The following is a 144179-nucleotide window of genomic DNA, read 5'->3' as shown; positions in this document are numbered from 1 at the left end:
TCTATAATTCTATAAATCTATACAATAAGATATACTGCATAATTCTGCGTACTCATACCCTCATGAACAGTGCGTCCTCTTACCCTACATGCAATTCGCGCACAAAACAACCCCGAAACATTGTGCAAAACTTCACACACAGAATATTGCCCTGCACAGTATTTCCCCAGAAAACCCCACAAGTTCCCCACAACAATCACGAAAATGTACCTTATCTCAACTACCAAGTATCAAAATTATTGTACCATACCTACCATAATAATATCATAACGCTCCAAAATAATATTCATCGCCCTAAACTCAACAGCGTCGCCGCACAACGTCCACGTTCCGTTGGTGACAAACACGCACTGGCGGCTTCATGTCACTTCATGAACTCGACAAACCCGCGTTGCTAGGCAACCGAAACAGCTGATGCGTGAGGGGGGGGGGGGGCACTGCCGACTTTTGGTCCCATTCTTTCCATGCAACGCCCATAGGGCTAATGTTAAAATGCCAAAATCAAAGGGGGGCACGGTACCCCGGTGCCCTCCCCGCTCCGCCGCCTATGATTGCCCGTGTCCTCTTACCCGCCCTTACCCTATGTACCTTTGGAGTTTCGCCAATGGACAACAATGCAAAAGCATTGCCTTGTTCAATCTATCAAATAACCATTACAAAAACAAAGTTACTATTTGTTGCCTGTGTACCACAGTGTGGAAATAATAAGTGTCACATCTTGATTGTTTTGTCAACAGGTTGAAGAAGGAGACGTCATTTCTGTCGGCTCCATCAAGTATAGTGAGAAGAAACTACTGGGAAAAGGAAGCTATGGGACGGCTGTTTATCAGTAAGTTATGCCTATCCGCTGTTCAGGAAGTACTGGGAACAATATGTACATATATAATTTAACCCTCGCAATGACAGGGGGGGGGTGTCGATGCGACCGCCCCCCCCCCCCAAGTTTTTTCAAAGATAGCGTAAAACCGCCAAATTTGGTACAGCCTATGGGGCAACCTTTTTACAAATGACTTAAAAATTTGAGATCCGGAAAAAACGGTACAAGGTCATGGTCAAATTTCAATTTTCTTCATACACCTGTCCAACTCACAGATTTGGATCGATTTCCTTCAAACTTTTAGGATGTGCTAAGTTCACCAAGTTGTATAACATATGTTCCTTTTTTATGTCACTGACCTGAGGTCAGAGGTAATTACGTCGTGAGGGTAAGCCTGTGGGAAAATATTCAAATAACTCTGATTCGGAAAATATTAGAGATATCCACTTCGTTCTATCACTTTTATGTATGCTTTGATACAACAGTACTTAACATTATGTCACTTGTTTTTTTCTTTGTTTGGTGTACTTATCCAAGGGTCATGTCAAATGAGGTCAACTGAGGTCAAATGACATTTGTGCTAATAACTTGTCACATAATAAAGAAAGATACAGCTTTCAAAATGGTATCATTCCGTTCCTCTTGAACAGCTGAGTGCAATATGCAACATTAGGCAGTTCGACCTTTCTTAAGACTTAAGTTGTACTTAATTCCCAGCCAGCAATTTTGCTCCGGCCGGGCCCAAGCAGGCTCAAGTGCGGATTGCCCGAGATTTTTAGTCGGGCTAAAGTCGGCTAGGGCTTGGGCTAAAGTCGGCGTATGACACAAAAACGCCGACTAAAGCCCATGCTCTGCCGGAGGTATGCCCGCTCTGCGAGCTCCGGACAGCCCTAGTTTAGCCCTAGTTGTGCGACGATTGGCGTTAGCCCGATTTAAGCCCGAGCAGTGAATCCATTTATATAATGGAGATTACTCTGGGCCCGAGCGGGCTGAACTCCGGCAAGCCCACTCTGTGGGCTCGAGTGACGGCTCCTGTTTTCTCAAGTCTCGACTTGACTTCATCTTGCTCTTGCTTCACACTGGATCAAGTACCAAGGAGCAGCCAATGCACTTTCAGCAGGTTGTACGGTTTCAATGCATATTTAAAATTGTTACGGTCACTCATATGCTCTGTTAACCGGTCATCGAGCATTGCGAAAGGAAAGTAGTGGTTGACTTTGATTGAATGTATATTTCAAACGACTACGGACACGTCAAATCAAACACAAATACATGAAACAGTGGACTGCAAACTGCAGCAATAATATGGCATGAGTCATGAAAAAGCGCCATCAAAACTATGAAACAATCACAAGGCCCGCTAGCCTCCTTCCCCGTTCATAATACTTGGTTGAACACTTAACCAAAAGCATTAACCCTCGCCCCGTTGGGGGGGGCCATTTTGCCCCCCCCCTGTGGTTTTTCCTGAATAGCAAGAAAACGGCGGCGCGCAGCGCCGCCAAATTTTCAGTACCTTCCCGGGCATCAATTTGACACCTTCACACCAAATTTCAAGTCTTAGGTCACTTTAGGTCAGGAGTTATTGAGGTCAAACTGAGGTCATGTTCGAGCAAAAATGAGCAAAAAACATGCAATCTTGAAACGCTCACCAAATCTATAGTTATCAAGCAATTTCAAAGTTCTTTATATGGTCTAGTAGACAAAAAGCGGCGCTACAAAACTGCTATCTCGGATTTTCAAAACTTTTGGTTTTTGACCAAAAAAAATCAAAAAATTGATTTTTTTAGAAAAACTTTGAAAATAATCCAAATTTTTTTCCGAATTTCGAAAAAAACGGAATATATGTGATAGTCCCAGCGCTCTTCTATATACATACCAAATTTCAGATCGATATCTCGTTTTTTGGCCAAGTTATAGCGAAAAAACTGTTCAAAAATGATGACGTCAAATTTTTGAACTCAATTTTTAGCAATTCTAGACCACGTACGGCAAAACAAAGACCACCATTGCAGACCACCATTGCAAAACAAGACCACGATGCAGCTCCCCGTGACGACCTGCATCGATTCGATACCCATTTTATGCAAAAATATTAACTTTAAAATTTGACCTAATTTGACCTGACCTTGACCTGACCTTGACCTAACCTTGACCAAAACGTGATCTAAGCTGGCCCCAAAGGCTGCCTGACCCATATAATCGCATTTGTCATGTAAAATGGACCATAAAACATGTATCACACGACACTTTCATATTGTGACCCCCCCCCCGTGACCTGACCTCTGTGACCTGGCCTGGTATCAGTGACCTCAAATAGCAACATATGTGTTTGAAGAACATTTCCCCATCGATGATTTTCAATGAAATGCATTTTACTCGATTTTACAACGCATTTCTTGAAGTGCCTGTAAACGGTGAAAATTGGACCTTTGACCTGACCTGTGACGTCATCGGTTTGACCTAGGTCAATAAAATTGGGTCACAAGGTAGTTCCCCGTTGGGGCTATCCAACGCCGTTTACCGCTTGTCGCTATGTTGCGTGGTTCTCGAGATCTTAGGGGGGGGGGCCAAAATGCCCCCCCCCAACCGGGCGTGTTGCTCGGCAGAGCCCAACGGGGCGCGGGTCAAGTAAGGACAGCAAGTAATCGCTCATAAGACATAAAGCAATTAGCAAACAATCTTTTATAAGGAACTTCACTATGGTGAATGGCAGCTTTGGAGGCGTCTGGCGCCTCCACGCACACACATCTGCAGTAGGTGGTCGGCCAGCTTTCGGCGCAGTTTCCGTATATGTAGGTATACCTACTTAAGCAGGCAGTTTCCGCTAAACCACTTGGCGAAGGCGACTGCGGCGTCCACCCGGTCCTGGTTTGTATAACTATTCCATTTTTGGAACCATTTGCTCTAATGGTACGTACCTGAAAAAGAGATTGATTGGTTTAATTTACAATTTACATTGCATGTTTGCTTCAAAAATAACTTATTGTTGCATTCATACTGTAAAAGCACTTCTCATTGATCCGTATAAAATGTTCATTCGATTTTCAACGCGGACAGAGAATGGGCGTGCTCGGTGATAAGTAGATAAATATTTGTGTTTTATATTTCATTTTCCTGGTTCAGAAGTGCTGGTATTTCACAAAGATATAAAGGCACGGAATGCGGCTTTTCTGAGCGAGGGTATGAGTCGCCAGGCTGAACAGTAGGGTGTGTCACTAATCGCAATGCAAGGTGCTCCATCGATTTTATTGTGCTCCACTCATGTGGAAAGGGCGTGGCATTGTTAATTTCCCGCAAATTTTAACCCCCAGGCGGCGCCGAGCGAGAGAAGTTTGCCCTATCTCACAACATAGGCGACCCTAGCGCCCCTGGCGGCTGTTTGCGAAACTAACAGGCCGTTGACTGTATGGGCTTATCCCTGCTTTCTGTAAGCGCGTCTAGGGACAAATAATAGTATGGGCAGATTGCAGAGAGTGCAAGCTAATGACGAATACCTATAATGAATACAATATACATATTGTCACAGGGGCCCAGGAACATTCTTCAAGTTGGGGTGCAAGCCCAAAATACCTGACATGACGCATATGAAATAGTAGCGTAGTCAGGGGGTCCCAGGAGGCACGTGCCATCTAGTCCCCCCCCCCTATCGCATTCAGAGGACCCCTCGGGTTGGAGGGGCTCTGTGGCACCAGTTTACCGCTCAGGGTCTATGCTGGCCATATTTCGATTCAGAAAGAATAGGGCTCGTAACAGCACCTCGTGAGTCCAAAGAAGCCTCACTAAATTGTCCATGAGGGTTACACGCCGGCTTCTGAAGGCTACTGGCGGCCTCTGAGGGCCCTTTACCGGCCTCTTATGGCCGCTAGCGTGCCTCTGAGAGTCCTTGCCGGCCCAAGAGGGGCCATATCTAGGGCCTTACGCCAACCTGTAATCAGTAATGGCCTCACACCAATGTCTCAGACGGCCCCATTACGACGACTGTGAGACTGAGGGCCCTCACTGGTGCTTCTGAGAGCCCACCCGGCCATAAAGACCCCTGCGGTACCAACTGACCTCTGAGGGTCCACGCTGACTATATTTCAGCTGAGAAAGACCTCACAGGTCTCGTAAGAGCACCTCATGAGCCCCTAAGTAGCCACACTAAGATCTCCGTCAGGGTCTACGCCGGCTTCTGAGGATCCCATAACGGAGACCGTGAGGGCCCTCAGCAGGGCCTCTGAGGGTTCACAACCAGCACCACTGAGAGACCCACACCAGTGGTTCTAAGGGCCCATAAGGACACCACTGAGGGTCCCCCAAGCCAGTGCCACACCATTTATGCAACCCTATATTGGTGGCTCTGAGGTACCCACACCTGCGCCTGTGAGGGTTCGGCAAAAGCATATCTGACGGCCACCTACCTGCAACTCTGAGGGCCCTACATCAGAGACTGAGGGCCGCACTGGCGTCTCAGAGTACCTTGTCGGTATCTAAGGACCCCACAGGGCTTCTGAAGATGCCGCCGGCCTCTGTGGGCCCCTTGCCGGTCTGAGGTCCCCCTCCCCGGTCGTTGATGGCCCCCTGCCGACTTTTAAAGGGTTCGCACCAGCAGCTCTAAGGGCCACACACCCACATGTAACGGACCCACACCAGTGTCTCTGAGGGTCCACAACGACGTCTGTATTCTGTGAGGACCCTCACCGGTGCTTATGAGGGATTCACACTAGCACCTCTGAGGGGCCACACGGGCGTATGTGAGGACCCCACACCAGTGCCTCTAAAGGCCCCTAATTGGAGGCTCTGAAGGCCCTGCATCGGTGATACTGAGGGTCCTACCAAAGGCACAACACAAGCCATTAGTCTCCTTCTGAGTCCCACACGCCGCCCTCCCACCATAGGCGGCGGAACGGGGAGGGCACCGGGGCACCGTGCCCCCTCTGATTTGGGCATTTTAACATTAGCCCTATGGGCGTTGCATGGAAAGAATGGGACCAAAAGTCGGCAGTGTCCCCCCCCCCTCCACTTAATTGAAGGTGTTCCGCCGCTACTGCCTCCCACCGGAGCGAGTAAACCTGTATCAATCAACGACTTTACCACCGTTGTATGTACGTCATAATGTTCTCATCACGCCAAATCAAATACCATCCGGAACCAAAATGGTCCAGTATAAAATCTGACCTACCAAAGTTATGATCAAGTTCAGATAAAATCAAAGTGGGATGATAATAGCAGGTGTTCTTAAATCGATGCCGAGTCAGCAGAAACCATTCACTTCACATGCAAGAGAAATACCTTGTGCTGATGTTTATATAAAAACAGACATGTAGGTCCATAAAAGGGAGCAGAGATCCTTCATCGTTGCATCAATGTTGAGGGGGCGGCGCCCACTCGGCTCTCAAGTTGGAGGGGGGGGGGCAAGCGCCCCCACTGCCCCCCCCCCTGTTCCCCGGGGTCTATGCAGTGAGCGACGCTACAAAAAAAAAACGTGACACCTAATAGCAGGCACTATAAACATGCGCTCGTACGTATCCCGTCAGACCAGGACGGGGATCGGGGGTAGTACTATGCAATATACATTAACACAGAACTATTTCGTGCTTTAAGATGCATAACATCACATTCTCACCAACATTCTGAGTGTCAGACAAGCCAACAGCAAGGCGTCATTTCGGTAAAATGCATTTAATGATGATCGTAAGCTCACAAAGCATAGCGGGCGTGTTAGTTCAAAACATTGCCGCTAGGGGCGCTGAGGTCGCTAATGCTGAGAGATAGGCCAAAGTGTCGGCGGTCGGCGCCGCATGGGTGTTAATATTTGGGGGAAATAAAAAATGTCACACGGTTTCTACGTGTCTGGGGCACGATAAAATCAGTGGAGCACCATGTTTTGCGAAAAAAGTGCCCAAAATGACACACCCTACTGAACAGCTATTCAGCTTCCTGTTTGATGGCGTGAAACTCGGTCAAAATCATGACGTTTACATACGATCAAGCGCACCATTCAATACACTTACCCACCGTACTTCCATGCCAGTCCACTTGATAAGAGCAGTGAGCACTATCCCTTCTTCGCGCTGTCACACGCGCCCAAACATCAACCACCAAATGCCCCAACACCGGTGTGTCGTTTCGTCCAGGGCTGCGGAGTCGGAGTCGGAGTCGGAGTCGGAGTCGGTCGGAGTCGACAGTTGTGACCGGAGTCGGAGTCGGAGTCGGAGTCGATTTTAGAAACCCGAGCCGGAGTCGGAGTCAGAGTCACCGAAAATCTGTCGACTGCGCAGCCCTGCTAGGTCTGCGGAGTCGGAGTCGGGAGTTGGAGTCGGTCGGAGTCGACAATTCTGCCCGGAGTCGGAGTCGGAGTCGGAGCTGGTTTTTGAAAGCCGGAGTCGGAGTCGGAGTCGGAGTCGCCGAAAATCCATCGACTCCGCAGCCCTGGTTTCGTCGCACAGCGCGCAGACTGTCATAAACGCTGCACATGATTGCCTGTCCCGTAGCTCAGTTGGTAGAGCATTGGACTCCCGGTAGTGAGAGCCCGGGTTCGAGACGCTCCGGCGCTCGATATTTGAGACTCCTGACGGGGATGGTCTGCGGTTGGTGGGAGCAGCCGCAGCCAGTTGAAGTCAGTTGAGTGGGACAGACCGTGTCCGGCTTTGAAGGGCACGTTAAACTTTGGCGTCTAAATTCTCCCGTTACCCGGAATTGCGCGATCGGACGGTAGGTGTCGGGGTCTACGCAACAAGCTCTGCTTAGCGTGGGCTCCGGCTCTGTCAATCCGTCCATTCAAACACTCGAGCTAAATTAAAAAAAAATGATTGGCGCAGAAATGCGCATGCGCGAACAGCCGAACAAGTATGGCTAAGCTCCGGCTTTACTCCAGTTAGCCGAAGGACACAGCCAGCTTGATCAGCCCGCGCTCCGCCCAAGTTAACCCTATTAGTGGCAGGCTCCTGGCTACCCCTATTAGTGGCAGGGGGGCTGTTTACGACCCCCCCTGATATCTCGAGATCTAACGTGCCGATTTTCAAAATTCAAACGGCATTCGATTTCGCTCAACGTGATCTACATTTCTAAAAAATAAAAAAAAAATGTCAATAGGGGGGGGGGTAGAGGGGGGTAAAAACAGGCAAATTGCAGATACATTTTTGACTGTTTATCACGGCCAGGTTTCTGAACCAATCTTAACCCGCGCCCCGTAGGGCTACCGGCGGACCCTACCACCCGTAGGGGGGGGGGGCCGTTTCGGCCCCCCCCTAAGATCTCGGAAAGTTACCGGCCGATTTTCAAAATTCAAACGGCGTTCGATAGCCCCACCCGGGAACTACCTTGTGACCAAATTTCATTGACCTAGGTCAAACCGATGACGTCACAGGTCAGGTCAAAGGTCAGATTTTCACCGTTCACAGGCAATTCAAGAAATGTGCTGTGAAAGCGAGTAAATTGGTAATTTATTGAAAACCATCGATGGTACATTGTTCGTCAAACACATACTTTGCTATCTGAGGTCACTGATACCAGGTCAGGTCACAGCGAGGTCAGGTCACCGGGGGTCACAATATGAATGTGTCGTGTGATGCATGTTTTATGGTCCATTTTGCATGACAAATGCGATTATGTGGGTTAGGCAGCCTTTGGGGCCAGCCTAGGTCACGTTTTGGTGAAGGTCAGGTCAAGGTCAGGTCAAATTAGGTCAAATTTCAAAGTTGATATTTTTGCATTAAATGGGTATCAATTCGATGCAGCTCGTCACGGGGAGTCTAATGGCGGTCTTCGTTTTGCTCTACGAGTTCTAGAATTGCCAAAAATTGAGTTTGAAAATTTGACGTTATCATTTTTGAACAGTTTTTTCGCTATAACTTGGCCAAAAAACGAGGTATCGATCTGAAATTTGGTATGTAGATAGAAGACGGTAGGCACTATCACATATATTCCGGTTTTTTCGAAACTCAAAAAACTTTTTGGATTTTTTGACGAATATACCAAAAAAATGTTTTTTTTTATTGTTGGAGGTCAAAACTCAAAAATTTCAAAAATTCGAGATAGCAGTTTTGTAGCCCTGTCAATTCTACACCTTTTATGTCTTGATCATTTTTCTGTATCTTCAAAGCTGTAGTCCTGACAGGTCTTCTCGCGAAGGTCTTTTCGGTCGAAAATGACAGAACATGACGTCTCTCTGACGTCATTTGTGGCCAACCTATCATAGCCTCTGGAATTTTTTTTTTCACAATGTGTAAAATTGATGCCCGGAGGGGTCCTGAAAGTTTGGTGACGATATCTCCAGCCGTTTAGGAGATATCGACCGAAAAGGACAGGGGGGGCCGTTTCGGCCCACCCCCCCCCCCCTACGGGGCGCGGGTTAACGCAACTTTTGCCGATCGATAGAGAATGAACCAGGAATTCAAATGGATCCTAAAAATATGCATTTTCAAAAATCATAGGCGGATACAGATCATTGAGATTGGGGGTACACAAAAAGTATAGTAAATAAGGTTTTTGTTGATACTGTTTCTAAAAAGGGTGGCAATGGTCTTGTTATGTTACAATTTTCTTATGAGAGAACGACTACAATTGTATTGGTCATGCATAGGCGGTGTCAGGGCACCTATGTTGGGAGGTAAAACATAACCCCCCTTTTTGGACGCCTGGATCCGCCTATTATAGCAAAAACGTGTCAAAAGAGTATGCACAATAACTTTGTATATGTTATCACATGATACCCTTCATTCACTGTTCGTAAAACTGGTGCATACAGTTATAATACATCAGCATCGTGATCTTCGCCCAAATGACTCGCTTCACGAATAGGACCCCCAATTCCCAGTGCTCTGGAGCCGCCCCTGGTAAAGTTATGAACTTGAAATTTTCAGGGAATGTGCCCAATTTAGTTTTAAGAAAAGTCAGAAAATTTCAGCATCGTAGCTTCAGCGGTTTCGGAGATATTCCCGAAAAACCTGAGGGGTGGGTGAAAACAACCCCCCTGCCACTAATAGGGTTAACCCTCGCATGTGTGCGGCGTTTGCCAGCTTCTAATGTGTAGGGGGGGGGGGGTCGGTTGGACCCCCCCCTTGCCGTTTGGCCCCTGATCGAGCTAGAGCTTCGCGGAAAAAACGAGCGTGTTGCCCGTGACGAGAGGAAGCCGATGATACCCAATTTTAAGGTCCTAGGTCATTGGTTGACCTTCCAGGTCAGGTCAATGACCCAAAGTCGGGAAAATCGGGACCTGTTAGAAAGTCGTAAAGTGTGGCCGCTAAGGGGTTTTTCGGGGTGCTGATCACGAATATCGTGTTAGTTTTGATCACAGATGATGTCTTGAAGCATTTAGACCAGGTCGGGTCAGGTCAGGTCAGGTCAACCAGTAGGCGTCGTGACGGGTATTCGTAGTACGTGTCAACCGCCTCTGACAGCTTCGTAACATGTTACGAAGTCACCAAAACTACTTCGTAAATGTTCAAATGGTTGCTAAATTCGAATTCAGCTCCAAAAACTAGCCTAGAAACATGTAAAACTCGAAAAAGTGACCCGAGGTCACCCGAGGTCACCAAAGGTCAATGACCTGACCTGACCTTCAGGTGACCTTGACACACACGGGAGTAACATCAAATCACATGTTTGAACGTTTGAAACCACGAAAAGCTTGCAAACACGCGGCTAGTGCGAGCCGACATACGCGAAATCGCGATTCCGGCCAAACATGGTCTCGGAAAAGAGGTCACAGGTCAAAGGTCATTTGGGTCAGGGTCATGAAATTTTCAGGGTAGGTGTAAAATTGATTAATGAGAGGGTACTGAAAGTTTCGTCGCGATCGGCCGCTTTTTACGCGAGTTATTCGCGAAAAACCATGGGGGGGGGGTCCATCCGACCCCCCCCTACACATGCGAGGGTTAAGCCTGTTTTGGATGCGCGGGCAGATGTCGGGCTGAGCTACTGCTATCCGCACGTGGGCATAGCTGCGGCATGCCCCAGCTCAGCCCTAGTAAAAAATACATTGGTTTTGATCAAAGTGGGCAAACCCAAGCTAAGCCCAAGCTGCCCGACGTTTGCCACAGTTCAGCCCAAGCGAATTGCTGGCTGGGAAGTAGTGATTAACCCCCACTGCCAGGCCGCGTTATGAAAAATGTCCTGCCAGGGCGAGGGTTTACCCACGCCTGACCTATTGGTTTTCTAAATACGAGCCGGTCGAGGGGGGGGGGGAAAGGCGGGTACGACCCCACTCGCCGTTTCGCCCCTGGTGGAGCTAGCGCGTCGTGGAAAAAAGGATCGTGTGCGCCGTTTCAAGACGCAGAGATATATACCCGATTTTTAGGTCCTAGATCAAACGGTGACCTCTGAGGTCAGGTCAAGTGCCCCAAGGTACGGTTCCGTTTTTGGTGAATAACTTCGCAAAAAACGGCCGCAGAGCCGCGATTTTGGCAGCATCGTGTTCGCCTCGCTCAGGCGCGTCGAATGATATACTTTTTGTTCGCGTCAGGTCAACTTAGTGTGTTGACCTCAGGTCAAGGTCAGGTCAGCACCCCTAGGTCACGAAGTTGGTCGAAAGAGGTCATGTCGCATATCATTCGATTTGAAAGGTCTTCCTTAGTCTAATGGTGGCTGTGAAGACGCCTCTGAACCGGTGCAGGTGTATTGTTCACAGCGAGCGAGCGTGGCGCGGGCCCAGTAGAGACTGACGCGGCCCCGCACGGTCCGGCCGGGAGCCGCCGCCGGACCGTGCCCCGAGGGCACACACGGTCGTAGAGATGCAAACCCCAGGTACAGACTGGGGATGCACACCACCACATCTCCCCCCTTAACCCTATTCCTGGCGGGGGGGGGGCCTCAGGAGCCCCCCCCCTGAGGTTTTTTGGTTATATCTCCCAAACGCGTTGAGCTAGGAAGCTCAAATTTTCTGACTTTTCCTAAAAGGCTTCTACGCAACATGTCTGAAAATTTTGAGTTGATCTGACCTCAGGTCAGGTCACCAGAGGCGGTTTGGTGACGCTACCTCAGAAAAGTTTGCAATCACGCCAGAGCTAGAGTTTTTGACCGATCAATTTCTTCTCTTCAGGGTTTAGTTAGGGTACCAGTATGTGCAATTTGTATATCTCGGAATTTTGATATCGGTGACCTAAGGTCAGGTCAATTTCGCGACCTCCCCATTATAAGTCAATGGGGGAAAAATCAACTCCCTGTTTTTACCACTAAAACGGGTCGGAATGGCCCCATATACCATACATGACTTCATATACGATCAACCTTCACTACCTTGAGGTCTGTTTTGCTGTTGGGCAGCTGTGAGGTCATGTGACGTCATCAAAGGTCACCAAAGGTTTTTGGCCAATAACTCCGTACAGGAACAAGATACAGACGCGTGGATGGTCTCATTGTGTTCAGCTCGTCAAGACGCATCGAATGATATACATGATGACCTCGAGGTCACGTGACCTGAGGTCAACCTTTGACCTTGACCTTTCGAGGTCAACATATATATCATTCGATGCGGATTGACGAGAGGATCACGATGATGCCCTTTGTTTGTTCCTATCTTGACTAATTCGAAAGTTATTCGAGAAAAACTCTCTCCATATCTAATGCCGCCATTTTTACTTTTTCGACCCCTGTGACGTCATCTTTGACCTGACCTGAAAATGACCTTTTTAAAAATTGTAGATCTTGGCCGTGCGTATCCGATGCCGTTTACCGCTTGTCGCTATCTTGCTTCGTTCTCGAGATCTCAGGGGGGGGCCGAATCGGCCCCCCCCCCCCGCCAGTTTCTTGTCCCGGCGGAGCCCGCCAGGAATAGGGTTAAGCCCCCAGCGCGCTCGAGGTATAACCGAAAAGAACGAAAACATAACACAATAGCGAAAATAACAAGAAACGTAGTATACCATCACATCTCCTCTATGAGCCGACGCACCGGCTTCCGCACACGGGTGGATCGGCGGACAGTCGGCGGCTCAGTGCGCGGCGCGCGATCCGGCCGTGTGGAGGCGCGCGATTCGCTCGCAGATGCATGGTCACGACTCATCCGACCAGTGTCCGGTTGTGTGACGACACGCGGGCCGGCTATCCCGGGAGGCTCCACTCCGGGCAGCGAGTTACCTAAGTGTGGAACTACAAGTCGATTCTAGGGCTGTGATTGGTGACTTTGGTCGGGGGATGACGCTTATAGCATGACGTCACTCGCGTACTTGGCCGGACCAACGGCGCAGCGCAGGCGCGCCGAGCCAACCCAGAGGCTCTCAAACTCAATTGTGCAGATCCTGCGCATTGAATGGCGAAACTTCGGCGAGTACGCTTGAGTTTGGAAGCCCCTGCCAGAGAACTGGAGACGGCCGGATTATTTGCTGGACAGTGGGCAGCGCAGATGGCGATTGACGGTGCCAAAAAGATGGTAGGGGAAAAGGAGTTGAGACTTGAGCAGTGAATTATAAGCCTGTTGCATATATAATAAGCCTTATATTATATATAAGGCTATTTATAAGCCCCCATATATTATAAGCCTGCAGCTGAGTGGTAAATTGTAAAATACTTAGGGTTTGAAGAGATGCAGTGTAGTTTAGCCGACTCAGGGGCATTCTGCCGAGTTACGAGTATTGTAAGGCGGAAGGGTCACAACTCGCAAGTCGTTTGTTTACATGATTGCCTGATTAAAATGTAAAGCGTACCTAATGTTTAGTTGATAATACAGCGAGGTTGGGCATCTGCTCAATCCATTTCTTCTCTGCAATAGTGCATTCGCCACTGTAATTCATTGTAAGAGGCACTGGGCTGCGCCGCCTGTTAATTATTCCGAAACCACCAGTGAATGCATTTGCTGTCGTCAGTCACTCACAACAATACGAATCGTTCAGTCGTGCGCTGAGGGTCCGCCAAGTTTAAGTGTGCTGCAGAATGCAGACTGGACCGCCGAGAATATAACACTTCCGTCTCCCTGGGCGAGCGGCGCATTGGAGCCGAAGGAAACTGCTTCAGTTTTTTTGTGGGGAGGATACTCATGTTTGAAAATTATGTTATGGAATGATGTGATAAGGAAAAGGACGGTTTCTTGAATTGAGGGCTGTGGAGAAGAGGCAGATTTTCTCATTTGCTACCCGATACAACACGAAAAGACGCAGATGTTGCACATTGGGCTTAATAAGTCTAATAAAAGATAAGGGACTTCGTGAATCATGCCTAATTGACCGCGACCAAGTTATTTGCCAATGCAGGTAGGCACTAGGTAGGTAGATACTCATTTGTGAACAGAACGTTCCACCACCCCTCGCCAGAAATTTTATCAGCAGTTGCTTATTAAAACGTTTGAGTGCACCTGACAACCTTTAAAAACGACGTCCTGCCTTTCAATGGTTCGTGCGAAGACACAAAGCCAGAATCAGCCAAGCAAAATCGGAATCCATTGCGCAGTGTGTCGGATGTGCCCCCAGTTTTCAATCCACATAGCATAGCACACACTGCTAAATGCAGGTACGCTCACCTACACATTAGGTATTCGAAGGACTTAATAGCTCATTCACATGGAAGAAACGCATGAAATGTGATTTATAGCTGCAGCAGAAGTTTGGCGTCCGATGCCTCTTCGCCAAGTTAAGACCATGCCAATCTCCGCCAGTCTGCCGCCGCGCCGGCACTGGCCGTGGTGTGACGTCATCCGGCCGGCTCGGCGCTAGATAGTTCCACACTTAGGTAACTCGCCTCCGGGCACCGGGCACAGAGCGTGCCGCCTGCGCAGGTGGCATCTGTTCCGATCCACCTCCCCTCCATCGTCGAAGCGTACACTGTAGCGTCGGTGGGGGCCGACCGACGTCACCACGCCGCACCTGTCCCATCTTTTTGTCCTGACGTCCTGCACACGGACGCGAGTCCCGACGGGGAACTCGGGCAGGTCGTGGGCATGCTGGTCGTACCACCGTTTGGCGGCGCAGCGGCGTGACTCGCGGCGATCGTCGCAGTCCACAGTCTGGTGCGGTGGCATCCCCCTCCGCTGCTGGGCTCCGCCTCCACTCGCCCGCTGCGAGCGCGCCGATGGTTTGAAGTGCGACGGGTGCGTGGGCAGGTCGTCCCTCAGTGGCCGGCCGTAGACGATCTCGGCGGGCGACTTCCCGCTGACGCCCGGCGTGTTCCGCTGCTGAAGCAGGCCCCGCGTCCACTCCTCTTCGTTGAGCCGTCCTCTGCCGTCGTCCCAGCATCGCCTGAGCAGTTTTTTTTTGCAGATTTAACAGCAGACTCGGCCAGGCCGTTAGATCGGGGGTAGTGTGGGGATGATGTGCGATGCAGAACGCCCCAGTTGCTCAAGAACGTGCTGAACTGAAGAGACGTGAAGCAGAGGGCCCCGTCGGTTCTGACAAGTTCTGGCACACCGACCTCACTGAAAATCTTAAGCATTACTTTGATTACGTTTTTGGTGTCAGACCGGGTGCCCGTACATTCGATGAACTTCCACCCAGAGTAGCCGTCAACGACGACGAGGTACTTGCCTCCTGCGTGGTCTGCGAAGTCCATGTCCAGGACCTGGAACGGCCTGGCGGCAGGCTCATGATGCAGCATGGTCTCCCTCGGCTGGGATGGCAGCTCTTGCTGACACCTACTGCATCCTCTGGTGACGTCGTCGATGGCGGCGTCCATTCCCGGCCAGTAGACCACCCGCCGAGCTCGCTCCTTGGTCTTCTCCTTCCCGAGGTGACTCGCATGGAGAGACGCTAAGGTCGATCTACGGAGGGATAGCGGCACCAGGATGCGCATGCCGCATAAGATGATGCCGCCCTCCACCGACAGTCGGTCGTGCACCGGCCAGTACTTCCGGAGGGGTTCCGCAAGCTCCGCTCTGGATGCCGGAAAGCCGGTGGAGATGATGTCTCTGAGCATCTGGAGCTCGGGGTCCTCTGACGTCGCACACTCCACCCGGTCCAGCATGATGTCGGTGTCGCACGCTCGAAGCTCAGCTACCAAGACGCTCTGGAGGGCAGGTGCGTCGTCGTCTTCCCCACATTCGTCATCAGCAGCTGCTGGTTGGGTGGGGCTCCTGGAGAGAGCGTCTGCCGCCTTGTGCTGGGATCCTGGCACCCAGCTGGCTACGAATGGTCCGTAGTATGCCATCTTCAACTTCAGTCTCTGTAGTCTCGGGTTCTCGATCTCGTCGAGAGTCTTGCCGTTGATGATGGGGACGAGCGGCTTGTGGTCGACGAATATCGTGAAGCTCGTCAGTCCGGAGAGAAAGATGTGACATTTCTTCATGGCCCATACCACGGCAGTGGCTTCCAACTCGATGGTGGCGTATCGGGACTCCGCTGAAGACAGGAATCGCGATCCCGCCTGGATAACCCGCCAGCTGCCGTCCTCCTGCTGCTGCCGGAGGAGGAAGCCGAATCCCTTGAGGCGGCTGGCGTCGGTCGAGAGCGAGGTTGGTCGTCTGGGGTCGAAGTAGGCCAGGTTCGGAACTGATGTCAGCGCCTTCTTGGCTAATATGAACGCCTGTTCTTGCTGCTCGTCCCAGATGAACTCGTTTCGGGTGCTGAGCAGCGGCCTGAGAGGCAGGAGGAGCTCCGAGAGCTCGTCGACGAATGGGGCGACCTGGTTGGCGAGGCCGAAGAAACTTCGGAGCTCAGAGATGTTCTTCGGTGTCGGGAACGACGAGATGGCCGACGTCAGCTGAGGGTCGGGCTCGTAGCCGTCCGCCGATATGATGAAGCCGGCGAATTTCACCTTCTGTTGGGCCAGCTGCAGCTTCCGCCGGTTCAGGGAGATACCTCTCTCCTCGCAGCGCTCCATGAAGCGACGGACGTCACGGATGTGGTCCTCCCTGGTCCGACTGTAGACCACGACGTCATCCACGATCTTCTTGTAGCCGGTGAGGCCGGAGAACGCCTCGTCCATGCGCCTGTTGTAGTGGTCAGATATCGAGCTGACCCCGTACGGCGCGCGTAAAAACGCGTACCGGCCGAACGGCGTGATGAACGTCGTCTTCAGCACGCTGTCCTGATGAAGAGGGCACTGGTGGTAGCCCTTTGCCGCGTCGAAGACGGTGAACCACTTCGCCTCCGAGCTCGCTATAGAGGCAACTTCCTCCAGCGGGGTGGGTGCCTGGTACTGCTCGGTGCGGACGAACTTGTTCAGGCGAGACAGGTCCACGCACAGCCTGATTCCTCCCTCCTTCTTCGGTTCAACGACGATCGGTGCACACCACTCAGTCGGCTCCGTGACGGGCACGATGATGCCCTCGGACACCAGCTTTTGCAACTCGTCCTTCAGCGGCGTGCGGAGTGAGAGGGGCACTCGTCGTGGGCTCGACACGCGGAACGGCACGGCTTCCTCCCTGAGGTGAATCTTGAACTGCTCCCCCGGCATGACTCTGATGTGGCCGTCGAACACGGTGGGGAACTCGGACGTGATGTCCGGGAAGGAGCCTCCCTGGTCCACAGGCGGCTCTGCTGACCCGTCTTCAGATGCAGGTGCACCGGTCGGAAGGCTGCTGTCATGCCGCTCGACAGGTGTCGCCGCGGTCGCCTCTCCAGCAGCGCCGTCGTGCGACACCGCCGCCACGCAGTCTGATGACGTACCACCGTCGGGCAGCGCGGCGCGAGACCGGTGCCGATGCCGCGCTGGCCCCGGCCGAGGGCGGTCTGGTGCGTCCCTGGAGCGAGAGCCAGAGGCGGGTTCCGGTAGATCGGCGGTTATCTGCTGCGGATAACCGGCTGGAATGATGTGAAGTCCCTTCACGGCCTTCCAGGAGAGCAGTAGGCCGCTGACGCCCTCCAGGATGTGCACCGACTCCTGCACCGAGACGCGGCCGAGATTCAGCGAGACCGGCAGGACTCCCAGCGACTTGACCGTCTCGCCGTTGGCTGTCCGAGGATGCTGCTCCGGGGGGAGCAGGTTCTCCAGGTACTCGTCCATCTCCTTCAGGAAGTCGAGTCCTCCGACGCAGATGTCAGCCCCGGTGTCAGGCAGCGCGAGTACCGAGGCGCGGCGCTGCGCCGTGACATCCAGGCGCACGCGGGGGGCGCTCTGCACCGAAGCGACCGCGATGATGGCCGACGCGGCCGGTCGCCGCGCCGCACCGTCCGGGCTCCGGTCACTGCTGCCCTCAGACGACTGGAAGCGGACCCGGTTGCCGCGCCACGGCTGGCGCCGTTGCGATCGCCGCGTGTCCAGCGACGGGGACGGCGATCTCGACGACGAGCGGTACGGGTCGGGCCTGTAGCTCCGCCCAGGTGGCGAGCTCCGCGGCCGAGACGGGGCCAGCCGGCGGCGCTCGTACGACGTGGTCGGTCGGCGGTCATCGTAGTCGCCGGATGCGTCGGGGCAAACTGCCGCGAAGTGGTCCAGCTGGCGGCAGCTGCGACAGCGCTGACCCCGGGCCGGACACGCGTCTCCCATCCGGTGACGTCGCCGGCCGCACGCAGCGCACCAGCCGCCGTCGCGCCGCCTCGGTCCAGCGCTCGGCGGCGCTCGGTGGCGCTCGGCGGCGTCCACTCGGTGGGCGGCGGCCCGGGCGAGTCCGCCTGCCCGCAGCTCCACGGCGTCTCTGGCGGCCGCCTCGTCAGCCCTGCAAACAGCGATGGCATGCGACAGCGAGAGGTTTTGGACGGCGCAGAGACGTTTGACGGTCTCCGCTGATCTCAGACCCATCACAATTCTATCCCTGATTAGCGAATCATTACACGCGTCACAAAATTTGCAAGCACGAGACAATTCACGCAGGGAGGTTAGAAAATCATCAAAGACCTCCCCTTCAGCCTGAAACCTTTCGTTAAACCTCTTCCTTTCGATAACCTCGTTTACTTGGCCCACTGCGAAACGCTCCAGCGCGTCCAGTACAACCTCGGGATCGGCACGCTGGACCTCGGTCAGCTCCAGGTTCCTCAGGACGCGGCGACTCTCCGGGGTCATGACATTTTTCAGGGCAGCCAGCTGAATGTCAGGTTCAGCGTCTATCAAGCCGGTCAGGAGCACGTAGTCCTCCCAGCTTTCTCTCCACACCAGGAAAGACTCACCCCGGTCCGTGGAGAGGCCCAGGCTGTCCGGTGCTCGTACTCGGCCCGCCCACGGGGCCGGCGCGCTGCGGGACGCACGACCGCGGCCGGCCCGCTGCCGCGGCGCGGCAGCCCGAACCGCGACGGAAGCGGCCGGCTCCCGAGACGCATCCGCTACGCTGTCGGCGTCAGAGTCCCCCATTGCTTGGTCGAAAATGCACAATAATTATGCACGTCGCCCTGTCACACTTGCACTCGTAATCGCACGTTCACGACCCTGCCGGCTGCGCCATTGAAATCTGATGGGTTTTCCCCGCGCAGGTTCGGACCCTGCAGGCTGCGCCATGTGAAGACGCCTCTGAACCGGTGCAGGTGTATTGTTCACAGCGAGCGAGCGTGGCGCGGGCCCAGTAGAGACTGACGCGGCCCCGCACGGTCCGGCCGGGAGCCGCCGCCGGACCGTGCCCCGAGGGCACACACGGTCGTAGAGATGCAAACCCCAGGTACAGACTGGGGATGCACACCACCACAGTGGCTTTCCCGACTCGCTAGCTCAATTTGATCAAGAGTTATTGACGAAAAACTAATATGACCTTGATGATGTCATAAATGACGTCACGCAAGGTCAACATTGCAAAAGTGGCGCATCTAACCTTGCAAGGAGTGCATCAAATCACGATTATGTGTGCTTGAGATAGTTGGAGATCGGTCTCGGCGCGAGAATAGCAGTTTCCATTTTTCCCCATTGACTTATAATGGTGAGGTCACGAAAATGACCTGACCTCATATGACCTTTAGGAATAATCCGAGATATACAAGTTGTGAGACTCACAATGGATACTAGATCCTACAAGTTCCATGTTCCTGTGACTTCTCCTCTGGCAGTGAGGGCGTTGCGAAGTTGGGACATTTGAAGGCCGTGCAGAGGTTCACTTATGACGTCATAGGTCAGTGACCTGACCTGACCCAAAAATGCGGTTGGTGTCAAAAGATTCGGCTTGAATCAAAGGTCAGGTATGCCAAGTTTCAGCTCTCTATCGCCAGCGTGTTCGGAGCTATCGCGAAAAAAACCCATGGGGGGGCGGGTGCCGCCCCCCCCCCATAGGGTTTTTTCACGATAGCTCCGAACACGCTGGTGATATAGAGCTGAAACTTGGCATACCTGACCTTTGATCCAAGCCGCATCTTTTGACACCAACCGCATTTTTGGGTCAGGTCAGGTCACTGACCTATGACGTCATAAGTGAACCTCTGCACGGTCTTCAGATGTCGCAACTTTGCAACGCCCTCACTGCCAGAGATGTCACAGAGAAATGAAACTTGCAGGATCTAGTATCCATTATGAGTCTCACAACTTGTATATCTCGGATTTTTCCTAAAGGTCTTATGAGGTCAGGTCATTTTCGTGACCTTACCATTATAAGTCAATGGGGAAAAATTCAAACTGCTATTCTGGCGCCGGAAACGATCTCCAACTATCTCAAGCACACAGAATCGTGATTTGATGCACTCCTTGCAAGGTTAGATGCGTCACTTTTGCAATGTTGACCTTCCGTGACGTCATTTATGACGTCATCAAGGTCATATTAGTTTTTCGTCAATAACTCCCGATCAAATTGAGCTAGCGAGTCGAGAAAGCCACCAATGGACTCAGGAAGACCTGCCGAATCAAATGATATGCGACATGACCTCTTTCGACCAACTTCGTGACCTGGGGGTGCTGACCTGACCTTGACCTGAGGTCAACACCCCAAGTTGACCTGACCCGAACAAAAAGTATATCATTCGACGCGCCTGAGCGAGGCGAGCACGATGCTGCCAAAATCACGGCTCTGCGGCCGTTTTATGCGAAGTTATTCACCAAAAGCTGAACCGTACCCTGGGGCACTTGACCTGACCTCAGAGGTCACCGTTTGATCTAGGACCTAAAAATCGGGTATATATCTCTGCGTCTTGAAACGGCGCACACGATCCTTTTTTCCACGACGCGCTAGCTCCACCAGGGGCGAACCGGCGAGTGGGGTCGGATTTTCGATTTTTGAAAATTTTGATCACGTGACATCTTGATCTTTTTTCGAAGAGTGACCTTGATATTTTCCCAACTGAAAGTCGCAATTTTGTCTGATGACGATTAAAGCCTTATCAATTGTCATTCATATGCGACAATAAAAAAAAGTGGCTTTCGGCCTGCATTGACCTGAGATCAGGTCATTTTTACGACCTGTCCATTATTACGAGCGGGAGCGACAGCGAGATCTCGAGACTAAAGCAAGATAGCGACAAGTGGTAAACGATACAGGATTCACACGGATAAGGTCTACAATTTTTACTGAGGTCATTTCCAGGTCAGGTCAAAGATGACGTCACAGGGGTAAAAAGGAAGTCAAAATAGTTTTGGCTGTACATTTTAATCTAATAAAGAAAGAGACGTAGAATAGGCACCAATCCGTTTGCTTTCGCCTAGCGCCAGTTCGTTTTGAATTTCGATACCGATGACCTGAGGTCAGGTAAATTTCTTGACCACCCCATTATAAGTCAATTGGGGAAAAATCAGCTCCCTTATTTTTACACTAAAACGCGTCGGAATTGTCTAATATACCATGAGTGACTCCATATGCGACTAACTTTGACTACCTTGAGACCTTTTTTGCTCTTGGTCAACTGTGACGTTGCTCTTGGGTCATGTGACGTCATTAAAGACCACCAAATGTTTTTTTGCTAATAACTCCTTACAGGTTTGAGATACAGCCGCGCGGATAGGCTCATTGTCTTCAGCTCGTCAAGGCCCATCGAATGATATACATGATGACCTTAAGGTCACGTGACCTAAGGTCAACTTTTGACCTTGACCTTTCGAGGTCAACATACACATGTTTCGATGCGGATCGACGAGAGGATCACGATGGTGCTATTAGTTTGTTCCTAGCTGGGATACTTCGAAAGTTATTCGAGAAAAAACTTCATATATATGTAGTGCCGCCATTTAGACTTTCTTTTTACCCCTGCGACGTCATCTTTGACCTGACCTGAAAATGACCTGAGTAAAAATTGTAGACCTTATCCATGTGTACCCTGTGCCGTTTACCGCTTGTCGCTATCTTGCTTTGTTCTCGAGATCTCGCTGTCGCTCCCGCTCGTAATAATGGGAAGGTTATAAAAATGACCTGACCTGAGGTCAACGCAGGCCGAAAGCCACTTTTTTTTACTATCGTATATGAATGACAATAGATAAGGCTTTAATCGTCGTCAGACAAAATTGCGACTTTCAGTTGGGAAAATATCAAGGTCACTCTTCGAAAAAAAGATCAAGATGTCACGTAATCAAAATTTTCAAAAATCGAAAATCCGAGATAGCCAAAATGTTCGCTGGTTGATTGCAAGTTGAACCATATCAAGTTTTTATCATAGAAAACCAATAGTTTCTGAGTTATAAGCCGCCAAACATAGGGTTGCAGCGTGACCTCCAGAATCTGCCCGAGGCTATATCTCGGAAACCGTTGTTCGAAGAAAAAAATCCTTACCACAGCTGGGTTCCCCGCCCATCACAACCCATTAGACCAATTTTAAGCAAAAAATAAAACATGCGGGTGTAAATTTTAAGTTTTTTTGGTCGATCTATCGTGGAATGCCCCAGCAAGTAGAGTGCCGTGCACCGAGGAGTTTGTAGCTCAGCGCGTGCTCACGTGCGCACGTGCTCACCCCTCTGTCATATCTCAGGAACGGACTGACCGATTGCAATGAAATTTGGTGTGTGATTGGATGCTGAATGTGTATGAGGTTTTCTAAGTCGATGAAGGTGAGGTAATGCACGTGCGCACGTGCAGGGGTCACTTCCAGATCTCGAGAACGGCTGGACCGATTGCGCTCAAATTTGTTACACGATTAGAGACTGGCGAGTAGGGTGCCGTGCGAAAGTAAGTTGGGATCCACATTGCACGTGCGCACGTGCAAGGTGCCGCTCCCACATCTGAAGAACGGCTGTGTCGAATGCGCTCATATTTGGCACATCACAAGGGACCAGTGGGTAGGGTGCCGTGCATCAAGGAGCCTGAAGCTCTGCGCGTGCTCACGTGCGCACTTGCACACCCATCCTTCATATCTCAGGAACGGACTGACCGATTGCAATGAAATTTGGTGTGTGATTGGTTGCTAACCATGTATGAGTTTTTCTAAGTCAACGAAGGTGTGATAATGCACGTGCCGCACGTGCACAGTGCGCACTGCACACCCCATATTTACAGCTAAAAACGGACAGGCCGATCTCAGTAAAAGCTGGTCTGCGATTGGGAAATAACAAAGTGTATTTATTGTGTGCTTCAGAATGGGTGTGAATATGCACGTGCGCACGTGCACACCCAACATTAACAGCCTTAACACTGGAAGGCCGATTTCGATCAAATTTGCCGTGCGATTAGGGGACAAGATAGCAAATTGCATTGACTGTGTGCATCAGAATACAGAAAGTGGGGTGGGGCAGAAAGATTTACCTCTTGATTTTCTTAAATATTTCGGCCCGGAACAAAGATATCAAATTGATTTCTGGCACATATATGCAGTAACATGTACACATCTCAGCGACGGCATAATGACTCAATATGGTCATCTTTGTCCTTCACCACTGCTTCGAAACGTCACTCTGCGGAGGGGCACGAGCGCCGCACTGTGTCCCCGCCAAGATTCGATGGTGCCGTCTCGAGGGCCAGCTTCAGGGCGGCGATTCTGCTGTGTGGCACTGCACACACCCTCCTCTCTAAGATGGCCCAGATTGCGAAGTCCATCGGGTTCAGGTCTGGACTTGATGATGGCCAAATGTCTTTGTCCCAGAACCCAGGCATGTGGGCCTTCCACCACGGTTGAGCGATGTTGGCCGTTTGCGGCGACGCACCGTCCTGGACGAAGACGTATCCGTCTCAGAATGACTGAGTGACCGAAGACAAAGCATGTTCCTCCAGCAGATGGACTTGAACCTCTGAATTCACTTTCACAGCCTCCTTGATGAAGACCAAGGCTCCTTTTGAGCCGTCGGATGCGACGGTAGCCCAAACCATGACACCAGCAGGCTTCAAGCAACAAAAAATGGTGCGAATAGCAGGATCAATGCTGGATGGACCATCTGCCAAAATGTTGACGCTTTGGGAGTGTCTTTGGGGCTCAGGCATTAACATGTTGTCATTGGACGAGCAGAATGCCTTGTTACCGGCGCTCCTGATCCTCTCCAATGTCTTTTGGATCCTGTGTAGCCGGTTTTCCCTGGATGCCGCCGAAATTAGGTGTCGACATTGCATCCTGTATGACATAAAGCCTAAGCCGTCGTTTATGATTCTCTTGGCGGTTCTGGGCTAAACAACGAGTTCCCTTGGCAGTTTGCGCATGCTTCGCCTAGGAATTGAAACACCTTCTTGTGCACGATATCAACTAGCTTTTTGAAGCGGAAATCCCTTGTTCTGCCTGGCATGTACTTCGACGACACTAACACTGTCTTTTGAAGTCATTTAATTATACTGCAAATAGTTTTTACGGCAACACCGAGCTGTTTGGCAACGCTTCGGGAGCTGTGGCCAGTCTACTTCAGCGCCGCAATTTGGGCTCACTTAGTCATCTTCGCCATAGCTCACCAACAACTATTACAAAACGTAAAAACGATCTTAAAGTTGATACAAGAGTCAGTTGGGAAGCTGCATGCAAAATTTTATCAAAATCAGTTCATAACTTTTTAAGCAATGGACTGAAAACAAACAGGTAAATCCTTCTGCCCCACCCCTGTAAGTGTGAGCATGCACAACACATTTTTTAGAGCTGAAAAACGAGCAGGCTAGTGGTGATCAGATTCGGGTCATAATCGATAGCGTAGCTCACTTAGGCTGGGGAGTACGGTCAGGTCAGGTCAAATTTGAGGTATATACCTGATCTGACCGTACTCCCCAGACTGATTGAGCTACGCTATCGATTATGACCCGAATCTGATCACCACTAGCCTGCTCGTTTTTCAGCTCTAAAAATGGGTTGTGCATACTCATTCTTATTCTGATGCACACAGTCAATGAAATTTGCTATCTTATCCCCTAATCGCACGGCAAATTTGATCGAAATCGGCCTTCCAGTGTTAACCCTCGCATGTGTGCGGCGTTTGCCAGCTTCTAATGTGTAGGGGGGGGGGGGTCGGTTGGCCCCCCTTGCCGTTTGGCCCCTGATCGAGCTAGAACTTCGCGGAAAAAACGAGCGTGTTGCCCGTGACGAGAGGAAGCCGATGATACCCAATTTTAAGGTCCTAGGTCATTGGGTGACCTTCCAGGTCAGGTCAATGACCCAAAGTCGGGAAAATCGGGGCCTGTTAGAAAGTCGTAAAGTGTGGCTGCTAAGGGGTTTTCGGGGTGCTGATCACGAATATCGTGTTAGTTTTGATCACAGATGATGTCTTTAAGCATTTAGACCAGGTCGGGTCAGGTCAGGTCAGGTCAACCAATAGGCATCGTGACGGGTATTCGTAGTACGTGTCAACCGCCTCTGACAGCTTCGTAACATGTTACGAAGGCACTAAAACTACTTCGTAAATGTTCAAATGGTTGCTAAATACGAATTCAGCTCCAAAAACTAGCCTAGAAACATGTACAGCCCGAAAAAGTGAACCGAGGTCACCCGAGGTCACCAAAGGTCAATGGCCTGACCTGACCTTCAGGTGACCTTGACACCCACCCTAATGCATGGAAGCAACATCAAATCACATGTTTGAACGTTTGAAACCAGAAAAGCTTGCAAACGCGCGGCTAATGCGAGCCGACATGCGCAGCCGACCATAAGCTACTACGAGACATCAAAGCAGAAGGTGTCGCGCGGCTCTCAGCGCTCTGCCGCGCTGCCCGGCGCCGCGGCGGTCAGCTGACTGCGGCGTACCGCCGCAGGAGTTGCGTGTGGAAAAACATATCAAAATATTCTCCCATAAATTCTGCATTGGAATCAACTCTTATCTTTTGCCCAATTTTGTCCAAACAGCTAATACGAGACATCAAAGCAGAAGATGTCGCGTGGCTCCCAGCGCTCCGCCGCGCTGCCCGGCGCCGCGGCGGTCAGCTGACTGTGGCGCACCGCCGCAGGAGTAAAGTCGTGCTAGGAAGGGATAAGTCCCCACAGTGCGGCGGCCGCTTTCTGGTCTGCGCAACATGGCGGCACCGTTGGACGATTCCAGGACAAAAAGTCAAAAGACAAAATGTCAAAAGACAAAAAGTCAAATGCAAAAAGTTAAAATGGATAAAAGTCAAATGGAAAAGAGTCAAATGGATAAAAATCAAAACGGATAAAAGTCAAAAGACAAAAAGTCAAATGGCAAAAAGTCAAAACGTCCAAAAGTAAAAATGCAAAAAGTCAAAATGGCGAAAAGTCAAAATGGCAAAAAGTCAAAAACGCAAAAAGTCAAAAGCAAAAAGTCAAATGGCAAAAAAACAAAATGGCAAAAAGTCAAAATGGCGAAAAGTCAAAAACGAAAAAGTCAAAAGCAAAAAAGTCAAATGGCAAAAACTCAAAATGGCGAAAAGTCAAAAACGCAAAAAGTCAAAAGTAAAAAGTCAAATGGCAAAAAGTAAAAAAAAACGCGAAAAGTCAAAAGACAAAAAGTGAAAAAAACGGCAAAAAAGTCAAAATGATAAAAATCAAATGGAAAAGTCAAATAAGAAAAAGTCAAAAGTAAAAAGTCATATTTCTAAAAAACCATAAGACAAAAAGTCAAATAATCAATGTCAAAATTCCTAAAAGTAAAAAAACATAAGCCAAAAGCAAAAAGTCAAAACCGCAAAAGGTCAAATAAATAAAAGTCAAATGGAAACAAGTCAAAAATCAAATATGTAGAAAGTCAAAAGAAAAAAGTCAAATATTAATAATTTCTATTGTCTTATTGTAAAACGAAACTAAAAAAAAACCTTAGTCAAAGCCACTTGAAGTGAAAATGGTTAAATTCAAATGGAAATAAGATAAACAAGACAGAGTCAAAAGTCAAGAGTCGTTCATTGTATCATTGTAAAACATATGTATCAACCCTCGCATGACCAGCGGGTCGAAGCGACCCGTGACGTTTTCTCGCGATAGCTTCCGAACGACGCGGCGGATCGTGATGAGACTTTGCAAAGCTGATGGGGCAGCCCTTGCGCATATTTTAGTACTAGATGCCGGCACCACTACCGTGTTGCCTTGGACCAGAATCGGAGGCGAAAATGTTTGGAATGAGTGAGATTCGAACCTGCGATCTTTCTATTTGTAAAGAGTTTTTTGGTCATATCACGTGCTACGTTTATGCTAGAGCGCTCATTCTTTCAGCATCTTGTAGCGCTTCTCGAGTTCTATCAGTGTGCCAAGTTTCATGGTGCTAGCTCAATAGATGACGGTTTTAGAGCGTTTTCCGTGAAAAACGTGTTTTGCCTCTGGCACGTGCAGCTTGCACCCCTCCGGGACCGAACCCCCTAGGATGAAGGTTCACTATGGGGAGCATGTGGCCTGTGAGTATGGCGGCTGTATCATCATCCGTTTGGCCTGTAGCCCTGACAACAAATTTTTGCAGAGCCCCATGTGGCGGCACGTGACACGTGACACGTGGCACGGATCGCCACGTGACCGACGCCATCGTCTTTCCGGCGGATCGTTGCGTCTAATGGTACCAACCCCGTCCCGATCGGACCAGCCGTTTCGGCGCTAGTACCCAAAATGCTCGACAGACAGACACACACACAAACACACACACACAGACTCACAGGCCCGAGCCAACTTTTCCGCAGCGACCTCCCAATGGGAATCTTCGTTCGCTCGGGCGCGCTACGCGCGCCCTCGCTCACTACGATTCTGGATAATAATTTTGACCAGGTCAGGTCACAAGTTATGATGTCATAAGAGATACAGCCTCCGGCTGACTTTTCAATGGAATGATATTTTACCACAAATAGATAAGGCGTTATTGATACAAATTCAAACCTTTTATGTTGTTTTGGTCAGGACGTTATACGATACCTATCCCTGTGCAATGTGCATCCCAACCATTGACCCCGAAAGGTCATCTGAGTTGAGCGGGCTCGATTAACCTAACCTTTACCCAAAATCACGTTTTTGTATCTATGCTGACCAGCTGCGTGAGGCAGGACCGGCGAGGATGTGGACAGTGCTGCGGCCGGTGATCGGGGCGGGGAAGAGTGCACTGCTTCTGCGCCAGCGTGCACGCCGGAAGCGCTCAACGCGTATTATGTGAGCGTGGGCCCCACCACCGCAGCCAGCGTCCCTGCCCCGCTGCTGCGGACCCCGGTACATACCTGTCAGAATCCCTCGCGTACTCACATGTTCCTTACAACTTCAGTGGGTAGGGTACGTTGCGCTGTATAATATTTTTCAAAAAATGAAAATATCGATGCTTCGACTTTTATCCTTTTGACTTCTTATTTCAGACTTTGACTTCGACTTTTCTATTTTATATTTTTTCATTTTTTGACTTTTTGTCTTTTTACTTTTACCCGTTTTGACTTTTTGCTTTTGACTTTTACTCGTTTTGACTTTTGTCTTTTGACTTTTTCCGTTTTGACTTTTATCCTTTTGACTTTTTGCATTTTTGACTTTTTGTCTTTTTACTTTTACACGTTTTGACTTTTTGCTTTTGACTTTTTGTCTTTTGACTTTTTTTCCGTTTTGACTTTTATCCTTTTGACTTTTTCATTTTTGACTTTTTGCATTTTTGACTTTTTGTCATTTGACTTTTTGCGTTTTTGACTTTTGCACATTTTGACTTTTTGCTTTTGACTTTTTGTCTTTTGACTTTTATCCCGTTTGGCTTTTTGCATTTGACTTTTTGTCTTTTGACTATTTGTCTTTTGACTTTATTCCTTTTGACTTTTTGTCCGGTTACCCCGTTTGGACACCATTTGACGGCCGATGCGCCTTCCACATCATGGAGTTCAGTGCTTGGGTATCATTGGATTTGTCTCTTCTCAAAGAATCTGTTGCTCTTTACCGCGAAGCTCTATCTCCAGCAGGAACAAAATGGCGTGGGGGTGGCAACCCACATGTGCGTTATAGGATGGGAAAGAAAAAATGTGCGGGCGAGAGTTAAATGTGTCCCTTTTACCTGGCGACAGTGACACTTCCAATGAATGCTTTTGCTCACAGGGGACGGTTCGGTACGCGGAAAAATGTGGCTGTGAAACGTATCTTCTACATCGATGAAAAACAAGAACGCTGGATTGAAAAAGAAATCAAGCATCTCCAAAAACTTGAAGAGGATGGCATCAATGTCATTAGGTAAGATCGAGAGTTACCCCGCGCCCTGCAGGGGGGGGGGTTGGAGGGGGCAAGGGGCTATTTTTAACACATCCCCCTCCAGTCTTTTCGGAATATCTCTGTTCGCCGCTCGTCACAAAAATTTCAGTACCATCTCGTACATCTTGCCCGAGAGGGCCGGACTCCTGCCTTCCTCGCCCTGGACAAACAAGTAAAATCTGCTATACGTCGTGACGTTAAAAACGACATTGCCAGCCGGGTGAGGAGGCAGGGTCCGGCCTCCACCTTCCGCAACGTTCGGCAGGTGATCGAGGGCAAGAAGTCCACTCAGCGAGTCGTGCCTGAGGCCACCCCCAACGAGCTGAACGAGTACTTTGTGGGGGTCGGCCCTCGGGTCGCGGCTGAGGTCCGGGACAGGGGGAGCCCCTTCCTCCTCCTTGCAGACTACCTAGAGTAGGCGCCTGTGCACTCACCTTACAACCTATTTCCCTTCACTCTCTCCGATGTGTCCTTTTTTCCATGAAAAATTCCTCTTCTTCCGGCTCCGACGGTGTCAGCATCCGGATCCTACGCCTCTGCTTCGACTCCATCGGTCACGTCTTTCTCTACTTTGTCAACACCTGTCTCACAACCTGTGAATTTCCCGCGTCCTGGAAGCACTCTATCGTCCACCCCATCCACAAAGCGGGCAATCCTACTGATCCATCCAACTATCGACCTATCTCAATTGTTCCTGCCTTTGCCAAACTTGTAGAAAAAGTTGCTCAGCAGCAGCTGTACACCTACATGTCTGGCAACCATCTATTTTCCTCATCCCAGCACGGTTTCCGCTCCTGTCTCTCCACAGAAACCGCGCTCGCCACCGTATCCGATCACATCCTCTCTGCCACCGACCGTCAGGAACTCACTCTCCTATGTCTCCTCGATCTCTCCAAATGCTTTGACGTCATCGACCACTCAAAGCTACTATCCAAACTTCAAACCTATTCTATCGATCCGACCTGGTTTTCTTCTTACCTCCGTGGCCATTCCCAATCAGTTTGCACAACTGACGGGCGAGGAAACCGAGTCCTCTCCGATCCTCTACCCAATCCTATCGGCGTGTTCCAAGGATCCTCGCTGGGCCCGCTCCTGTTCCAAATATTTGCCAATGACCTCCCTCTTTTCGCTCCCGGGGCGCACGTGGTGCAGTACGCTGATGATACCCAAATTCTACTTTCTGGCAAAAAAGATTCCCTCCCTCATCTCATCGCCACTTTAGAACAAATTTTGGACTCTTTTGATGCCTGGTTTCATACCAACGGCTTAACCCTATTAGTGGCAGGGGGGTTGTTTTTATCCACCCCTCAGGTTTTTCGGGAATATCTCCGAAACCGCTGAAGGTACGATGCTGAAATTTTCCGATTTTTCCTAAAACTAAATTGGGCACATTCCCTGAAAATTTCAAGTTTATAACTTTACCAGGGGCGGCTCCAGAGCACTGGGAATTGGGGGTCCTATTCGTGAAGCGAGTCATTTGGGCGAAGATAATGATGCTGCACCAGTTTTACGAACAGTGAATGAAAGGTATCATGTGATAACATATACAAAGTTATTGTGCATCCTCTTTTGACACGTTTTTGCTATAATAGGCGGATCCAGGCGTCCAAAAGGGGGGTTATGTTTTACCTCCCAACATAGGTGCCCTGACACCGCCTATGCATGACCAATACAATTGTAGTCGTTCTCTCATAAGAAAATTGTAACATAACAAGACCATTACCACCCTTTTTAGAAACAGTACCAACAAAAACCTTATTTACTATACTTTTTGTGTACCCCCAATCTCAATGATCTGTATCCGCCTATGATTTTTGAAAATGCATATTTTTAGGATCCATTTGAATTCCTGGTTCATTCTCTATCGATCGGCAAAAGTTGCGTTAACCCTATTCCTGGCGGGGGGGGGCCTCAGGAGCCCCCCCCTGAGGTTTTTTGGTTATATCTCCCAAACGCGTTGAGCTAGGAAGCTCAAATTTTCTGACTTTTCCTAAAAGGCTTCTACGCAACATGTCTGAAAATTTTGAGTTGATCTGACCTCAGGTCAGGTCACCAGAGGCGGTTTGGTGACGCTACCTCAGAAAAGTTTGCAATCACGCCAGAGCTAGAGTTTTTGACCGATCAATTTCTTCTCTTCAGGGTTTAGTAAGGGTACCAGTATGTGCAATTTGTATATCTCGGAATTTTGATATCGGTGACCTAAGGTCAGGTCAATTTCGCGACCTCCCCATTATAAGTCAATGGGGGAAAAATCAACTCCCTGTTTTTACCACTAAAACGGGTCGGAATGGCCCCATATACCATACATGACTTCATATACGATCAACCTTCACTACCTTGAGGTCTGTTTTGCTGTTGGGCAGCTGTGAGGTCATGTGACGTCATCAAAGGTCACCAAAGGTTTTTGGCCAATAACTCCGTACAGGAACAAGATACAGACGCGTGGATGGTCTCATTGTGTTCAGCTCGTCAAGACGCATCGAATGATATACATGATGACCTCGAGGTCACGTGACCTGAGGTCAACCTTTGACCTTGACCTTTCGAGGTCAACATATATATCATTCGATGCGGATTGACGAGAGGATCACGATGATGCCCTTAGTTTGTTCCTATCTTGACTAATTCGAAAGTTATTCGAGAAAAGCTCTCTCCATATCTAGTGCCGCCATTTTGACTTTTTCGACCCCTGTGACGTCATCTTTGACCTGACCTGAAAATGACCTTTGTAAAAATTGTAGATCTTGGCCGTGCGTATCCGATGCCGTTTACCGCTTGTCGCTATCTTGCTTCGTTCTCGAGATCTCAGGGGGGGGCCGAATCGGCCCCCCCCCGCCAGTTTCTTGTCCCGGCGGAGCCCGCCAGGAATAGGGTTAAGATTGGTTCAGAAACCTGGCCGTGATAAACAGTCTAAAATGTTTCTGCAATTTGCCCGTTTTTACCCCCCTCTACCCCCCTATTGACATTTTTTAATTTTTTTTTAGAAATGTAGATCACGATCAGCGGAATCGAATGCCGTTTGAATTTTGAAAATTAGCCCGATAGATCTCGAGATGTCAAGGGGGGGTCGTAAACAGCCCCCCCCCCCCTGCCACTAATAGGGGTAGCCAGGAGCCTGCCACTAATAGGGTTAAAAGTTAACACAGCTAAAACTGAGCTCATCGTTTTTGGCTCGCGCCAAAATTGCCGCAGCCTGGATCCCATCTCAATTCGGTTCCGTGAGGACACGATCCGTGAGGGCCCCACGGTGAGGAGCCTTGGCGTGGTTTTCGACAAGCACCTCACCTGGGACGCTCACGTATCGGCCCTCGTCCAAAAATGCAACGGTATCCTCATTGGGCTGTCCCACGTGCGTCACCACATCCCTTGTGAGCTTCTGCCAACCGTGGTCAGCGCCTTGGTCCTCTCGCACGTCCGATATTGTCTCTCGGTCTATGGCAGTGGTCGGCAGGTCATTCGGGGTCGTGCCCCCTTTTTGGGCGCCAGGCAGGGCCATTACCCCCACCTACCAGACCCCATTGCTGACACAACTAAGTTTACTGAAATTCCATACCGTCCTGGAACTCTTTGGGTATTTGTGCATTTCCAATGGTTCTGCGACACCTGAGCGATCAGCGAACGACGTTTGAGCGAAACATTTTCAGCGATTATCAATTTAAGCGATTGGCTTTTTCAGCGATTGTCAAGTCGGCGAATTCAATCACAGCGATTATCAACTTTAGCGAGGAGTGAGGACCAGAATCAGCAAAACCAGATTGAGCGAACATATGGTGGTCAGTGGGAGGCCAGTTGAGCGATGCAGTTACAGCGAATGACCGAACGCGACGAAAGTCAATCATTTGCTACTTTTCGGAAATTATTGCACCTCTTTACGCATCATTTGAATTTTGAAGAAACATATGTACATCGGACGACCAACAAGGGGTGCATGGGAGGGGAAGGAGGCGGGCAAAATTTGAATTGAAAATGTGGAACGTGAGAGATAGGGCGACGGAAGGAATGCCAAGTAGGGTGTGTCATTTTGGGCACTTTTTTCGCAAAACATGGTGCTCCACTGATTTTATCGTGCCCCAGACACGTAGAAACCGTGTGACATTTTTAATTTCCCCCAAATATTAACACCCATGCGGCGCCGACCGCCGAAACTTTGGCCTATCTCTCAGCATTAGCGACCTCAGCGCCCCTAGCGGCAATGTTTTGAACTAACACGCTCGCTATGCTTTGTGAGCTTACGATCATCATTAAATGCATTTTACAGAACTGAAGCCTTGCTGTTGGCTTGTCTGGCTCTCAGAATGTTGATGAAAATGTGATGTTATGCATCTTAAAGCACGAAATAGTCCTGTGTTAATGTATATTGTATAGTACTACCCCCGATCCCCGTCCTGGTCTGACGGAATACGTACGAGCACATGTTTATAGTGCCTACTATTAGGTGTCAGTTGTCACATGTTTTCTTTTGTAGCGTCTTTAACTGCATAGACCCCGGGGAACAGGGGGGGGCAGCGGGGGCGCTTACATCCCCCCTCCCACTTGAGAGCCGAGTGGGCGCCGCCCCCTCAACATTGATGCAACGATGAAGAGATCTCTGCTCCCAGTCCCTTTTATGGACCTACATGTCTGTTTTTATATAAATATCAGCACAAGGTATTTCTCTTGCATGTGAATGGTTTCTGCTGATTCAGCATCGATTTAAGAACACCTGCTATTGTCATCCCACTTTGATTTTATCTGAACTTGATCATAACTTTGGTAGGCCAGATTTTATACTGGACCATTTTGGTTCCGGATGGTATTTGATTTGGCGTGATGAGAACATTATGACGTACAACGGTGGTAAAGTCGTTGATTGATAGAGGTTTACTCGCTCCGGTGGGAGGCAGTAGCGGCGGAACACCTTCAATTAAGTGGAGGGGGGGGGGGACACTGCCGACTTTTGGTCCCGTTCTTTCCATGCAACGCCCATCCCATAGGGCTAATGTTAAAATGCTCAAAGCAGAGGGGGCACGGTGCCCCGGTGCCCTCCCCGTTCCGCCGCCTATGATGGGAGGGCGGCGTGTGGGACTCAGGAGACTAGGCTTGTGTTGTGCCTTTGGTAGGACCCTCAGTATCACCGATGCAGGGCCTTCAGAGCCTCCAATTAGGGGCCTTTAGAGGCACTGGTGTGGGGTCCTCACAGACGCCCGTGTGGCCCCTCAGAGGTGCCAGTGTGAAGCCCTCATAAGCGCCGGTGAGGGTCCTCACAGAATACAGACGCCGTTGTGGACCCTCAGAGACACTGGTGTGGGTCCGTTACATGTGGGTGTGTGGCCCTTAGAGCTGCTGGTGCGAACCCTTTAAAAGTCGGCAGGAGGCCCTCAACGACCGGGGAGGGGGACCTCAGACCGGCAAGGGGCCCACAGAGGCCGGCGGCATTTTCAGAAGCCCTGTGGGGTCCTTAGATACCGACAAGGTACTTTGAGACGCCAGTGCGGCCCTCAGTCTCCGGTGTAGAGCCCTCAGAGTTGCAGGTAGGTGGCCGTCAGATATGCTTTTGCGGAACCCTCACAGGCGCAGGTGTGGGTACCTCAGAGCCACCAATATAGGGTTGCATAAATGGTGTGGCACTGGCGTGGAGGACCCTCAGTGGTGTCCTTATGGGCCCTTAGAACCGCTGGTGTGGGGCTCTCAGAGGTGCCGGTTTTGAACCCTCAGAGGCACTGCTGAGGGCCCTCACGGTCTCCGTTATGGGATCCTCAGAAGCCGGCGTAGACCCTGACGGAGATCTTAGTGTGGCTACTTAGGGGTCCATGAGGTGCTCTTACGAGACCTGTGAGGTCTTTCTCAGTCGAAATATAGTCAGCGTGGTCCCTCAGAGGTCAGTTGGTGCCGCAGGGCCCTTTGTGGCCGGGTGGGCTCTCAGAAGCACCAGTGAGGGCCCTCAGTCTCACAGTCGTCGTAATGGGGCCGTCAGAGACATTGGTGTGAGGCCATTACTGATTACAGGTTGGTGTAAGGCCTTAGATATGGCCCCTCTTGGGCCGGCAAGGACTCTCAGAGGCACGCTAGCGGCCATAAGAGACCGGTAAAGGACCCTCAGAGGCCGCCAGTAGCCTTCAGAAGCCGGCGTGTAACCCTCATGGACAATTTAGTGAGGCTTCTTTGGACTCACGAGGTGCTGTTACGAGCCCTATTCTTTCTGAATCGAAATATGGCCAGCATGGACCCTGAGCGGTAAACTGGTGCCACAGAGCCCCTCCGACCCGAGGGGTCCTCTGAATGCGATAGGGGGGGGGGGAGACTGGAGGGCACGTGCCTCCTGGGACCCCTTGACTACGGTACTATTTCGTATGCGTCATGTCAGGTATTTTGGGCTTGCACCCCAACTTGAAAAATGTTCCTGGGCCCCTGAGACAATACATTGTATTTATTATAGGTATTCGTCATTAGCTTGCACTCTCTGCAATCTGCCAATACCATTGTTTGTCCCTAAACGCGCTTACAGAGAGCAGGGATAAGCCCATACAGTCAGCGGCCTGTTAGTTTCGCAAACAGCCGCTAGTGGCGCTAGTGTCGCCTATGTTGTGAGATAGGGCAAACTTCTCTCGCTCGGCGCCGCCTGGGGGTTAACCCGCGCCCCGTAGGGGGGGGGCCGAAACGGCCCCCCCTGTCCTTTTCGGTCGATATCTCCTAAATGGCTGGAGGTATCGCCACCAAACTTTCAGGACCCCTCCGGGCATCAATTTTACACATTGTGACCAAAAATTTTTCCAGAGGCTATGATAGGTTGGCCACAAATGACGTTAGAGTGACGTCATGTTCTGTCATTTTCGACCGAAAAAAGACCTTCGCGAGTAGACCTGTCAGGACTACAGCTTTGAAGATACAGAAAAATGATCAAGACATAAAAGGTGTAGAATTGACAGGGCTACAAAACTGCTATCTCGAATTTTTGAAATTTTTGAGTTTTGACCCCCAAAATTCAAAAAAGCATTTTTTTTGGATATATTCGCCAAAAAATCCAAAAAGTTTTTTGAGTTTCGAAAAAACCGGAATATATGTGATAGTGCCTACCGTCTTCTATCTACATACCAAATTTCAGATTGATACCTCGTTTTTTGGCCAAGTTATAGCGAAAAAACTGTTCAAAAATGATGACATCAAATTTTCAAACTCAATTTTTGGCAATTCTAGAACTCGTAGAGCAAAACGAAGACCACCATTAGACTCCCCGTGACGAGCTGCATCGAATCGATACCCATCTTATGCAAAAATATCAACTTTGAAATTTGACCTAATTTGACCTGACCTTGACCTGACCTTCACCAAAACGTGACCTAGGCTGGCCCCAAAGGCTGCCTAACCCACATAATCGCATTTGACATGTAAAATGGACCATAAAACATGTATCACACGACACATTCATATTGTGACCCCCGGTGACCTGACCTCGCTGTGACCTGACCTGGTATCAGTGACCTCAGATAGCAAAGTATGTGTTTGACGAACAATGTACCATCGATGGTTTTCAATAAATTACCAATTTACTCGCTTTCACAGCACATTTCTTGAATTGCCTGTGAACGGTGAAAATCTGACCTTTGACCTGACCTGTGACGTCATCGGTTTGACCTAGGTCAATGAAATTTGGTCACAAGGTAGTTCCCAGGTGGGGCTATCGAACGCCGTTTGAATTTTGAAAATCGGCCGGTAACTTTCCGAGATCTTAGGGGGGGCCGAAACGGCCCCCCCTACGGGTGGTAGGGTCCGCCGGTAGCCCTACGGGGCGCGGGTTAAAATTTGCGAGAAATTAACAACGCCACGCCCTTTCCACATGAGTGGAGCACAATAAAATCGATGGAGCACCTTACATTGCGATTAGTGACACACCCTAATGCCAAGGACCAATAACAAACTAGAGAGATGGCACAGGGGAATCCAGTCTATGCTTCAGGGACCTCACCCAAATATCTGGAAATTCGTACGGTGCTTGGGGCAGGGGCGGATCCAGAAAATCTCCAAGGGAGGGGCCATTAGAAACCAGGAGGCCCCCCCCCATAATCCCACCTGTTGGAGGCCCCATCTTCCCACTTGTTGGCCCCCCCCCAAAAAAAACTGCGTCTATTGAGCTTATCTAGCTGTTCAGGCAACATCTCAACATCTGTGCAGGCTTGGAGGCCCTCTGTGCAGGTTAGGAGGCCCTGTAAAAGTGGTCATCTCTGTGAGTATAAGAGACCTCCAAGTTATGAAAAGCTTTACCAATCTTCTAACAAAGAAGTCTTCTCAGCTAGTCTTCTAAGAAATAACTAAGTGGGTAGGTTAAAAAAAAAACTCATCGGATTTCGGCCACTTTATTTTCAGGAGGCCCCCTTTTCAGCTTTTTAACTTTTTAACTTTTTATTTTATTTTTGAAAAAAATCGGCCAAGGGGGGGGGGCATGGCCCCCATGCCCCCCCCCTTGTATCCGCGCCTGGCTTGGGGCAAGAACAAATTTTACAACATGGGGAACTGATCCAACTTCAAGCGGGGCAATTTCGCGAAAAAAGCACAAGCAATATTGATCTCTGAACAAACGTTTGGTCACCATTATTGACAAAGAGCAGGGTGGGTCAGGGGGGGGGGGGTGAAATTGAACCGCTGGAATTTTTGACAAATGTCGCATTAAAATTGGAGCTCAATGCCTGACCTTTGAACGCGCGACATCCGCCATCCAGTACCGGATAACCATGAGAAATTCCGGAAACATTCGTACGCATACGCTCGCAAAAGAAAAAAAACCACCGTTACAGGACGAGGAAATGTTTCGCTGAACTGACAGTCGCTCAAATTGTAGTCGACGAAATATATGTCGCTGAAACATAGCTTTCGCTAAAATTGTTAATCGCTATATTTGATAATCAATGAACTTGATAATCGCTGAATTGCCATTCGCTGAAAATGGTTCGCTCAAATGACGTTCGCTCAAATGACACTCGCTAAAGTCGCTCGCACCGATTTCCAATGCATCAAATTTAAAACATGACACTTCCTCCACAAAACATTTAATACCTATATCCCAGTAGCGTCGGAACACCTTCAATTAACCCGCGCGGGGCTGGGGTCTCCAGCCGAACGCGCGGGGCTGGGGGGGGTAAATTTTACCCCCCCTGTTATCTCCCGAACTAATGGTCCGATTTGGAAAATTCAAACGCCAATCGAAAGCTCTCATCACGAACTACTAAAAACATGTACTTAATTTAAAGTTTGAGGTCAAGGTCAAGGTCAGGTCAAGGGTACAAATTGCAAGTTTCTACAGTATCGGCCTTGCACCGTAGTTGCCGAAGAATGGCGTCATGGACTGAGACTGATCGCCCAAAACGTGTTCTTAGGCTACCAAGACAATAATCGTTGCATACAATATCATTCAGAGGTCAAGGTCAAGGTCAGGTCAGGTCAGGTCACCAAAAAACAAAATATAGAAAAGGGCATGTGCGACACATGTTTTATGGGTCATTTTACTCATAGAATTCAATAGGCACACTCAATAAGTGATATGGATCACCTCTGGATGAATTTCAGGTCGAGGTCAGGTCAAGGTCAGGTCAAGTGAGGTCAAATTTTGAAGTTGGTTGTTAAGGCCTAAAAAGGTGTCTATCTGATGCAGTTTTTCACGGCGAATCGAATGGTGCTATTTTTGTTTCCGTACGAGGTCTAGAACTTCCAAAAAAGTCATTTTTCAAAAATTTTGTGTGTCGTGACGTCATAAAATTTTGAATAACTCCCACATTTTTGAACCGATTCTTCTAAAATTTGGTATGTAGGTGCACATAGACCACTTCTCTGACATATATTCCGGTTTTTTTCGATAGACTCAAAATTTTGGATTTTATAATGATTTTCCCAAAAAAATCAGTTTTTTGAAAAAATTTAGGCCAAAATCCAAAATTTTCAAAAAACCGAGATAGCCATTTGATAGACAAAGTAAAATTACGTATAACCTTTTTTGTTACGTCTTGATTCCTTTAAAAATGAAGATGTTAGCGGCGTTTGAACTTTTGCCGTTTTTGAGGCGAAAATGGCGAACATGACGTCACTTAAACGTCAATTTCTCAAAAATTTTCCGACGGATTTCGCTCAAATTTTCAGGGAACGTGTCAAATTGATGTAAGAAAAGGTACTGTAAGTTTGGCGGCGCTGCGCGCCGCCGTTTTTGAGATATCGCAAAAATTCGCGAGGGGGGGTAAAATTTACCCCCCCCCCCCAGCCCCGCGCGGGTTAAGGGGGGGGGGGCACTGCCGACTTTTGGTCCCATTCTTTCCATGCAACGCACATAGGGCTAATGTTAAAATGCAAAAATCAAAGGGTGCACGGTGCCCCGGTGCCCTCCCCGTTCCGCCGCCTATGCTATATCCCATTTAACCCTTGTACGTATACGGGCGGCGGGTGGTTTATCGTTAAAAGCTCACGTAAAAGGCATTGGATCACGACCAAATTGTACCCTCGAGCCCATCATTTTTTTTTACCAGTCCGGAAAATATCATGACCTGAGACCAGTTTTACCAACAGAAAAATAACCGCCTGACGGAATTTTTGCATCAAGACCGCTTCACATACGGAGCGTAAAACGCGATGGGCTCGTAAGCGGATAGGGCTTTACCGTTTACGCTCCGATCTTTAGGCAAAAAATTCCGGCAGGCGGCTATTTTTCTGTTGGCAAAACTGGCCTCTGGACCCATAATGACCGTTGGCTTATGAGCTTTTTCTGGAGATCATCTTGAGCCATAAAATCTCACTTCAAGAAGTTATAGCGGGTCCCGATTTTCTCGACACTTGTCATTGCCCTCTTGAATGATACGGAATGACCAAGGACCTTAAAAATGGGCAGCAGCGGCTTCCTATTTTCACGGGTAGCACGCTCGTCTTTTTTATGCAGAGCTCCATCTCAGAGTCAGAGAGGCCGCGGGGGTCCGATCGACTCCTCCCCCTTACGTTAGCGGCTGTTGAAACGCCAACAGACGGGCGACGGTTAAAAGTTGCAGCTGCTTTTGTACGACTGTACGGAGGGGTGAGATGGTGAGGCGAGCAGGTACGTGAAAATTGGTATCTAATCAATGTGTGCTGTGCCTTTGGCCTGGGCTAATCTTTGAACCCTGGGATGCAATAGTCACGATGGCTCCATCACTGGAGCTACAAACTCTAAAAAGATAGGCTTTCTCAAAATCCCTCATTACCCCCACCGAGAGGGCTCTATTACCCCCAAGGGGGGCATGCCCCACCATTTGCCGACCCCTGGTCTATGGAAACGGGTCGGACAAAAACACACAGCGCCTCCAAAAAGTTCTCAATTTTGCGCTGCGCGTTGTGTCCGGCCGAAGAAAATTTGACCACATATCGGACGTGCGAGAGGAACTGGGCTGGCCTACCGCCCGTCAGTTGTACGAAATCCACTCTCTTAACCCGCGCCCCGTAGGGGGGGGGGCCGCCTGTCCTTTTCGGTCGATATCTCCTAAACGGCTGGAGATATCGCCACCAAACTTTCAGGACCCCTCCGGGCATCAATTTTACACATTGTGACTAAAAATTTTTCCAGAGGCTATGATAGGTTGGCCACAAATGACGTCAGAGTGACGTCATGTTCTGTCATTTTCGACCGAAAAAAGACCTTCGTGAGAAGACCTGTCAGGACTACAGCTTTGAAGATACAGAAAAATGATCCAGACATAAAAGGTGTAGAATTGACAGGGCTACAAAACTGCTATCTCGAATTTTTGAAATTTTTGAGTTTTGACCCCCAAAAATCAAAAAAGCACTTTTTTGGATATATTCGCCAAAAAATCCAAAAAGTTTTTTGAATTTCGAAAAAACCGGATTATATGTGATAGTGCCTACCGTCTTCTATCTACATACCAAATTTCAGATGGATACCTCGTTTTTTGGCCAAGTTATAGCGAAAAAACTGTTCAGAAATGATGACTTCAAATTTTCAAACTCAATTTTTGGCAATTCTAGAACTCGTAGAGCAAAACGAAGACCACCATTAGACTCCCCGTGACGAGCTGCATCGAATCGATACCCATTTTATGCAAAAATATCAACTTTGAAATTTGACCTAATTTGACCTGACCTTGACCTGACCTTACCAAAAATGTGACCTAGGCTGGCCCCAAAGGCTGCCTAACCCACATAATCGCATTTGTCATGTAAAATGGACCATAAAACATGTATCACACGACACATTCATATTGTGACCCCCGGTGACCTGACCTCGCTGTGACCTGACCTGGTATCAGTGACCTCAGATAGCAAAGTATGTGTTTGACGAACAATGTACCATCAATGGTTTTCAATAAATTACCAATTTACTCGCTTTCACAGCACATTTCTTGAATTGCCTGTGAACGGTGAAAATCTGACCTTTGACCTGACCTGTGACGTCATCGGTTTGACCTAGGTCAATGAAATTTAGTCACAAGGTAGTTCCCGGGTGGGGCTATCGAACGCCGTTTGAATTTTGAAAATCGGCCGGTAACTTTCCGAGATCTTAGGTGGGGGGGCCGAAACGCCCCCCCCCCCCCCCTACGGGTGGTAGGGTCCGCCGGTAGCCCTACGGGGCGCGGGTTAACTTCCTCCACAAAATACGCTGCACCGAAGAGCCGGATACTATGTCCTCCCAAATCCTGGCCAACTCTTCCCTTCGCTCACGCTCAACCCGGCGGGACACTGATCTGTCTCTCCCACGCGTGAGAACCGAAGCAGGGAGGCGGCGCCTGCTCTACAGCATAGCCCAGTTGTACAGGGACCCGCAGTTGCTACTGTACACATATATTACCAATTTAGAATTGCGCTATTATTTGCTATGTGCTGGCCATTGGAGAAAGGAAATGTAGTGCAAAGTTTGGAGGAATAACACATGTTTGCTCCTAGGACGTATGTTTTGTATAATTCCTCTTACCACAACAGATATTCTTCCAAAACCACAATCGTGCTATTTTTCCGCGCCGGCTGCCTCCCCAGAGCCCGTCCTTGGTATCGCCTATAGCTTCTGTTCCCGCTACGTGAATGAAAGTCACGTGACTACTACAGGTTTGCGCTCAGTACTAACACACCTAGCCCGAGGGCCGGTCTGTAGCGGGGAGGGGTAGAACGCCAGAGCTCCAGCGCAGTGGAGGTGGTGGTGGCCCGTATCATAAAGAGGCAACCGTAAGCAGAACTACAATTGCCGCAGTTTAACCCGGCACCGCCTGGGCTATTTCCGTACCCACGACAGCCTGGGGGGGGGGGGGTCGGATCCGACCCCCCCTGTTATCTCGAGAACCAATGGTCGTATCGAGCCCCGCGAGGCGGCGTTCGAAAGGTCTCTACGAGACCTTCCCAAAGCACTCTTAAGATTTTAAGATTGAGGTCAACTTTCGGGTCAAGGTCAGGTCAAAGGTCAAATTCAGGGGTTTTGCATGATTAGGCTTACGGACAGCGGAATCGATAGCTGCCGCTCGAAACTCACCAAAAATGACCTCAAAGGCCTAGTGAAGGTACCATGTGCGTATAGGGGTCATACTAAGTACGGGTCAAGGTCAGGTCAGGTCACGAAAGGTCACGGTTTTCAATTTCTGATACATGGGCGTGCGACACATGTTTTATGGCTTATTTTTCACGCCGAATCCGATGGTAATGGTTATATGTGACCCCAAGTCACTGTGCTGGTGATAAGTGTGCATTGAAAGCATAAAAAATCGTTTATACCCTACATAACTAAAGGAGGGCTAAGAAAAAAAGTCAATTTTTCAACTTTTTATTTTTGACATAAAAATACACTTTTCTAGACGAGCTTTGTCCCAGGAATCTAGTGGTGCCATTTGTTTTCACATGCTATGTTCAGAAGTGCCTCTAATTCACGAAAATGCTTATGACGTCACCATGCCCTATGCATGTTGGAGCTATTTTTTACAATTTGGGGGTCAAAAATCAAGATAGAAAGTTGAACTTTGGGGCATCTAATGTTCTAATAGAGCTCTACAACATATATTCCGGTTTTTTGGAGATTCCCAAAATTTTGGATTTTATTAGCTGTTTTCCAAAAAATGTAGTTTTTTGATTTTTTAGGGGTGAAAAACGCATTTTATGGAAAATCCGAGATAGCCATTTTAAAGAACTCGTTGAGCTGCGTCTTTTCATGTCCTTAATTTGCAATTTGCTGTAAACCCTGATTTTTGGCGATTTTTTAAACATTTACCACTTTTTGACTAAAAACGCCATGTAGTTACATCACTAAAATCGATATATCTCAAAAATTTTTGGAAATTGTTTCTTAAAAATTGCACAGGAGACGTCAAATTGATGGGGAAGAAGGTATGCCAAGTTTCAAGTAGATAGCGAAAGTGGTTCATGAGTTATTCAAGAAAAACGGAGGGGGGGTCGGATCCGACCCCCCCCCAGGCGGTCGCGGGTTAAGATTATGATCAAGCTTTCTTCAGATGTATTGATTGACAAGTAAGTGCAATGCTTATCCGATATAATAAAACGGTGTCCAAGGCCTTGGAAGAACTATAAAACATATTCAGCAGCGTATAAATTTCTGATACAGGCCATGACCTTTCACCTTGCCTCCGGGGAGGACCGCTCAGGAAGCCACATACCGAACGAATCGAGGCCTCGCAGCGCGGCGGCAGAGGAGGCGGATAAGCCATGTTTTCAACCCACTCACCAATCCTTTCCTTATTAACTTATAGCTTACCGAAAAATGCAATACAATGGGAGCCGTCACGAGATGTAGCGAAGAGTGCCTCAGCCACACCGGTTTTGAGTAAACTTTAAGCTTTGGAATTCAGGCCAGTGATCCTGAAGCATTATTTTATTTTTGTCGTGCATAAGCTGGGATGACGTTGTTCAAGTTAATTGCGAAGAAACGGTTTTAGTTTCAGAACATTTATGAGGCTAGTCGCGCCAAATAGTATACGTTTGTTGCAAAATGTCAAATAGAATGTTGACGTGCTATCCAGATGATGGAATTTATTTGACACATGAAGTCAAAAAGTGGCATCGTTAGCCATCCTGCATACCTATAAATCGATTCGTCATCTTGGTTCGAGCTCAATAGTTCTTTTCGCGGATGATCTGTTTCGTTTTCTTTCTTTTTTTTGGGAGGGGGACAGATTATGAGCCAGTAACCACCCTCCCCAGTCCCCCAAACAACAATTGTTGACAAATACTGTGATGGCCTTAAAAATGCCCTCACTCTCCCCTATTTGGGGCTCTCAACTTTGAGTTGTTAAAGTTTTTTTCTGTTCATTATGAAAGCTGTCAAATTTGCCGTATCATTAAACTTTTATTGAGTTTGTATTTCACACTTATCTAAAATGAACAATTTTGTCACTGGCTTCTTTTATGAATGGAATTGGATGGTCGCATGAATGAACGAATGAATAGCTCCATTTGAGCATCAGCTGAAATCAGTCATAAAATTTAATCTACCAGTCTGCAACGAAAAGGTTTAAAAACCAGTGCAAGTTAGGTGCAGTTTCTAATCTATGCCGTTTTTATTAAGTGTCTCATAGCTCCTTAACCCTCGCCCGCACATGCCATTTTCCCATCCTAGAACGCACATGGGGGGGGGGGGTGGTTGCCACCCCCCGCGCCATTTGCTCCTGTTGGAGATAGAGCTTAGCGGTAAAGACCAAAAAGATTCTTTGGGAAGAGACGAATCTAATGATACCCAGTTTTACCTTCTCAGGTCAGTCATTGACCTTCCAGGTCAGGTCAAACTAAAAAATGTTGCTGTTTTGGGTCACCGTTGGATATCAAGTGCGCTGCTTATCATATACCGATGACGATGCCGTTTTCTGGTGCCAAGCCAGCTGGAACCTCTTTGTCACACTACCCGACCAGGTTTTTGCTGCTGAGGTCATTTCAGGTCAAGTTAGGTCAAGGTCAGTTATATGTGTTTGTATGTCTGTGTGTGTCTGTGTGTATACTGATGTGTGCGCCGATTGTTTATGTGTCCATATTACATGAAATCATCATCTGAGAAGCTTTAACCAAAAATGCAGTCAAAAAACTTCCCAAAAAAGCAAATTTCGCTTGCCTAAAACGCAATTATCTTGAATGACCTAGGTTGACCTTGACCCTGACCTTGACATCTGAACATCGTCGAACAACATGTTCCATGATAGATGGGAGGTAAGACTGGCAAAAAAGGCCGAAATCAAGGTGTCGAAAGCTCACAATGCCCATAGCCAACGCCAGATGTTGAGAATTGGCCATTTGGGTCATGACATGACCTGAAAAACAAGGTCATATCTCCGAAACCAAAAACCACAGAAACTTGAAATTTTCAGTGGACATCAAAAAAGGACAGAGGAGCAGCTATACGAAAAATCAGCCTTCTAGCTCTACAAATGTTGAGTGCAGAGCAGAACGACTACCTGGGGGGGGGGGGGGGGTGGCACCCCCCCATGTGCGGGCGAGGGTTAATCTTGAGCCGCTTCTCTTACGATTCATCTTATGTGGTGCTTAGATTGTTCAAGAAATTATAGTATTCGAGCTCGTTGGTCTTAAAAACTGCTATCGAAGTTAATTAAAGTGCTTCGGGCTTCGGCATTTAAAAACATCGATATTTAACCCTCACCCACTTAGGCATTTCTTTCCAGCGTCTTACATGTAGCGGAGGGGCGTAGAAACCCTCAGCCATTCGGCCCTTGATAAAAATAGCCAGGGCTTCGCTGAAAAATAAAAAAAAAGAGCGAGCTGCTCGTGACGAGAGAAATCCGATGATTTGAGGGTCCTGGTCATCGCTTACGAGAGAAAGCCAATTATTTTTATGTCCTGGTCAATGCTGAGATCCTAGGTCACTGGTTGACCTCCCAGATCAGGTTAATAACCCAAAAGCACGGAAAATTGGGTCCTGCTAGAATTTCTACAAGTGAAGTTTGCTGGGACTTGGCTTGCTGCTGACTCCGAATTTGCACTTGCTTTGATCAAAGATGATGTATCAAAGCATTTGAGGTAGGACGGGTCACACCAGATCACCCATTAGGCGTTCTGCCGCCTATCCATAGAATGTTAACCAGCACTTACAGGCCAGCCTTGCAACATATTGCATAGGCACTATAACTGATACCTAAGTATGCCAGTTTTCAAATGCTAAATGAGTGCTAAATTTCAAACCAACACTTCCTAAAAACCACAGTAAAAAGGTGTAAATTTAAGGAAGTTAACCGATATCATTTCAAGTAAATGACGTTAACCCTGAGTTTCACGTGACCTTGGCACTCACAATAATCAATGAGACAAACATTAGATAGTATATTTCACATGTTGTCACGTTGCTAATCACGAAACGACTATGGAAACACACAGAAGATGTGCGCTGACTTTCAATTGCTATTCTCATATTCTGGCCTGACATGATCTTGGGAAAAATAATCACAGGTTAAAGGTAGTTTGGTTCAGGGATTTAAAATTATCAGACAAGATGCAAAAATGATGAGGGTTATTTAATTTTCCGGGAAGTTGTAAATTTGATTAAGTCCAGGGCACCAAAGAATCGTCGCAATCCTTCGCTTTGCCGCGAATCGCGATGTATTGGTGAAAAACAGGGGGCGCGATCTACCTCTACTTATGTGTGGTGAGGGCTAATATTCATTTTATCTGTGTTGATGAATATGCAACAATTTCTACATGAACTGAGACCAGTCCATATGAGTATGTTTTTCTCACGGACAATGACAATATAAAAACAATGCGAATAAAACCAAACGTTTCGGACAACAACGTGCCTTCGTCAGTGGAGAAAAATAAGTGTATAGGTTTAACATCGATTCGAACTATATGCGGCACCGTCTCGGTCTGGCCAGCCGGGTTGCCGATAAAATACACAAATGTTTATAAGCTTCCATGATGTGCTTAAAAAACTGCTGAAAATATATCTTAAAAAATAAAGATAACTACTTCATCGATTTTATCGAAAGAAAACATGTATGCCTAATTATTTATTTCTTGCCACTGACGGAGGCACTTTTTTGTGCGAAACGTCTGGTTTTATTCGTATTGTTATTGTATTGTCATTCCCTGTGAGAAAAAGGATAACTCTTCAGTTAGTAACCATAACAGCGAAACGGCTTAATGTAACACAATTCACTGTGTATACGAAACCATAAGTCCCTAAAAATAATCCTATTTACTACTTTTTAAAAAGATACAGCTTATACAGCTTAGGCATACAATTTTTTTCTGCATTAAGATAATATTCATTTATCTCCACAGAATATGGTAAATTAGTGCTGCTGAAATTCGCTTTCGAAGCGTCTCCTACACGCATTCCATAGCTCTCGTGCCATTTTGGATCACGGAACATGGCTGGGCGCAGGACAGGCCGTCTGCGAGCTTGGACGGACCACGTGACCACCTCCTCCCCTCCCCTCACTCCCGTCCCCTTCCCCAGCACGCCGTCCGATCTAACCGCGCCCCAGGCAGTCGGCTCGGTCCGACCTTCCCCTGGTCGAACCACGGCCCGGTGCCGCCTGAGTTTGTGCCGGGTGCAAAACTAGAGCAGTAACTAGCGCCGGAACTAGTAGTCAGCACGACCATCGTCAGATGGCAGGAGTAAATTGAATAAGCGGTTCCAGGTTTTAGAAGGAATGGGGCAGGAAAAAGCGCTGAAAACAATGTTTTGCTGATATAGCCATAAAAAGTTCACTGAATTAGCCCGGCAGTTGCTGGGGTATTTCGCCACCCACCGTTTGCTGGGGGGGGGAGGGGGGCGTTAAACGCCCCCAGCCGATAACTCGAGAACCAATAGGCGCAGCGAAACGCACGAGGCGGCAAACGAAAGAACGCGACGAGACGCTTCAAATGACTACTTTAAAGTTGAATTTTGAGGTCACAGGTCGGGTCAAGGTCAGGTCAAACACCTGAAATCGGGCTTTCAGTAGCATTGACTTCAGGACTTCGCAATGGGCGCCTCTCGTCATAAACTCTGTCAAAACGGTGCACAATCCATCATATAAGGCCTACAAGAGTGTCAACTCCATGTAGGGGTCAGTCAAGCATAGGTCAGGGTCAAGGTCAGGTCAACCGGGTAGGCACATATCCCCAAAAATCAAAACTGATATTCCCAGCCTGTGTCGCATGTTTTATGGGTAATTTGGGGCGTAAAACACGATGGTGACATTCATTTTATCATATGTGTACGTGTTTGGCTCAAAAAGTTCAATTTAAGAAATTCATGTATCATGGTCGTGAAGTAGTCACGAGAAATTGCCAAGATTCAGTTCAAGATTTTGGGAAATGCGGAACGATAATCAATAATCGAAGATAGCCATTTGATTGTTCATGGTATTGGCAGTCTAATGGCGTTTACGGCATGTCTGTATGTCTATTCTCTGATTTTATATGGTTTTTTGAACATATGCCGTTTTTGGTCGAAAACTCAGAAATCATGACGTCACTAAAACCTCGATATCTCAAAATTTTTCCGACCGATTTTTTTGAAAGTTTGTCACAATAAACTTCAATCCATTCCCTACAGGTACCCAAAATTTGGCGCGCCTGCGGCGCGCCGTTTTTATGCTATGGCCCGGCGAAAAAAGTGGGGGCGTTTAACGCCCCCCCCCCCCAGCAACTCGCGGGTTAAGAGAGCAACACATCAGTTGAAAGCCTTTCAGATGGTGGTTTTAATAAGCACACAATCATTTCCCAATTCGCCTCCAACGGTGTCACAGGCAAAGAATACGCTGAAATACTAGTGTGTACTATTGCTTCCAAATTAAGCTTGATTCGCGGCTGGCTCTTGTACTGCATTGAATACCCTCCCGAACCCCTCCCGTATCGCCAGGGTAGCTGTCCCGGTGAGGTGCGTGTCAGACTGAAGCAGTGCGTGGATCTTGTGACTGTCAGTCCGCGCCTGGGGCAGGGACACGGGTGTGACCTGTGATAATGGCGGGCACGTGAGCGTGACGCATAGCTGGGTCACATTCTATCCAATCAGGGACGATGAGAGCGCCACAGTGCAGTGGTCAGGCCGATGATCGGGTGGGGGAGCGCTGGATGGGCGTGTTACGGGTGAGAAAATATTTGGCACGCTTGGCAACTTAAGTGCTACACGGACCCACGCTAAACTTTTTCACATTTTCTGAAGCAGGGAATCAATTTATGTCCTAGACGTCGCTGGCCGAGGAGAGTGCCTTCTCAGACATTATTTTTTTTTCCAATTGCACGAAGCAAGCAAACAATAGTTTTTTTTAGATTTTCGAGCTTTTTCGAATGCCGCTTAACACGTGTCGCATACGTGGCCCAGGAGCCGAGTTAGTGGGGGGGGGGGGCGAGGTGGTTGGCGCCGAGCACCTGCTTGGCGCGGGTTAATAATTTTCTGATAAATATTTATAATATATGTTCAGATTATATGGACATTATTGTTTTAAATCATACTGTGCTTATGATTATTACACGCAATATTTAAAATAGCGCAGTCAAAGCACCCCGCAGTAGAACAGAAAACATTATCAGACATCGTGCAGGCCCGGGCCGGCGTCAGATCACTGCCCTCGCCTCACAGCGACTTCTGTTTCGGCCGCTGGTCTCGCCCGCCGGCCATATGTGCCCTTGACCTTTGACCTACGATGCGGGTGCTGGCTGAATTCCGTTCCGATCGCGCGTCCAGCTGCACCACGGTTGCGGCCCGTCTCTCGCCGGGCGCTGCGCCCGAGCCCCGGGTCATGCCTCTGACGTCAGAGGCGCCCGAGGCCGAAATCGCCGAACGCTGACCAACCACAGGTCACGTCCGCATCCCTACCCGCGCGTTTCAAACTCCCGGATGACACACGGCCCCGGATGTCAAACCTCTGGTCTATCGCACGGCTCGCCGAGCCGGGTATCTCGGTAAAACTCAGTCTCCGGTAGGGTATTCACTACAGTACTGGAGCGAAGTGAGGATCAAGCTTAATTTGGAAGCAATAATACAGAAGCAACTGCGGGTCCCTGTACAACCGTCTGCCCCATGACATTAGACATCTCCCTCTGGGAGCTTTTAAACGCTCTGTTTCCGAGTTGTATCTGCGTGTTTAACCCGCGCCCTGGTGGGGTCTGTTTATAACGCGACCTGGTGGGGGGGGGGCTATTTTTTGCCCCCCCCCCTCGTATCTCCGAAACTACTTGACGGATCCTCAAAATTCAAACGGCGTTCGAAAGGCCTGTCAAATTTGTCGAGGGAAACCAAATTTCATTGACCTCGGGGTCACCGATGACGTCACAGGTCAGGTCAAAGATGACATGTTTCACCGTTCACGGGTCATCTAGGGAATGCGCTATAACACCGAAGAAAACGCATTTTGTCGAGAATCAGCGATAGGGCGTCAGTTGCCTAGTACATATGTTGCTATAAGAGGTCACTGACAATACCAGGTCAGGTCACAGGTCAGGTCACCAAGGGTCAGAGCCCAGAGGTCAGGTCACATGAACCTAACATTAGGTACTAAGGTTGTGCGATGCATGTTTTATGGCCAATTTTTCATTTCCAACTCAATGGTGTTGGTTATAATACTATCAGGTACGGCTTAGGTCACTTTCTGGTGAAGGTCAGGTCAAGGTCAGGTCAAGAAAGGTCAAATTTTAAAGTTGATAGTTTTGCATAAAATGGGTATTGATTCGATGCAGCTCGTCACGGGGAGTCTAATGGTGGTCTTTGTTTTGCGCTACGGGGTCTAGAATTAATAAAAATTGAGTTTGAAAATTTGACGTCATCAATTTTGAACAGTTTTTTCGCTATAACGTCGCCAAAAAATGAGGTATCAATCTCAAATTTGGTATGTGGATAGAAGGCGGTAAGGACTATCATATATATTCCGGTTTTTGCGAAACTCCAAAAACTTTTTGGATTTTTCGGTTATTATATTCAAAAAATCTATTTTTTGATTTTTTTGGGTCAAAATCCAAAAATTTCAAAAATCCGAGATAGCAGTGTTGTAGCCCTGTCAATTTTACATCTTTTATGTCTTTATCGTTTTTCTGTATTTGCAAAGCTATAGGCCTGACAGCTCTTCCCGCGAAACCCTTTTTTTGGTCAAAAACGGCAGAACATGACGTCACTCTGACGTCATTTCCAGCCAACCTATCATAGCCTTTGGAAAAATTTTTGGTCACGATGTGTAAAATTGATGTCCGAGAGGGTACTGAAAGTTTGGTGGCGATCGGCGCAGCGGTTCTGGAGATATATCGAAAAGTCTGGAGGGGGGGCAAAAAATAGCCCCCCCCCCACCAGGGCGCGGGTTAAGGATGAATGTGTGATTTGAATTGTGTTCTGTTTGATGTGATTGATGAGTGTATCTTAACTTGTTTTTCCTTTTAACCGTGACGCGACACTCGGAATAGCCATTTTACTGTGGAGAGTGTTTTAACTGTCAAATACAAATACAAATACAAATACATTCCTTTTACACATTTTGACTAAAACTTGTGTGAGAGTCTATGATAGGTTGGCCACAAATAACGTCAGAGTAACGTCATGTTCAGTTCAGCCATTTTCGACCTCAACAAAGGTTTTGCAGGAAGAGGTATTACGCCTACAGTAGGGTAGGGTAGGGTAATTTGAGCATATTTTTACGTATTCTTCGTCGCACCAAATTCCAGCTCAATCTGGGACGATGAAAAACTGTTTCAGTAGCGCAAATGCCACTTGCTTTTACCATGCAAGCCTCATTTTTGGGCGAGCCGAGCATACCCTGAGTAGCATAGCCTCACTTCTCTACCAAGTCACGGTGTGTTCAAATTGCCCCAACGTGGGGTACTTTGAACATACTGCCTTTACGAGCCATAAAAACACTAATCTCGCCAGCACCGATGCTATTTGATCCATAAACAAATAGGCAGAACATTTATAAACATACCATCATTTGAAAAACCAACACAACAACAAAAATACCAGTTGCAGAGTATCAATATCTGCACGCTGCACACCGGTCAGTTGATAGAAGTCGCCTCTCTTCAATTAACAGAACGTCTATCATTTACATTCGATAACCCCCCCCCCCCTCAACCTTACTTCATCTGTTATAGTGGTGCCAATCGACACCTTTTACGGCCAAATATAGAAATAGTGCACACAGTTCAGAAATATTGCAACCATTTCGACAGTTCGGCATAGTGCACCGCTACTTCGGCCGAGTGCATGAAGATGAAATTCAGTAATAGTGCACTCGGCTCCGAAACAGTGCAAGCAATTTAAAAGGTAATGCATTCATTTCAGTAGTTGCGATTTCAGTTTCGCCAGAGTCATTGCTTCGTCATATGCATTTGTATTCGGCATACCACAAAGCAATTTAGTTAATCTTCAGGTGAATTCGGTGCCCAATCTAGAAAATATTTTTGACAACGCTCTTGCTGTTCATCAAGTGTAGCGTGGTGCCGTTCAAACAAGCTGCTAATGAAATTTTGCTGAATCACTGAAATTTTACTGCTAATGAAATTATTTAAATTTTAATGAATCTAATGAAAACGCTCAATTTAGGCGGCAGTGCACACATTTCAGAAATAGTGCAATCGATTTCGACAGTACGGCGTAGTGCATTCATGTATTGAATCGCGGCACGACATTCGTCATATTGCAGCCATTTCGTCGTAGTGCAGATTAACCCTCGCACGACCAGGCCATTTCTCATAACACGAACGACCAGGGGGGGGGGGGTTGTTACGACCCCCCCCCCTGGCGTTTCGAAACGGAAGGTCGTAGAGCTTAGCGGAAAAAAACCAACGGATTGCTCTCAACGAGATCTCGCGATTGGTGGTATATTTTTTGGTCGTAGGTCAACATTTGACCTACTTTTGACCGGTCAAAGGTCAAATTTTCGGAAAAATAGACTTTTTTTCAACTTTCGGCGGCGATTGCGGCAAAACGGTGGGAGCTATCGACTTGAAACCTTCACTATCGTGTTCCTTGATCAATTCTCTATCGTTTGGTATGTATTTCGTTTCCCTAGCTCTAAAAATGGCGCGTTGGGAGCGCCGGGAGTCGGCAAGGTCACAGTCGGCGGCAGAAATTCGAAAAATCAAAATTTAAATTTTTGAAATCTGATTGTATTTTTGGATTTGGGAGGTCCATTTGCTCCCTATAGAAGCTAATATTGCTGCATATTCCCATTGAGGTGACAAGAATTAGCAAAATAGTGGTTCGGGCGCTTTTCAAAAATAGTACCGGACGCTGTTCCTCTTGTGACGTCATAGCTCCTTGACCTGACCTGACCCGGTCAAATTTCTTATACCATATGATAGCCAATACTTGCCCCAACATGCATGGGAAGTTTCATCACGATCCATCAACCGATGTCCGTACCACCGGCAGGAAACCTCGGGCGTTGGCACTCAGTTTGTGAAAATCCGGCCGGAGGCTGTACCTCTTATGACGTCATAACTCCGTGACCTGACATGACCCGATCAATTTTTTTTCGGCAAAAGATGCGCAAAGGTTGCCCCAGAGGGTATTGAAAATTTCAGCCCGCTACGACAAGCCGTTTAGCGTGCACTTCGAAAAAACCTCAGGGGGGGGGGTTGATACAACCCCCCCCCCCCCTAGGCGTTCTAGGGTTAACCCTATTAGTGGCAGGCTCCTGGCTACCCCTATTAGTGGCAGGGGGGGGGGCTGTTTACGACCCCCCTTGATATCTCGAGATCTAACGGGCCGATTTTCAAAATTCAAACGGCATTCGATTTCGCTAAACGTGATCTACATTTCTAAAAAAAAATGTCAATAGGGGGGTAGAGGAGGGTAAAAACGGGCTAACTGCAGATACATTTTAGACTGTTTATCACGGCCAGGTTTCTGAACCAATCTTAATGCAACTTTTGCCGATCGATAGAGAATGAACCAGGAATTCACATGGATCCTAAAAACATGCATTTTCAAAAATCATAGGCGGATACAGATCATTGAGATTGGGGGTACACAAAAAGTATAGTAAATAAGGTTTTTGTTGGTACTGTTTCTAAAAAGGGTGGTAATGGTCTTGTTATGTTACAATTTTCTTATGAGAGAACGACTACAATTGTTTTGGTCATGCATAGGCGGTGTCAGGGCACCTATGTTGGGAGGTAAAACATAACCCCCCTTTTTGGACGCCTAGATCCGCCTATTATAGCAAAAACGTGTCAAAAGAGGATGCACAATAACTTTGTATATGTTATCACATGATACCTTTCATTCACTGTTCGTAAAACTGGTGCATACAGTTATAATACATCAGCATCGTGATCTTCGCCCAAATGACTCGCTTCACGAATAGGACCCCCCAATTCCCAGTGCTCTGGAGCCGCCCCTGGTAAAGTTATGAACTTGAAATTTTTCAGTGAATATGCCCAATTTAGTTTCAGGAAAAGTCAGAAAATTTCAGCATCGTAGCTTCAGCGGTTTCGGAGATATTCCCGAAAAACCTGAGGGATGGATGAAAACAACCCCCCTGCCACTAATAGTGTCATTAGAGGCATAGGAAGCGTGATATGTCAAATAAAAATGGTTGCCACTTATTTATGCAATGCCAGTCTTACTGAACAGTGCCTAAATTACATGCGGCACTCCGAAATTGAAACGATCTGACGAATAATGTGCGCTATGTCTAATATGCCTGAGCCTGGGTCACTTTAACCCTAGTTCTTGATGCAAAAGGTAGAGGGTATTTAATGCTTCATCTGGCTGCCTTAGCTTCAATCATATAAGACATAGTGCACAATTCACATAATTCGTCATGTGCTTTCAAATTCGGCATGAGCAATATTTTTTCGGCTTCGTTCGATCAAAATCGCCACGATGCTGAAAGGCGATAACAAGAATCCATACCATTTCTGATCTTGTTGAACCAGCACCGAAGTTATGCACCCGATTCAGAAGCCCTGAATGCCACGTGACCGCCATTTGACCGTGTCACCGAGTTCTTAGAGCGAGACAAATGATAAGTTAACCCGGCCGGGCCCGGGGGGTAATCTTAACCACCGCAGCCCGGGGGGGGGGGGCGTTTTCCGCCCCCTGTCTAACTCCGTAAATAAGGGAGCTACGGAAACAAAAGCGATACCAAACGAAAGGTCCTTACGAGACGATTCTAAAGCACCTAAAATTTTTGACCTCAGGTCAATTTTCAAGGTCAGAGGTCAAGGTCAAAGGCAAAAGCCGGCACATGTGTAGTGATCTCAAAGTAAGCCTTCTAGCCCTATTAGTGGCAGGCTCCTGGCTACCCCTATTAGTGGCAGGGGGGGCTGTTTACGACCCCCCTGATATCTCGAGATCTAACGGGCTAATTTTCAAAATTCAAACGGCATTCGATTTCGCTCAACGTGATCTACATTTCTTTAAAAAAAAATTAAAAATGTCAATAGGGGGGGGGGGTAGAGGGGGGTAAAAACGGGCTAATTGTAGATACATTTTAGACTGTTTATCACGGCCAGGTTTCTGAACCAATCTTAACGCAACTTTTGCCGATCGATAAAGAATGAACCAGGAATTCACATGGATCCTAAAAATGTGCATTTTCAAAAATCATAGGCGGATACAGATCATTGAGATTGGGGGTACACAAAAAGTATAGTAAATAAGGTTTTTGTTGGTACTGTTTCTAAAAAGGGTGGTAATGGCCTTGTTATGTTACAATTTTCTTATGAGAGAACGACTACAATTGTATTGGTCATGCATAGGCGGTGTCAGGGCACCTATGTTGGGAGGTAAAACATAACCCCCCTTTTTGGACGCCTGGATCCGCCTATTATAGCAAAAACGTGTCAAAAGAGAATGCACAATAACTTTGTATATGTTATCACATGATACCTTTCATTCACTTTACGTAAAACTGGTGCAGCATCGTGATCTTCGCCCCAATGACTCGCCTCACGAATAGGACCCCCAATTCCCAGTGCACTGGAGCCGCCCCTGGTAGAGTTATGAACTTGACATTTTCAGGGAATGTGCCCAATTTAGTTTTAGGAAAAGTCAGAAAATTTCAGCATCGTAGCTTCAGCGGTTTCGGAGATATTCCCGAAAAACCTGAAGGGTGGATGACAACACACCCCCCCCCCCTTCCACTAATAGGGCTAGAGGACGGCAGCATCAAACCGGCAAAATTGGGTGTCAAACGAAAGAAGAGAATCTGAGGATTCCGAAAATGTGCTCAAAATCAAAGGTTGAGGTCAAGGTAACGCTCAAAATTGACCTCAAACTTGGCACTTTTTCGCACATATTGCGTGCTAACTTCCAAGATGTTTTGAAATGTTTTGAGGCTTATTAAGTTTCCTATTTGTGGTTCATCTTACGATACAAGGCTGCTCAAAGGTCAAGGTCACAGAAGAGTATCCCTGCTAGAGGCTATTTCACTGATTCAAGCTAGTAATAAAAATAAGACAATTTTGCCATCCGGAAGCTCTAAATGAAGGCTTAGAGAAAAATAGATGCCAGATTCGTGATCAGCGGGTACAAATCCATCATAAACGACCTTTCATGTGTCAAGGTCAACCAGAGGTCATTGGAGGTCACATGAGGTCAACATAAAACTTGACCTTTTCCGAACAAAATATATCATTCGACGCGGCTTGACAAGGCGAATGCGATGATACCACTGCCGTAGCTCTAGGACAATTTTTGTCGAAGTTATTTGCGAAAAACTAAAACCACATTTCGGGGTCGTTGACCTGACCTCTGACCTCAGGTCACCAAAACTATTTTTCTATTTTTCTCTACGTCAAACGCTACACAACCGTGCGCGTAATTTTTTTTATCTCTAAAACTCTATTTTTAGCAGCTATTTGAAGTTTGCGTCTGTGACGCCGAAGTTTGCCGTGCAGGGGTCTAGAAAAATGGACCTTGTGACGTCATCAAGGGGGCTAGGTCCAAATGTTATACTTCAGAAGATGTCAAATTGATGGGAGAAAGAGTGCTGAAAGTTTCGCTTTCCTATCCCTAAGCGCTCGGGAGCTATCGCAAATATTCACCAGGGGGGGGGCGAAACCCCCCCCGGCCCGCGAGGGTTAACACGCGCAGTGGAAGGGTTGCGAGTACTACGCCCAGTGGAAGGGGGGCGGATGTCGCCCCCCTAAGATCTCAGCTCCCACTGGAGCTAGAGAGACGAAATTTGGAGGGTAGGTGGGGGCCATGGGGAACTCTGTTGTGTGTGAAGTTCATGACCCTATGTCAATATCTTCGAGGTCAAATGAGGTCAATTGTGGTCAAAACTGCCATAGTAGCGACTTTTTTGCGTTTACACGCCAATAACTCAAAAAATTACCGGCCGATTTTCTTTTTTCCTTCACTATACGAAAGAACAAACATATGTGAGTGTGTATGGTGAATTTCTAGATAATCCAACAATAAATATGGCAGTTAGAAGCCTACTAAGTGTAAGATGTCGCCGGCTGAAGCGGGATCGGCCGACGCGGGAAACGCGGCAATCACAATTTTGTGTTTACACACTCATAACTCAAATTATTACCGGCCGATTTTCAAAATTCTTTGACCATATGATTGCTTGTACATTTCTCAGTCTTCTCACCGACGAATTTGACGCGAATCTAATATAATCAGCGGTAAGGAGCGCGATGTAAAGAAGGAACCGTCCCGCCCAGGCACAGTCTACAATTCAGGCGGCGCGTAACGGCTAGCGCCGGCCGCCGCGCCGCCGCGCCGCGGCGGCGGCAGGATGTTTCACTTTAGACCGCTATTACTAGAAAAAGTTGTTAACCGATTTTCTTATTTCTTGCACGAGAAGATCCCCAATTCAATTCTGGGCAGATAGCCGAAATTTCACATTAATATTATGTTTGCGACGCGAGTTATTGGCGAAAAACAGGAGGGGTGGGCGAAATCCGCCCCCCCCCTTCCACTGCGCGTGTTAATTCCTGAGGGCTGAAACTGTACTTGAGCAGCTCTTTGACCAAAATTCACGCTACTCTTGACATACAGATAGGGGCCTTCAAAAACATTTTCCCAATCCAGCAGCGAATTCACTTGAACATCGCCTAAATTGCTTTGCTGGACGCCGACTATCAAGCTACATGACGAAACCTTGCACTATGACGAAATTGAACCTACCGCTCACTGAATTTGAACGCACTATCTTCTAAATTGATTGCTCTTCTTTTGAAACGTGTGCACTATTACCGAATTTCATGCACTCGGCCGAAGTAGTAGTGCACTACGTGGAACTGTCGAAATCGGTTGCACTATTACTAAACTGTGTGCACTTTTCCTTTACACCTTTTTTCAATCCGAATCGGCATCCGTTCATTCAAATACGGCAGCGGGCACCTTATCTCGACAGGCACTCCAACAACACGACACTGGAGCACGCATTTCGACACTTTTCACGGATTTAGACTCGCATCTGTTGATATTCGACCAGGGTCATTGAACAACGGCAGGGGCATTTAATATCGACAAAGGGCATTATTTTTTGTCATATTGCATTTTACGTCGGCAGCTTCCAGCCAAGCTAGACAATGGTCAATTTATCTCATCAGTGAATTAACCCGCGACCTGGTGGGGGGGGGGGGGCTATTTTTTGCCCCCCCCTCCAGACTTTTCGATATATCTCCAGAACCACTGCGCGGATCGTCACCAAACTTTCAGTACCCTCCCGGACATCAATTTTACACATTGTGACCAAAAATTTTTCCAAAGGCTATGATAGATTGGCCGGAAATGACGTCAGAGTGACGTCATGTTCTGCCGTTTTCGACCCAAAAAAGGGTTTCGCGGGAAGAGCTGTCAGGCCTATAGCTTTGCAAATACAGAAAAATGATAAAGACATAAAAGCTGTAGATTGAACAGGGCTACAAAACTGCTATCTCGGATTTTTGAAATTTTTGGATTTTGACCCCCAAAAATCAAAAAATAGATTTTTTGGAAATAATAATCGAAAAATCTAAAAAGTTTTTCGAATTTCGCAAAAACCGGAATACATGTGATAGTCCTCACCGCCTTCCATCCACATACAAAATTTGAGATTGATACCTCTTTTTTGGCGAAGTTATAGCGAAAAAACTGTTCAAAATTGATGACGTCAAATTTTCAAACTCAATTTTTAGCAATTCTAGACCCCGTAGCGCAAAACAAAGACCACCATTAGACTCCCAGTGACGAGCTGCATCGAATCAATACCCATTTAATGCAAAAATATCAACTTAAAAATTTGACCTTTTTTGGCCTGACCTTGACCTGACCTTGACCTGAACTTCACCAGAAAGTGACCTAAGCCGTACCTGATAGTCTTATAACCAACACCATTGAGTTGGAAATGAAAAATTGGCCATAAAACATGCATCACACAACCTTAGTAAAGTTGGGCTCATGTGACCTGACCTGTGACCCTTGGTGACCTGACCTGTGACCTGACCTGGTATTGCCAGTGACCTCTAATAGCAACATATCTACTAGGCAACTGACGCCCTACCGCTGATTCTCGACAAAATGCGTTTTCCTCGGTGTTATAGCGCATTTCCTAGAAGACCCGTGAACGGTGAAACATTTCATCTTTGACCTGACCTGTGACGTCATCGGTGACCCCGAGGTCAATGAAATTTGGTTTCCCTCGACAAATTTGACAGGCCTTTTGAACGCCGTTTGAATTTTGCGGATCCGTCCAGTAGTTTCGGAGATACGAGGGGGGGGGGGCAAAAAATAGCCCCCCCCCCCACCAGGTCGCGTTATAAACAGACCCCACCAGGGCGCGGGTTAAGCAACTCTTATCTTTTCGGAAAGGCATTTTAAGAATGTGTGCTTAAATGTTCCATGGTACTGTAAAGAGACACTCAATATGGGCGCTTGGTTGCTAAGTAACCACACCTTTTTCAATCCGAATCGGCAACCGTTCATTGGAATACGGCAACGGGCACCTAATTTCGTCAGTCGCTCTGGAACCTTTACACCGGTTCGTCCCTAACATCACCCGTTTCCGACACACAAGCTGACCTCATTCTAGGTCACCATCCTTGCGTCACTCTGTGACAATGTGGAAGCACTGGCGAATCCAAAGGGCGACAGGGGTCATTCGGGGCCACGCTCCTGGCGAATCCAAAGGTTGACGGAGGTCATTCGGGGCCTCGCTCCTTTCAACGCATCTAAAGTTGACAATGTTTTAGCCGTATTTCTTGCATGAAAAACAAAAATATTAATTTTTTCATTTGCGTCGATCTGTCGACACATTGTGAGCAGGGTTGTATACTAATCAAGTCGATTGAATTGATTGATTTGATTCAACGCGTATTTTGAGTTGATTGGATTGAGTCGATTGACTTTTCGAGATGACTGGTTGACTGACTCGTTTGACTTTAGCGACTGGTTGACTGATTTGATTCCCGAAAATTAGAGTGACTCGTATGATTGAGTCGATTGAATGGAAAGTTCAAATAAGTTTTAGTTGACGAAAAATAATGACACCAATTGATGACATCAAAGATCACAAAACTACACTGAAAACTGCTTGTCATCACAACTGCAATATGGGGTAGATGGCCAAATAAAGAACAGGGCCTAAACATGAACAGCCAACTTTGACTTTCAACTGCAATAACTGCTCCAGTCCTGTGATAGAACCTGGCGATGCACCTACCTACCTTTCTGCACTCAGCTAAGTCAGCAGGAATCTTTTTTTTTAATCCAGATGATAAAGTGCAAGGCCCTATATACTAATAAAGTGTGATTAATTAATAATTCACATCTCCACATCTCCTCAGAAACAACCCACTGAACTTGCCACTGAACTCTATAAATATCTGAAATCCCTACAAAAATAACTGAAACAAAAGCGCCGTTTTCGTCTCGCTAATTACGTTTACGTCTAATTAATAGCTAATTTGCTGCATTGTTTAATTTGCAGCAGAACGTTTGTTGATCCTTTTCTCCTGAGAGCCTAAGCATAACATATTTAATATATTTCATTTTCCTTAAAATATTTTACCGAATATTATTAAGTGGTTTTATTTCAAATGAAATAATAATTAAAACGAAATTGGTGTTGTACAACCGATTTATTTTATGATGTTCTGCCATACAACATGATAATCAATGACGTCATCTTACCAAAAAATCAAAAGACGTATAATAAGGATTTATAAAAGCTTAGCACACTTATTGGCAAAACGTTTTCTTTGTTTTTTAGCAGTCGCACCGTGCCGTTTTTGCGTTTTAATTTTCCGTTCCTACTTCCTTTGTCCTTAACTTATCCTGTGGTTCCAGAGTCCCTGTCCTTTCCATTTCCTTTTAAATATATTTTTAATGCTCATCCCTATCCCCCAGTCCTAACAGTTTCAAATTGTATTGCAATAAAATGTTTTGAATTCTTCACATATAACCTATCTACCTTCGTTGGTACTGTTGGTAGCCAGTGACACATCTAGACACATCTAGGCAGGTAAGTAGGTACCTACCGGTATATGTCAAGTTTAGGTCCTAATTACAATTGTGACGCTGTTGATACGAATATGAAACAGCAAAAATTTTAGGTTTTAGGTTAGGTTAGGTTGTAGGTTTGTAGGTTTTAGGTTGTAGGTAGGTAGGTTTGTAGGTTAGGTTAGGTTAGGGTAGGTTTGTAGGTTGTAGGTTGGTAGGTTATAGGTAAGTAGGTAAGGTTAGGTCAGGTTTGATTATGTTTTTTTCTTTTATTTGCGAGACAAATGAGTATCATTTTTGCATTCAAGATGTCAAATAATGTAAGAATATGAAAAATTTATCAATGAAATCTTCTTAGGACTCAAACTTGACATTTACCGTATACCTACCTGCTTTCCTGCTGTCTTCATAAAGCATACCTAATGAAGTTGTCAAATTTGTAGCACATTTTCAACACTTTCATATGGTGTCAGTGTGGCATGAAACCTAGCTAGGTTCATTATGTTCAGGGTTCAATTCAGAAGAGCTCCGCATAACTCATATAAGAGACAGACGGGGGCTTTACATGGGGTAGATGGCCTGATGACTTAGCTGGAATATGACCAAAATTAAATTGACAACTTTTAGGTGAAAGGTGGTGATTTGGGTTAATGGGCGTTTGTTGAAGTCAACTACTGGGTTATTTTGCACCCATTAAATGAAACTTCTGCTCCAATTCTACCCATTGAACCTCAATATCATGATCCACCTGTCCATCACTAGGTATCCTTCCTTATTGCATTGAAACTTTGAATGACATGGCAATTTATAATTTTTAATGACAATATTTTTGTTTTTTTCTGTAGGTAGGTAGGTAGGTAGGTAGGTAGGTAGGTAGGTAGGTACACCAGACTGCTATGGACACTTTTCCAAGTTGGTGGGGCAAAAAACCTAATGTATATCTTGGTTTGAGTCGTTTGATTGAGTTGATTGATTCCTTTCATTGTCGCGTTTGAGTCGATTGAATCAATTCCCGAAAACTGCTCTGACTTGATTGATTTGATTGGTTTCCCAAATTTGTCGTGATTGAATTGTTTGTTATTGATTGAGTCGTATACAACCCTGCATATGCCCCCCCCCCCCACTGGGGCGAGGGTTAACCCGCGCGGGGCTGGGGTCTCCAGCCGAACGCGCGGGGCTGGGGGGGGGTAAATTTTACCCCCCCTGTTATCTCCCGAACTAATTGTCCGATTTGGAAAATTCAAACGCCAATCGAAAGCTCTCATCACGAACTACTAAAAACATGTACTTAATTTAAAGTTTGAGGTCAAGGTCAAGGTCAGGTCAAGGGTACAAATTGCAAGTTTCTACAGTATCGGCCTTGCACCGTAGTTGCCGAAGAATGGAGTCATGGACTGAGACTGATCGCCCAAAACGTGTTATTAGGCTACCAAGACAATATTCGTTGCATACAATATCATTCAGAGGTCAAGGTCAAGGTCAGGTCAGGTCAGGTCAGGTCACCAAAAAACAAAATATAGAAAAGGGCATGTGCGACACATGTTTTATGGGTCATTTTACTCATAGAATTCAATAGGCACACTCAATAAGTGATATGGACCACCTCTGGATGAATTTCAGGTCGAGGTCAGGTCAAGGTCAGGTCAAGTGAGGTCAAATTTTGAAGTTGGTTGTTAAGGCCTAAAAAGGTGTCTATCTGATGCAGTTTTTCACGGCGAATCGAATGGTGCTATTTTTGTTTCCGTACGAGGTCTAGAACTTCCAAAAAAGTCATTTTTCAAAAAAAATTGTGTGTCGTGACGTCATAAAATTTTGAATAACTCCCACATTTTTGAACCGATTCTTCTAAAATTTGGTATGTAGGTGCACATAGACCACTTCTCTGACATATATTCCGTTTTTTTCGATAGACTCAAAATTTTGGATTTTATAATGATTTTCCCAAAAAAGTCAGTTTTTTGAAAAAAAAAAATTTAGGCCAAAATCCAAAATTTTCAAAAAACCGAGATAGCCATTAGATAGACAAAGTAAAATTACGTATAACCTTTTTTGTTACGTCTTGATTCCTTTAAAAATGAAGATGTTAGCGGCGTTTGAACTTTTGCCGTTTTTGAGGCGAAAATGGCGAACATGACGTCACTAAAACGTCAATTTCTCAAAAATTTTCCGACGGATTTCGCTCAAATTTTCAGGGAACGTGTCAAATTGATGTAAGAAAAGGTACTGAAAGTTTGGCGGCGCCACGCGCCGCCGTTTTTGAGATATCGCAAAAATTCGCGAGGGGGGGGGTAAAATTTACCCCCCCCCCAGCCCCGCGCGGGTTAATACAAGGGAAGTCTAAGAAAAGGAAAATGCTAAAAATTCTAGTGGTAAGCATTGGTAACGCATCAATGTACAAAATGTGGTTTGAAATTTGCTTGATTTTGCTTGTTATAACGCCAACGAAACTGAATGACCATTGCCATTGTAAAATGAAATTGGCCTTTTTCCAATGCCCGATGTCACAGTCCTATGCCGTGTGCCAAAATCCATTGGCCAGTGTCGAAACCACGCTCAGTGTCGAAATTAAATGCCCCATGTCACGCTGCCGCACTATGCCGAGTTTGAGGCGTGGTTTGTCGAAAGCGCACTCAGGCTGACGTTCCTAATGCAGATCTGCCGAAACTAACTGACCGGATGCCGATTCGGATTGAAAAAAGGTGTATTTGGCCGTAAAATGGTGTAGCGCATTTCACGTTCACGTGACATCCCACATTCATCATTAGTTCCAGAGCTTTGCTGAGGGCTTAGGTTGCGTAAGAAGGTGAGATTTGTTTACATAATCGCTTATTTTTAACTTGCCGGATTTATTTGAACATTGCCGTAACCACATGCCGCATGTCGAAATTCAATTAACCTGACGGCTTATTTGCACTAAGTCTAATATGTCTGAACCTGGGCCGCTTTTAACTGCACTTTGACGGAGTGGGGTGCACAATGACGAATATCGTGCCGCGATTCAATACATGGACGCACTATGCCGAACTGTCGAAATCACCTGCACTGTTACTGAAATGTGTGCACTTTCGCCTAAATTGGGCGTAAAAAGGTGGAAATCTGGACATTCGGAGTTCCGATTTTGTCCAATGTCCAATTCGGAATTGGTTGCACAAGGTAGCAGACTGGACAACGTTGGACGATGGCCTGCTACACTTCAGCATTTTTATAAAGTAATCGTGCATAACACTGATTGGCAAATGGAAAGCTTAACCCGCGCCCTGCTGGGGGTGGGTGTTTGAACACCCCCCCCCCTTGTGGTTTTTCGCGAATATCTCAAAAACGGCGGCGCGGAGCGCCGCCGTTTTTGGTACACCTTATCATACATCAATTCTACACATGTTGTGAAAATTTCAGACCAAGGTCATTCAAGGTCAGGTCACCAGGTCACTTGAAGTGACCTCACCTCATACAAAGTTTCAATGTCTGTCATAGCTACACCGAGTGACCGATCGCTTTGAAACTTTCAGCGATTGCTAAGAGCAATAGCATGTACAAAATGTATATCTGAGAATTTTGATATCGATGACCTAAGGTCAGGTCAATTTTGCGACCTCCCCATTATAAGTCAATGCATTGACTTATATTCATTGAAAATTGACATTGACAATTTTCTCCCATATGGGAGAAAATTGAAATGCGCCTCTTTTGGACGAAAGACATTATAAACACTCCCAAACACTGAATTACAAGTGGTTTAGACACACTGAACATGAAAATGGTGTCCGTGACCCCTGTTTATGCCCTGAGGTCATCTTAGGTCACGAATGGTATCTAACAGTTTTTCACAAATAACTTTTGATAGAGGCATGCTAGAGCGATGAAAACGCCTTAGATGTGTTCAGCTAGACGATACGGATCGACTGATATGCAACATGACCCTTTCCGGTCAGGTCATGACCTTGACCTGAGGTCAAATTTTCAAGTTGACCTTTCAAGGTCAAGTTATAGTTCATTCGATGCGTCTTGACGAGAGGAACACGATGCCGGTAAAAGTAAGCTCGTACAAGGCTTGGGTCAAAAGTTATTGCAGAAAAACTGTTTCCGAAAAAATCGGCTATTTTTGCAGTTTTTGCCCCCTGCAGGCAAAACCGTTGACGTTAGGTCAAATCTGAGAGAATTACTCAGAAAGGGCGTTAATAGGGCTATCGAATGCGCTTTTCCGCGGCGCTGTAGCTCTATTGGTTCCCGAGTTATGCGTTGGCTTCTTGGAAATTGTCGACATTCGACCTGGAAATCGGCGAAATTTTGCCTTCAATGACCTCTGGTGACCTGACCTTTGACCTGACCAAAAAATTGACCGAAGTGATTTCCTCATTATTTTTGACGCTTTTTCGAACGCCGCCTTCCGCGTATCGCTACGTGGCCCAGGAGCCGAGTTAGAAGGGGGGGTGTTCAAACACCCCCCCCCCCAGCAGGGCGTGGAAATCCAGGACCCCCAGCAGGGCGCGGGTTAATTAAGCTCTCAAGTATAATCAACACTTTTCGGGTGGTAAAATTACATTACAAGCATTTTAACCCGCGCCCCGCTAGGCTATTCAGCCACACGCGCCCTGCTGGGGGGGGGGGGGCAGATTTTGTATTTGTATTTGTAAAAGCACGAACTATCCACACGGATGTGGTTTTTACAGTTCTCAGTCATATGAGGTACATAAAGCGAGGGTAAAACGCGACACATACAAATAAAAACAAAACACATACATACACGCCTATTCCTACTAAAATCAGCTTCAAGTGACCTGAGAGAGGAGCCGCCGCTGCAGCTGTCTCTTAGACTTCCCGATAGAGATGTTCTCGCAGCCGTATGTAAGTCTATTCCTTTCCAGAGCAGCGCGGTACGCTTCCCGGTTTCCGTTCTGACTCTTGGTAGAGATAAAAGATTGTCCTGTCTGGTGTGTCGCAAACGATCGGGAATGTCGCGGTTTGTGGCAAAAAGGTTGGCAAGACTCGTTGGTGTTTGGCTGTTCGTGTTTTGACAAGTGTGTGGTGGCTGTCGTTTCTGAGTGTTATACCCGTGTCGTGTGCTCGTGTATGTGGTATGAGAGCTTTGATATATGTAGGTGTAGTTTGATCGCTTACTCGATTATAAGCTCGGCAACAATGAAAAACTAAGTTTCACCCAAATTCGTTGACACTTGTCCCATTGCACGAACATTTGGGTGTCTGCTGCCACCAGTGACGTCATCATAGTATGTTCATTTTTAAGAAACAATTTCCAGCTACTTACCGTGCACAATTTGAAATCGATTATTTTTTCGGTAAGAAATTATTGGCCAGACACTGAAGCTGCCAAAACTCACGTTAGAGCTTCGATATCGAACATTGAGCCAGCGTCCTTTTGAAAAAAAACGAACGATATTTTGCAATGGAATATAGAGGACTGATCGTCTTGGTGATTTTAGTTAAAATTTCGTTAACGTGTTCGTGAAATCGTGGATCTTTCGAAAAGGTCATGCCAAGGTGTTTGTGCGACTCGTTGGTGGGAATTGGATGGGCACCGAAGGATAGCTTAGGTGGTTTACTTTCGTTGCTGCGGGAAAATGGGGTGCGCTACGATAAAATGTGGTCATTCTAATATTTTGAATGCGTAGATTTCAAAAATCATCACAAAAATGCTAGGTTTCCATTAGTTTATGCGAAATTTACATTATTTTTTGTGCCCCCGGGGCATGCGTGCCTCCGACCGTTATGTGACGTCACTACCTAGCGCGACCACTGAGAGGCACTGGCGCGACGCACAAACGCGTGTTGCGGTGCTCGGGGTTGAGGTGAACTGTGGCCGCAAATTGTGTTATTTAATGATATTTCTTGTACTGTGTGGCTTTGTATCTGTAAGTGGAACGTCTGAAGTGCTATTTTATCATACTTATATATAAAAAAACACAGAAGATGAGTTCAACTCTAGATGATAGTGGCATGACACTCCAAGGTCAAGATGAAGAAAGGGTTGAAAGGAGCACGTCCAAGCCGGCAAAAGCAAGGAAATGGTGCTTTGTGCCAGGTTGCAAGAATACTAGCTCCACGACACCGGGCAAGATATTTCTGAATGTCCCCAGAGATTTGAAGAGAAGCAGATTGTGGGCTCGGCTGGCAAGGAGGGAGGATGCAGGCTGTTTGAGCCCGAAGAATGTCTGGTATTGCTGTGAGGATCATTTTGATGTAAGTACCTATTTTTGTGGAAATTTTTAAGTATTTCCTCGACCTGTTTCACCTGTTTCACCTGTTTTTCGCAAGCTGGCATAATGTGATGTCATACTATTAACATAAGGGGCATTTCCTGCGCATGACTGCAGCAATGTTGTTTGACGTCATTAACTAAATACTCGAATTTCGAAGTTAACATCTTCCTTAAATTTGCCTTTTTTAAACATACCATATCCAATTAATATATGGTATTACCTAATAAATTTACTATATTGACTACCGACTCCAGTGGCGTATCCAGGATCTTGAAAAGGGGGAGGCCAAACCTGCTCAAGGGGCCCCACCCTTACCTTAGGGGCCCCAGTAGTGACGCACTTAACCCACGCCCAGGTGCGGTTCTGTGTCACTTTTACCATGTGAGGGAGCCTTTTTAAGCACACTCGGCAATCTAAAAAAGAAAAGAAAAACATGAAAAAGCCATCGACATCGATAGCTCTGTATGAAGTGTAGGTACATACAATTTATTTCAGCAGTAGGCATACAGTTTTTTTTTTCTTTGGTCGGTGCCGGGGCCACTAAAGATTATCAAAAACAAAATGTTTTGTCAATTTTTTACGATTGTAACATTTTTCAAAGGGCAGATGTCAATCTCTTAGTGTCTCGCGCTGGTTGAGGGCTGATGCCCTTAACTTTAGCAGGGTCCGACTCGGGTTGAGCTCTGATCTAGACTCTGATGGCTCTAAGTCGCCCACATTGGCCTCATTCCGGCATCTGAAGGCTCATTCTGGCCTCGGAAAGCCCAACACCGGCAACAGAGTGAACCACGCTGGCCTGCGGGCCCCATAATGGCCTCAGTAGACCCATGCTATGGCTGACCTCATACCCCCCCCCCGCCGGCTCTTCGGAGTCTTTGAGTCAGTCTGAGGACCCTATACCGCTCTCGAACGCACGCCGGTCCCTAGAACCCCATGATGCCCCCTGAGGGTCCCACGCCGGCCTTTATAAGGGCCACTCCTACCTCAAGGGGCCCAAACATGCATAAGATCTGAAAAGTGGTTGCCGAGGCCCTCGAGGTGGCCTCTAATGGCCCGACGCCAGCCTATGAAGGCCCGCGCTGGCTTCTGAGGGCCCAGCACCAGTCTCTGAAGTCTGAAGTCAGATGACAGATGGCCCCACGCTGGCCGCAGATGGTTCACGCTGGTCACAGAGTGCCCAACACTGGCCTAAAGGGGCTCCGCATTGTCTTCGGAGGGCCCCAAGCTAGTCTCGGTGGCCAATGGGCCTCAATCTGACCTAAGAAAGCCCCATGTCGCTGGGCTACCCCACGCTGGACATAGACGGCCCCATGCTGGACATAGAGGGCAAACACTGGCCTTACAAGGCCTCACACTGGCCTTAGAAGGCCCCACATTGGCCTTAGAAGACCCCACAATGGCCTTAGAGGGCCCACGCTGGCCTTAGAGGGCTGAGCGCTGGCTCCTTAAGGCTCTACACCAGCCTCAAAGGATCCCACGCTTAAGTATATGTAAGCTCTGCTTCTTTATGTCCGCCAAAGCGACCTCTGAGGGCCCACGCTAGCCTCTGGGGGCTCGGCCTTGGCCTCTGAGGGCCTATGAGCGCCATCAAATGGCATTTTAACCCTCGCCCATGTAGGGGGGGGGTTAGTGCAACCCCCCCCCCCCTGAGGCTTTTCGGAAATAGTGCAAAAACGGCGGCGCGCAGCGCCGCCAAATTTTGGGTACCTTATGGGGCAAACCTTGCCCATCTTTTGATAAAAAAAATTGACCGGGTCATGTCAGGTCACGGAGTTATGACGTCACAAAGGGAACAGCCTCCGGCCGGATTTTCACAAACTGAGTGCCAACGCCCGAGGTTTCCTGCCGGTGGTACGGACATCGGTTGATGGATCGTGATGAAACTTCCCATGCATGTTGGGGCAAGTATTGGCTATCATATGGTATAAGAAACTTGACCGGGTCAGGTCAGGTCACGGAGCTATGACGTCACAAGAGGAACAGCGTCCGGTACTATTTTTGAAAAGCGCCCGAACCACTATTTTACTAATTCTTGTCACCTCAATGGGAATATGCAGCAATAGTAGCTTCTATAGGGAGCAAATGGACCTCCCAAATCCAAAAATACAATCAGATTTCAAAAATTTAAATTTTGATTTTTCGAATTTCTGCCGCCGACTTTTTTAGAGCTAGGGAAACGAAATACATACCAAACGATAGAGAATTGATCAAGGAACACGATAGTGAAGGTTTCAAGTCGATATCTCCCACCGTTTTGCCGCAATCGCCGCGGAAAGTTGAAAAAGTCTATTTTTTCCGAAAATTTGACCTTTGACCGGTCAAAAGTAGGTCAAATGTTGACCTCGGACCAAAAAATATACCACCAATCGCGAGATCTCGGCGAGAGCAATCCGTTGGTCTTTTCCGCTAAGCTCTACGACGCTCCGTTTTCAAACGCCAAGGGGGGGTCGCACCAACCCCCCCCCCCCTGCATGGGCGAAGGTGGCAGATCGCCGTTTACGGGCGAGGGTTAAGATAGTTTGACGCAGTTTGACTTTAGTTATGCTGGGGCCAGTACTTTGGATGAGGCCCTGAAGATATCGTTTCTCTTGGGACACTCAAGCAGGCACGTAGTACGTACCCAGGATTTCGCCCAGGAGGGGGCCGCCTGCTCTCAAAGGGGCCCACGGGTCACCCGGATGCCGCTGTCAACCCAGGCAGGGGCGTTTCCAGAACCTTTCGATGAGGGGATTGGGCACAGTGGGTCCGGTCCCCCTTGCAGACGGGCCTCTCTGTCCGTCTGTCTGCCTGTCTGTCTAAGTCCTGAGAAAATGTGCCAAATTGGCAGGTAAAAATATCATTTCTTGCTTGAGAAGTATGCATAAAATGCACGGTATTTTATGAGGAAGTGAAGCGAGCGAGCGCCTCAGAGTCACCTGTGTTAGTCCCTCAGAGGTGTCGGTAAAAGGCTATCAGATGCGCTGGTGTGGGGTCCTCACAGGCGCCGTTCTGAGGGCCTTGGGGCTTAGAGACACTGGTGGGGGCCATCACTTAGGCGTGTGTGGGGCCCTGAAAGTTACTGGTGGCCCTTCATAGGCCGGCAAGGGACCCTCAGAGGTCGGTAAGAAGCCCTCAGAGTCGGTGTGGGGGCTCTCAGAGCCGCCGAAGTAGGCCCTTAAAAGGCACTGGTGAGTGGTGTGGGGCCCTTAGAGGTGGCAGTGGAGGCCCTCGCAGGCGCCGTTGTGAGGACCCTCAGAAACACCGGTGTGGGCCGTGGGGCCATAGCAAACGGGTATGAGGCCCTTACAGCTGATCTCTCATTAGCCTTCAAGGACCCTCAAAGGCCGGCAAGGTCCCTCAGAACCTGGCGTGAGGCCCCTCTGGAGATAAGTGTGGCTACAGAAAAGCCCATGGGGTGTTCTCACAAGTCACAAGCCCTGTGGTCTCCTTTCCAGTTGAAGCGTTGCCAGCGCGGGCCCTCTGCCGCCAATTGGCACCGCAGGTCCTCTCGGGCCCGAGGGGACCCTAAACCCTATAACGGACACGTGCCCCCTCGCCCCTGGCCATACCATTGAATCCAAGTGATCACGGGCCGTTCAGGTAATCAGGGGCCTCTCAGATGACCAGGGGCCTTTCAATTGACCAGGGCCTTTCAATTGACCAGGGGACCCTCTGATAACCAGGGGACGGTTATACTAGGGGCTTCACGGGTAACTAAGGGCCTTAATGTGACTGCAAGGGCCCTTCATATAACCAGGTACTCCTGGGGTAAACATGGGCCCTTCAGGTGACCAGGGTTTCTTCAGACCACTGGCCAGGGGTCACCCAGGGGATCAGGGGCCCCTCAGGTAGCTAGGGGCCCTTAAGATAGCTAGGGGCCCCTCAGGTAACCAGGGACCCCTCAGATAACCAGGGGTCCCTCATATAACAAGAGGCCCCACTGGTAACCAGGGGCCTCTCAGAAAATCAGGGGCTCTCAGGCAATCACGAGCCCCTTAGGTAATCAGGGGCCCCTCAGGTAAGCAGGGGCATCTCAGGAAACCAGGGGCCCCCCAGGTAACCATGGGCCCCTCAGATAACAAGGGCCACTCAGGTTACCAGGGCCCCCGTAGCCAGGGGCCCCTCAGGTAACCAGGAGTCCTTCAGATAACCAGGGACCAATCAGGTAGCCAGGGTCCCCTCAGATAACCAGGGGCCTCTCAGATAACCATGGGCCCCTCAGATAACCAGGGGCCACTCAGGTAACCAGGGGCCCCTCAGCTAATCAGGGACCCCTCAGGTGACCAGGGGGACCCTCAGGTAACCAGGGCGCCCCTCAGGGCCCCCATGGCCTCCCTTGGGTACGTCACTGTACTCAAGTGACCCAAAGGGCCCACTTGCATGTTTGATGCCAAAGGGGGAGGCCATGGCCTCTTGGCCTCCCCCCTGGATACGCCACTGACCGACTCTTACTTTTAGGCTGATAACGTCACTCAATGTTGCGGCAAGCGTGCGCCGGAGCTACCCAATACGTTGTTAGTATGGCCTCGTCACATTACGTCAGCTCACAAGATGTGAATAGGTGGTTTCACCTGTGGTTTCACAGGTGAAGCCGGGCCCTCATTTGCAAGCAATCCATGAATAACAATCAAATGTTACATCAGGAGATCCAAAGACATCACCTGGTCTGATCACTTCGGCAATCAGACCTTTTGTATCATAATATGTACATTTTTTAATGTAGAAAATATGGTTATGGCTATGAAAAAGTGCTAACTCTCTCTCTTTCTCTCACTCTCTCTCTCTCTCTCTCTCTCTCTCTCTCTCTCTCTCTCTCTCTCTCTCTCTCTCTCTCTCTCTCTCTCTCTCTCTCTCTCTCTCTCTCTCTCTCTCTCATTATATGAATAGGTATATGATCTGTGTGTCAATATGATGAGATTAATAGGTCATAGGTGACACCAGACTTTCACCTGCAGGCTACACATGTGACATCCCTGACCACAATCACAACAACCTTTTTCAGCTGGAAGATGACATCCAAAACTACAGAAAATACTGCATGGTTGGAGGAAACCTGTGTCTGAAAAAGGAAGCTGTTCCGCACAAGTTTCAGTGTCAACCAGGACGTGCCAAACGGAAGGAGAGGCCCAGTGCCATCAGGCATCATCGTGCACAGTTGAAGGATGCACTTCAAGCTGCACAAGAGGTATGGTGCCTTCCTTGCTGGGCTGCTGGTGTAAATGGCTATTATGTGCTTGACAGGGTGAAATGTTTGACTGTTTGAATTTTATAGTTATTTTGAATGAATAGTTTCAGTTTAAAGGGACACTCCCACCTTAACATTAGTTTTGAGTTGAGATAGCCAAATTGGTGGCCATGGCCTGCAAATAGGGTGAAGTCGTATAAGAGTACGCACTTAGTGGATTTCTTGCTCTCATTTGTTTAATATTTGAAAGAAAGAAATCGCAAATAGGAAATATTAAACTTCATTGAATTAGCCATCAACCCATGGGGCAACGATCCTTCAGCGTAAATGGAAGTGGTCTAAAACTGACATTTTCTGAACCGCTGCAGTTGCGTACTCTTACCACATGGGGTGTGTAAGAGTACGCACGCCAGGCAGGTGGAGTACGCAAGCATATGAGCACACACCTATGCAGCTTGTACTGTCCAAATGCTTAACTTCAAACTCAGAAGGCATTTAATTTAATTCTAGTATCCAAAAAGAAAAGCATAAAATAAATCTTTTAAGTCTATAAATCAGGAGGAAATAATCATGCCGTGTGTTTCTTAAAAAATGCACAATCAAAAGGGAGAATAACTCGTATTTGGAAGAATTTCGGGTACGCATCTGCATCACAGTGCTCCATTAATGATATACCTACAAAACAAACGTCATTGAGCGATAGATTAATAATTTAATATTTCTGTATATTCGATTTAATGTATAATTCTGCGTACTCTTACCCTCCCGAACAGTGCGTCCTCTTACCGTACATGCAATTCGCGCACAAAACAACCCCGAAACGTTGTGCAAAACTTCGCAAACAGAATATTGCACTGCACAGTATTTCCCCAGATAACCTCACAAGTTTCCCACAACAATCACGGAAATGTACCTTATCTCAACTGCCAAGTATCAAAATTATTGTATCATACCATAATAATATCATAACGCTCGAAAATAATATTCATCGCCTTAAACTCAACAGCGTCGCCGCTCAACGCCCACGTTCCGTTGGTGACAATCACGCACTGGCGGCTTCATGTCACTTCATGAACTCGACAAACCCGCGTTGCTAAGCAACCGAAACAGCTGATGCGTACTCTTATCGCCCGCGTACTCTTACCCGCCCTTACCCTACCGGTTTGGGTACTCACAACATCGACAAATGCTTTAATTCGGAGATATGGAATTTCAAACTTGCAGTTTTCGGATTCTAAGGGGCTAGTGCATTGGTATGCCCCCTTAGAATTTGTGACGTCAGCGGAGATCTAACGATTTTTAAATCTTTTACTAAAACGTTTGGTAGCACGCGGTGGTATATGCTGCTTTGCGCGCAACAAATGCCGCACTTTCAAATAAAGTCGCTAGGAACAGCGGAGATCCCAAAAAGTAAACAAAAGTAAAAGTCTAATATCTTGAAAACCGGTGAATATTTTTCGATGAAATTTGGTAGATATTCGTTTTCGCTCTTTCTGAACCGAGCGACATCACTTTCGTGCCAATTCATTAACTTTTTTGAAGGTGGGAGGGTCCCTTTAACCTAAGCGATGTGATAACCTCAGTAGGGTAGAAAGGACCATTCTTCATCGACAGCACAATGTATTTACATTACCTGTTGTAATGTTTAAGTAATTGTTATGTCCATCAAGACAAGTATTATGGGCAACAAAAAGGCATTACCCGGCCCCCGGTCAACAGACATGGTAGCCCAAATCTAGTCGGATATGAAAATTCTTCTAAATCCATAGGCTTTAATGCTAAATTGACTGTATTTGAGAGGGTTTTATGAAGATACACGACCAGATACAGAAAAAAGAGAGATGCTATCTTGTAGATTAAATCGTCTACTATCTGCGACTTTTGAAGTGTTTTTCAATCGGAGGTACGGAAATCGTGTTCCCAAGAGACTGAAAGTAGCCATGCTTTACATTAGACCCAATGGCAAAAATTCGGAATCTGACGAAATTGGCCATTTTTACGTCTGATTTATGAAAATTCTAGACAGGATATAAAAAAACCCGAGATGCTATCAGGTGGGAAAGTTCATTGTCTATTACCGCTTTTTGAAGTGTTTTTCGATCTGAGACCGGCAAATCGTGTTCCCAAGAGACTGAAAGTAACCCTGTTCTACAGCAAGACAATGGCAGAATTCTAATATTTGGTGGAAGATATCTTAGTTAGATGATAATAACATTACTACTAATTGCAATGCTTCATTAGAAAGCTCAACACTGGCACTATCATCGGTCTTCGCATTGCTATTTCACAGAACAACAAGAAATAACGTTTTGAAGCCTTTGAATATTGACTTACTTTTCATCGACGGGCTCGATCCCCATCACCACCAACAATTTTCCGGGAAGTCAGGATTTTGCAGATATTAAGCAGAATTGCGGAGCTGTGTTAATACTACGGCACTTAAATACACATTTTAAGAAAACTACTTTTTTCTTAGCATGAGTTAGGTCTCAGAAACAGCAACATGTCGATATAATGAGGAAAAATAAGTGCAAATGATCGCGCAAGAGAGTATCCCTAGCTCCCTAGCAACCACCTAGCAACGTAAGGCAAAATAGTAAACAACTTCTGTTGATATCAGGTACTCACCCTTGGAAGCACAGTAGACGGTCACCATACTGGGCTTCATACTGAATGTTGCATACCAGAATGGATGTTTCCAACTAAAATTATTTTTTCGCGAAATTTATCTTTGTTGCCCTACTATTTTTCGTAAAACCGAGATATACAAACTTCATGATATCAAAAATAATATTGTGATAATGAAAACCGCCATATAAAACAAGATAATTGCTAAGATCATAGATATAAAGACTAGATAGGGCACCCCCATGGATGATATAACACTGGATTGGTGTCTCGTGGAAATTAACATTGGGATCCGCGACATTGGGATCAGGCATGCCATCTAGCGAGAGAATTATCGTAAGTTAGGAGCAAGCCGAGTGAACGCCATCTCTCAGCATTATGACACACGTGGGTGTGGTGTGTTAGTTGGCTTGAAGTGCATATTCCCACGAGTTGGAGGTAATCTTACTGGACCTGAGACGACAAAAAACGTCTTAAATGCTTGAAAGCCAAAAACGTCAAGCAGCCTTTAGGTAATAACGAAAATAAAATGCGTAAGACGGTGTGTATTGAAACGCCCAGTCCCATCGGCTTGTACGACCTTTTATATGGCCATTTACTCACAATGGTACAGCAGTTTCACAATATGTCACTTACATATTTGGTAGGCTTATTCCTTCTTCTCCGAATTTCGCCCGATTTTCTTCATCTTAGTTAATGTTACGGCACGTGTCACGTGCCAACTTAGGGGTGTCGAAATTGTTCCACATAAAGTAACTCCGCAATGGCTGGGCCAATTACAGTAAAACTTCGTCAATAGTGTTAGGCACCCAGTGGCCAATGCATTTCCATGTGTCACTATGGGGGTGCTACTGCACGTGCGCACGTGCGGGGTGCCGCTTCCATATCTCAAGAACGGCTGGGCGGATAACACTCAAACTTGGTACACAAATGTCACATCAATGCTCGCACTGCATTGATCAGTGCTTACATTGGTGCAGAGCTGTTAGGAAAACGATGAAATGAGATGCGTGGTGTTTATGCCTTTCTTTTCCAGTAGCTGATTGATTCGCAACAGGAGATCCTTGTTTACGAAGGCTTCGTCTCCCTTTTCCACCCCTTGTTTAAAATAACATTAACAATGTACGAAGAAGATCACACATAAAAGTTGTTTTAGGCGGCTATCTTGGGCCAGGGCTGCGAATTTGTAGTCAGAGCCAGCGGTTCTGTTCCGACTCGAAGTCGGTTGATTTTTAAAATCTGTATAGCCCGAGTATGAGTCGAACGTCACCGAAAAGTCATCACTCCACAGACTTACCAGGGCTGCAGAGTCGGAGTCAGAGTAGGAGTCCGTGTGAATTGACAGTTCTGCCCGGAGGAGTCGGAGTCGATATTTGGATAGGTACCGGAATCGGAGTTGGAGCCAAAGTTACTGAAATTTCATCGACTACGCACCACCGGTTGGGTCCTTTTCATAGAGCGTCTTGAATGACATATTGAGCGGCAATGACGTTAGCAATTCCGTTTAAGTTTTTCATTAGACTTATAGATAGTACTTACGTTCGTTTTGTTCTTTGATCGGACAATTTGTTTGATTTGGGCCAAGTAAAGACTCATGTGAAAAATAGCGAAAACGACACGTGCTGGCGAAGTCTCCAATAACTTCCTGTTTCACGATTTAATGAGCAAATAACATGGAACTGTTTATCTTATTACTGACCCTGCACATAAATCTATTAATTTCTTTGCTTTTACTGACATATAAAGACATAACCTTTTGAAAAATTGCAAAACAAGCCTGCTACTACACCACACTCCCGTGTGTCACAATGCTTATCAGCGGCGTTCACTCGGCTTGCTCCTAACTTACGACAATTCTCCCGCTAGATGGCAGGCCTGAGCTCAATGTCGCCAAAAACTGCGAAGACACCAATCCATTATTATCTCATCCATGGCACCCCCATGTCGGGAGCGACTCGCGAATACGTAGCAGCGGCCGCCATGTTGGTGAGGGCGAGAATCTGCGGCGCTGTGTAAACACTATGGGAGGAGGGGGGTGTTTGGGACAGATTTTGTGGTATTTTTCGACCGAAAAGTGTTAATCTTTTTTACCTATGGCATTCTTTGGAATGAGTAGATTGTGAAACAAGGGCAGAAACATGTGTATTTATAGTAATGTAATTACATCAGCCCTAGACATATAGCCCTGAAGACGCTGATAAAGGATCTGCGGCACCGAAGGTAGATGCAATTGGCATGCTAATTTAAGATTAAATTCGTTTCCCATTATGGCTACCATACTTTATATCTATGTATGCAGTATGCAATGGACAATGATCGACAATAAGTGCAATTTTAGCCCTCACCCGTTCGTAGTTTGTCAGCGTCTTACGAGTAGGGGAAGCCAGGGTGAACGGAGTGAACTCCAGCCGTTCGCCCCTCGACGGAGCAAGAACGGAAAAAAATAGGTATGCTGTCCGCGATGTGAGTAAACCAGTGATACCAAATTTCAGGGTACTAGGTCAACGGGTGAACTCAGAGGTCAGGTCAAACACTGGAAATCGAACCAGTAAAGTCACTGGAGTTTGAGATCTTTCGCTATAAAATCGACCAAAACGCGTGAACTGTCGGCGAAATGGGTTACATCATTCCCAATCAACCTCATCTCGAAATCTAGCGAACCGGGTCACATAAGGTCATACAAGGTCAGCGACCTTAGATGACCTCGGATGGCCTTGACACATGGCGGGTCATGTGAAGTGTATTTATGGGCGCCGATCTCGAATCCCGTGTCAATCTTACTTTAAAAAATGATTTGCGGGCACAAATCCGCAAACATAATTAAGGATTACGAATAAAATGAGCAAGATGCTCCGAAAACTGCCCATATGAAGCGCAGCCTTGACCTCGAGGCAAATGCACGTTATCTAGACATCAACACTAAAAAAAAACGCATGTAAAATGCATAAACATGCACTAGAAGGCAAGGAAATTCACCCGGATGCGGCAAATCGCAAAATCCGCTTATTTTAGCCGAACATGACCTGACCCGAGCTCCGATGACCCATTCCTCACTTTGAATCAATCCGCGCCCCCTACAGGCACCGACATCGCCCTTGCAGACAGCACCGACGATAGTCGCACAGGCACGTGGCGAGCTAGTGTAACTGTAGCCGCGCCTACAGCCACGAACACCAGTTTGTGCCGGATCAGCCAGCCACGGAGCAGAGACGGCCGGCAACGAATCGGCAATTAACAGTGCTACATATCGACACGGTCACAAGAGGCGAGGCGTTAACCCAGCGCCCACTGCATTGGTCGCCAGTGGACCCACTCAGTCACTAAGCAATCATCGACAAAATACGTCTTTTATCGGCCAGACATTGATCTGTTCATTAATATGAAGTGTCCATCCAAATCCACGCTATCCGCCACACAGCAGCTATCGACGGTAGATACCCACTCCAGCGGCAGCTGGCCGCGACTCACTGACACCGGCTAGAGACAGCTGACCGCTGAAATCACCAACACTTCGGCAGGGTATGAGCGGGTCTCAGTCAGATCCCAGGCATGTAACCCGTCCCCACCTTAGCTCATCTGGCAGAGATGATGAAGAGGTGGTAAAGCTGTGTCATGTCGTCCGGCTGGATGTCGCTCACCAGGGCCTCCTGACAGGTGCTACAGCTGACAGAGTCGAGCGCCTTCTTCACCACGAACCCTGCGATGTAGGTGACGATGTTGCCCACCAGACGACAGCCCAGGCTGGAAGTCGTGCTCCGTGATGATGTGGAGTGCCGTGGCACCGTTGTCTGAGGTGGTGGAGGCCGAGGTAGTAAGGCTGGCTCCTCGTCCGCTGGTCGTGTGACCGACTGCCAGGATGCTGGTCGGGTCGAGGGCTGCCACTTTCCCTGTGCTGCCGGGCCGGACGCCGCAGCGGTGGAGCAGGTGCCGGAATATCCCGCAGAACTGTGCGGCACTGGGGTTGTTCCAGCCACCTGGAAGGTTCGATTAGTATCAATAAAATATGGCTAATAGTGTTTAGTGTTAACATACGCCAGGCACAAGTGTTGTATTTGTTGTTAACACATTGTTGACACACACGCACACGCACACACACACGCACACACACACACATGTTGGCAATGGTAAAGCAGTCTCCGGGCATTTGGTAATAATTTTTTGCACTTATTCTGGTTTTAGTGACTGATGGGCCCAGGGTTGTTAAAAACCCAGGGTTTTTGGTGAAAAACCCAAAAACCCTGGGTTTTTGCAAAAACCCAGGGTTTTTCATGGGTTTTTGGTGGGTTTTTGGTGTTCTTGGTGGGTTTTTCGTGTGTGTGTGTGTGTTTTTTTTTTTTTTTGGTGGGTTTTTGATATTACTGGAGGCTTTTTGATATTTTTGTTCACACTTTGGTTGTTTTAGCTGTGATGTTTCATTAGGTTCTAGGGTGGACCTCCAGCAGGTAGCATTGTGTGCTATGCACTTAGGTATGTAATCTCCAGTGCAGAAGGTACTTCCATGATGATGCACTGGTCATTCTGCCATCGTCGATGGCACTGTCGAGCAGTGGTGGTAATCAAATCAGTTATTGATATATGTAATAGCCCGTTTTAAAGTATCATAGAGTGAATGAGCTAATGTTCACCATCACCATTATCTACGTATTATAAATGATTTATACAGAAGGATACGAGCTGCAAAGACACTTGTTCTTGCACTTATGATGAGCGCCAAACTGACTCTCTTCCTTGTTGCATTGTTGCTTCCTAAGGTAGCCTTACATCGAGCGCACGGGAGGGAGCGCACGGATGCGTAAAAGTGATAATGCCGCCGAAACCACAGTATAAACGCTCTTGTTAACCGAGTTTCAGAGTCACCTTTCTTGCCCTGCCATCCGAAATTTTGACTACTTGTGCATATTTTGGACACGGAAATCGCTACAGGAGACATTGATGAATGTATCGGTGTCCAGTTTTCCACGAAGCTATGCGCAGATCAGGCCACAGGCGTTCTTGAATATCGCGGATGTTCCCGATCTTCAGCACGTAAATGCCCTCAGGTGTTCTCTTGGTTTGGCGACGTAGGTACGGGAGCAGCCAGACTGGTATGAACTAAACTTTGTCCCCCCCTGCCCCAGCCTAGCCGGCGGCCCGCTGCATCTCGCGCCTTATGTTGCAGGGCGTCTATAACACGAGGCGCGCCCGGCAGCCTCCGCCGAGAGCAGCGCTGACACCACACCACATAATTGCAGATTCCCGCCAATCCAGAGGAGTGGTCGACCTCATCCAGTCCACGTACTGGTGCACATGGACAACGAAACATTTTACTATTGTTTCCTATTAGTTGCTTGCTTCAGTTCCCATTCTAAATATAAAAAGCAGCTTAGAAACCCAAAAACCCACCAGGTTGGGTTTTTACTTATAACAGGCATTGATTCAGCGTCTCTGTAACACACTATAAGATGCTAGCATAAATTAAACATTGAATTTGGCCCAAAGCATGAAATACTGAAATGTAGAAGTGATTGTGGTGATCGAAACATCAAAGTACCCACCCTGGGTTTTTGCCCTGGGTTTTTGCTTTCAATTACCCACCCAAAACCCAAAAACCCAGTGGGTTGGGTTTTTGCTCGTAACAACCCTGGATGGGCCTTTACCCACGCATGACTGGAGGGTGGGGCTCTACAGAGCCCCTCTCCTGTTTTCTGCAATAAAATATTTACATTTATATATTGAAAAAATTAAAATATATATTTGTTGCAATATTTCTAAACCACTAGACGTGTCAATACGAAACTTGCAGTACCTTCGGCTGCATCAATCTGAAACATTTTATAGAAATAAAAATTGTGTAGCTACCATAGGTCGGCCGTAAATGACGTCAGAGTGATCAGTGAAGTCATATTCTGCCAATTTTGATGCAAGAAATTGAACTACAGCAATCGCTCTCGGTGACAGATAACCTGTAACAATATAAAAAATCAAGAGTCTGTAGCTTTTACTTGCCAATGCAGGGTGATCTCTTGACTCTTGAGCCTCATCCCTGTTTGTCAGCAATCAAATCCTGCACATCTATTTGGCATCTTGATTCTTGAGAGACTGAGAGGCAAATTTCAATTTCAAAAGATACTAGTCTTTAAAGCTGAAACATATTAACAGTTATTCAGATCAAAACAAGGCCTGTAGCATACAAGTGTAGGATACTGGATTTGCACACAGTACACACTACAAAATACACATAGCAAACAGTGAGATTACAGTCATGGAAAAGCATCAGGCTTTTAAAATAATAGTTTACACAGACTTAAATACAAGAATTTAAATGAGCTTCAAATAAAATGAGAAGTGGAGTGAAGTACCTAACAAATAAGGGTATCCATAAATCTGGTGCCACCGTCGGCATATATAAGGTTGGTAGGTTGTAGGTGGGTAGGTTGTAGGTATGGAGGTTGTATGTAGGTTGAGGTTTGTAGGTTGTAGGTTAGTTAGGTTAGTAGGTAAGGTTAGGTCAAGTAAGATTATGATTTTTATCTTCCTTGGACTTCATATTTACTTGTTAGCACTTAGCATTGATGGTAACGCCAGATTTACTAATACCCTATTTACTGATACTGATAACAGGTGAGCCAAAAGAGCATGAAGTGTAGTTTAAGCTTTACAATGTGAAAACTAATTAGGTAATGACAATCTGAGTTTAGGTGCTCCAACTAACGCACATTTTTACGTCACCCCTGTCCTGTTCATTATTAGGATCAAATGTGCGACACGGTTCGCTGGTGCAGATATCACGACGTCTGGCATTTTCACTATCTATCAGCTCTGGTTGAGGGTGAGCGTGGTATGCCACTGCACTCTGAACCCAGAGCGGATAAGAGCCCCCGAGGCATCTGGCATAGTGCATGGATTTTTCGTTTGGCACTGAACTACTATTTAATATAATAATGCCACTCCCACATCCCCATCAGGGAATGCTCAGGTAAACTGAGTGGCCTGACACCTGTGTCACGACACTTTGTTTTGAAGTGCTGCACAGTAAATGTTAAAGGTTTGAGCACTAAAATGGACTCTGTAATAAACTTTATTGAGAAAAATAATATTATGGTATTGTGTATTACAGAGTCCCATTTAACATCAGCTGTAGCCAGTTCTTTTGTTAAGGTTCCTCATTTCAATTTGATAAGAAGTGATGTCAAAGGCCATGTACACAAACATGGAGTTTGTGCTTTTGTACATGAAGATATACTAATTGATAAGGTCAGTTATCCAATGTCAAATGCTTTATTATTCCGTCTGGCCAAGTATGATGTTTATTTTCTCGTGGTCTATCGGCCACCTTCGTACTCAGCTGCAGAAAATGATGAACTTGCATGCGTGCTGCAGGAAGTCATTTCTGGAAAGGAAATGATTATACTAGGGGATTTTAACCTTCCTAACATAGAATGGACATCACAGATAATCTCATCGAATCATATGCCTCCTTTGGATTCCATGTTCTTGGATGTTTTTACATCCTGCGGCTTGGTGCAGTGGGTGTCAGTGCCGACATTCCCCAGTTCAGGAAATACTTTGGACCTTCTATTGACAACGGAGAAGGACAGGGTGGGGAGGGTTGACGCTGTTGAACCGCTGCCAGCTTGCGACCACTGCCCAGTGCTCTTTGATTATGTGTTTGAAGGGGATCATGCTGATAGAGCTGCTGTTGGCCAGGAAAATTTTGCTTGGCACAGAGGTAACTATCTCAGACTGAATGCCATGTTTTCTGAGGTTGACTGGAGGTTTGAACTTACTCATCTAAATGCTTGTAGTTCTTTTGATAAGTTTGCAAGTATCGTCCAAACCAGTGTCAAAGAATGCATTCCTCGTAAGAAAGTACAAGCAAAAGACAAGCCACCATGGCGAACAATTCCGCCTCCCAGCCTGATCAGAGTTAAACAAAAGGCGTGGGCAAAATATAAAAGGGCGAGACTGTGCAGTGGGCGCAAGTCTTCAGCAGCAATGGAGGCCTTTTCATCATTTGCTACTATTAATAAGGATTTGAGGTGTTTTGAAGTCAAGTCACGTGCGCAGTATGAGAATGGCCTCATTGACAGGTTCAAGGAAAACCCTAAGCTCCTCCATTCATACATTAGCAGTAAAAAATCTAATCCTTCATCGGTGGGCCCTCTTAGGCTCCCAAGTGGAGAGCTCTGCTCTGACCCATTAGCCATGGCCGAATGTTTAGCCTCGTCCTTTTCATCCGTGTTTTGCAAAGTTGTCCCAACACGTCAAGAGCCACATCAGGTACATGATGAACACATTGACCCTGTAAATGTGTCTGTTGAAGGTGTTGAAGCAAGGCTGTTATCACTTGATTCTAGTACTGCCATGGGGCCTGATGGTATTCACCCTCTGGTGTTGAAAAATTGTGCTAAACAGCTAGCCCGCCCTCTGAGCGTAATCTTCAAGCGCTCCTTGGGCGAGGGTTTGGTTCCCAAGGCATGGAAAAGGTCAGTGGTAATACCCATTTTCAAGAAAGGTCACAGATTTGTCCCCCTTAACTATAGACCTGTGAGTCTTACTCCTATATGCTGTAAAACTCTCGAGCACTTGATTGCTGATCATCTGATGAACTACCTGAGTGAACACAACATATTGTCCCACCACCAGTTTGGTTTTAGACGGGGAAGATCAACGGTTGAGCAATTGCTTCTGGTATATGAGGAAATCTACAGATTGGTTGACTCAGGGAAGACAGTGGACCTCATCTTGTTTGACTACAGTAAGGCCTTTGACAAAGTCTGTCATAAAATCCTGCTTGACAAGCTGAAATCTATTGGTATTGATGGGAAACTCTTAAAGTGGATCGCCAGTTTCTTGGAAGGACGGGAAATGCAGGTTGCTGTAAAAGGTCAGCTCAGTAGCTACAGACCAGTTGAAAGCGGGGTCCCTCAAGGTTCTGTGCTTGGTCCATTGTTATTTCTTATATATATAAACCATATCGGCTCGAATTTAACTTCTAGTTATAAGATCTTCGCTGATGACTTGAAGCTATATGCATGTGTTAATCCACCTATGTCAGATGCTTGTCCTGGTGCTGCTCAATCCATTCAAACAGATATTTGCACACTGCACTGTACATCCGAGTCTTGGGGGTTGACTTTAAACAGAGACAAATGTGCTGTGTTGCGCTTCACTCGTAATTCTAGAGAGCAGGCTCCTCCAGAGTACTTTTTGGATGGCAGCCCTTTACCGACCCGCAAGGCTCATGGCGACCTAGGCTTGCTGGTAGACGATAGGCTCAAATTTCATGAACATGTATCTTCTGTTTCGCACAAAGCATTTGGACTTTGTCAGAGCTTCTTAAAGTCAACTGTGTGCCGAACACCTGAATTTATGATGTTTTTGCTTACAACACATGTCAGACCATTGATAGAATATGCGTCATGTTTATGGAACACCGGGTACAAAGAGGATCTCAGGAAACTTGAACGGGTACAGCGCATGTGGACTAGGAATATCAGAGGTCTCGAGGGATTGTCCTATGGAGAGAGGCTGAGTGAACTGAACTTGTACTCAGTGCAAGGTAGGCTCTTGAGAGCTGATCTAATCCAATATTGGAAAATATTCCATGATCTTAGCTGTATTAAGCCTGAGGATATGTTCACTCGGCCTCCTCATAGTGGCACTAGAGGGCATCGCTTCAAAATACATGTAACACGAGCGGTCTCAGATGTGCGCAAGCGATGTTTTTCACACAGAAGCGTAGCCCTCTGGAACGGACTGCCTGATAATGTAGTAGCCACAGGAAGCCTGAGCACCTTCAAAACTGCATTGTCTCGAGCGATACATGATGACCTGTACAAGTTTGCTGAGTGAGTTCCAACTCACTCAACTCACTTCAACGACTTGTTAAAAGCATTTATTATCGGGAAATCAGTGATTGTTCTACACAGACATGTTACCAGTGGACACATCAAATCCAGTTAAACCACAGCGACAGACGACGGGCAATGTTTGTTGGTGAACTGGCGTGTCCTTTGATCATGGGTTCCCATCATGTCTACTACCATATCCTTATGGCTGCTAGGCAAGGAGAACCCTACCAGGTGAGAGAACCAGGTGAGAATACTAACTGATGACATTAAGTAAAGTACTTATTTAAAACCTATAATCATAAAACCTTCTTACTTCATAAATATTGTCCATTGAAGGCAACAGTAGAAAGTGAGCAGGCAAAGCAAGTGTAGGTAATGAGTCTGCTTTCTGCTGCCAATGTTCTGGTACCTATCTAGGTAAGCTTTCTTTGTGAAAAATCATATGACTGATGCTCTATCCATGCAAGAATAATTAAAGGATTGTGGTGTGCACAAAAAAAACATGGGAACTGAATTAAATCTAAAACAGGCATGCCAAGCAAATCTACCTTTGGTGCCGCCTATTCTTCATCAGCGTCGACAGTGCAACATGTCTAAGGCTAACGTAGCCAAATTACAATTGATAAGCATATTTCAGCACTTGTTCCACAATCTACACATTCCAAAGAATGCCGTGAGCAAAAAAGATTAGCACTTTTCGATCGAAAAATACCACAAAATCAGTCTCAAATACCCCCCTCCTCCCGTAGTGTTTACACAGCGCCGCAGATTCCCGCCCTCACAAACATGGCGGCCAGTCGCACGCACTAAAACACTGCCAATGTCCCATCTAGTCTTTTATATCTATGGCTAAGATCATGCCTACTAAACTTGGTCCTACCCCCTAATTCAATATACCCTGGGCATTACCTACGAATCATGCTATACCTCACAAGTCACCACTATTTGCAATGTTTTTTTTTTCCCCAGATCAGTGATGAAGTACAAGGTGCTGGAGGCGCCGAGCCTGCAGAGGAGCAAGAGAACTCCCTGGCAACTGCTACACCATCCATGAAGGACTGCTACCGCCAGACAGAGACTCCAGTGGTGTCAGTAGCGTGCCAAACAGAGACGCCCACAGTGTATGCAGGCTGCCAGACTGCGTCTTCTCTTGCCGATGATGAATCAGGTGATGAGTTTGATGTCCCTCATGCATATGATCCCACTGACCAAGATTATGAACCCAGTGGGGATGGACTTCATGAGGATATGGGGGACGACTTTGAGTTGAACTACTTTGTCCGCAGTGGCGGATCCAGGATTTTCACTGGGGAGGGGCTGCAGGTCATAATTGGGCGCCACGCCCCGGATGGGCGCCATAGTCGCATCGTATTGGCGCTGAAATATTGGCGCCCAGTGGCCCTGACAAGAGGCGTCCAGGATCAGTATGTACAGTGACACCACACGATTGGAAATATCGGTGCGGAGCGTACTGAAACGACGTTATTCGACTGATTTTTGCATCCTAGTCCTAGTATGCGGCACTCCGATGAGTTGCGAATTGAAAATTGGCGCCACTGCGCCTTCGGCGCAGTGGCGCCAGTTTTCCTTGGGTGGGGGCTGCCAGCCCCCGCAGCCCCCCCCCCTGGATCCGCCACTGTTTGTCCGTGATAGGATTAGGAGTCTGGTAGAGAAGGACCCAAAGAGATATATTGGTGTGCCTCCAGGCTACCTAAAAGCTATACATATTTTGGCTCGTGACCATGTTCAGCACCCCGCTGGATCAGATCTGACCGCTTATGATGTGTGTTTGATTGTGTTGATGAAAATCAAGCTGAACAGGAGTTTCGACGCCATAGCTGATGACTTTGGAGTATCGCGAGGTTACGTAGGCAAACTCTTTGCTAAGCATTTGCCATGCATTGCAGAGGCGCTGGGAGAGCTAGTGTTTTGGCCTCCTGCCGAGGCTATCAGGCAGGCTCTACCGCTTGCCTTTAAGGCTCGTTTTGCACGTACTACGTGCATCATTGATTGTCTGGAGATTCAGGCGGAAAAGCCAGGCGCATCTGTAAACCAGTCAATCACGTTTTCATCCTACAAAGCATGCAACAGGGTTAAATATTTAGTGTCCGTTACTCCAAATGGGTTTGTGAACTTTGTATCCAGCGGGTACGGCGGAAGAGTTTCGGATATGGCCATTCTCGAGGACTCTGGGTTCCTTGACCACCTCGAGCCTGGGATATGGTGATGGCCGACCGAGGTTTTAAGAGTTTAGAGCCGTTGCTGGCCAAGAAAGGTTGTAGTCTAGTGCGGCCATCGTCTGTAAGCAGCCAATCGCTGATGTCAAAAGAAGAGGTCGAATGGACTGAGCAAGTAGCTAGTTTGCGAATACACGTGGAGCGTGCGATCCGCAGGATACGCGAGTTCGACATGCTCCGCCCCCACGCTTGCGTAGAGCACCAGCTGCTGTCTCTCCTTGACGATTGCGTTCTATGTGCTTGTGGTTTAATTAATATGCAGCCGCCACTGGTAAAGGTGTAGTCATGTGAGCGTGCTGTCGAACATGTTACGGGGCAAGAGTGCTTCGTCCTGGTCGTGCTGACCAGTGACGGTTTTGGCTTTGACGAACAGTCAACCGTTTTATGTGTTCGTTGTCATCTGCTGTAAGACTATGCTCTGTTCACTTCGGTGTTTGCGGTTGCCAATACATTTGTAGACATCAGCTCACATGAAGTGTTGACTGGTTTGACGAATGACGGTGATGGCTACGAATTGAGAACCTCAGGCACCTCGGCATCAGCGCATGTGATACAGTCCGATGTGTAAGCACAATCACATTTATTTACAGTTAGGTAACATCAATAATTAGCAGGTACTACTAAGCAATTAACAGCTATTGCTTCAACAATACCTGATATGGCGAATACGTGCATCAATTCAATACAAAAACACCACCTACAAACATCTGGCTGTGGTATATGCTACATACTAGCACAGTGGCACACCCTCCCTCACTTGACCAACACTTGAGGCTCACTCTGACGAAGGCACGGAGGTTTTACTCGCCATTGGACAGCGACGTGTTTGACACAAACTTCAACACACGAACTTTACTGTTAGGCGTTCTCACGATCACGGGCACGCCAGCGGGAGGCAGGCGGCCGACTGTTGTAGAGGCTGGAAGTGGACGGCCGATCACTACCGAGCGAGCAGAAGTAGCAGCTGCCTCACCAGCCGGCTGGAGCACCTGGCGAGCAGCAGCAGGTGGGTGACCAGTCGGCTGGGGCACTGGGCGAGCCGCAGCCTTGGACGCAGATCTGGCAGCTGCTTGAGCAGGTGGCACACTGACATGGCCATGCTCCGAGGCCACTATGACGGGCAGCACATAGCTCTTCCAGAACAGCATGGCACTGCTGACGACATCATCGATGAATGGAGCTTCATAGCGTGTATGAACGAGATGTACCTTCTTAGTCTCCTCAAAACGCGGGTCTGCTACGCACAGCAGCCCTCGTTTTATGCCCAACACTTTCATTTGTAGATTCAGCTGGGCACGCACCTTCCTGGCTGTGGTACCAGTGTTGTCCAGGTACGCATCTATCATCTTTTCTGTGGGACACTTCACTTCCACCACTGTCGCTTCGCCGTCAATGTCACAAAGTCCATCAGGACTTGCAGCGGGCACTGGATTAGATCTGTCAATCATCAGCCCACAGCTACGGATCTTGATGCCCAGGTGAGTTTCGACAGCTCTGAGCATCTCGTGCTCCAACAGCTTGCCTCTCTGCATTGCCTCTGTTCCAGTGAAGCATTTCGCTCCTAATATCATCTCCAAGAGTGATCCAGCAGGACTCTTACATCTTGAAACATCATAAATCCGAGATGCTGTTAGCCTCCCTGCACGGAGATAGAACCACAGTGGGCTCTCAGCCTGCTCCCTCGTCTCTACCTCTGCAGCTCTAATGTCGTCATCCGTCAGATGATATGCCATGTGGGCAACCGGATCTGAGCCAGATGGGCACTCCTTCACCAAATCTCCGATACAAAGTCTCCTCAGATCTCTAGACCTTGTATGTATGTCGGTCAGGACCATCGACCTCATTCAGGACTGCACGCAAAAAGCTGGGCTTCGGACCAGCCATACTGCCTCGCTTTTGGGCTGACCTTTCTCCAAACATTTTCTTCACTTTCAAAGGCTTCATTGAAGGCACTTCTGCCAACTTTGGCCGAGTCCAGTAGCACTTCACCTCCGTCGTTGCCTTGTCACAACTGCGCCTGTGCAGCCAGAAGAGAAATGCTACTACATGTTTGCATCCTCCCTGTTGTGCCTTGCATCCCTCACATTCTGCCTTCTTGACAGTGCCACTACAGTCCAGTTCTACATACACAGTATAGGAGCCTTTGCTGATGCGTGTGCGAGTTCGCTCCGTGTGTCCCGCGCGTTGCGCACAAACGCACTCTCTCGTGTCTAGCCGCATACTGTTTATTGTGCCATGACCCGGCCGACTCCCCTGACACCTGGCGGGGACAAGAGTAACACAACGAGTGACCTGTCATCTGGCGGTCACTCGTACGACTATAACTTAAGACTCTCACACCCCCACACCAGTTCCAGACTCAGTTACAGAACAAGGGTGAACAAAAGCGGATATAGATAAGTTAAACATGATAAGGCTGATCACCTATTAAACACGATTTAGCACAAAACAACAGGCATAACACAACCAACACAACATCCCCACACCGGTTACCAACGCTATTCCATAAACCTTTGCAAATCACGCACGTCAGGCGCTGTGACTACATTTCCTCAATGAGTCTGCGCGGCCTTCTTCTAATTCTGGTAGATCGTCGCAGCTGCTGTTCGGCAGGCGCGGTCTTCAGAGTGGCCTGCTTGTCAGCTGCCGGTGTCTGGTTGGGCTTGGGAGGCTCAGCGTAGGCGTATCGCTGGCGTAGGAACCGGCGGTTTCTGGTGAGCACGCGCCCGCTGGGGAGACGGATGAAGTACCTCCGCCGCCTGCGGTCAACTTCAGTGACCACTCCGCAACGGTCCCAGCGTTTAGTGACGTGGTTCTGCACCATCACCTGGCTTCCGACACCCAGGACAGGCAGGTCTCTTGCGTGCTGATTGTAGCGCCGCTCTGCGTCGTCTCTCATATCGTTGGCAGCTGCGTCAGCCTCGTCAGCGGTCCGTTGCCAGCGAGGATCGAAAGCACGTCGGTGTGCCGGCAGAGTGTCCCGGACTGGTCGGCCGAACACTATCTGAGCCGGGCTCTTGCCATCCGGCCCTGGAGTATTTCGCTGCTGCAGTACCCCACGAGTCCACAAATCGACATCTAGACCACCGGAAGCGGTCCAGCATCTTCGAATCAACTTGCTCGCGGCCTTGACGCCAGCTTCCGCTCGTCCATTGGACTGCGGGTAGTGCGGTGATGATAAAACGTGCTCCACTTTCCACTGTTCCATAAACAACTTGAACGCCAAGGAAGAGTACTGTGGACCACCGTCGCTGAAGATCTTCTCTGGTGCGCCCGTCATGCAGAAGATTCTCTTCAGTTCCGCAATCACACGAGCTGATGTGGCCTCTCGGCCCAGGTGCCGCGAGAACTGCCATCCGGAAAACGGGCCCACCGCCACCATGAAGTAGTGGCCCGCGTGCTGGAACAGATCTGTGCACAGGTGCTGGAACGGTCGTGTGGGAGGCTCCCTCTTGAGGTAAGTTTCCTTGGGGAGCGATGGCAGTTCCGACTGACATGCCTTGCACTGCCGGGTGATATTTTCAATATCATTGTCCATTCCCGGCCAGTATACAATTTGTCGCGCCCGGCTCTTTGTTTTTTCCTTTCCCATGTGAGATGCATGCAGTTCGGCGAGGACTGTGGCTCGCATCGGTCTCGGTATAACCAACCGACATCCACAAAGGACAACATCGTCTTCCACTGTCAGCCGATCGTGTACTGCCCAGTACGGCCGAATCACTTCCGGGAGGTCCGTCTTGCACGCCGGAAATCCATGAAGGACTGTCTGCAACAGCTGTCTAGCTTCTTCGTCATGGTCGGCCGCCCGGCGCACGTCATCCATACGAATGTCCGTGTTCGTTTCTGCCAGCGCACTGCACACCGCTGTGCTGACTCTGACGGCCATGTGGTCTTCAGCGAGCTCATCTGCAGCTGTGGGAGAGTCCACCGGCGATCTCGACAGGGCGTCAGCTGCCTTGTGCTCCTTTCCCCTCCTCCAAGTTGCCGTGAAGTTGTACATGCTGACTCGTTCTCGAAGGCGCTGCAGCCTTGGGTTTTCGATTTCATCCATGTTCTTGGAGTTCAGGATGCTGATTAATGGACGATGGTCGATCAGGATGTCGAAGTGCTGCATTCCACTCAGGTAGAGTCGACATTTGCGATTAACCGCCCACACCACTGCCAACAATTCCAGCTCTATGGTGGCATAGCGTGTTTCAGCGTCCGTCAGTGACCGTGATCCTGCCTGGATCACGCGCCATTCCCCGTTCTGCTGCTTCTGTTGAAGGATGAACCCCAGTCCATGAAGTCTGCTGGCATCAGTCGATAGCAGCGTCGGTCGTGTGGGATCGAAGTATGCCAGAGTCCTGGTCGAGGACAGCGCCATTCTGGCAGCCTCGAATGCCACCTGGTGAACACTGTCCCAGCTGAAGCTTCGCTTTGTGCTCAGTAGGTGGCGCAGAGGCTCCAAGTGATGTGCTACTTCCTCTGAGAATGGTGCGACTTGATTCACGAGTCCAAAGAAGCTCCTCAGATCCGTGACGTTTTGCGGTGCTGGGAAGGCGGCGATAGCTCGCAGCAGCTCCGGGTCCGGTCTGTAGCCGCCACGAGTCACCATGAAGCCTGCGAAGCGCACCTCCGACTGCATGTGCTGTGCCTTCTTCACGTTCAGTGTCACGCCACGTGCACGGCATCTGTCCAGGAAGAGCCTCACGCGCTCTTCCAGCTCCTCCCTTGTTGCACCGCAGATCAAAACGTCATCCACGACGCGCTGGATCCCAGGGATGTCTCGGAAGCATTCGTCCATGCGTCGGTTGAAAAACTCCGAGATCGAGCTGATGCCGAACGGTGCCCGAGTCCACATATATCGACCGAACGGCGTTATGAAGGTCGTGAGAGGACGGCTCTGTTCCTCCAGTGGACACTGATGGTATCCCTTAGATGCATCAAAAACACTGAACCACTTTGCGTCGGAGCCGACGATCGACGCCACACACTCGGCTGGAGTGTTAGACTGATAGAGCTCTCTCTGCACAGACTTGTTGAGCTTCGTAAAATCGACGCACATGCGGATGCCCCCATCTTTCTTTGGAGCCACGACAATTGGTGCGCAGTACTCCGTCGGTGTGGTCACTGGCACTATCATGCCGTCTCTCTCCAGTTTATCCAGTTCCTGCTTTAGAGGCTCTCTTAAAGCGAACGGGATGCGTCGGGGGGCATGAACAGCAAATGGCTGGGCGCCATAGCTCAGGACAATCTTGTACTGCTCCCCTGGAATCATCTTGATCTTCTCGCTAAAGACATCGTTGTACTCCTTCACCAGCTGGCCGAGCGGCGCATTTAGCATCTGCGCTGCCGGCGGCGGTGCCGTCTGCTCCGGCAGCGTCTCCTGAACCGCCGGTGGTGCGCAGGCCGGTGCCGCCCGCGCCTCCGATGGCGAGCCGGCCGGCGCCTCTCGCGCCACCTGTGACGCGCCGGGCTGCCGGCGGGCGCGCGGCAGCCCGCGGTCGATCCCGCACGCTGCCTCCGTCACTCCCAAAAGTCGCCGCCGCCGCAGAGATGTCCTCATCGTTGGTGCCGCCCGGAGCGGCGCTTCCCTGCTCGGGGTAGTCTGCTGGGATGAGTCCGAGACGCTGTGTTGTCTTCCACGACAGAATCAGCCGCTTCACTCCAGGAATGATATGGATCTCTTCGCTGACTTCGATTTTCCCCAGTCTAATTCTGACATGCACCGTGCCGATAGCAGTGCACCCGCGACCATCAACTACTGTGGGGTGCACTGTGGGTGGAGTCATGTGACCTTGGCCATAATTCTCCGCAAACTCAGGACCAGCCAGGCTTATGTCGGCTCCAGTGTCGGGGAGCGCACGTACTTTCCCATGCCTCTTGCCGAACACATAAACTTCAATCGTTGGAGCCGATCTGTGCTGGGCACTGTTCACAGTCACCATATTCAACTGAGTGCGGCCGTCCATGGAGGTGCTCTCGTCGAGCGACACCGCATTGGCTCTTCTCGGAGATCTTTTATTACACATACGGCCCCAGTGCCCGTAGTCGCCGCAGCGGAAACACTCGCTGGGGCATTCCACGTCAAATCAAACACCGAAATCCGTCATCCCCTTCGATTTTTCTGAAACTTTGTAGGCAGACTGGGCATGGTTCAAAACTGAGTTACGTATAATATTTTCGAAATTTGATAACGTATCGCTGAGATATAGGTCATCGAATATAGCGAAAAATGCCACACGTCAATTTTTTAAATGGCTATAACTCTGGTTCCTTTTCTGGTATCAAAATGATATTAACAGGGTCTTATAGGCAATTGATAAGGCTTTGATTTTTAATTATAAAATTAAATTGAAGTGACCTTGAAATGCTTTTGACCTTGAATTAAAACAGCAAAATTTAAATAGCAAAAAACACGTCACCTTCGATTTGGCTTATTTTTACATATTATGTCCGTCACAATGTTCCTAACATTCTGTGAAAAAATTGGAGTGGGCCATTCATAACTTTCGCGGCAAACGCCGTTTTCATGCATCAACATCACGCAACAGCGCGTGACCTTGAAAGACAGAGTCAAGACATGCTTGCTTGTGTACACTTTCTGAAATGAATGATTGCTGATTAGTGATATCCTAAACTCTGCGAGAATGGAAATGCATAGTCATCGTAGTCAAGCATTCACGTTCCATAGTAAAAGTGTCTCAGGCAAACGGTATTTTGCGGTGAATTTTGAGCCGTGTGGAAATGCATCATGAAGTAAATTCAACGAAAACATTATCACGCAACGATATCTTCACGTCTTTTGATCTTCACTATACGAAAGAACATACATTTTATAGTATGTATGAGGAATTTCTAGTTAATCCAATAATAAATATGGCAGTTAAAGGCCTGCTAAGAGTAACATGTCGCCGGCTGCAAGGCGGGCTCGGCCGATGCGGGAAATGCAGCAATCACAATTTTCTGTTTACACGTTCATATTTCAATTGTTTACCAACCGATTTTCAAAATTCTTTCACCATAAGATTGCCTGTACATTTCTTAGTCTTCTCACAAAATTGGACGCGAATCGAACGTAATCAGCGGTAAGGAGCGCGATGTAAAGACGGAACCGCTCCGTTCCGTCCCGGCACAGTCTACAATTCAGGCGGCGCGTAGCGGTCGGCGCCGGCTGCCGAGTCGCCGCGTCGCTGCGGCGACAGGATGTTCACTTTACACCGCTATTACTAGAACAGTTGTGAACCGATTTTCTTATTTGCTTGCACGATGAGATGTCCAATTCAATTCTTGACAGGTAGCCATAATTAATTTCGCATTAATCTTATGAGATATTGGAGAAAAAACAGGAGGGGTGAGCGAAATTCGCTCTTCCTCCTCCACTGCGCGTGCTAACATATGTTTGCATATGTGCAATTTTCTTCAAAACTTATGAATGGCCCACTGTAATTTTTTCACAGGTTGTTAAGAATATGGTAGGCAATAAAATATATGAAAATGAGCCAAATCGAAGGTGACGTGTTTTTTGCTATTTCGATATTTGTGCTTAAGAACAGAGTTAAGCAAATTTCAAGGTCATATATTTAAGTAGGTGCAATTCTAAACAAATGCTTAACCCTCGCCCTGGCAGGGCATTTTTCATAACACGGCCTGGCAGGGGGGGGGGGGTCGATGCGACCCCCCCCCCCCTCGCGATTGGTCCCTATGGCACCTAGAAACACCAAATTTGGTAGGTAGGTGGGCCCCCTGGAGTTCTCGCCCCTGTGCAAATTTGGTTGCTCTAGGTCAATATTTAGGGGGGTTTTGGGGGGTATAAATGTAAAAATTTCGCTAAAAACAGGTCAAAAGTTTTTCGCTTATAACTTTTGATCTAATTAAGATAGAGCAAAAAGAAAAGCACCAGTGAACTCAGCACGTCAAGGCACGTCGAATGATATACTTTTTAGCTTGCTTAAGTGTACTTAAAGTTTTTCTTAAATTTTAAGTAAACTTAAATTAATAAATTAAGTTAAAGTTGACCAAATTGCATCATATCGCATATCATTCGATTCGGCTGATCACCAGGAACACAATGATACCATTTTTGAAGCTCTAGCGTCATTATGTGCCAAGTTATTGGCAAAAACGTCATTTGACCTCAGTTGACCTCATTTGACCTGACCCATGGATAAGTACACCAAACAAAGAAGCACCAAGTGACCTGCTGTTAAGTACTGTGGTTTCAAAGCACAAAAGTGATAAAACGAATCGGATATCTCCAGTATTTTCCGAATTTAGTATTTTCCCATAGGCTTAACATTACGACGTAATGACCTCTAACTGACCTCAGGTCAGTGACCTCAAAAAACCCGAACTATATGTTATACAACTCGGTGAACTTAGCACATCCTGAAAGTTTGAAGGAAATCAGTGCAAAACTGTGAGTTGGACAGGTGCAAAAAGAAAATTGAAATTTGACCATGACCTTGTACCGGTTTTTCTGACCTGGTGACCTGACCCAAGGTCACCCGGACCTGAAATTTTCAGGTCATATGTAAAAAGGTTGCCCCATAGGCTGTGCCAAATTTGGCGGCGCTGCGCGCCGCCGTTTTTACGCTATCTTCGAAAAACCTTAGGGGGGGTCGCATCGACCCCCCTGCCAGGGCGAGGGTTAAGAAATTACCTAAACAGTAAGGGTTATTTCATTCAAATCAAACAAGTACAACCAAAGTTATGGTCGTTCAAAAATATAAAGATGCAACATTTTGTAAAAATTTGATGCCCTATATTTAGAAGACCTGTGGTCAGAATGTGCAAAAAACATCAATGTAATGTCCGGGGCCACACAGGAACTCGCTCACAAATTTATAATGAAATCGCTGATGGTAAGGTGCAAAACAGCCGATTTTTGTTCGATTTGACGTGGAATGCCCCCGCTGTCAAAGGCAGGGCAGCTGTTTTCCCCACGGCACCGCACGCGACCGCAGCGGCGGCACGCCTCACTCGGGCGGTCACGTGACCGCCGGTCAGCTGTCGGCCCGTCCCATGGCCGGTCGGGGTCGGGGGGAGGCCACCGCCGCTCCACCGGCGCTGGCCGGCTGCCAGGTCGGCCGCAGTCTGTGACGTCAGGGGCCGGCCGCCGACTCCGTCCGGTGGCGCCCGGGGGCGGCCCCGCCGAACGGCCACGCCGCGCGGCCGCCACGCCCGGGCCAGCCCCTCTGTCGGTGATCTCGAAGGCATCCCGAGCCGCACACTCTTCCGAGCGACACATATTAATCGCTTCGTCGAGTGTCAGGTTTTGGATGGCACACAAACGACGTATCACATCTGCATCGCGGATTCCCACTACGATTCGGTCGCGAATCAGACTGTCTCTGCACCGGTCACAATACCCACAGTCTCTGCTTAAGTCTCTCAAACACGTCACGTAATCATCGAAAGTCTCTCCCTCCTGTTGGCTTCTCAGGTTGAATGCTCGTCAGTTGCATTACCTGGCTCACTTGTCCTACTGCATGTCGCTCCAGGCGCTCGATGATGATTTTCACGTCCTCGCTGTCCTCCCTCGACAGTCCCATGTTTTCCACAATGTGGATTGTCTCGTCCGAGAGGCAGGACCGGAGCATTGCCAGCTGCACCGCGCTCGGCTGCGCGGCCAGGCCAGAGGAGCGTGCAGAAGTCGGTCCATCGTGTCTTCCACGTCTTGAAAGTGGCTCCTCTGTCCACAGATAGGTCGAGTTTATCTGGCTGCGTCAGTCGACTGAGCCACTGACTCGGTAAGGCAGCCACAGCACCACTCACAGGGTCCCCATCGGGGTTCACTGCCGGCGGCGCCATGTGCGAGTTCGCTCCGTGTGTCCCGCGCGTTGCGCACAAACGCACTCTCTCGTGTCTAGCCGCATACTGTTTATTGTGCCATGACCCGGCCGACTCCCCTGACACCTGGCGGGGACAAGAGTAACACAACGAGTGACCTGTCATCTGGCGGTCACTCGTACGACTATAACTTAAGACTCTCACAATGCGGTGTTCTGGGATGATTTTACTGCGCACAGTACTCCCAGTGGCAGTGTTCTTTACTTGTACATAGCCGACTGCATCGTCTCCATATTCTGGTTGTGCAGATCTGGAAAAGATACAGCAATCAGTACCATCATTTTTAATAGCTAAGAGAGCAGGGGTGGGGTCCATATAACTGATAACAATACAACAAAACAAACTGAGGAAAATATTAAATGAAGTAATTTATAGACTTCTCTAGGTCCCACGAAGAGATACACATTGGTAGGTACCTACATCACACGGCCATGAACATTGCTACTTTTGATGTGAACCCTGACCATCTGTGAGCTGTGTCTTTGAAGTTACACATAGCAATATATTGTCCAGGGTTTGGTTATAAATAAGATCATGGAGGTTTGTCACACCTAAAGAAATGCTGGTACCAGCTACACATGATTCATTCACATGAAGTCCGAGTGGATGTAGCCCACTTTGTACTGCACTGCAAGAAACTGACAGACAAGCGGATGAAAATTCCCGGCTGCAGCACTCACACAAAGAAGAAGAGTAAGAGACACTGACATAATTCCTGTTCAGCATGAACCAGGACAAGGAGATGGAAAGAAGGAAGGAGTCAGGAGTGGCTATATCAACTATGGCGGGCCAGACAGAAGATAATGGTCACAAAAGCTGACGACAGCAGCTGGCACACTCCTTCCTGTATCCACTCCCAGTACCCCAGACCATGCCTAGACAAATCCAAACACAACAGGTGCCGGTCGTGCCGATGCTCAGGTGATACCCCGAAAACATCATCATCAGCATGTAGGTTGTATGCTGATACCTAGGTTATACGTCAATGTTAGACTTGGCAGCAGTGGTGGCGGAACAACTTCAATTGAGGGGGCACTGCCAACTTTTGGTCCCATTCTTTCCATGCAATGCCAATAGGGATAATGTTAAAATGTCAAAATCTAAGGGGGGGGGGCATGGTGCCCCAGTGTCGCACTCGTTCCGCCACCTATGCTTCGCAGTCGGCAGGTTGGTAGGTTATGGGCATGTATAATGTAGGTGTTAGAATAATAGGAAAGTTCAGGCAAGTTTAGATTGTTTTTAATTCAATAGTGCTTAAGCTCGGTAAATGTTATGAATAAGCCTTGTCAGGCTTCCTCTTCACATTTACCAAACTGCTATAGGCTTCCTCCTCAAGTTCTGACACAGATGCAGCCAAGTGTATTAGTAACAGTTATTTGGTCATTTATATCTTCAGCGAGGCATTATTTACTTACTTCTCCAATTTCTTCATACGAAATTCAGCAGAGACGTAAGCGTCATGTGCCATGAAGAAGTTGAGCACATCAAACATGTCGACGGATGGTAAGTTTTGTGTTGTAACCTTTTGAAAGCCATCTTCCATGATCGCTTATATAAGATAACCCGCGCACCGACGGGGGGGGGGGCGGATATCCGCTCCCCTGAGTTTTTTCGAGGATAGCGGGAAAACCGCGGCGCGTAGCACCGTGCAATTTTGTACGACTATTTTCTCATCAATTTTACACATGGTGTGCAAGTTTGAACCTCCTAACTTTTAAGGTCAGGTCACCAGGTCACTTTGAATGACCCAACCTCAAGTCACTTTTTTGCAACTTTGTCACCGTGCCAGAGCTACAGTAGATGTCGGAAGCCTTTGAAAGTCGCAGGATGTTATTAGGTCATTAGTAGCTACAATTTGTATATCTCGGAATTTTGATGTCGGTGACCTAAGGTCAGGTCAATTTCGCGACCTCCCCATTATAAGTCAATGGGGGAAAAATCAACTCCCTGTTTTTACCACTAAAACGGGTCGGAATGGCCCCATATACCATACATGACTTCATAGTTCATATACGATCAACCTTCACTACCTTGAGGTCTGTTTTGCTGTTGGGCAGCTGTAAGGTCATGTGACGTCATCAAAGGTCACCAAAGGTTTTTTTTGCCAATAACTCCGTACAGGAACAAGATACAGCCGCGCGGATGGTCTCATTGTGTTCAGCTCGTCAAGACGCATCGAATGATATACATGATGACCTCGAGGTCACGTGACCTGAGGTCAACTTTTGACCTTGACCTTTCGAGGTCAACATATATATCATTCGATGCGGATTGACGAGAGGATCACGATGATGCCCTTAGTTTGTTCCTATCTCCTATCTTGACTAATTCGAAAGTTAGTCGAGAAAAACTCTCCATATCAAGCGTCGCCATTTTTTTCGACCCCTGTGACGTCATCTTTGACCTGACCCGAAAATGACCTGTGTAAAAATTGTAGACCTTGTCCGTGCGTATCCGATGCCGTTTACCGCTTGTCGCTATCTTGCTTCGTTCTCGAGATCTCAGGGGGGGGGGACGGTCATCCGCCCCCAAAGCACAAAATGGATAAAAGCCGTTTCAATTAACTTAACAAGCGACCAAACAACGAAAACTACTCGAGATTCTCCACAAGTGGCCGCTCTTGACGTTGAGCGCGCTAGTTAGTGACGTCACGTCCCGGAGGACCAATCAGGGCCAAAAAAATTCGAAAACTGTTTTAGGAATTTCGAGAAAAGCATACATATCTTACATACAGAAATCAGCCAGAATGTACAAAAAATTATTATCTTTTCAAATATAACCAACTTGTATGGTGGAAAAAATGAGGACCGAGCCCTATTGGCCAGTGTTCATATTGTCCAGGGATGGCATGGTCCAAATGTGGCCAAATGGCTGCAGATAGGGTAAATTCAAAGAGGCCAGGGTTCATAATGTCCAGGGCACGATGTGTCCAGTGTTCGAAATGGCCAGGGTTCATAAAGTCCAGGACACGATGTGTCCAGTGTTCGAAATGGCCAGGGTTCATAATGTCCAGGGCACGATGTGTCCAGTGCCCAAAATGGCCAGTGCCTTGAATGGGCCAGAGTTCATAGTGTCCAGGGATTACATCGACACCTTTTTTTTAAACCCCACATTTGTTCTCCGGTGAATTTCAGACAAGTTGCTTAGAGACCTTCAAAAAAGGTACAATCACTCGATTTTTTTCAAGTTTGTCTGTCTTGGCAGATAAAGCAATACCAGAACAGGCCTACGAACACACATATTTGATCAGGATCGGACGATTGGACACTTTTAAAAGGAGATCTTTCGTGCCTCCCGGAAATTCACGGGACAGCAGATGTGGGGTTTAAAAAAGGTGTCTGCATAGTCCAGCCAACCCAACCAAACCTAATCTAACCTAACCTAACCTAACCTAACCTAACCTAACCCAACCTAACCTAACCTAACCTAACCTACCCCTAACCCTAACTCTCCTTAATCCCTGGACATTATGAACTCTGGCCCATTCAAGGCACTGGGCACTTTGAACGCTGGATACATCGTGTCCTGGACATTGTGGGCCCTGGCCATTTTGAACACTGGACACATCGTGCCCTGGACATTATGAGCCCTGGCCATTTCGAACAGTGGACACATCGTGCCCTGGACATTATGAACCCTGGCCTCTTTGAATTTACCCTATCTGTATCCAGTTGGCCACATTTGGACCATGCTATCCCTGGACATTTTGAACTCTGGCCCATTCAAGGCACTGGCCATTTCGACACTGGGCATATCGTACCCTGGACATTATGAACCCTGGGCAAAATGAATGTTCCCCGGAAAATGTCTGTTGTATGGTTTTAGTTTCGTTAAACGTGATTGCCCATGTTTCTCCATATTTGTAGATTTTGTCCAGGTCGCGTTGTAACGAGAGTTGTGTTTGTTGTAATGTTGCTGCTGAGTGAGATGCGTATAGTGATGTGTCGTCCGCAAAAAAAAAAAAAATAGTATGTCATTGTCAGTGCGGTCAGAAAGATCGTTCAGGTAAATAAGCAGAAGTAAAGGTCCTAAAACTGATCCCTGAGGACAGCCTGCATTGATTTTGTGAGAATGAGAAGCGGCATTTTGAATTTTTACTTGTTGCGTTATGTTGTTCAGGTAAGAGGTCAACTGTTATTGCCTATTGGCATCAAATGACCAAATGTTCGATACGAAAGTTCCAATTAAAATGAGCAATGCGGTTTATTGTCAATCACATTTGACACTATAATGATGGTTGATGGCGAACGAAATATCACTTGAATTTAACGTCTTCGTTTCGTTTCTTCGTTCGTTCGTGTCGCTAGCTCATTTTTCGCATTATCGTTAATTTTCGTTTCGAGGTTTCGCCTTAGGTCATTTCGATATTTCGATTTCACAATTTCCTTTTCTTGTTGTCACTGGCCCAAATTAAAATATTTGAATTTTCTTTCACGCACGTTCGTTGTCCTCCAAATCTTCACTCAACTTCTGATTTCGGGATTTTGTTTCTTACCGCACTAACACCCTCCCCTTGAAGCCTCTCGGGGTCTTGAGGGTTCAATTCAGGCTTGCGTGATCTTGACGAGCTTTGTGACAGGACGCTCTAAAGTTGTCCCTTTGACGTTCAGGACAGCCGAACGCACCAAGCCATCCGCACTGTGTTTCACCATTGATACTTTACCTAGTGGCCACTGGCCTCGAGGCACACTATTGTCAACAATGAGTGCCACGTCTCCCACAGCAAAATTTTGCCTATCTGTAGCAAATTTTGGTGACCGTTCTTGGAGAAACGGGAGATATTCAGCTCTCCAGCGTTTCCAAAACATGTCTGCATAGAATGCCGCCTGCTTCCACCGCTTACGACTGTGACAGTCTCCTCTGTCAAATATGTTTGTGGGCACGAAATCGTACCCATTTCCAGCGAACAAAATGTGGTTTGGTGAAAGTGGTGTAGTGTCACGTGGGTCGGCTGAAAGTGGTGTCAGTGGTCTGCTGTTGAGAGTGTATTCAACCTCACACATGAAAGTCCGTAGCGTCTCTGCTTTCATTGGAGCGCTTGTGATCATTGTCTCGAGGATTCTTCGAACGGACCTTATTTGTCTCTCCCATGCTCCTCCATGATGGGACGCCCCAGCCACATTGAACACCCAGTCAATGCTCATGGCTAGGACCTTGTAATGGATCCATGCTTCGTTTTGTTCTTGTCTTTGGAGCTCTTGCTTCAGCTCATTATTTGCTCCCACGAAATTGGTACCCTTGTCCGAACGTAGCACCTTCACACGACCTCTTCTGCAGACAAATCTCTTGAGGGCGCAAATGAATGAATCAGACGATAGATCATCAGCCACTTCAATATGTATAGCTCGAACAGATAAGCAAGTAAACAGTACTCCATAATGCTTAATCTGACCACGTCCATGTCGTACATAAAATGGTCCAAAGTAGTCAACTCCAGTTCTCGTAAAGGGCTTTTCAAATGCCTTGACTCGGTCCTCCGGTAAGTTTGCACATTTTTGTACTTCAGGCTGGTGAAATCTTTTCTTGCAGAAAACGCATGATTTCAGTATCCTTCTCACCGTAGCGTTTCCCTTCAAAATCCAAAAATTGTTTCTCAACTCGGTGAGCACATGCTGTCTCCCTGCATGCTCGGATCTTTGGTGCGCGTCACGGACGAGCATGTCAATGTAGTTCCCATGCGAGGGCAAAATAACGGGATGTGCAGCATTGTACGCTATCTCGGCGTTCTTCAGTCTCCCTCCGACTCGTAGTAAGCCGTCTTTGAGGAATGGGTCCAACTTGTATAACTTGCTTGAGGGACGAACGCTTTTTCCATCTTGTAGTTCAGCAAGGTCCTTTGGAAACGCGTTTGCCTGAACTGACTTGAATATTTCTTCCTCGGCTGCCCAAAGATCAGCGCTCGTCAGACGTGAGTTGATTCCTTCCCCATGAACTACGCGTGATTTCAAGAATTCCTTAGTCTTAAGAATCCAAGCTACTGCTCGCACAAGCTTCCTCCTGTCACTATAGTGTGAAATCAGCTTTTGAATCGGATCGCTGAATTTGTCTTGCTCATTTACTGCATTTACTATGTTTCTCGCGCTGTCATCGATGACACCCGTTGCGCTCACCAAAACTGTCTTGACCTCTGGGTCATCTTGCTGTGTTTCTAGCAAAACTACAGGTTTCTTTGGCCAATGATTTTGGGATTTCCACAGAAATTCTGGCCCTTTTAGCCACCGATTGCTTTGGTCGCCTCTTGAAACGTCATCCGCAGGATTCATTTCACTTGGTACAAACATCCACTGTTCCTGAGTGGATCCATCGTGGATGATAGCTAGTCTGTTCGCTACAAAGGTGTGAAAACGGGTTTTCTTGTTAGCAATATAGCGAAGCACTGTCGTGCTATCCGTCCAGAAAAACTCCTGTGTGATCTTGCAGGTCGACCCTGCATAAGCTATCGCATGAGAGAGTAGCGCGCTGACTCGCACGGCGGTAACTGCTGCCATCAACTCTAGGCGCGGAATAGTCACAGTCTTCAGTGGAGCTAAATGTGCCTTTCCTTTCAAGAATGAACAGTAAATATCTCCTCCCTTATCAACAATGCGAACGTAAGAAACCGTTCCATATGCCGTTTCGCTGGCATCCGCGAAGTGGTGTAGCTCGAATGACGCAATGTCTTCAAATGGCGTTGGTTTGATGCAGCGTGCAATTGATAGGAGGCTTGTCTCAGAGACATCCGCTAGCCATGCCAACCAGCTTTGTTGATCTTCTTCTGGAATTTCCAGCTCCCAACTGAATTGTTTTCTTGCAAGATCTTGAAGAATTTTCTTCCCACGAAGGATTGTCGGCGCGATCACCCCTAGCGGATCGTAGAGGCAACTGACTGCGGATAATAATCCTCGTCTGGTCATCGGTCTTGATTTCAGACTTGCAATGTCCAGTGAGATGGACAAAACATCTTCCTCGGTTTTCCAGACAATACCCAAAGCCTTTTCATCAGGGCGATGACCGTCGCTATTTATACAGTTTCTCAAATTTTTGGACTTGTCATCAGGTGAGATCGTATTGACTACCGCTTGACTGTTGCTTGACATCTTTGTAAGATTAAAGCCTCCCCTGCTACATAGCTCCTTGAGCTCATGTACGAGACGAACAGCAGTCTGTTCGTCCGAAGCTGACTTCAATACATCGTCAACGTAAAAGTTTTGTTGAATGGTCTCTATAGCCTCCTCAGAAAAGTCTTCCTTATTGTCTTCTGCTGTTCTCCTTAATGCGTAACATGCGACACTTGGGGATGATTTAGCGCCAAAAATATGTACTTTCATTCGAAGTTGCCGTATTTCATTAGATGTGTTTCCATCTTGCCACCACAAAAACCTCAGAAAATCTCTGTCTGCTTCGTGGACATATACTTGGTTAAACATGCCCTCTATGTCAGCAATAAAAGCGATCCTCTCCATCCGAAAACGTAAAAGCACGTCTAAAAGTGTATTCGTTTGGTCCGGGCCCTGAAGCAAGCAGTCGTTCAGTGATATTCCTTGAAATTGAGCAGCACAGTCAAAGACCACTCGAATTTTGTCCGGTTTGTGTGGGTGATATACCGCATGGTGGGGTAGTAACCATACCCTGCCGTCATTTCTGTTCTCACTTCCCTTTGGTACCACTCCTGCGATTCCCTTTTCTAACATCTCGCTCATGAATTTTTTGTAGTCAGAGGCAAACTGCTGATCCCTCTCTAATCGTACTTTCAACTTGTTTAAGCGTATTCTTGCAATCGAGACATTATTTGGCAATTCTACATTCTTGTCGGCTAATGGTAGAGAAATGCTGTAGTGATGGCCGAAATGCGAAATAGAATTTTCGACCATTTGAAGCCATAAACGATCTTCCGCCGATAAGCCCCTCCGTGTACAGTGAAGACTCTCCTCATACTGGTGTTATACAAAGACTTAATCATATCTTCTATTGCTGCACTTGCAGTTATGGTTGTCTTAAAAACCGCCGTTGTGTCCGTTCGTTCTCGCCTTTGATTTAGGCCGCTGACTATCCAACCAAATCTTGTTAATGTGGCGTAAGGGCTGCCATGAGCACTAGGAATAACCTTCAGTGGCTCCATTGCTAAAAACGCGTTGGCTTCTAACAGCAAACCAACGTCGGATATATTTGAGTCCGGGAAGGTAACGTCTTGTAAATGAGTCCACCGTTCAATGTCGTGCATATTGGGGAACTGACTGGGGTCAACTGGTATACTCGCCAGAGAGTAAAGCGGAGGCAGCTGCAGCTCGTTGCCGCCCTGGAGATCGGTAATGGACAGACCGTGTGCTATCCGCGTTGGGACAGAGACAGCACGATCTACCGTAGTCAGTGCCAGCTGCCGACTAGGAAGGTGCTCGATACCGAGCTGGCTCAATAGTGACGTCGATATAAAAGAATGCGTTGAACCGCTGTCAAGAAAAGCGTATGTAGTGATCTGCCTGCAACGGCTGTGGATTTTAACGGCGACTAGAGGCAAAACAGCGCCGCCCTTGGGCTTGATGGTCGCAATCCGGCAGGATGTTGCACTGGCCTCGCCCACGTCCTGGTGTATCTGTGTCTGGTTCAGCGGTTTCTGCCGATCTCTTCCAGTGCTCTCATGAAGCGCCGTTGGGTGGTTTTTGTGACATGTTTGACAAGTAGCTGGTGTGCGACACAACGCACGTCTGTGTCCCTTCCGGAGGCATCCAAAACACAAGGCATTACTCATCACAAAATTTCTCCTTTCATCAGTTGAGGCGCCGTTCAATTTAGTGCATTCCACTGTGCCATGGGTGTCCTCGCCGCAAAACAAACAATTATGCTTGGTGCCAGCCTGTGAATTCGTTACTGCAACGAAAGGTTTCTGGTAACGCCTAGAAACTTCTTTATCAAATTGCTTCGTCTTGTCTGCTTGTTGGCTGTCATACATATGCTGTCCAAATGAGGCATTTGTCGCTATTCTGGCCTCTCTTGCAACAAAATCAACCAAATCTTCGAATACCGCTGGCCTTCCCTGGTTTTCTTCTAAATCGTCTGCACGACGTCGCCATCTATGGAGTAGTGGTGTTGGTAATTTAACTGTTATGTTACGTAAAGTGCGAGGGTCGCTCATAAAGCTGCAGTCGTTTCCCAGTGCGTTTTTGCAGCTAAGAAGTAGTAACGAGAACTTGTCTAGGGCTTCGCCGTTGTCTGCACTGAGCTGTTGCCGGCTGGCTATTCGGTCCATGAATGCTGCCGCAATTGTAGTCCGCTGGCCATAACGCTTATTCAAAATTTGCATCGCTTGCTGGTATCCATCTTCCAGATACATGCAACTTTCAACGATAGTGTGAGGCTTGCTCCCAGGTATTAAGTTTTGCTCCAAATAATGTAGTTTTTCTCTGTCATCATCGAGCTTTGAGGCAATCTTCATTTCGAAACTTCGAATAAACTGAACGAATTGAGTGATATCACCCCCGAATTTCTTTATTTCAATGGGAGGCAGACGCATCAAGGCTGCGGTTCGTTCTCTCTCTGCTATCAGAGCAGCGGACGAGCTATCATGTGTGAGGTGATGTTGATATGGGGTTGACTCGTATCGTGGCGTGGGCTTTGTGTGAGTAAAGGAGGTAGGTGGGACGTGTTGTGTATCATGTGAGTGTAGTAAGTGAAAGCTCGCTGGAATTGGGCTTGCATCGTCATGTTGATATGTTTTCAACACTCGGTCCCTCGCAGTTAATTCATTTAACGTTGCTTGAATTTCTAATAATTCCTGCCCATGTCTAAGTTCAGCAATCTGACTCTCAATAGTACTGTTTTTCTTTCAAAGATTTTAGTCGCTCAACAAGAGCAGCTCTATCAGCTGCCTCTTCAGCATGCTTTAATTCTGATTGAGCATTTGAATGAGACGTGGAAGCAGACTCAGAATGAACATCAGACATACTATCAATAGGACGAACTACGTTATTATCTACACATGGCTCGGCATCGGACGTATTACTCTGGCCTAGTGAGTTTGTCAATCTATCAAGAAGAACGGCCTTATTTCCTTTGCAACTGAGGCCGCGAGATTTTAGTATCGTTTTCAATTCAGCAACCTTCAATTTATCCATAGTTAAATTGCGTTAAACAATGGTGAATCAAATCAATGGTGAACCACAGGCTGATAGGACATGGTCGTAAGGAGCTAGGCGCCCCTCGACTCAATGGACGAAATCATAGATGATCGAGACACCTTACCTCGATAGCAGGAAGGGCCGCTTTTGGAGCGATCAAATCTGTCGTAAACAAACAAACAAATCTTGCTGAACTCTTCGCTTGTGAAGGTGAACTAGCGGTCGTTCAACACCTCACTCGACAAAATGCTTCAAAATCAAGTCTTTCTTGAAATAAATATCTTCAAAGAGCAATACTTAGTCTTCAATATCTTCAAGTCGATAGAACAAAGTTAGGCTCCTCGAAACTGTTATTGCCTATTGGCATCAAATGACCAAATGTTCGATACGAAAGTTCCAATTAAAATGAGCAATGCGGTTTATTGTCAATCACATTTGACACTATAATGATGGTTGATGGCGAACGAAATATCACTTGAATTTAACGTCTTCGTTTCGTTTCTTCGTTCGTTCGTGTCGCTAGCTCATTTTTCGCATTATCGTTAATTTTCGTTTCGAGGTTTCGCCTTAGGTCATTTCGATATTTCGATTTCACAATTTCCTTTTCTTGTTGTCACTGGCCCAAATTAAAATATTTGAATTTTCTTTCACGCACGTTCGTTGTCCTCCAAATCTTCACTCAACTTCTGATTTCGGGATTTTGTTTCTTACCGCACTAACAGTCAACCATTGAAGAAGTTTACCAGAGATTCAAAATTCATGTTTACATTTAACCCTCGCCGGACCTATTGGTTTTCTACATACGCGCCGGCCGAGGGGGGGGGGGGGGGCGGGTACGACCCCCCCCCTCGCCGTTTCGCCCCTGGTGGAGCTAGCGCGTCGCGGAAAAAACGAGTGTGTGCGCCGTTACGAGACGCAGAGATTGGTACCCGATTTTAAGGTCCTAGGTCAACCGGTGACCTCTGAGGTCAGGTCAAGTGCCCCAGGGTACGGTTCAGTTTTTGGTGAATAACTTCGCAAAAAACGGCCGCAGAGCGCCGATTTTGGCAGCATCGTGTTCGCCTCGCTCAGGCGCGTCGAATGATATACTTTTTGTCCGGGTCAGGTCAACTTGGGGTGTTGACCTCAGGTCAAGGTCAGGTCAGCACCCCCAGGTCACGAAGTTGGTCGAAAGAGGTCATGTCGCATATCATTCGATTCGGCAGGCCTTCCTGAGTCCATTGGTGCCTTTCCCGACTCGCTAGCTCAATTTGATCAAGAGTTATTGACGAAAAACTAATTTGACCTTGATGACGTCATAAATGACGTCACGCAAGGTCAACATTGCAAAAGTGACGCATCTAACCTTGCAAGGAGTGCACCAAATCACGATTCTGTGTGCTTGAGATAGTTGGAGATCGTTCCCGGCGCCAGAATAGCAGTTTGAATTTTTCCCCTTTGACTTATAATGGTGAGGTCACGAAAATGACCTGACCTCATATGACCTTTAGGAAAAATCCGAGATATACAAGTTGTGGGACTCATAATGGATACTAGATCCTGCAAGTTTCATTTCCCTGTGACATCTCCTCTGGCAGTGAGGGCGTTGCGAAGTTGCGACATCTGAAGACCGTGCAGAGGTTCACTTATGACGTCATAGGTCAGTGACCTGACCTGACTCAAAAATGCGGTTGGTGTCAAAAGATTCGGCTTGGATCAAAGGTCAGGTATGCCAAGTTTCAGCTCTCTATCGCCAGCGTGTTCGGAGCTATCGCGAAAAAAACCCTATGGGGGGGGGCGGCACCCGCCCCCCCCCCCTCGGCCGGCGAGGGTTAAACAATAGTACTTTGTGTCAGATTTTATCGAAATATTTTTAAATGTCTTAGTAAACTGCAGTAAAGTCGAGGCCGGAATCAAGAGAATTGTACAAGATATGGGTAAACCCGCGCCCCGTAGGGGGGGGGGGGGGAAACGCCCCCCTGCCCTTTTCGTCGATATCTCCTCAACGGCTTGAGATATCGCCACTAAACTTTCAGGACCCCTCCGGGCATCAATTTTACACATTGTGACCAAAAACAAATTATTAAGGCTATGATAGGTTGGCCACAAATGACGTCAGCATGACGTCATGTTCTGTCACTTTCGACCGAAAAAAAGACCTTCGCGAGAAGACCTGTCAGGCCTACAGCTTTGAAGATACAGACACATGATCGGAACATAAAAGGTGTAAAATTGACATGGCTACACAACTGTCATCTCGGATTTTTGAAATTTTCGAGTTTTGACCCCCAAAAATCAAAAAAGCATTTTTATATATTAGCCAAAAAATCAAAAAGTTTTTTTAGTTTCAAAAAACCGGAATATATGTGATAGAACCTACCGTCTCCTATCTACATACACAATTTCAGATCGATAACTCGTTTTTTGGCCAAGTTATAGCAAAAAAACTGTTCAAAAATGATGACGTCAAATTTTCAAACTTATTTTTTTGGCAATTCTAGACCTCGTAGAGCAAATCAAAGACCTTCACTAGACTCCCCGTGACGAGCGGCATCAAATCGATACCCATTTTATGCAAAAATATCAACTTTGAAATTTGACCTAATTTGACCTGACCTTGACCTGACCTTCACCAAAACGTGACCTAGGCTGGCCCCAAAGGCTGCCTAACCCACATAATCGCATTTGTCATGTAAAATGGACCATAAAACATTTATCGCACGACACTTTCATATTGTGACCCCGGTGACCTGACCTCGCTGTGACCTGACCTGATATCAGTGACCTCAGATAGCAAAGTATGCGTTTGACGAACAAGGTACCATCGATGGTTTTCAATAAATTACCAATTTACTCGATTTTACAACACATTTCTTGAAATGCCTGTGAACGGTGATAATCCGACATTTGACCTAACCTGTGACGTCATCGGTTTGACCTAGGTCAGTGACATTTGGTCACAAGGTAGTTCCCCGGTGGGGATATCGAACGTCGTTTGAATGTTGAAAATCGGACGGTAAATTTCCGAGATCTTAGGGGGGGGGGGGGGCCGAAACGGGTCCCCCCGCCGTCCCCTGCGGGTGGTAGGGTCCGCCGATAGCCCTACGGGGCGCGGGTTAACCCGCGCCCGGCTGGGGGTCCTGGATTTCCACGCCCTGCTGGGGGGGGGGGGTGTTTGAACACCCCCCCCCCTTGTAACTCGGCTCCTGGGCCATGTAGCGATACGCAGAAGGCGGCGTTCGAAAGAGCGTAAAAAGTAATGACGAAATCACTTAGGTCAACTTTTTGGTCAGGTCAAAGGTCAGGTCACCAGAGGTCATCGAAGGCAAAATTTCGCCGATTTTCAGGTCGAATGTCGAAAATTTCCAAGAAGCCAACGCATAACTCGGGAACCAATAGAGCTACAGCGCCGCGGAAAAGCGCATTCGATAGCCCTATTAACGCCCTTTCTGAATAATTTTCTCAGATTTGACCTAACGTCAACGGTTTTGCCTGCAGGGGGCAAAAACTGCAAAAATACCCGATTTTTTCGAAAACAGTTTTTCTACAATAACTTTTGACCCAAGCCTTGTACGAGCTTACTTTTACCGGCACCGTGTTCCTCTCGTCAAGACGCATCGAATGAACTATAACTTGACCTTGAAAGGACAACTTGAAAATTTGACCTCAGGTCAAGGTCATGACCTGACCGGAAATGGTCATGTTGCATATCAGTCGATCCGTATCGTCGAGCTAAACACGTCTAAGGCGTTTTCATCGCTCTAGCATGCCTCTATCAAAAGTTATTTGCGAAAAACTGTTAGATACCATTCGTGACCTAAGATGACCTCAGGGCAAAAACAAGGGTCACGGACACCATTTTCAAGTTCAGTGTGTCTAAACCACTTGTAATTCGGTGTTTGGGAGTGTTTATAATGTCTTTCATCCAAAAGAGGCGCATTTCAATTTTCTCCCATTGACTTATAATGGGGAGGTCGCAAAATTGACCTGACCTTAGGTCATCGATATCAAAATTCTGAGATATACATTTTGTACATGCTATTGCTCTTAGCAATCGCTGATAGTTTCAAAGCGATCGGTCACTCGGTGTAGCTATGACGGACATTGAAAGTTTTTATGAGGTGAGGTCACTTCAAGTGACCTGGTGACCTGACCTTGAATGACCTTGGTCTGAAATTTTCACAACATGTGTAGAATTGATGTGTGATAAGGTGTACCAAAAACGGCGACGCTCCGCGCCGCCGTTTTTGAGATATTCGTGAAAACCACAAGGGGGGGTGTTCAAACACCCCCCCAGCAGGGCGCGGGTTAACCCTCGCGGGCCCGGGGGGCGTTTTTCGCCCCCTGGCGAATATTTGCGATAGCTCCCGAACGCTTAGGGATAGGAAAGCGAAACTTTCAGTACCTTTTCTTCCATCAATTTGACATCTTCTGAAGTAACAAATTTGGACCTAGCCCCATTGATGACGTCACAAGGTTAATTTTTTTAGACACCTGCACGGCAAACTTCGGCGTCACAGACTCAAACTTCAAATAGCTGCTAAAAAAAGTTTTAGATATAAAGACAAATTACGAGCACGGTTGTATAGCGTTTGACCTAGAGAAAAATAGAAAAATAATTTTGGTGAGGTCAGAGGTCAGGTCAACGACCCCAAAATGTGGTTTTAGTTTTTCGCAAATAACTTCGACAAAAATGGTCCTAAAGCTACGGCAGTGGTACCATCGCATTCGCCTTTTCAAGCCGCGTCGAATGATATATATTTTGTTTGGAAAAGGTCAAGTTTTATGTTGACCTCATGTGACCTCGAATGACCTCTGGTTGACCTTGACACATGAAAGGTCGTTTATAATAAATTTGTACCCGCTGATCACGAATCTGGCATCTATTTTCCTCTAAGCCTTCATTTAGAGCTTCCCGATGGCAAAATTGTCTTATTTATTATTACTAACTTGAATCAGTGAAATAGCCTCTAGCAGGGACACTCTTCTGTGACCTTGACCTTTGAGCAGCCTTGTATCGTAAGATGAACCACAAATAGGGAACTGATAAGCCTCAAAACATCTTGGAAGTTAGCACGCAAGATGTGTGAAAAAGTGCCAAGTTTGAGGTCAATTATGAGCGTGAGCTTGACCTTGACCTTTGATGTTGAGCACCTTTTCGGAATCCTCAGATTCTCTTCTTTCATTTGACACCCAATTTTGCCGGTTTGATGCAGCCTGCCGTCCTCTAGAAGGCTTACTTTGAGATCACCACACTTGTGCCGGTTTTTGCCTTTGACCTTGACCTATGACCTTGAAAATTGACCTGAGGTCAAACATTGTAGGTGCTTTAGAATCGTTGTGTAGGGACCTTTCGTATGATATCGCTTTTGTTTCCGTAGCTCCCTTATTTACGGAGTTAGAGAGGGGGCGGGGCGAAAAACGCCCCCCGGGCTGCGGTGGTTGGGATTACCCCCGGGCCCGGCCGGGCTAAGTAGTGTAATTGGAGTTCAGTTGAATAATTGAGGCAGTGGTCCTGCTATCAAAACGCTGTTAGTTTGATAAATTTTACAGGGAGGCCGTCTGGTCCGGTTGATTTGTTGGAGTCTAGTGAGTTTAGCATTTCTAGTACCTCTTCTTCGTTTGTTGTAATTTCGTGAAGCGTTGGAACTGGTTCTTGGTCTAGTTGGATTGTGCTGGATTGATGCATTCGGTCGTTCGGTATGTCTAGCGTCGATTGCAGAGCAAACAAGTCGTTAAGAAGTGTCGCCTTTTCTTTGTCGTCAGTCAAAATGTCCCCGTTGTGTCCTAGAAGTGGTGGGATACAGTCGCGTTTTGTACGTCCAATCAGAGCGCGCATCGTTTTGTGATATTTGTAAGCATTTTGTGTTTCAGCTAACATTTGGTGAAACTCGAAAGGATTGGGAACGAGAAACAGCCCAAAGCACACATGCTAAAGACTTTGAAAGCCAAGTAAAAGGCACATGAAATTTGTTATAGTAAAAAAAAAAAAAAAACGTTCCGTGCCACCATGAATAAACGTATATGACTTTGAGTCGGCGACAAGCCTGCACATTGCAAATGCTGAAGTGTGATATTTAAAATGGCTGTGGTTAACTTTATTTTCTTATTCATTTACAAGGTACTACCACGTGGAAAAGTCAAAAAGATTCTACTTCATCGCTATGGAGCTGGCAGCCGGCACAGTGGAAGAATACGTGGAAAGGAAGCAGCACACTTCAGAGATTGATGAAATGGCCATCCTCCGAGACTCGTCCATTGCACTTGAATGGCTACACGACCAGACTATCAGTAAGTTGCATCATAACCCACGCACTTGTAGGTGGGTCGGATGGACCCCTCCCCCTCGGTTTTTCGCGAATAACTCGAGCGAAAAGCGGCCGAGCACGACGAGACGTTAAGTACTCTTGATTTAACCCGCGCCCCTTTTTTGGGGGGGAGCGCTGAAACGGCCCCCTCTCTCCAGGGGTGCCGTTTTCCAAAAATGATTGGTAGGGTCCAAAAACGGGGGACGCCATTTATGACGCGCTTACAAAGGTAGGGTACCACTAAACTTGCCTTTCTCATCAGATTTCAGCCACTATTTTTCCGGTTTGGTGATTGAATTTGACAATAAAAATTAAAACATTCAAAAAACTGCTTGGAGATCTAGGTACATACCACCAAACCCAATGCACAAAACGCGTGTCTATGTAGGCATTAGCCCGGCAGACGGTGGGCCTCCCGGCCACCTTCCGCGCGGTGGGGGGGGGGGGGCATTTTTTGCCCCCCCCCCCCCGTATCTCCGAAATACTGGACGGATCCGGAAACTTCAAACGGCGTTCGATAGCCCTGTCCAATTTGATGAGGGAAACCACATATCATTGACCTCAGGGTCACCGATGACGTCACAGGTCAGGTCAAAGATAAAATGTTTCACCGTTCACGGGGCTTCTAGGGAAAGCGCTATAACACCGAGTAGAACGCATTTTGTCGAAAATCAGCGATAGGGCGTCAGTTGTCTAGTACATATGTTGCTATTAGAGGTCACTGGTCATACCAGGCTAGGTCACAGGTCAGGTCACCAAAGGTCATCAAGGGTCACCACATGAACCCAACTTTACTAAGGTTGTGCCATGCATGTTTTATGGCCAGTTTGTCATTTCCAACTCAATGTTGTTGGTTATAAGACCATCAGGCACTGTTAACCCTATTCCTGGCGGGGGGGGGGGCCTCAGGAGCCCCCCCCCTGAGGTTTTTCGGTTATTTCTCCCAAACGCGTTGAGCTAGGAAGCTCAAATTTTCTGACTTTTCCTAAAAGGCTTCTACGCAACATGTCTGAAAAGTTTGAGTTGATCTGACCTCAGGTCAGGTCACCAGAGGCGGTTTGGTGACCCTACCTCAGAAAAGTTTGCAATCACGCCAGAGCTAGAGTTTTTGACCGATCAATTTCTTCTCTTCAGGCTTTAGTTAGGGTACCAGTATGTGCAATTTGTATATCTCGGAATTTTGATATCGGTGACCTAAGGTCAGGTCAGTTTCGCGACCTCCCCATTATAAGTCAATGGGGGAAAAATCAACTCCCTGTTTTTACCACTAAAACGGGTCGGAATGGCCCCATATACCATACATGACTTCATATACGATCAACCTTCACTACCTTGAGGTCTGTTTTGCTGTTGGGCAGCTGTGAGGTCATGTGACGTCATCAAAGGTCACCAAAGGTTTTTGGCCAATAACTCCGTACAGGAACAAGATACAGACGCGTGGATGGTCTCATTGTGTTCAGCTCGTCAAGACGCATCGAATGATATACATGATGACCTCGAGGTCACGTGACCTGAGGTCAACCTTTGACCTTGACCTTGCGAGGTCAACATATATATCATTCGATGCGGATTGACGAGAGGATCACGATGATGCCCTTAGTTTGTTCCTATCTTGACTAATTCGAAAGTTATTCGAGAAAAACTCTCTCCATATCTAGCGCCGCCATTTTGACTTTTTCGACCCCTGTGACGTCATCTTTGACCTGACCTGAAAATGACCTTAGTAAAAATTGTAGATCTTGACCGTGCGCATCCGATGCCGTTTACCGTTTGTCGCTATCTTGCTTCGTTCTCGAGATCTCAGGGGGGGGGGCCGAATCGGCCCTCCCCCGCCAGTTTCTTGTCCCGGCGGAGCCCGCCAGGAATAGGGTTAAGGTCACGTTCTGGTGGAGGTCAGGTCAAGGTCTGTCATTTATGGGCCTCCTGACAGGTATGGTTGCGGTTGGTGGCAGGCCGTAGCCAGGCGAAGTCAGCGAGGGGACCTGCCGTGCGCGGCTTTGTGCGCACGTTAAACTTTGGACTCTAAATTCTGCCATAGAATCGGAATTGCGCGATCGGAGGGAAGAGGGCAGGGTCATCGCAACAAGCTTCGCTTAGCGGTGGCTCTGTCCTTGTGAATCCTTCCCATCAAAAGGTTCGGACTAAATTCATAAAAAAATATGAAAAAGTCAGGTAAAAAAGATCAATTTTCAAAGTTGATATTTTTGCATTAAAATGGGTATCGATTCGATGCAGCTCGTCACGGGGAGTCTAATGGTGGTCATTGTTTTGCGTTATGAGGTCTAGAATTGCTAAAAATTGAGTTTGAAAATTTGACGTCATCAATTTTGAACAGTTTTTCGCTATAACTTGGCCAAAAAAGAGGTATCGATCTCAACTTTGGTATGTAGATAGAAGACGATAGGGACAATCACATATTACCGTATTTTTAAATTCAAAAACGTTTTTGGTTTTTCGGCTATTATATTCATTTTTTTTTTTGGGGGGGGGGTGAAAATCAAAACAATTGAAAACATCCAAGATCGCAGTTTTGTAGCACTCTAAATTCTACACCTTTTCTGTTTGAAACTTTTTATGTATCTCTAAGGCTGTAGGCCTGACAGCTCTTCTCGCGAAACCTTTTTTGGGTCGAAAATGGCAGAAATGACGTCACTCTGACGTATTAGCGTCTAACCTATCATAGCCTTTGGAAACATTTTTGGTCACAATGTGCAATAGCTATTCACGGGAGGGTACTGAAAATTTGGTGACGATCGGCGCAGCTGTTCTCGAGATATATCGAAAATGTAAGGGGGCAAAAAATGCCCCCCCCCCCCCCACCGCCTGGAAGGCTAGTGTCACAGGACACGCTCGTTTTTTCCCGCGAAGCTCTAGCTCGATCAGGGACCGAAGGGTTCATAATTGCCCTTTTCATCAAGTGATATCTGACAGAATATTGGTAGGGCTCATGGGCGGCGCCACCGGGGGGACGGGGGGGGGACAAGTCCCCCGCTATCGAAAGTTAGGGGGGTACAGTACCCCCCCCCCCTATCGGCGAGGCCCGTTCAATAGTTGATAATAATGCGTTGTATGTAGAGTTATTCGTCGCATTTAATGCATCGTTGGTTAATCAAGGCAGGTTCTGAATAAAGATTGCTGTTGGGATGTATCGCAGGGGGTCCTGGCCATCTGCAAAAGGTGTGGAGCTGTGATGCCTGTAGCTATAAGGTGATCGGCAGGGCCTCGGGGATCGTGCCCCCTTTTTGGGGCGCCAGGCAGGGTTATTACCTCCCCACCCCACTGCCAGACCCCATTGCCGACAAAACCAAGTTTACTGAAATTCCATAGATTTCCGTTACTATATGGATATTTTCCATTCCTAATTAGTCAAATTCAAGCATGGCAGTTCTACCACAGGAACCATTTGAAATATATGCCATTTAACCCCAGCACTTGTGGGGAGAAGTGTTCGGATAGATCACAGGCAGGACCAAAAAAGCACGCAGTAGCCCAAGACCTTATAATTGGGTAGCATCGGCTCCCTCTCGTCAAGGGGTTCGATAGCACTCGTTTTTTTCCTGCAAAACTAAGTTCGGTCGGCGGCCGAACGGCTGGGGGTCTAATCGAGCCCCCCCCTCCCCTTCTTACGTCAGCGGCTGTGAGAATGCCATTACCAGCTGTTGAAACATGGCAGTTGCTTTTGCATGAGTGCACGAAAGGGTTTTAGGTAGTTACGTGATACGTGAAAGGTTCTACATGAAAATTGAGATACACCAGCTTATCAAATTGTGCTCACTGTGGTGCGCTCGGTTTTACCTTGACTAGTCTTCGAATTCTGGGGTGAAACAGACCAGTCAAGAAACCTGTTCCATAAGGAGAGCCACTAATGCTAAAGAGATGAGGGATGAGGTTTACAGAGACCTTCATTACCTCCCAAAGGGGGTGCCCCGCCATTTGCAAATCCCTGCTGTAGTTGTTACGATTGGAGGGTGAATATGAGAACGATGCAGGTCGTGCCAGCTCGATCATGGCGAACACAATGGTGCCGACATCACAGCTCTACTGCCATTTTTGACGAAGTTAATCAACAAGGATCGGAATCCTACCCTGGGGCATTTCACCTGCAGAGGTCGCCGGACCTGAGACCCTTTCACTCGATTTTTTTCAACGGTGCATGCGCTCGTTTTTCCTGCGAAGCTCTTGGTAAGTAAAATCCATCAGAAAGTGTGATCAAATAACGGCTGGTGACCTTCCATGACCTAGCATGACCTTTTGAGTGACCACCGATGGCATGACCACTGACGGCTAGCCATTAGCTGCACCCTGCCCGTTGCATATGGATCAGGTGGTGATGTCATGATTCTGAAATTACATTGCAGTTTTGGCGCACTTGTCAGGGCAGAAGACATTCCCACTTTTCCTCCATGACTAACTATATGATGGTGAAGCCATGAAGCTGACCAGACGTAAGATCGAAAATTTGAAAGTACGAAACGTAAGAATAGTTGGCACTGCTACTCATACCTAAGCAATGCGCAGCTTGTAGGAAACTAGCTTTGAGTTGGCAAGACTGCAAATTTTGATTTAGAGGCAAGGATGCTTGAAAAGGTGATCGATCTTAGGTGTCCTAGGATAAGTTTGGAAACGGGATGCACCATTCGATGTGTTTTGGGCATTGCCAAGTTTCGCGGCGTTACGTGCCTCGTATTTTTTTGCATACACGATAAGTATCTACTTTTGGAATTTTCGGTCAGGCAAGCCCCGTCCCCGTCCCCCCTATCGAAAACCCGTGGCGCCGCCCCTGGTAGGGCTCACGGAACATTGGTAGGGCTCGAGTCCTACCAGGCCTATACGAAACGACGCCCCTGCCTCTCTCCTTTTCAGTCGATATCTTCCAAAGTATAGCAGATATCGCCAGGGAACTTTCAGGACCACTCCGGGCATCAATTTTAACACGCGCACTGCAGCGGGTGTGAGCCGAACACGAACTGCAGGGGCGGGGGTGAAAACAACCCCCCTGAGATCTCGAAAACGGCGCAACGTAGCGACAAGCGGTAAACGGCGTTGGATAGGTTGAAATGAGATCTACAAGAAATACGTAGATCATTTATGGGTCAGGTCAAAAACGAGGTCAGCAGTGGTCACCAAACTCAAAATGTTGCGATTTTTTAGCGATCTCGACATCCCTCCATATTTCCCGCTTTATCTCGGGAACTAGATGAGCTAGAAAGTTGCAAAAAAAGCATTTGATAGCTGTTGCAACGCCCTTTCGCTAAACTCTCCTCAGATTTGACCTAAGGTCAACGGTTAAGCCTATAGAGGTCATGTAATATCAGATCAATATTGCAAATTTCCCGGAAATGCTTTTTCTGCAATAACTTTTCTTCCCAAAGAGATAGAGAAAAAATTCACACACAATCGTTTTTAGCTCGTCAAGACGCATCGAATGGTATATAATATGACCTCGAAAGGTCAAGTTCAAAATTTGACCTCAGGTCAAGGTCAACCTGACCGAAATAGGTCATGTTGCATAGCATTCGATCCGCATTGACGTGACAAACACGATAAACGTCGAACGGAGTCTCTATCTCTATTTCAATTAAAAGTTATTGAAGAAAAACCGTCACCTCAGGTCACCTGGTGACCTGAGGTGACCTGAGATCGAGGTCATGTTAGGTCAAACATTGACCAAACTAGGTCAAGTTGCATCTTGCTCGACGCGTCTTGATAAAATAAGCGAGATGGTGAAAGAATGACGTTTCTATGTCCCATACTTCTCGAGTTATGTCCGAAATTGCATGCCGGGCCCCAAAAAGTGACCTGACCTAAGGTCACAGAAATAAAAATTTTGAAATGAACAAAATGTTCCTTATGGTCTCCTAATATGTTCCTGAAAGTTTCATCGCATTTAGTCAAATGTTGTGGATGTAGCACAGCGTCAAACTTTTTATGAGGTGAGGTCACTTATCGTGACCTGGTGACCTGACCTTGCATGACCTAACACTAATTTTTTTAGAGGTGATGTAAAATTGTTTGATGAACAGCTATACAAAGTTTCAAAGTGGTAGCTTCACTGGTTTTTGAGTTACAGCGAAAAAACAGAGGGGGGGTTGAAAACAACCCTCCTTCCCCTTGCAGTGCGCATGTTAAATCTTGTGACCATTTTTTTCCAAAGCTTCCGATAGGTTGGCCGCAAATGACGTCAAAGTGACATCATGTTCTGCCATTTTCGACAAAAAAGGTTTTGCGCGAAGAGCTGTCAATTGTCATGTCTACAGTTTTAGAGGTTGAACAAATTTTCCAGAATAAAAAGGTGTAGAATTAACCCGAGCCCCGCTGGGCTATTCAGCCATACGCGCCCTGCTGGGGGGGGGGGGCAGATTCTGCCCCCCCCCCTGTCTAACTTCCGAACCGATGGTCTTAGAAAGACGGGGAAAACGGCAATCGAAAGCTCTCAACAAGGCGGATCTTAAGAGCCCAAATTTTTTTGCTTAACCCGGCACCGCCTGGGCTATTTCCGTACCCACGACAGCCTGGGGGGGGGGTCGGATCCGACCCCCCCCTGTTATCTCGAGAACCAATGGTCGTATCGAGCCCCGCGAGGCGGCGTTCGAAAGGTCTTACGAGACCTTCCCAAAGCACTCTTAAGATTTTAAGATTGAGGTCAACTTTCGGGTCAAGGTCAGGTCAAAGGTCAAATTCAGGGGTTTTGCATGATTAGGCTTACGGACAGCGGAATCGATAGCTGCTGCTCGAAACTCACCAAAAATGACCTCAAAGGCCTAGTGAAGGTACCATGTGTGTATAGGGGTCATACTGAGTACGGGTCAAGGTCAGGTCAGGTCACGAAAGGTCACGGTTTTCAATTTCTGCTACATGGGCGTGCGACACATGTTTTATGGCTTATTTTCACGCCGAATCCGATGGTAATGGTTATATGTGACCCCAAGTCACTGTGCTGGTGATAAGTGTGCATTGAAAGCATAAAAAATCGTTTATACTATACGAGGGCTGAGAGAAAAGGTCAATTTTTCAACTTTTTATTTTGGACATAAAAATGCACTTTTCTAGACGAGCTTTGTCCCAGAAATCTAGTGATGCCATTTGTTTTCACATGCGATGTTCAGAAGTACCTCTAATTCACGAAAATGCTGATGACGTCACCATGCCCTATACATGTTGGAGCTATTTTTTACAATTTGGGGGTCAAAAATCAAGATAGAAAGTTGAAATTTGGGGCATCTATTGTTCTAATAGAGCTCTACAACATATATTCCGTTTTTTGGAAATTCCCAAAATTTTGGATTTTATTAGCTGTTTTCCAAAGAATATAGTTTTTTGAATTTTTAATGGCGAAAAACGCATTTTATGGAAAATCCGAGATAGCCATTTTAAAGAACTCGTTGAGCTGCGTCTTTTCATGTCCTTAATTTGCAATTTGCTTTTAACCCTGATTTTTGGCGATTTTTTAAACATTTACCACTTTTTGACTAAAAACGCCATGTAGTTACATCACCAAAATCGATATATCTCAACAAATTTTGGAAATTTTTCTTAAAAATTGCACAGGAGACGTCAAATTGATGGGGGAGAAGGTATGCCAAGTTTCAAGTAGATAGCGAAAGTTATTCATGAGTTATTCAAGAAAAACGGAGGGGGGGGGGGTCGGATCCGACCCCTTCCCCCCAGGCGGTCGCGGGTTAAGTAGGTCAGAGGTTAGGTCAAGGTCAGGTCAAGGGTACAAAATGCAAGTTTCTACAGTATCGGCCTTGCACCGTAGTTGCCGAAGAATGGACTGAGACTGATTGCCCAAAACGTGTTCTTAGACTACCAAGACAATATTCGTTGCGCACAATGTCATTCAAAGGTCAAGGTCAAGGCCAGGTCAGGTCAGGTCAGGTCACCAAAAACAAAATATAGAAAAGGGCATGTGCGACACATGTTTTATGGGTCATTTTACTCATGGAATTCAATAGGCACACTCAATAAGTGATATGGACCACCTCTGGATGAATTTCAGGTCGAAGTCAGGTCAAGGTCAGGTCAAGTGAGGTCAAATTTTGAAGTCGGTTGTTAAGGCCTTAAAAGGTGTCTATCCGATGCAGTTTTTCACGGCGAATCGAATGGTCCTTATTTCACAAGAACTATTCTTTGCTGAATGGAAGCGTCAAAATGCAAAATACTAAGCGATTTCTTTTTGGCTGCCTCGTAGAAAATAGCAAAAGAAATGTTGGTATTTCGGTTAAGTCTTTGAAGGTGAATTTGATAAAGATCAAAAATAAAATGAATGAAATATTTTGATAGATAATTTTTTTCTGACCAACCTGCTGTCGCTGCATGGCGAATCAGTGCACAGTGACTTAAAACAAGAAAACTTTGTTTTCATTTTTGATTTCATGTTAATTTTAAATGTTTTTGAGCCTATCAAATGATATAAGTATTTAAAATTAGTTCAGTCGTCCCGGTAAATGCCGCAACTGTGCCATGACTGTACGCTAATCCTATTCCGTTTGTGATGCGAATAACCGGCTTTCGAGGAGTCAGCCCGGGTGAGCCAAACAAGATCCGTTTGACGTAGATAAAACGAACTAGTCTCATGTAACCGGTGCCGTAGATACGTTTGTGGGGAGCTGATGCGCATTAGCGTGGTGCGTATTTGGAACGGATCGCTCATGTAACCCCGGTATCTGTCTCGAGGGAGAGGGGCGGCGGGCTCACAGCACGGCTGAGAATCCTGCCTGCGGCACGCCACACATCCCCTCACGACCCGCCGTGCGATGGTGCGCAGACCCACGATCCAGAACTCTGATCTCACTGCAGTTATCAGAGTTGACACACCAGCATGCTTCATACACAGGTGTTGCTCACGAACAATCAGGACGGCCAGGTGGCCTTTTGGCAAAATCACCGGGTGCTTTTCCTCGTAGGAAAACTCTGACAACTGCAAACGGCCGCGCACACGTAGCAGCCCGTCATCGCCGAGAAACGGCGTCAGTCTGTAAATATGGGAACTTCGGTGCTCCGGACTGCCCTGCCTGAGCAGTTTCAGTTCTTCAGGGTAACTGTCCGCCTGCACCAAGCGTAACAGCTCCACGCGAGCCGTCGAGAACTCCTCGGCTGAGAGATCTCCCTGACGGCGCTGCGAACTTTGTCTCACGTTGTGAACAAATCTCAAGATCCAGCCCATGACACGGGTTGCTCGGCTGAGCGTACTGTAGCGTTCCACCTGCAGAAAATCGGATGTGTTTTTCGCCGCCGTGTTTTCACGGCGGCGGCTGCTACACTCGCCGCCGTGAAAACACCAACATTGTCACAAACAATTGACTCTGGTAAGGAATCCAGAGAATCAGCCTCTTTCTGACCATCAGTGTCAAGGTTCTGTCCCTGGTCCGGAGTCGAATCCGGCTCTGCGTCTGGTCTCTGCGGGACAGAAGTGCTCTCGGTCATATCCAGACCAACCTCCGGCTCTCGCGTCACGCTCGGATCACCATCAGCCTCCCTCAACCAGTCGGGTCCGCTGATCCACACAGGGAATGCCACCAGATCCTCTGCTAACAGGCCGCGTGTCATGAGATCCGCCGGATTTTCGGCTGACCTGCAGTGCAACCAGTTCTTTGTGTCAGTAAGCCGTTGGATCTCGCTGACCCGGTTGGATACAAACTGCTTCCACCTGCTCGGGTTACCACGTAGCCATCCCAGAGCAATCATGGAGTCACTCCAGCACCTGTACGGTGTGTCATCAGGCAAGTGCAGTGCCGTACGAACAAACTGCACCAGTTGAGCCGCCAGCACACAGGCCGAGAGCTCCAAGCGCGGCATCGTGAGCCTCTGACGCAGGGGGGCCACCCTCCCCTTCGATATGACGAAGGACACGCTGTGCGAGTCATCAGGCTGTTTGATACGGATGTACACACATGCACCATACGCCTTTGGGGATGCATCAGCAAATACACACAGCTCGAGAGACGGTGCAGCTGACCAGTCTGAAACAGAGTGCACTGTGAAACATCGTGGGACCTTCATGTTCTTCAAAATCTGACAACCGTCCAACCACCTGGTGAACACCTCTGCATATTCAGGCGGCAGCTCATCGTCCCATTCCAGCTGGAGCTCCCACAGCTTCTGAAACAGGCACTTAGCGACCACACTAAATGGCGTCAAAAATCCTACTGGATCGAAGATCCGCGCCATCATGCTGAGGACCACACGCTTCGTTGGCACTATGCCAGCAGGCAGCTCGTCTCCTGTGAAAGAGAAAACATCCTCCTCCCTACACCAGGTCACCCCAAGAACTTTCATCACACCTTCTGTAGTCACATGTCCCTTTTGACACTTTTCCGCCAGCACAGATGAGTTGCTGTTGCACTTGGACAACTCCATCCCAGCCGCTCGCATACCCAGCATCTGCGATGCTGGGCTCCGCATCGCGGGACCGCAGGTTGTTTGAGCAAGCACCTTTGAAAACGCAGCAAAAACGCCCGCCGCCAAACGAGGGGATGAGCCTTGCACGTGCACACGGGAGTCAGTGTGCTACAAACACTGCCGCAAAAAAACGCACACCGTCCGTTAAACTAAACACTGACGCATTAAGACAAATATGGCGCCTTGCGGCAAGTGTGGTGCATTCATATCTGCCGTTTAAGCAGCCATCCCTCAATCAAAGCGCATCCTAATCGTCCCATGTTCGATAAAGTTAGGCACATTCTGTGATTTGCGGCAAAAATGGCGCTTTGAGACAAACGTGGCGCACTGCGACAAACGTGGCGCATTCGTTCCTGTCGCTTAACAATTTTATCCACCCACCAAAATCTAGCCCAATTGGACTTAAACTGACAATGTTATGTTCATTTGAATATTTCACTATAAAATATCTCCGCAACGGAGGTGCCCAAATTTGCACGTGTGCCACGTGACCGCCGGTGGTGTAAGCAGGACTTGTCCGCTCACTGATTGCACCATTTCAGTGTTCCTGGCTTGTGCTGTTTTCGTGCTATAAGGCCACAAATCGGCAAACACACGATAATCTGGGAGGTACGGGACTCAAACACGTGGCCACGTGGCACGTGCCGGACCTCTGATAGCTTCACCGTTCACGCCACGTGATGACCCATCGACGTGGCCATCAGCATGTAAAAGATGACCCCGGCCGGTGTCACCGTCTCTGAACAGTGGACGGCTAAACTCGAAAAACGGGAAAATCTAGGGAAATTTCACCTTTCGAATATATAACTTCCCCAGAATTTTAAATTTTTTATTTTACAAAAAATCCGAGATAGCAGTTTTTTAGACCCCTTCATTCTGTGCCTAAACCCGTTTTCAGATCGACCCTATCATAAAAACTGACGGCCTGACGGCTATTTCCCCCACTCCTTGCATTTCACAATGCTAGTATATTTAAGCACCAAAATTGACCCCGTGCCACGGCACGTGCAATAGCACGTGCGACACGTGACCACTAGTGCGACAAGCTGGACTCATCTGCTCACCGGCTGCACTGATTTGGTGTCGCTAGTTGAAGTCGTTTCCACGCCAGAGGACCCAGAGTAGGCCAATGTCGGATTTTCCCGGAGGTTACCCCACCAAACACGTTTGCACGTGGCACGTGCTTTTCAATCGCCCCATATCTGACCCATACCATGTGGTAGCCGACACCCTGGGGCACAACATATTGGAACATTTTCAAAATCTAACGTGGAAATTTTTGACAAAATCGATTTGAAAATAATTTTTCGAAATCGCCATAGGCTCAACATGGGGTAACTGTTTGTGACGATTACCCGAAATTTTGTCAATTATATTTTAAGTAATTACCACCGTCAGTTGGGGTGCCAGCCCGAGATCCGAACCTAAAAATGTCAGCAAATATAATTGACGAAATTTTTCGCAAATCGCATTTTAAATTTTTCCCATGTTAACCCTATGGGAAAATGCACGTGCCGATGACCCCAAAACGGGCCCATTATATTTCATAACGAAGCATAACAACATGTTCTATGGTCGTTCTCAACAGGTCCTGAAGGTTTAAACAAAATCGTATCATATAATTTTGTGCAATGAATGAATGAAAATGTCTCTGCAAAAACGTCCATTGACTTAGCATGGGGAGCAAAAAAGGTTCAACTTCAAACTCGTGCAACTCAAGTTAACGAATTCTGACGGGTATACGGCGCCCACGGGCGTGTACCTGAACGTGTCGGTCATAAAATGGTGTACAGCAAACCATACCTTGATCGGCGATTTTTTCCGCTATTCGCGATCGCGCAAAAAGTGTCCAAAACCCCGTTGACTTAACATGGGCGAAAATTGAAACGCACGTGCCACGTGCCACGAGGTTTTAAGCGAGTAGCGACCGGTGCTATCAGGTAGATCGCCTGCGGGAGCCCATACCCTGAACTTTTTACGAAAATCGCAATGCACGTTTAGGCCCCACCCAAGTTGTACTGATTCGCGGCCAGACTTGCAAAACATAGCCCGGAGAAGGACCGCTCCGGTTGTTTTTCAATAGAAAAACACAATTCTAACGAATAGTGTTTGTCTTTTCAAACAACCTGCGGTTATCCGCATCGCGGGACCGCAGGTTGTTTGAGCAAGCACCTCTGTAGCGCCGCAAAAACGCCCGCCGCCAAACGAGAGGATGAGCCTTGCACGTGCAGATCGGAGTGGGTGTGCTACGAACTGACGTGCACTGCACTCAACTAACCGGTCGCTAGCGGTGTGCCAAATTTGAGTGCAATCGACCCGGCCGTTTTTGAGATCTGGAAGCGACACCCTGCACGTGCGCACGTGCAAAATGGTCCCATCTGACTTTTGCACGGCACCCTATTCGCCGGTCTCTAGCGGTGTACCAAATTTCAGCTCAATCGGCCTGGCCGTTCTCGAGATCTGAAAGCGTCACCCTGCACGTGCGCACGTGCAGCTGCACCCCAGTCTGGGCACATGGAAATACATACTAACTGACTTGTGCACGGCACCCTACTGATCGGTCACTAGAAGTGTGCCGAATTTGAGTTCAATCGTCCCGGCCGTTCCTTAGATCTGAAAGCCTCACCCTGCACGTGCGCACGTGCAAGATTGGTTCTTACTGACCTCCGCACGGCACCCTACTAACCGGTCTCTAGCGGTGTATCAAATTTGAACTCAATCGGCCCGGCCGGTCATGAGATCTGGAAGCGTCACCCTGCACGTGCGCACGTGCAGCGGCACCCCTACCGTGGCACATAAAAATGGATCGCCTACTGTTAGCGCCAGACCCCTTGAGACCCTAATTTTTCGCGATTACTTTTAAATGCGTGAAGGAATTTCAACCAAGCTCAGGACATGGCCGTTTCAAGACAGGCCGAAACTTTTACAATTTAGATATTTTATCGCCATTTCAATATTTCAGGCACTTGTCATTGACTCGTAATGTTAAATTTCGAGCAAGATTTTCATCCGGTGTGTAGAGGCTATCACCAGTCAGTTTGTGATACGTTATGACGTCACAGCTAAGCCCCGCCTCTGTGGTCTTGGCCTGCGGCGGTTTCGGGCCGGCGCGCGGTCACTCTCGCTGTGGCGGGGAGCGGGGACGGGCGACGGTCGAGCGGTGCCGAAAGCCGGCGGAGTTGTGCGTAGCGTCTTGGCTGACAGTGCCCAGAGAGCGACATGATGACTAAGGAGTCATAAATGCTCAATGCGCATTGCTTCTACAATGCTGATATGTTCGCTGATATATATTTTTTTATAAGCTGCAAATGACGGGCAGATGGCATATAACTGACATAAGGTTAGGAAATATTCACCTGTATTTAAAGCCTATGGCGTTGCAGATAATGCGATAATGGGATGTCGGATGTCACCAAGTAGCTGCCGATTTGTACATCGCTATGCAACCATCGAACAACGCAATAATAAGTTAATTGCCTGAGCTTCACATCATACGGCTCGCTCGTATTTCAAACAGATACCCTACATCGAAAATCGTATTTGTTAGGAATCGTTAACGTTTGTTCGAAGCACGACTGAGTAGTAGGTTGAGGAGTGATGGTCCTCTTGGTCCTATATACAAGAGTCAACAAGAGCCTAACATTTACTTGACCGTCTGCTGCAATTGACTCATAGCACGTGAAGCGTCAGCGAAATTCATAGTCCTTCACAGATGGCAGAAGTGTCGTTTGTACAGAGGTCGCTGATGGGCACGGGTCAATGCCGCAGTCGTGGGCGGAGCCTAATGTCATATGACGTAGAAAGCCTCTATCCAGGATGGAAAAACAGTTAACATTACGAGTCAATGACAAGTGCCTGAAATATTGAAATGGCGATAAAATATCTAAATTGTAAAAGTTTCGGCCTGCCTTAAAACGGCCATGTCCTGAGCTTGGTTGAAATTCCTCCACGCATTTAAAAATAATCGCGAAAAATTAGGGTCTCAAGGGGTCTGGCGTTAACAGTAGTAGGTGACTACCTCGACCTCCATACCAAGTTTCAGCGCAATCGGCCCAGTAATTACCGAGTTATTGCACTTATTACAAAACTGACACCTCTCCGTTTTACACGTGTCACGTGCAGTAGGGGTCACCCGCATGCATCGTCCATAGTAAAATACATCTAAGAAGGGTATACGCTACCCCACACAAAAAACCGCAAGTGTATTGGTCCAGTGGCTGCGGAGATATAAGTCGTACAAAAACGTCCCCACGGCGGCCGGCTGCTAATGTTTAGTATTAAATCGCATCCTTCAATGGGAGGTATCCCTGTCACCTGTTCGTATACTGTCTGAGTCAAGGCCATCTATAGGTCTGAGCTCAAATCTCGGTAAAGTCGTGCTTTTTTACCAAATTCCTCGAAAACGGCACGACGTGCAATAACGTTCTATATATCATTGGAAAGAGCATCAAAAGTTGTTTAACCTATCAACTTTTCACTTAAATATATCTCAACTGTAAAAAGTTATTAAGCAAGAAAGACGCTCCCATTGACTTTCCATGTTAAAATTTTTCTTTTTCAAACGAGCTTAAAAAGAAGAAACGAATTTGCACAGCTTAAAGAAGCATAACAACATGTTCTATGGTCTTTTCTCAACAAGTCCTGGAAGTTTAAACAAAATCGTATCATATAATTTTGTACAATGAGCGAATGAAAATGTCTCTGCAAAAACGTCCATAGACTTAACATGGGGAGCGAAAAAAGTTCAACTTCAAAGTCGTACTACAAAAAATATCGACTTCTTACGGGTAGACGGCGCACATGGGCGTGTACCTGAATGTGTCGGCCATAAAATGGTGTGCAGCAAACCATACCTTGATCGGCGATTTTTTCCGCTATTCGCGATTGCGCAAAAAGTGTCCCAAACCCCCATTGACTTACTATGGGAAAAATTGAATCGCACGTGCCACGTGCCACGAGGTTTTAAGCGAGTAGCGACCGATGCCATCAGGTAGATCGCCCCCGAGAGTCCATACTCTGAACTTTTTACGGAAATCGCAATGCACGTTTAGGCCCCGGTCAAGTTGCCCCAATTCGCTGCCAGACTTGCAAAACATAGCCCGGAGAACGACCGCTCCGGTTGTTTTTCAATAGAAAAACACAATTCTAACGAATAGTGTTTGTCTTTTGTAGTGTTTGTCTTTTGAAACAACCTGCGGTTACCCAGCATCTGCGATGCTGGGCTCCGCATCGCGGGACCGCAGGTTGTTTGAGCAAGCACCTTTGTAAACGCAGCAAAAACGCCCGCCGCCAAACGAGAGAATGAGCATTGCACGTGCAGACCGGAGTGGGTGTGCTACAAACTGACGTGCACGGCACCCTATTCGCCGGTCTATAGCGGTGTGCAACATTTGAGTGCAATCGGCCCGGCCGTTTTCGAGATCTTGAAGCGGCACGCTTCACGTGCGCACGTGCAAGTTGGGTCCCAATTGTGTTGTGCACGGCACCCTAGTTGCCGGTTTCTAGCGGTGTACCGAATTTGAGTTAAATCGGCCCTGCCATTTTCAAGATCTGGAAGCGACCCCTACACGGCCGCACGTGCAGTTGCACCCCAACCGTGGCACATGAATATACATACTAGCTGACTTGTGCACAGCACCCTACTAACCGGTCTCTAAAGGTGTGCCGAATTTGAATTCAATCGGCCCAGTCGCACCTGAGATCTGGAAGCGTCACCCTGCACGTGCGCACGTGCAACCTGGGGCCCAGCTGACCCGTGCAAGGCACCCCACTGCGCGGTCTCTAGCGGTGTGCCAAATCTGAGCACAATCGGCCCGGCCGTTCTCGAGATCTGGAAGCGTCACCCTGCACGTGCGCACGTGCAGTTGCACCCCAACCGTAGCACATGGAAACGCATGGTTCGGTGTGTGCCTACAACCTTGTTAAGTTTCAGCGCAATCAGCCCAGCACTTACCGTGTTATTGTCATAACAACAAAAGTGACACCTCTCCGTTTTACACGTGTCACGTGCAGTAGGGGTCACCCGCATGCATCGTCCATAGTAAAAAACTTGTGAGAAGGGTATAAGCTACCCCACACATAAAACCGCAAGTGTATCGGTCCAGTGGCTGCGGAGATATAAGTCGTACAAAAACGTACCCACGGCGGCCGGACGCTATTTAGCAGTAAATTCATGTCGCATCCTTCTATGAGAGGTATCCCTGTCACCTGTTCGTATACTGTCTGAGCAAAGGCCATAGGTCTGAGCTCAAATCTCGGTTATGTCGTGCTTTTTTACTAAATTTCTCAAAAACGGCACAACATGCAATAACGTTCTATATAACATTGGAAAGAGCATCAAAAGTTATATATCCTATCAACTTTTTACTTAAATATATCTTTAACGTACAAATTTATTAAGCAGCAAATACGCTCCCATTGACTTTACATGTTAAAATTTTTCATTTTTAAACGAGCTTAAAAAGAACAAACGAATTCTGACAGCTTAACGAAGCATAATAACAAGTTCTATTGTCTTTTCTCAACAAGTCCTGAAAGTTTAAACAAAATCGTATCATATAATTTTGTACAATGAGCGAATGAAAAGGTCTCTGCAAAATCGCCCATTGACTTAACATGGGGAGCAAAAAAACTTCAACTTCAAACTCGTGCAACTCAAATTAACGAATTCTGACGGGTATACGACGCACACGGGCGTGTACCTGAATGTGTGGGCCATAAAATGGTGGGCAGCAAACCATACCTTGATCCGCGATTTTTTCCGCTATTCCCGATCGCGCAAAAAGTGTCCAAAACCCCGTTGACTTAACATGGGGAAAATGGAATCGCACGTGCCACGCGCAAAAGAATTCTGAGCGAGTAGCGACCGGTGCCATCAGGTAGATCGCCTGCGGGAGCCCATACCCTGAAATTTTTACGAAGATTGAGCGATTTGTTTAGGCCCCTGTCAAGTTGTACTGATTCGCGGCCAGACTTGCAAAACATAGCCCGGAGAACGACCGCTCCGGTTGTTTTTCAATAGAAAAACACAATTCTAACGAATAGTGTTTGTCTTTTCAAACAACCTGCGGTTACCAGCATCTGCGATGCTGGGCTCCGCATCGCGGGACCGCAGGTTGTTTGAGCAAGCACCTCTGTGAACGCAGCAAAAACGCCCACCGCCAAACGAGAGGACGAGCATTGCACGTGCAGACCAGGGTGGGTGTGCTAGCCCGCCGCCAAACGAGAGAACGAGCATTACACGTGCAGAGCGGAGTGGGTGTGCTACAAACTGACGTGCACGGCATCCTATTCGCCGGTCTATAGCGGTGTGCCAAATTTGAGTGCCATTGGCCCGGACATTTTTGAGGTCTGGAAGCGTCACCCTGCACGTGCGCACGTGCAAGCTGTGTCCAATTCACTTTTGCATGGGACACATTTAGCCGTTCTCTAGCGGTGTACCAAATTTGAACTCAATCGGCCCAGTCAATTTCAAGATCTGGAAGCGACCCCGGCACGTGCGCACGTGCAGTTGCAATCCAACCATGACACATGAATATACATACTAACTGACTTGTGCACAGCACCCTACTCACTGGTCTCTAAAGGTGTGCCGAATTTGAATGCAATCAGCCCAGCCGTTTCTGAGATCTGAAAGCCTCACCCTGCACGTGCGCACGTGCAAGCTGGGTCCCAAATGACTTGTGCACGGCACCCTAGTTGCCGGTCTCTAGCGGTGTACCGAATTTAAGCTCAATCGGCCCAGCCGTTTTCAAGATCTGGAAGCGACCCCTACACGTGCGCATGTGCAGTTGCACCCCAACCGAGACACATGAGTATACATACTAACTGAGTTGTGCACAGCACCCTACTAACCGGTCTCTAAAGGTGTGCCGAATTTGAATGCAATCGGCCCAGCCGTTCCTGAGATCTAGAAGCGTCACCCTGCACGTGCGCACGTGCAACCTGGGGCCCAGCAGACCTGTGCAAGACACCCTACTACGCGATCTCTAGCGGTGTGCCAAATCTGAGCACAATTGGCCCGGCCGCTCTCGAGATCTGGAAGCGTCACCCTGCACGTGCGCACGTGCAGTTGCACCGCAATCGTGGCACATGGAAATACATACTAAATGACTGCAACCTACTGATCGGTATCAAGCGTTATGCCAAATTTGAACACAATCGGTCCAGCCGTTCTCGAGATATGGAAGCGTTACCCTGCACGTGCGCACGTGCAGTTGCACCCCTACCAAGACACATGGAAATGCATCGCCTGGAAAGTGTCTACCTCCATGCCAAGTTTTAGCGCAATCGGCCCAGTAATTACCGCGAGCTATTGCGCTTATTACAAAACAGGCACCTCTTGGCTTTGCACGTGGAACGTGCGTTAGGGGTCACCCATATGCATCGAGAGTAGCACACTATGTGAAAGAAGGGAAAAAGCTACCCCACACAAAAAACCGCACGTGTATCAGCCCAGTGGTTGCCGAGATATAAGTCGTACAAAAACGTCCCCACGGCGGCCGGCCGCTATTTAGCAGTAAAATCGTGTCGCATCCTTCTATGGGAGGTATCCCCGTCACCTGTTCGTATACTGTCTGAGCAAAGGCTATACGTTACGGTCCAAACTCCATAGTGAGGCGGACATAGGAATTTACGAGAGTTTAGCGACGAAATGATTCACTCAATTGTTAAGTAATGGGTACCATTAGGTAGGCCATAAATTTTCTCTAGCATCTCACCGTAGATGCAGTAAAAAGTGCTTTACTTTTCAATGTATATAAAGACTTGCTCAGCTCAATCAGTTCACTCTGTATTGGCTCAAGCCGTATCATGCGAACGCAATACAAACTAGAGCACCGACAGCGCAGCGCTCCCCAACTCACTGCTCGCCCAGTCCACCCGGGCCGCCGCCACGACGGCCCCCGCAAGTAGGCATCCCGCACTGCACCGACAGCCGCGGGCGACCAGCTGACCGGCCAGCTGACCGGCCAGCAGCCGGCGGGCGGCAAGCCGCGGATGGCCGACCCGCCGGCGCGGCGAGGGAGAGGAGGGACGCAGCTGAAAGACCCGACTACATATATATCACAATTCACAGAAACATTATATGTAATCATCGATGACGCGACATAAATCTGCTTTATTGGGGTTAGCGGTGTAGTCTGTGATGCCATCACAATGAAAATAGCCTAGTTTTGTAGAGCATCAAATTCTGATTCCATAACGACTCTCGCTAGTCCATTTTCAATTGTAAATAAGCCTTTTATTGCGATGCAAAGTCCCGAAATGGTGCCGACGGCGGCCGGTCCCCCGATGGTACCATACTATAGATGGTAAACAGGTTAGTTCACATTCCCGCCGCTATGCGGGCGGCGGCGGCGCCACCTGTCCTCGTGTCCGCCTGACACCGTAACGATATAGGTCTGAGCTCAAATCTCGGTAATGTCGTGCTTTTTTACTATATTTCTCAAAAACGGCACCACGTGCAATAAAGTTGTATATATCAATGGAAAGAGCATCAAAAGTTGTATAAGATATCAACTTTTGACTTAAACATATCTTTAACGTAAAAAGTTATAAAGCAGCAAAGACGCTCCCATTGACTTCCCATGTTAAAATTTTTCATTTTTAAACGAGCTTCAAAAGAGCAAACGAATTCTGACAGCTTAACGAAGCATAACACCATGTTCTATGGTCTTTTCTCAACAAGTCCTGAAAGTTTAAACAAAATCGTATCATATAATTTTGTACAATGAGCGAATAAAAAAGTCTCTGCAAAAACGCCCATTGACTTAACATGGGGAGCGAAAAAAATTCAACTTTGACCTCGTGCAAAGACACGTTACGAAGTTCTGAGGGGTATACGGCGCACACCAGCGTGTACCCAAACGTGTTTGCCATAAAATGCTGGGAAGAAAACCACCTCTTCCTTGGCTCGTTTTCCCGCCATTGGCGATCGCGCAAAAAGTGTCCAAAACCCCGTTGACTTAACATGGGGAAAATGGAATCGCACGTGCCACGTGCCACGAGGTTTTAAGGGAGTAGCGACCGGTGCCATCAGGTAGATCGCCCCCGGGAGCCCATACCCTGAACTTTTTACGAAGATTGAGCGATTCGTCTAGGCTGGAATCAAGTTGCCCCAATTCGCGGCCAGACTTGCAAAACATAGCCCGGAGAACGACCGCTCCGGTTGTTTTTCAATAGAAAAACACAATTCTAACGAATAGTGTTTGTCTTTTCAAACAACCTGCGGTTACCAGCATCTGCGATGCTGGGCTCCGCATCGCGGGACCGCAGGTTGTTTGAGCAAGCACCTCTGTAACGCCGCAAAAACGCCCGCCGCCAAACGAGAGAATGAGCCTTGCACGTGCAGATCGGAGTGGGTGTGCTACGAACTGACGTGCACTGCACTCAACTAACCGGTCTCTAGCGGTGTGCCAAATTTGAGTGCAATCGACCCGGCCGTTTCCGAGATCTGGAAGCGACACCCTGCACGTGCGCACGTGCAAAATGGTCCCATCTGACTTTTGCACGGCACCCTATTCGCCGGTCTCTAGCGGTGTACCAAATTTGAGCTCAATCGGCCTGGCCGTTCTCGAGATCTGAAAGCGTCACCCTGCACGTGCGCACGTGCAGCTGCACCCCAGTCTGGGCACATGGAAATACATACTAACTGACTTGTGCACGTCACCCTACTGATAGGTCCCTAGAAGTGTGCCGAATTTGAGTTCAATCGTCCCGGCCGTTCCTGAGATCTGAAAGCCTCACCCTGCACGTGCGCACGTGCAAGATTGGTCCTTACTGACCTCCGCACGGCACCCTACTAACCGGTCTCTAGCGGTGTACCAAATTTGAACTCAATCGGCCCGGCCGATCACGAGATCTGGAAGCGTCACCCTTCACGTGCGCACGTGCAGCGGCACCCCTACCGTGGCACATAAAAATGGATCGCCTAGTAGGTGACTACCTTCATACCAAGTTTCAGCGCAATCGGCCCAGTAATTACCGAGTTATTGCACTTATTACAAAACTGACACCTCTCCGTTTTACACGTGTCACGTGCAATAGGGGTCACCCGCATGCATCGTCCATAGTAAAGTACTTGTAAGAAGGGTATACGCTACCCCTTACAAAAAACTGCAAGTGCATCGGTTCAGTGGCTGCGGAGATATAAGTGGTACGAAAACGTCCCCACGGCGGCCGGCCGCTAATAATTAGCATTGAATTCGTGTCGCATCCTTCTATGGGAGGTATCCCCGTCACCTGTTCGTATACTCGTACTGTCTGAGCCAAGGCCATATATAGGTCTGAGCTCAAATCTCGGTAATGTCGTGCTTTTTTACTAAATTTCTCAAAAACGGCACAACGTGCAATAACGTTCTATATATCATTGGAAAGAGCATCAAAAGTTGTATATCCTATCAACTTTTCACTTAAATATATATTCAATGTACACAGTTATTAAGCACCAAAGACGCTCCCATTGACTTTCCATGTTAACATTTTTCAATTTTAAAGAAGCCTAAAGACAACAAACGAATTCTGACATCTTAACGAAGCATAACAACATGTTCTATGGTCGTTTTTCAACAGGTCCTGAAAGTTAAAACAAAATCGTATCATATAATTTTGTGCAATGAACGAATGAAAATGTCTCTGCAAAAACGTCCATAGACATAACATGGGGAGCGAAAAATGTTCAACTTCAAAGTCGTACTACAAAAAATATCGACTTCTTACGGGTATACGGTACACAGGGGCGTGTACCTGAACGTGTCCGCCATAAAATGGTGTGCAGCAAACCATACCTTGACCTGCGATTTTTCCCGCTATTCGCGATCGCGCAAAAAGTGTCCAAAACCCCGTTGACTTAACATGGGGAAAATGGAAACGCACGTGCCACGTGCCACGAGGTTTTAAGCGAGTAGCGACCGGTGCCATCAGGTAGATCGCCCCCGGGAGCCCATACCCTGAACTTTTTACGGAAATTGAGCGATTCGTCTAGGCCCCCGTCAAGATGTCTCGATTCGCGGCCAACTTTGCAAAACATACCCCGGAGAACGACCGCTCCGGTTGTTTTTCAATAGAAAAACACAATTCTAACGAATAGTGTTTGTCTTTTCAAACAACCTGCGGTTACCAGCATCTGCGATGCTGGGCTCCGCATCGCGGGACCGCAGGTTGTTTGAGCAAGCACCTTTGTAAACGCAGCAAAAACGCCCGCCGCCAAACGAGAGGATGAGCCTTGCACGTGCAGACCGGAGTCGGTGTGCTACGGACTGACGTGCACGGCACCCTATTCGCCGGTCTATAGCGGTGTGCCAAATTTGAGTGCAATCGACCCGGCCGTTTTCGAGATCTGGAAGCGACACCCTGCACGTGCGCACGTGCAGCCTGGGCCCCAATTGACTTGTGCACGGCACTCTATTCGCCGGTTTCTAGCGATGTACCAAATTTAATCTGAATCGGCCCAGCCGTTTCCAAGATCGGGAAACGACCCCTACACGTGCGCACGTGCAGCTGAATCCCAACCGCAGCACATGAAAATACATTCTTACTGACTTGTGCACGGCACCCTACTAACCAGTCTCTAGTGGTATGCCAAATTTGAGCACAGTCGGTCCAGCCATTCTTGAGATATGGAAGCGTCAGCCTGCACGTGCGCACGTGCAAACTGGGTCCCATCTGACTTGTGCACGGCACCCTACTCGCCGAGCCCTAACGGTGTGCCAACTTTGATCACAATCGGCCCAGCCGTTTTTGAGATCTGGAAGCGTCACCCTGCCCGTGCGTACGTGCAGCGGCACCCCAACCGTGACACATGGAAATGCATTGCGGGGCGTGTGCCTACATCCATGCCAAGGATCAGCGCAATCGGCAAAATAACTACAGAGTTATTACACTTGCTACCGAACTGACACCTCTTCGTTTTGCACGTGGCACGTGCATTAGGGGTCACCCATACGCATCGAGAGGAGCACACTACGTTTGGGAAAGGAAGAAACTATCCCACACAAAAGACCGCGAGTGAATCGGTCCAGTGGTTTCGGGTGTGCTACAAACTGACGTGCACGGCACCCTATTCGCCGGTCTATAGCGGTGTGCCAAATTTGAGTCAGGTCAGGTCAACCGGTAGGGGTCGTGACGGGTATTCATAGTACCTGTCATCCGCCTCTGACAGCTTCGTAACATGTTACCACTGATCGGTCTCTAAAGGTGTGCCGAATCTGAATGCAATCGGCCCAGCCGTTCCTGAGATCTGGAAGCGTCACCCTGCACGTGCGCTCGTGCAACCTGGGGCCCAGATGACCTGTGCAAGGCACCCTACTGCGCGGTCTCTAGCGGTGTACCAAATTTGAACTCAATCGGCCCGGCCGTTCTCGAGATCTCGAAGCGTCACCCTGCACGTGCGCACGTGCAGTTGCACCCCAACCGTAGCACATGGAAGGGCATGGTCCGGCGGGTGCCTACATCCTTGTGTGGTTTCAGTGCAATCAGCCAAGTAATTACCGTGTTATTGTCATTACAACAAAAGTGACACCTCTCCGTTTTACACGTGTCACGTGCAGTAGGGGTCACCCGCATGCATTATCCATAGTAAATACTTCTAAGAAGGGTATACGCTACCCCACACAAAAAACCGCAAGTGTATCGGTCCCCTGCTTGCGGAGATATAAGTCGTACAAAAACGTCCCCACGGAGGCCGGCCGCTAATATTTAGCATTAAATCGCATCCTTCAATGGGAGGTATCCCCGTCACCTGTTCGTATACTGTCTGAGCAAGACCATATATAGGTGTGAGCTCAAATCTCGGTAATGTCGTGCTTTTTTACTAAATTTCTCAAAAACGGCACGACGTGCAATAACGCTCTATATATCATTGGAAAGAGCATCAAAAGTTGTATATCCTATCAACTTTTCACTTAAATATATCATCAACGTACAAAGTTATTAGGCACCAAAGACGCCCTCATTGACTTTCCATGTTAAAATTTTTCATTTTTAAACGAGCTTAAAAAGAACAAACGAATTCTGACAGCTTAACGAAGCAAAACAACATGTTCTATGGTCTCTTCTCAACAGGTCCTGAAAGTTTAAACAAAATCGTATCATATAATTTTGTACAATGAGCGAATGAAAAAGTCTCTGCAAAAACGCCCATAGACTTAACATGGGGAGCGAAAAAAGTTCAACTTTGACCTCGTGCAAAGACACGTTACGAAGTTCTGACGTGTATACCGCGCACACTGGCGTGTACCGGAACGTGTTTGCCATAAAATGCTGGGAAGAAAACCACCTCTTCCTTGGCCCGTTTTCCCACCATTGGCGATCGCGCAAAAAGTGTCCAAAACCCCGTTGACTTAACATGGGGAAAATGGAATCGCACGTGCCACGTGCCACGAGGTTTTAAGCGAGTAGCGACCGGTGCCATCAGGTAGATCGCCTGCGGGAGCCCATACCCTGAAATTTTTACGAAGATTGAGCGATTCGTCTAGGCCCCGCTCAAGTTGCCCCAATTCGCTGCCAGACTTGCAAAACATAGCCCGGAGAAGGACCGCTCCGGTTGTTTTTCAATAGAAAAACACAATTCTAACGAATAGTGTTTGTCTTTTCAAACAACCTGCGGTTACCAGCATCTGCAATGCTGGGCTCCGCATCGCGGGACCGCAGGTTGTTTGAGCAAGCACCTCTGTAACGCCGCAAAAAAGCCCGCCGCCAAACGAGAGGATGAGCCTTGCACGTGCAGACCGGAATGGGTGTGCTACGAACTGACATGCACTGCACTCTAGGCCCGGGCAGCGCTTGTCGAACAGCACTGCGGATCCGAAGGTTGGGACTTCAATTGTGAAAACCGCCCGCCCGCCGCAAAACGCAAAACCGCAAAACTCGCAAAACGCACGCTCAAAACGCCAACGCAAAAGCCGCAAAAAAACAATCGCCCGCAGGCACAAAACCGCAGAAAAAACGCAAAAAAGCCGCAAAATCGCCCTCCGCCGCAAAACGCAAACACCCCAAAAAACACAAATACCACCGCCACAAAAATCGCCTGCATCGCCCGCCGCCAAAGGCAAAACGCCGCAAAACACGGCCGCCCGCCTAAAACCGCAACACCGCAAATAACGCCCGGCCGCCGGCGACCGCAAAACGCCGCAAAAAACGGCCGCCCGCCGTTAACTACAAAACGCCGCAAAAAACGGCCGCCCGCCGCAAACCGCAAAACGCCGCAAAAAACGGCCGCCCGCCGCAAACCGCCGCTAAAACGGCCGCCCGCCGCCAAACGCAAACACCGCAAAACACCCGCATCGCCCGCCCGCCCGCCGCCAAACACAAAAAAACGCAAAAAAACGCAAACACCGCCGCAAAAAACGCCCGCAACGCACGCCCGCCCGCCACCAACCGCAAAACGCTGCAAAAAAAGGCCGCCCGCCGCCAAACGAAAACACCGCAAAAACGCAAAAACGGACGCCTACCGCCAAACGCAAACACCGAAAAAACGCAAACACCGCCGCAAAAACGCCCGCCGTAGGCAAAACGCAAACACTGACGCATTAAGACAAATATGGCGCCCTGTGGCAAATGTGGTGCATTCATATCTGCCGTTTAAGCAGCCATCCCTTAATTACAGCGCATCCTAATCGTCCAATGTTCGACAAAGTTACGCACATTCTGCACTTTGTGGCAAAAATGGCGCTTTGAGACAAACGTGGCGCACTGCAACAAACGTGCCGCATTCGTTCATGTCGCTTAACAATTCATCAACCAACCAAATTCTAGTCCAATCGGACTTAAACTGACAAAGTTGTGTACATTTGAATATTTCACTATAAAATACATCCGCAACGGAGGTGCCCAAATTTGCACGTGTGCCACGTGACCACCGGTGGTGTAAGCAGGACTTGTCTCCTCACTGATTGCACCATTTCAGTATTCCTGGCTTGTGCTGTTTTCGTGCTATAAGGCCACAAATCGGCAAACACACGATAATCTGGGAGGTACGCGACTCAAACACGTGGCCACGTGGCACGTGCCGGACCTCTGATAGTTTCACCGTTCACGCCACGTGATGACTCATCGACGTGGCCATCAGCATGTAAAAAATGACCCCGGCTGGTGTCACCGTCCCTGAACAGTGGACGGCTAAACTCGAAAAACGGGAAAATTTAGGGAAATTTCACCTTTCGAATGTATAATTTCTCCAGAATTTTAAATTATTCATTTTACAAAAAATCCGAGATAGCAGTTTTTTAGCCCCCTTCATTCTGTGCCTAAACCCGTTTTCAGATCGACCCTATCATAAAAACTGACGGCCTGACGGCTATTTCCCCCATTCCTTGCATTTCACAATGCTAGTATATTTAAGCACCAAAATTGACCCCGTGCCACGGCACGTGCAATAGCACGTGCGACACGTGACCACTAGTGCGACAAGCTGGATTCATCTGCTCACCGGCTGCACTGATTTGGTCTCGCTAGTTGAAGTCGTTTCCACGCCATAGGACCCCCAGTTGGCCAATGTCGGATTTTCCCGGAGGTTACCCCATCGAACACGTTTGCACGTGGCACGTGCTTTTCAATCGCCCCATATCTGACCCATACCATGTGGTAGCCGACACCCTGGGGCACAACATATTGGAACATTTTCAAAATCTAACGTGGAAATTTTTGACAAAATCGATTTGAAAATAATTTTTCGAAATCGCCATAGGCTCAACATGGGGTAACTGTTTGTGACGATTACCCGAAATTTTGTCAATTATATTTTAAGTAATTACCACCGTCAGTTGGGGTGCCAGCCCGAGATCCGACCCTAAAAATATCAGCAAATATAATTGACGAAATTTTTCGCAAATCGCATTTTAATTTTTTCCCATGTTAACCCTATGGGAAAATGCACGTGCCGATTACCCCAAAACGGGCCATTATATTTCATAACGAAGCATAACAACATGTTCTATGGTCGTTTCTCAACAGGTCCTGAAAGTTTAAACAAAATCGTATCATATAATTTTGTGCAATGAACGAATGAAAATGTCTCTGCAAAAACGTCCATTGACTTAGCATGGGGAGCAAAAAAAGTTCAACTTCAAACTCGTGCAACTCAAGTTAACGAATTCTGACGGGTATACGGCGCCCAAGGGCGTGTACCTGAACGTGTCGGTCATAAAATGGTGTGCAGCAAACCATACCTTGATCGGCGATTTTTTACGCTATTCGCGATCGCGCAAAAAGTGTCCAAAACCCCGTTGACTTAACATGGGCGAAAATTGAAACGCACGTGCCACGTGCCACGAGGTTTTAACCCGCGCCCTGCTGGGGGTCCTGGATTTCCACGCCCTGCTGGGGGGGGGGGGGTGTTTGAACACCCCCCCTTGTAACTCGGCTCCTGGGCCACGTAGCGATACGCGGAAGGCGGCGTTCGAAAGAGCGTCAAAAATAATGACGAAATCACTTCGGTCAATTTTTTGGTCAGGTCAAAGGTCAGGTCACCAGAGGTCATTGAAGGCAAAATTTCGCCGATTCCCAGGTCGAATGTCGAAAATTTCCAAGAAGCCAACGCATAACTCGGGAACCAATAGAGCTACAGCGCCGCGGAAAAGCGCATTCGATAGCCCTATTAACACCCTTTCTGAGTAATTCTCTCAGATTTGACCTAACGTCAACAGTTTTGCCTGCAGGGGGCAAAAACTGCAAAAATAGCCGATTTTTTCGAAAACAGTTTTTCTGCAATAACTTTTGACCCAAGCCTTGTACGAGCTTACTTTTACCGGCATCGTGTTTCTCTCGTCAAGACGCATCGAATGAACTATGACTTGACCTTGAAAGGTCAACTTGAAAATTTGACCTCAGGTCAAGGTCATGACCTGACCGGAAAGGGTCATGTTGCATATCAGTCGATCCGTATCGTCGAGCTGAACACATCTAAGGCGTTTTCAGCGCTCTAGCATGCCTCTATCAAAAGTTATTTGCGAAAAACTGTTATATACCATTCGTGACCTAAGATGACCTCAGGGCATAAACAAGGGTCACGGACACCATTTTCAAGTTCAGTGTGTCTAAACCACTTGTAATTCAGTGTTTGGGAGTGTTTATAATGTCTTTCATCCAAAAGAGGCGCATTTCAATTTTCTCCCATTGACTTATAATGGGGAGGTCGCAAAATTGACCTGACCTTAGGTCATCGATATCAAAATTCTGAGATATACATTTTGTACATGCTATTGCTCTTAGCAATCGCTGAAAGTTTCAAAGCGATCGGTCACTCGGTGTAGCTATGACAGACATTGAAAGTTTTTATGAGGTGAGGTCACTTCAAGTGACCTGGTGACCTGACCTTGAATGACCTTGGTCTGAAATTTTCACAACATGTGTAGAATTGATGTATGATAAGGTGTACCAAAAACGGCGGCGCTCCGCGCCGCCGTTTTTGAGATATTCGCGAAAAACCACAAGGGGGGGTGTTCAAACACCCCCCCAGCAGGGCGCGGGTTAAGCGAGTAGCGACCGGTGCCATCAGGTAGATCGCCTGCTGGAACCCATACACTGAACTTTTTACGAAAATCGCAATGCACGTTTAGGCCCCCGTCAAGTTGCCCCAATTTCAGGCCAACTTTGCAAAACATAGCCCGGAGAAGGACCGCTCCGGTTGTTTTTCAATAGAAAAACACAATTCTAACGAATAGTGTTTGTCAATGAAGAAACAACCTGCGGTTAGCCCAGCATCTGCGATGCTGGGCTCCGCATCGCGGGACCGCAGGTTGTTTGAGCAAGCACCTTAGTAAACGCAGCAAAAACGCCCGCCGCCAAACGAGAGGATGAGCCTTGCACGTGCAGACCGGAGTCGGTGTGCTATCTTGAAGCGACCCCTACACGTGCGCACGTGCAGCGGCACCCCAACCGTGGCACATGCAAATACCGTCCGTTAAACGTAAACACTGACGCATTAAGACAAATATGGCGCCTTGCGGCAAGTGTGGTGTATTCATATTTGCCGTTTAGGCAGCCATCCCTCAATCAAAGCGCATCCTAATCGTCCCATGTTCGATAAAGTTACGCACATTCTGTGATTTGCGGCAAAAATGGCGCTTTGAGACAAACGTGGCGCACTGCGACAAACGTGGCGCACTGCGACAAACGTGGCGCACTGCGACAAACGTGGCGCATTCGTTCCTGTCACTTAACAATTTTATCCACCCACCAAAGTCTAGCCCAATTGGACTTAAACTGACAAAGTTATGTTCATTTGAATATTTCACAATAAAATATCTCCGCAACGGAGGTGCCCAAATCTGCACGTGTGCCTAGTGACCGCCGGTGGTGTAAGCAGGACTTGTCCCCTCACTGATTGCACCATTTCAGTGTTCCTGGCTTGTGCAGTTTTCGTGCTATAAGGCCACAAATCGGCAAACACACGATAATCTGGGAGGTACGCGACTCAAACACGTGGCCACGTGGCACGTGCCGGACCTCTGATAGTTTCACCGTTCACGCCACGTGATGACCCATTGACGTGGCCATCAGCATGTAAAAAATGACCCCGGCCGGTGTCACCGTCTCTGAACAGTGGACGGCTAAACTCGAAAAACGGGAAAATCTAGGGAAATTTCACCTTCCGAATATATAATTTCCCCAGAATTTTAAATTTTTCATTTTACAAAAAATCCGAGATAGCAGTTTTGTAGCCCCCTTCATTCTGTGCCTAAACCCATTTTCAGATCGACCCTATCATAAAAACTGACGGCCTGACGGCTATTTCCCCCACTCCTTGCATTTCACAATGCTAGTATGTTTAAGCACCAAAATTGACCCCGTGCCACGGCACGTGCAATAGCACGTGCGACACGTGACCACTAGTGCGACAAGCTGGACTCATCTGCTCACCGGCTGCACTGATTTGGTGTCGCTAGTTGAAGTCGTTTCCACGCCATAGGACCCCGAGTAGGCCAATATCGGATTTTCCCGGAGGTTACCCCATCAAACACGTTTGCACGTGGCACGTGCTTTTCAATCGCCCCATATCTGACCCATACCATGTGGTAGCCGACACCCCGGGGCACAACATATTGGAACATTTTCAAAATCTAACGTGGAAATTTTTGACAAAATCGATTTGAAAATAATATTTCGAAATCGCCATAGGCTCAACATGGGGTAACTGTTCGTGACGATTACCCGAAATTTTGTCAATTATA

At 47.5% G+C, this 144179-nt stretch overlaps 3 protein-coding genes across 6 annotated transcripts; 1 reads left to right on the top strand and 2 right to left on the bottom strand.

The window, feature by feature from the left end:
• Positions 1-14370: 14370 nt before the first annotated feature.
• On the bottom strand, positions 14371-18943 carry LOC122379571. The gene is made up of 4 exons (XM_043361871.1): positions 18881-18943; positions 18525-18679; positions 15247-18314; positions 14371-14961 (listed from the first exon to the last, which is right to left on the bottom strand). Exons 1-4 carry the CDS (start codon positions 18941-18943, stop codon positions 14834-14836), a joined length of 3414 nt encoding a protein of 1137 aa, XP_043217806.1. The 3' UTR covers positions 14371-14833.
• A 9941-nt stretch (positions 18944-28884) lies between these two features.
• Positions 28885-87862, top strand: LOC122379399. Of its 2 annotated transcripts, none has more exons than XM_043361590.1 (4): positions 28885-29004; positions 72518-72700; positions 86131-86436; positions 86801-87862. In XM_043361590.1, the coding sequence occupies exons 2-4, from the start codon at positions 72554-72556 to the stop codon at positions 87386-87388; spliced, it is 1041 nt and encodes a 346-aa protein (XP_043217525.1). In that variant the 5' UTR covers positions 28885-29004; positions 72518-72553; the 3' UTR covers positions 87389-87862. The 2 variants fall into 2 exon arrangements, with proteins under 2 accessions (XP_043217525.1, XP_043217514.1); XM_043361579.1 differs by lacking the exon at positions 28885-29004 and adding an exon at positions 66988-67516.
• On the bottom strand, positions 78056-85974 carry LOC122379402. 3 transcript variants are annotated; one of them, XR_006256173.1, is made up of 2 exons: positions 85710-85974; positions 78056-79302 (listed from the first exon to the last, which is right to left on the bottom strand). XR_006256173.1 is itself a non-coding variant. In XM_043361605.1 (2 exons), the coding sequence occupies exons 1-2, from the start codon at positions 81167-81169 to the stop codon at positions 78901-78903; spliced, it is 405 nt and encodes a 134-aa protein (XP_043217540.1). In that variant the 5' UTR covers positions 81170-81244; the 3' UTR covers positions 78056-78900. The 3 variants fall into 3 exon arrangements, 1 of the variants encoding a protein (XP_043217540.1); XR_006256174.1 differs by lacking the exon at positions 85710-85974 and adding an exon at positions 81310-81350; XM_043361605.1 differs by lacking the exon at positions 85710-85974 and adding an exon at positions 81167-81244.
• Positions 87863-144179: the final 56317 nt, after the last annotated feature.

The sequence above is a fragment of the Amphibalanus amphitrite genome, unplaced genomic scaffold, assembly GCF_019059575.1.
Source record: "Amphibalanus amphitrite isolate SeventyFive unplaced genomic scaffold, NRLGWU_Aamphi_draft 000008F_arrow, whole genome shotgun sequence".
NCBI lineage: Eukaryota > Metazoa > Arthropoda > Thecostraca > Balanomorpha > Balanidae > Amphibalanus > Amphibalanus amphitrite.
The sequence above is the reverse complement of the archived record's forward strand: the minus strand, read 5'-3'. Positions and strand labels throughout refer to the sequence as shown.

What these genes read in the sequence shown, in the direction of transcription:
- LOC122379571 (XM_043361871.1), bottom strand. Translation starts at nt 18,943, where the DNA reads ATGGGGGACTCTGACGCCGACAGCGTAGCGGATGCGTCTCGGGAGCCG. An exon ending in AGCCGGCCGCTTCCGTCGCG is followed by an intron (nt 18,680 to 18,880) that starts GTTCGGGCTGCC and finishes CCTGACATTCAG; the next exon opens with CTGGCTGCCCTGAAAAATGT. An exon ending in CTTCGCAGACCACGCAGGAG is followed by an intron (nt 14,962 to 15,246) that starts GCAAGTACCTCG and finishes AAAACTGCTCAG; the next exon opens with GCGATGCTGGGACGACGGCA.
- LOC122379399 (XM_043361579.1), top strand. Translation starts at nt 67,247, where the DNA reads ATGAGTTCAACTCTAGATGATAGTGGCATGACACTCCAAGGTCAAGAT. An exon ending in GCTGTGAGGATCATTTTGAT is followed by an intron (nt 67,517 to 72,517) that starts GTAAGTACCTAT and finishes AACCTTTTTCAG; the next exon opens with CTGGAAGATGACATCCAAAA. An exon ending in CACTTCAAGCTGCACAAGAG is followed by an intron (nt 72,701 to 86,130) that starts GTATGGTGCCTT and finishes TTTTTTCCCCAG; the next exon opens with ATCAGTGATGAAGTACAAGG.